This window comes from Rattus norvegicus, chromosome 6 (assembly GCF_021556685.1).
Source record: "Rattus norvegicus strain SHRSP/BbbUtx chromosome 6, alternate assembly SHRSP_T2T, whole genome shotgun sequence".
NCBI lineage: Eukaryota > Metazoa > Chordata > Mammalia > Rodentia > Muridae > Rattus > Rattus norvegicus.
Window position 1 is genome coordinate 80,277,991 of NC_141539.1, and position 144,179 is coordinate 80,422,169.

General features: G+C 42.8%; 2 protein-coding genes, 3 long non-coding RNA genes and 3 pseudogenes across 14 annotated transcripts in view; 4 read left to right on the forward strand and 4 right to left on the reverse strand.

The window, feature by feature from the left end:
* Window positions 1–9,705: 9,705 nt before the first annotated feature.
* Window positions 9,706–51,572, reverse strand: LOC100911923 (uncharacterized). 2 transcript variants are annotated; one of them, XR_015622422.1, is made up of 8 exons: window positions 49,574–51,572; window positions 33,524–33,650; window positions 29,147–29,220; window positions 28,509–28,704; window positions 21,515–21,701; window positions 12,993–13,189; window positions 11,745–11,839; window positions 9,706–10,797 (listed from the first exon to the last, which is right to left on the reverse strand). It is a non-coding gene; the product is annotated as an uncharacterized LOC100911923 (long non-coding RNA). The 2 variants fall into 2 exon arrangements; XR_015622421.1 differs by lacking the exon at window positions 21,515–21,701 and having other exon boundaries at window positions 49,574–51,111.
* Window positions 51,573–52,589: 1,017 nt separating this feature from the next.
* Nkx2-1 (NK2 homeobox 1) lies at window positions 52,590–58,252 on the reverse strand. Of its 6 annotated transcripts, none has more exons than XM_087552340.1 (4): window positions 57,032–57,192; window positions 55,892–56,036; window positions 55,408–55,793; window positions 52,590–54,513 (listed from the first exon to the last, which is right to left on the reverse strand). In XM_087552340.1, exons 1-4 carry the CDS (start codon window positions 57,102–57,104, stop codon window positions 53,768–53,770), a joined length of 1,350 nt encoding a protein of 449 aa, XP_087408466.1. In that variant the 5' UTR covers window positions 57,105–57,192; the 3' UTR covers window positions 52,590–53,767.
* LOC102552092 (uncharacterized) lies at window positions 55,920–97,742 on the forward strand. Of its 4 annotated transcripts, none has more exons than XR_015622424.1 (6): window positions 55,946–56,103; window positions 61,961–62,087; window positions 62,333–62,427; window positions 65,204–65,338; window positions 66,609–66,802; window positions 67,087–67,446. It is a non-coding gene; the product is annotated as an uncharacterized LOC102552092 (long non-coding RNA). The 4 variants fall into 4 exon arrangements; XR_015622426.1 differs by lacking the exons at window positions 65,204–65,338; window positions 66,609–66,802; window positions 67,087–67,446 and adding exons at window positions 71,849–71,997; window positions 93,196–93,363; window positions 94,960–97,742 and having other exon boundaries at window positions 55,974–56,103; XR_015622423.1 differs by lacking the exon at window positions 66,609–66,802 and having other exon boundaries at window positions 55,920–56,103; window positions 67,087–69,463.
* LOC120093467 (small nucleolar RNA SNORA17) lies at window positions 72,189–72,307 on the forward strand (annotated as a pseudogene).
* LOC134479125 (transcription factor BTF3-like) lies at window positions 89,064–91,093 on the reverse strand (annotated as a pseudogene).
* Window positions 97,743–97,815: 73 nt separating the features above from the next.
* Window positions 97,816–98,904, forward strand: Pmpcb-ps2 (peptidase, mitochondrial processing subunit beta, pseudogene 2; annotated as a pseudogene).
* A 43,386-nt stretch (window positions 98,905–142,290) lies between these two features.
* Nkx2-8 (NK2 homeobox 8) lies at window positions 142,291–143,994 on the reverse strand. The gene is given in 2 exon segments (NM_001106732.1): window positions 142,291–142,996; window positions 143,623–143,994. Coding segments are annotated over 2 exon segments (705 nt in total). The 5' UTR covers window positions 143,771–143,994; the 3' UTR covers window positions 142,291–142,439.
* LOC148005254 (uncharacterized) overlaps window positions 142,354–144,179 on the forward strand; it is a 5,930-nt gene continuing 4,104 nt past the window's right edge. The window contains exon 1 of the long non-coding RNA XR_015622427.1: window positions 142,354–143,718. This is a non-coding gene — a long non-coding RNA (uncharacterized LOC148005254). The remainder of the gene's footprint in view (window positions 143,719–144,179) is intronic.

The following is a 144,179-nucleotide window of genomic DNA, read 5'->3' on the forward strand; positions in this document are numbered from 1 at the left end:
GAACATCACTACTGAGGACCAGATTAAAATAACTAATTGGGGGTAATTCCAATTTCACAGTAGCACAGGTCGGGCTTAGCAGATGAGATGCATTATTTGCTAACAGGTACCTTCATTACAGCATTTGGCAGAAAAATTCTTGGCATGACTCAATAGGAGACAGAAAATCAGTCTGAATAAAATACTTGTGCATATGCAGGCCTTAAGTAAAGTGAAATTTCTGGTGAGCTCTTCTTTATCTGTGAGAAGATATAACATAGAAGTTTAAAGGCCAAAAAATAAAAGAAAATATTCTTGAGCTGGGAAAAAAAATCTACCTAGAGATTTTTTTTAATTTTTTGAATCTTAAGAGAGTGTACAGAATATGTGTAATGATGATATGTAAGAGATATGGAGAGATAGTTTCAGAAGTTAAAAGCACTTCTGGAAGACAGGGTTCAATTCCCAGCACATACATGAAGGCTCAAAACATCTATCTGCAACTTCAGTTCCAGGGGACCCAGCTCCCTCTTCTGACCTCCATAGGCATGAGTCATGCACACATATATACACACACTTAAACACCCATATATATAAAATAATACTAAAATTGTTTTAGGATGTGCTAGCATATGGGTGAAGAAACAGAATAAAGGATTTTAAGATGTGATTTTATAGGCTGCAAAGATGGCTCAGAGGTTAAGAGCACTGACTGCTCTTCCAGAGGTCCTGAGTTCAATTCTCAGCAACCACATGGTGGTTGACAACCATCTGTAATGAGATCTGATGCCCTCTTCTGGTGTGTCTGAAGACAGCAAAAGTGTACTCACACATATAAAATAATTAAGAGAAGATGTGATTTTATTTTAGTTGGGGAATAGGGGATATGTGTGTATGAGTGCAAATCCCCATGGAGACAAGAGGCATCAGAAGCCTTAGGGGTTGCAGTCACAGGCAGTTGTGAGCTGCCTGACATCGTTGCTGGAAACTGAACCCCTAACCACTGAGCCATCTCTCTGGCCCAAGAAAGGACTTCGACATGTGTATACAGAGAAACTCACAGGAAGTGGCTAAAATGGTCTGTGTCATCTGGAAGGAGAACTGGGTGCTGGTAGTCAAAGAATGAAAAAAAACGTTTTTAAAACTGAATAATCTTGAAATGACCATGTGACATCTTGAAATATTTTTTTTTTTTGGTTCTTTTTTTCGGAGCTGGGGACCGAACCCAGGGCCTTGCGCTTCCTGAAATATTCTTAAATTAAAGATTAACACTTAAAGGCATCTGCCGAGTGTTCCCAGTATCCGTCCTGCTTGTTCTCATATTCTCTATGTACTTGCTTCAATGCAGTTTTTGGGAGTTGCTGTTTTGCAAATAAATGGATACATAAATAAATTCATAAACCTGCAAGAAAGCAGCTGGGGGCGAGCCAGGGTGTTTTTAGAAGTATTTCTTTGCCCTGACATTTTTTTCATCCCTTTTCTGTATTCCACATTCTAAACCTCATGGAATCTCTCCACAGATTTTATAATTTCAGTTTTACCCAACTCATCCACCTTATAATTATGAATATATGGACATAATTAACTGAATCACTTTGAGAGAGAGGAAAAAATGCCCTACTTAAGGCTAATTAGATGAATCCTGAATGCCTCGAAGGGTGCATTTCAATAAGGTGAAAAACTTCAGATAAAAATTTAATGAAGTTTTCAGTGCATTTGACCACGGAGAACATTGATAAGCATTCATTCCACATAGATTATTACATTGTATTGATTTAGGATACCAAACGCTAAATACTGCCAGCGTTTCCACAGCACACCTGATTGCACTTCCGTGTCACATTCATAAAAAACACGGCGCACTAATTGGGAGTCTCCCACCATCTGCGCACTTGCTTCTGGGAGCACATGAACTGATCAGTGGGAACGCAGGGTCAATCCAGGCAGACTGTGAGTGAAATTAAAATAATAAAATGTCTAAACATTTAACTGCAAATAGGAAATCTTTATCCCCCACCCACACCCTATTCTGTAGCATAAAGCTAAGGCACAATTATTCATATACCTCAAGTAATTTGCCGGCTCCATACAAAATCTCATTTAAAATAAGAAATTGCTATTTCTGCACATTTATTCTACCAAATGCCAGCTAATTGCTGCAATGGCCATTATAAAGAATAATTTTCGCTTAGTGGAAAAAAAAAGGAATGAAGAGAACATTTTCTGGTTTTGTTCCACTGCGAAGGCTCTATTCAGCGCATGCTGAATGCACAGCGTTTCGCCGCTGCATTTATTACACTGAGAGGTCAAGTATCGCACAGCGTCTTGTACTCCGCTTTGCATGCTAAGTATTTCACTTCACAAATTGACCCTCCGGTGTACTTACTACATAATGCTTTAAAAACCCAGCTAAAACGCGGGACAATTAGCAATACTTTCACTCCCCGTTAACAATGGGCACACCAATGTAGGTGATTGCATTTACACTGTAGCTTTCTTCACAAAACATTTTTGACACATTAAGGTACTTCGGAATTGTGCAGTACCAGTCCTCTCTTGTGAATGGCTTTCCAGCGTTTGCAGAGAGAAACAGTTACTGTATGTTAGGGCTTAATTGAAAAGAATTCAGCCACGGCCTATGAAGCACCAATTAGGGTGATATTATATCATAAAAAGCTGTAATATCCATTTTCAGACTTGTGCATTAGCCAATACAAAGTAGGACACGATTAAAAAGGTATACAGTTTAAACTCTCGAAACTGTTAAATTTAATTAGGAGTTCAGTATGAGGGGGAAAGTGGGTGAGTGGGGGACTGTGGCAGAGAAAAGGAAGCTCTCCGTAGGGCTGGAATACCAGAGGGCACTAGCAGTCTAAGTAGAACACGTAAGTTGTTCCTTCCTTAAACTACCTGTCCTTAGTGTAGGTGGAAGATGTGTGCTTTGCCCGGTGACCAGTTTCTGATGGTTATTCATGCTAGTCACGACTTTCTGCTTTCCAGTAATTCTGGAGTCTGCTGATGAGAGAAGACCATGGACCAGGGAGAAGGAGCATAGTTCTAAGTTCCTTAGCCCACACAGTTCAAACACAATTAAAAGGGAGTTAACTGCATTGCTTCTCACGAAGAAAGACACAGATAATTGTGAAATAAAATGGACAGGGCCAGATTGATATAAGTGTCTTCGCAGGCTCGGCTCTGAACGTAATATTTAAATACTGGAACCTGCATGAAATCCCACTTTGAGGTGACAGCCGGCAGGTAATTATCAGTAAAACAACATTATCAAAGTTCTCCTGCCTAGCGTGTTTGACTGACTGGAGTGCTTCTCCTTCCAAATCCCGCTAATATCCGTCTCAATCTGCTTTAATATGTTCACAAGTTGGGGCTTATTTCGAATCCCACTGGGTGAATGAGGACAGCACACTCTGAATTTGCATGCTACACACATTTCTTTCATTTGTAAAGGGTTCAGTGGGTTTTTCTTTATTTTCTTATTTTATTTTTTTAGGAAAGCTAGCCCAGAATAACAGAAAAACGGCTTCCTCAACAACTAGAATGAAAACAGAAGAGTGGATCATTTATCTCTTCTGCTTATTCTATTTATAGATCTCTGACGACAACCTTTGCTATATTTGAAGAAAAAGTCATCTTAATTTATCACTGATAATGCAATTTTCTAAAGGCATAAAAAAAATCTGGGGGAAAAAACAACACAGGTGGAAAGTTTTCATTTCTGACTTTGACCCTTTTTTTTTTCAGCCCACCTTCCTTGACCTCTAAGATGCCACCAATCAGAAAGAGACAGCTCAGAGGGCACTCCAGCCTACCCTCAATACCAGGTCCATCCCAAGACCCTGTTGCTACTTTGAAGCTAACTTCCAACTCACCCTTGCTTCCCAGGCCTCGGATTAAACTAAGAACGGCCAATCAATGACTGCCTCAACTTGAGATGCATTCCATGGGAGAGAGCCAACCCCTGACACTATTAATGATACTCTGCTCTGCTTATGGACAGGAGCTTGGCATAACAGTCTTCTGAGGGGTTGCACCCAGCAGCTGATGGTAACAGATGCAGAGACCCACAGCCAAACAAGATGGAGCTTGGAGAGTCTTGTGGAACAGTTGCGGGGGCGGGGTAGGAGGAGGAATGAGGGAGGCAAGTGGTCAAGGAGACCACAAGAAGACCTACACAGTAACCTAGCCTGGGCTCACAGAGACTGAACCACCAAGCAAAGAGTATGCCCAGGCTGGATCTAGGCCACTACACATTGGTAGTAGATGTGCAACTTGGTTCTCATGAGGGTCCCCTAACAATCGGAGTGGGAGGCAGCCTCTCTTGTGAGCCTTTGGGTCCCACATTTCCCGTAGTTGCTCTACCTTCTCTAGCCTCAGTGGAAGAGGATGCACTTAGATGTACTTAGTCTTGCTGTGACTTGAGTACTAGGGTGAGTATCCATGGGGAGGGCTTCCCATCTCTCAGGAGAAGGAAAAGGGGAATAGGGAGGGGTGTAAGGGTAGAAGAGAAGGGAGGAGGCTACGATCAGGCTGGAAAGTGAATAAGTTAATTAATTAATAGAGAAAATAAACTTTAATAAAATAGAGGTAAGTAATCAAGCAGGGCTGTGTTTCTGAATCCTACCACTGAGGCAGCTGGGTCATAAGTTCCAGGCCAGCCTGGGATGTATAGGAAGAGCCTATATCAAAAAAAGAAACAAGGGGCTGGGGATTTAGCTCAGTGGTAGAGCACTTACCTAGGAAGCGCAAGGCCCTGGGTTCGGTCCCCAGCTCCGAAAAAAAGAACCAAAAAAAAAAAAAAAAAAAAAAAAGAAACAAAATATCATCATCAAACCAAAATAGCAGTATTGTACCATACAAATCAAAAGTAAAGTTAGGATAAACTTAAAGGGCTGCTGTTTTGTTTTGTTTTGTGTTGTTGGTTAAGCATGTAGCAGGAGGCATGTTTGTATTGGAACATTCTGCCTTTGAAAGCTGGGTCAGTTAGACAGGCCGCTTCTCGTAGACCCTGAAGGTGCCAGCAACATGAAGGTGTTGTATCTAAAATCGAAGTCAAAATGATGAGTGAAATTAAGAGGAGTTGCCAGAGATGTAAATGGTTTTAAGTAAGGCTCCAGCAATTGCATAGAAATTACACACTGGGAGATCTAGACTCTAGGCGTGTCTGTCTAACCACTTTTCTGTGATGGTCCCCGTCCTGAATGAGCAAGATGGAGGAAGTTCTGTTGCCGATTTTAATGAGAATTCAAAGCTTGTTGAATTAAGATTCTTCTGAGGAGACGAGAGATTTTGCAAATGTTTTCTTGAATTCTTTTTTTCTGACTAGAGGTATTTCTGGAATCCTCATCCTATGAGGAAACTGAGAGGATTAATTAGCCTGTGTGGTCTGTAACTGATTGGATGATGAGAATTGCTGCTGAGGTATCAAAGAGCTATTTTTATTGTTTTCTGCAGGAAGAGCATCATCTTTTTCTCCAGAAGCTGGTTCTATCACCAAGATACCACCTGGGCTGGCACCAGTCCTCCTCCACCATAGCACTTTATTGCATCTAGGGCTCATGATACTCTTGTTGAAGAATAACCAAGTTTCACCCACTGGGAATATCTATATATTCCTATGCAGCCATGGACCAATAGACAATGCAGTTAGACCAGTTGAGCCTGTGGAAAGAAGACGAGTAGTGGAGGTCTGACAGTAGTACCTCGGTGATCTGTCCCAGGCAGTCACAGCTCCAGAGATTACACTCGTGGAGAAATTTACCATTATAAATTTTAATGTTTCGAGAGAAGCCTGAAGCAAGTGTGTGCAGAAAAGATTCCCTTGTATGCATTGGTGTGAGGGTGTCAGATATCCTGGCACTCGAGTCACAGACAACTGTGAACTGCCATATGGGTGCTAGAAATTGAACCCAGGTCCTCTGGAAGTGCAGCCAGTGCTCTTAACTGCTGAGCCCTCTCTCCAACCTCCCTTCCTGATTTTTTAAATGCTGTGATCAAAAATGAAATACACACATGGCCCAGATTTGGTCCTAAGTCCTGGGGCTGGTAAGATTGATCAGCGTGTAAAGACAGCTGCCACCATGTTTTATTACCCAAGTTTGAGCCTTGGAACTCAACTGGTAAAGGAAGAGAATCAGCGGCCAAACATATTGCCATCTGACCTCTGCATATATACTGTGGCACTCACAGATGCATAAATACACTCTGAAATTTAATTTTCAAAAATGTTTTTGCTCAGCATTGTAGCTCACACCTTTAATCCCAGCACTCAGAAGGCAGAGGTTGAAGAATCGTGAGTTTGAAGCCAGCCTTGACTACACTGTCTCCTCCCTCCTAATGAAGTCTCTGTCCTTGTCTTAATGGGCTCTCCTCAATGTGAAGTGATCGTGGCATTTTGTTTTGTTGTTTGTTTGTTTGTTTACAATACAGTACAGTGCAGCAATGAACAAGCAGGGCAGAGTTTTCTTCTAGGGGTGTTACCTTCTCAACCACCTGAAATTAAACTACATAACAAAAAAGCATTCTCTATCTCAAGACATGTCACTTCTCTAATGTGACTCGTTAATATGTTAGTGACCTCTGCTAACAGAGTTCTGATTCCGGTACATGCATGTATTATCTGACTTACACATCACAACGATCTCACTCTAAGAATGAGCTAGATGATACTGCTGTGACAAATCACCCCACAACTTCTGTGGCTTAAGACAGCCACACTTCATTGCTCCTGGTGACACAAACATGGGTTACTGGAATAGCTCTGCTGAACTGCAGCACAAACCCGAACCCACAGAAGTAGCTTCCCACTGGGTGCTTCTGCCATTCTCAAGACAGGAAGAATGTGGCTGGCCACAAGTCATTTGTGCTCCTCAATCTCCACCCCCAAGCTTCTGCTACACTAAATTACTCAACCTAAAGAAACACTTGGCAAGATAGATAGATAGATAGATAGATAGATAGATAGATAGATAGATAGATATGGATAGAGATAGATTAGATAGATAGATAGAGATGTATAGAGATAGATTAGATAGATAGATAGATAGATAGATAGATAGATAGATAGATATGGTTATAGATAGATAGATAGATAGATAGATAGAGATGGATAGATAGAGATAGATAGATAGATAGATAGATAGATAGATATGGTTAGAGATAGATAGATAGATAGATAGATAGATAGATAGAAAGATAGATAGATAGATAGGTAGATAGATAGATATAGATAGATAGATAGATAGAGATGGATAGAGATAGATGGATAGATAGATAGATAGATAGATAGACAGACAGATAGACAGACAGATAGACAGACAGATAGAGACAGACAGAGACAGACAGATAGATAGGCAGACAGACATTTGATTCATACAGGGGCAAAACCAGAAGCCCTACAACTTTGTGAGAAGACATTTAAACTCACAAGTCAGTCAGAAAACAGAAAATATGGTACCAGTGAGTCTTAATGCCCTCAGTCAAACAAGCAAAAAAGAGTAATAATTACCTTTTTTGTGTAGAAGCAAATGGTACCCTTATTTTTACTGATGGAAACAATAATTTTATAGTCCTTTTTGGAAAAAAAACTCTGGGGACACTTATTAAAATTAAATATTCACATGATTTTGACCTAGAACACACACTTTTGGAGTCCACTTGTGCAAAAAAAAGCCCTAGTACAGAAGGACACTTATCCAAGGTCAACTATGGCATTGTTTAATATGCCAGGAAACTGAAAATTAAGCCATGGTGCATGCACACCATGGAAAAATTACAAAACAAAGTAGCATTTTAACAGTTACCTTGAGGAGGTGCTTCTGAAGTATTTAATAATAAAAACAAAACAAAAAATGGGGAAAGAATATATTTAAATAATCATGTTTGTTAAAAACCAATACTCTACAAAAACTTCTGCATAGGACTATACGTGTATATCCTTAATACACATCCAGAATTACATGTAGACGGTTTGAGTGTTCTCATAGCCATGTGCTAATTTGATGCACAGATGCTAATGGGAGAAGATGCGGGATAGGAGATAAGGGGGGAGCAACATGAAAAGGGGGAAGAAAAATAGGCAAAAAAGCACAACATCAATGAAAAATTATACGTTGTGTGGGCATATAAATAATTGATAGATATAATGAAAATGCAAACCTGTTGATTAAAAAAGGAAAGAAAGGAAATTACTCCAAACTGATGTTGACTATGACTTCAGCTTTGTTTGGATTGTAAGGGCCGCCAAGGACTTAAGCTTAGCTAATGGCGGGTGCTTCCCAGAGGATGACATCAATATAGTCAAAGCTTCTCACTGTTGGTGAGAGAGGATAACTTGGCCATGTACTTGTTGGATATCCGAAGTAAAATACATGAACCTCTAATCAGTCAGATCCCCCCACACCCGACTCTTCAGGGTCTTCATAGAGAAGGTGACCTCGGTGACACTGTTCTTCCCTATGCTGAAAGCTATGCCCTTTGGTTGAGTCCCTGAAAGGGAGGATGGCTTGATTAGAGCTGTGTAAACAAATCATTTCAATAGTGATAGTTCGATCTAGGGTTGCTTCTATAGTGAGAGGTAAGTCTGGTAGTCAATTGTAACAGAAATTAATGCATGTTTGGAACTGGGTCTTCCGTGAGAAGAAAACTGACCATTTCACAGCTGAACAGCTGTGAAGACGCAGCTAAACTCTCCTTTGGCATGGCTGATTAGCCCTACTGAGGCTACTGGAGTATTGCTTTCCTTTCCCCATGATCTGCCTTGTCCCTGCAAACCGTTTTCAGCCACCAGTCAACCACAGTTCAAAGAAGGGGAGGAGCTCATAGGTCCTTCAGCTTCCTCAGTCTAGCTGTGGATACTAACAGAACACTTGATGGACACAGTATCTGCCCTGCAGAGCATAGCCAATGACATTAGTAATCTCTATTCTCTCTGGGCCAGTGTACCCATATAGTCTCAACATCGGACTTCAGAGAGCTCTCTTATTCTGCCTACCAGCACTTACAAGAACAATGCTGTGATTTGCAATGCTGTGATTGCTTGACTAGTTTCTGTCTCTTATACTAAAGCATAATTTGTAGATGGCTAGAAATAACACACTGCAAATCCAGCACATAGCATCAGGCACATACCCAAATCTAATAAAAAATGTATGGTCTTAATGGATGAGTGTATAAAATGAGGGAAATGAGATCAAATATCCCTCATACTTCACAGTATGAGACTCTAAACTCAAGAGACTATGATTTTTAAAAATTGGCCCTAACTCTGTCCCTCTGCCCAAACGTGTAGTAGATTCAGTAGCCAAAGGTGAGTTCGTGTGAGCTGGAGAAGTTGAGAGCGCTGGCTACTGTCCCAGAGGACTAGGGTTCACTTCCCAGCACTCATGTGGTAGCTAACAGCCATAGGGAATTCAGTACCTTCTTTTGGCCTCCAGGATACTGAACACATGTGGAATACAGGCATACACACAGGCAGAACACTCATATTTATAAAATAAAAAATTAAGTGAATCCCTTTTAGAAAGGAAAAGTGAACCCCTTAGTCATAGTCGTGCATGTGTGAAAGCTATAGAATGTCATTTCCTTGACAGCTCAGCTCTCAACAGAACTGCAGCTCATGAAAGCTAGACGTCTGTGGTAGAGGGGAGGTTTTCAGTCTCCCGTTCGAGGTTTTCTTGGATCTTGAAATCAAAACAAAATCAAAGCATGAAAGAATTTGCAATTGTTGCTTGTTGGGTCCAGTGATTTCCAAACCGTATTTCAACAGTGGAAAGTGCTTTTCAAAAAGAAATGCTACACAGAAGCTCCGTATTTCTGTTCCTAAGTTTCTGTCTATATAAACAATACAGATAGCAAGAGAGGAGGGAGGGAAAGAGGAGGAGAAAGTGGTAGACAGGGGAGCAGAGGAGACAGGGGAAGAAGGAGGAAGGTTGGGGAGGAGCAAAGAAAAAGATTTCCATCATAGTCTCCCTTAGCAACTTTTCCTGCCAGAATAAACCCTCCTTCTTTTTGTTTCCATTTAATGGATTATTGCCTACACTCTTCTTGCACATAATCCCACAGAAATCAGATGATCATTCATTCAGTCGTCCCCTCTTTTTTTTTTTTTTTTTTTGGTTCTTTTTTTCAGAGCTGGGGACCGAACCCAGGGCCTTGCGCTTCCTAGGCAAGCGCTCTACCACTGAGCTAAATCCCCAACCCCTCAGTCATCCCCTCTTAAGAGTGGGATCACCATACTTTTATTTTGTTTGTGTAGCTTTATTTCAACAGGATAATTTCTGAAAATACAAAATGTCATAGGCACTTGTTTCTGGTAACAAGAAATAGAGGTCTTAATTAAAGGAAAAGGTAGTGACCTTTATCATTACACGTTTAAATTTTGCTAAGGGGTATAGTAATGTAATGAACGAAGGCATCATCACACGCTAGCAGCTGACAAGATCTCATCCCAACAGGAAGGATGTTGGTGCAGTTAAGGACATAGGCAAGGCTATATGTACCAAGAGCAGTGGAAGTGCCATTGATCTGAAGTTGGCATGGTGACAACTGCTGTGCGGTTCTTGCTCTTCACAATTAAGGTGTCTCTCTTGAACTGATTGAAAGCTGTTTGATAAGTACACTTTCTTCGAGATGGTTGTACTCAGTTGGGGGTCTTTTTATTAAGCTGAAGTTTCATCATTAGCTGTGACTGGCACCAGCTGCTGTATAAATTCCATGTTGATATGGATCTCCACTGGTATTCCAAATATTGCAGGTGAGTCTCCGACTCCAAATCCTCAATCATGGAGTAGGAATAATTAGCATCTGATAAATGCAGAATTGAGAGGACTCTCATTAGATGACACAGTACCGGGGACACAATTCCACTGCAGCTCCTCAAATACTAAACCAAATAGGACTCAAAAAATAATTATTTTTTTTCCTAAATCTCTTCAATTCCTAAAATTTTTCCCTACACTTGATTCTAATGGGAAAATTAGGCCAGGGATCCAATACCGAATGCTGACTCCAAACTCCTGTGCATCCTAGATCTTACCTGGAGGCTCTGATTCCAGAGAAAGCACCAGGCCTGTGTGGAGTGGACCTGTATGAATGCTCTCCCCCTCTAAATGGTTTATAGTTATTGCTGTGAGCACAAGAAAGAAAATTTCCTATTACGTATCCAATATTATTTCAGTGGGATAAATATACGCATATATCATATGTCTCTTAAAAATAATAAAAACCAGAGCAAGTTTCTTTACAAATAATGTGGGCTTTAGAAAACCACTCATCTTACGGCCAGTGTACGCCAAGGAGAATGTTTCTTAAATGTATTTGTATCTGAGGAGATATATCTTAAACCACACTTAAGTTGAAACATGGATCACACTGAAGCAAATTGACTTCTTTATCTGTAAAGTGCAGGCAATATTAGCCTTAGGTTCTCAGGGCCACTCCAAGCCCTCACAGAGTGTCTGCATGGGATGTAGCGTGTGGATGGCATCAAATGTCTATTTTCTAGTTCTGAAAAGCAAATGAGCACAGTCTAGTGGTTTAAAACAACCAGGACTATCTCACAGTTAGCGTAAGGTCAGGATATGACTCAGACAAGCCTTCTGCTTCAGGCATCAGTAAGCCACAGGCAAAGTGTCTCTCCAACTGTTCCGGTCTGTAGGCTCGACTGGGAAAGCAATCTCTTCCAAACTCACTTAAGCTCTTGACAGAACTTGTTTCCTGTGGTTCCAGGAACAAAGATCTGGGCTTCTTACCAGTTAATGGCTGAGTCTGCTGAGCTGCCACACTGTGTGCACTTCTACAGGGTTGCTATTCGTCGAGACGGCAACAAGTGAGTCTTCTAGAAAGACTAGAAAGGGGCATCCTTATATTATGTGACACAATCACAGGAAGGACACCTTACCACCAAAAGTCTATAGCTGTAAGGAAGCCTTTTAGAGCCTATAGCTATAAGTAAACCTGTTCACACTCAAGGGTGTGAGCACCAGGGAGCAGGGACCGCTGGTGGCTAGCCTGGAGTCTGCATGCCTCATACATTGAATGAATGAATGAATGAATGAATGAATGAATGAACGAACGAACGTAGAAGAAAATAAGTTAATAACTGAGTGAAGCTGGGTATGATATACCAGCCATAAACCCTTTGAATAGTAGAAATACAGTGCAGAATAAATGGGGCTAAGGGGGGCAATAAAAAGCCAAGGTGACCTATCACAAGTGTTTCACCCTCATGAATACACAGTGTAAAGACTTGGGAGACTTGGGCTCCGGGATCCAGGAAATGTCAGAGTGTATTCGCAAAAGGTATCCTAAAAGGAAAATTGAGTCTTTTAGTCCCTCTTCCAAGTAGTTTCTTTTCTTAAAACTGAGCCAAAAAGATAAATTAGAGCAAGGTAAAATGATCAAATATATTACATACATTTTTACCATCAAAACAGTAAAACAAGCTAAAACAGAAACAAAACACAGATCAAAAGTAGAGTTTTCTTCTCCAAGCCTGTGAAAATGTATTGAAACATGCATAAGAACCAATACCCCAGGGAGTAAACGGGCAAAGGATATGGATAGGTGATTCGTGCCCAGGAACACAAGTTGTTGCAGCATAAAAACTGAAAATAGGTTACATCTAATATACGGTCTGAGGAGGTGGTTCTGAGGTTAAAGAAACTCATCGCACAAGCCTGAGAACCTGAGTTCCAAGTCTGATCTCCGGAACCCACATGTAGACGGAAAAAGAACGAAGTTGACAAAGTTGTCCTCTGATCTCCACGTGTACATCATTGGATGATGCTACACACACACACACACACACACACACACACACACACACACACTATTTAAAGACTAAATAAAATCTAGTATACGTGAAAGGGGTCATGGGCCTTATGAAAAATTAAGAAATAACCCATAATTTTTGCTACCTGATTACTGTGAGAAATCAGACAGTAAAATAAATTACATTAGTGTTATTCACCAAACACCTGGCATAGCTTGTAGCTCACCATGGGCAGATGGATGTTTGATGATAATTGACTCTCAGTCAGTCAGTGGTGGAGAGCTATGATGAATGGCTGCCGTCTCCCGAAAACCAGAAAATTCCTTCTGAGCTCACAGGTTCAGGGTAACACGAACCTGACAGAGAAGGGGAAAGATACTTGGAACTCTTCCGGGTTCAGGTTGACGTGTACTGATCCCAGAGCTGGAAAACAGGAAAGCAGAGATAGTCCGGTTTGATTCATAAAGAACAGGAAACCAGGCAGTATGGTAGACTTTCTGCCCAAGACTGAAGTCCACGTCTCTATTTTTAAAGGTGCTGTAGTAGCATCTGTTTCTTTGTGGGGGTGGGAGCAACACGCCAGGCAGCTCCTGCTCCCCTCCGCCCTCACCCCACACAGGGACAATGACACGGATTCCGTTCTTTCCCCTACCTCAGGCCGGTGCCGGGTAGATGGAATATTAGTTTATTTGTGTCAGGGTCGGGAACAGAAAGGCTAACAAGTGAAGCATTTGTTGTTGCCATTAAAGTCATTTTTCTCTTCAGTGGGAATAAAACAGACAGAGATGGAATTCTTGCTGGAGCCTAGATAGGGTCAGAGAGAGTGGACACTTGAGGCAGCTGTGGCACCAGGTAATAGCAGGAGGATGAGACCCTGTGAATGAATCATACCAACAATGGTGGACAGGCACCTGAGAAATCTGAGTCATGGGCAGAGCCTGTGGTCTCACCACACAACCCCAGGCTGCCTGGCTATGAGAGGCTCGGCAAGCTCTTCAAGAAGCCATCGTGAGCCACCACCCTCTATGATTAAAGGGAGGGCTAGTCTGGGACCTGAGACAGGGCTAGGGGACAGGAAGGTGACATAGTGAAGGCAAATCAAGAGGACAAGGAGACAGAAGGTAGAGAGCAGAGGCTGTAGCACTTGTTACAACGCTCCTGAAGGGAGAAATACATTGCAACACAGATATCCCTAACTCTGAACAGACACATTTGTTCCTTGTACTTGACCTCACTAAAGACTGTGGGCCTCACTTGGTCCTCACTGGTCTGTTCTTTTTTTTTTTAATTTTTTATTAGATATATTTCTTTACTTACATTTCAAACGTTATTCCCCTTCCCGGTTTCCTGTCCATAAGCCCCCATTCCCTCCCTTCCCCTCCCCATAAGGGTATTTCCCCCTATACATCTCCCTTTTTGCCCCCTTATATTCCCCTGCACTGGGGGTCCAACCTTGGCAGGACCAAGGGCTTCCCCTTCCACTGATGCCCCAACAAGGCTATTCTCTGCTACATATGCAGTTGGAGTCCTGGGTCAGTCCATGTATAGTCTTTCGGTAGTGGTTTAGTCCCTGGAAGCTCTGGTTGGTTGGCATTGTTGTTTTTATGGGGTTGCAAGCTCCTTCAGCTCTTTTAATACTTCCGCTAATTCCCCATTCTCAGTTTGGTGGTTTGCTGCTAGTATTGACCTCTATATTGGACATGCTCTGGATGTGTCTCTCAGGAGAGATCTATATCCGGTCCCTTTCAGCATGCATTTTTTAGCTTTATCAAACTTATCTGTTCTCCTTCTAACTTGTATAAAAATAGACTTTGGTCTCTGTCATTTAAGTGTAGTTACCCTAGGCTCTTTGTGGCTCATCCACAGAGTACATTTAATAACCTTTTTCTACATTTCATGAACATGTTATGTTTCTATCAGCATACCTTCCTTGGACTAACTCTTCCTCAGACTAACACAGGAATTTGATCAACTTGATCAATTAGCATATAAATACAATAAACAATATGGCAGGTTAATATTTTTAGGATACCCATGAAAAAAAAAAAAAGAAAATGAAACCCTAACTACCAGATCCTGAGTGTACCTTAAACTTTACAGAACTTTTGCAGCGATCACCATCTCTTTCCCTGTACACTCTCAATTTGGAATAATCTTATTGAACGTTTTGTTTCTACACATGCTGTATTAATCCTTTGCCTGCAGTTCCTCTTCCAAGATAAGAAACTGAGATAGCAAGAGGCATTAAACACAAAATAGAAAGAAAATCCTACCCAAGAATACAGGAAAAACTCACACTGTCTCAATTCTGCAGACCCAAAACGGGAATCCCAAACCTCAAGACAAGAAGAACGTGTAAATCACCTTGGAGGCATCTATTCTGAGAGTAAAAAGCAGAAAAAAATGACAAAAAGATTAACTTTCTCTTTACTCATCCATAATTTACAGCATCTGCCTTGCTCGCTTCTCCTCCATCCTATCCCCTCGCTTGAGCTTTCAATCCACTTGGATTGGCTCTTCCTGACACATCAAACCGCCATGACTCTGACGTCACCAGGAACATAGCCAATGATTTCCCATGGCTTATGGGGAATCCTCTGTCATCGTTCCTGACTCAGATACTACCCGGTCAAGATGATTAGTACTATTGCTATGGAATTATGTCTTATTAGAAACGATTTCCAAATTTTTCTTTAATCTACATTTAAACTCCGTGTTCAAAGTAGACTATTCCTAACATCTCTCACCAGGATCACAGCATGGAGTGCATAGATTATAATGTGGACCTCAGACTCGCAATGTTGTAGTCATAATATTTTTAAGGTGAAGGAGACAATAGTACTAAGAAAGTATAAAAAGTAAATGAAATCCATTAACCCATTCTTTTTGTCATAATATCAATAGCAAATATCAAGTTAATCTGTTGGTGAAAAAAGCAAATATTACTTCTAATTCTTAATGTGAATGTAGCTTCCTCATTCCTCTTAAAAATGTTTACAACAGTTCTACTATTACAAACTGAGTACAGCAACCAACCACCAATGTGGCAAAGATGTGTAAACACACAAGTGCCTGTGTGCCTGAATATGGAAAAATAGTCAGGTAAAACTTAGAGTCCTGATAAAATGGAGTATCTAGACCAGGAGTTCTAAACCTGTGGGCTGCAAACCCTTTATGGGGAGTCGCATATCAGATATCCTGCATATCAAATATTTATATCACATATAAATACAGTCAAATAATTCTATGGTTCAGGGTCATTACAACATGGGGAACTTTTATTAAAGAGTCATAGCATTAGGAAGTTGAGAATCACTGATCTAGATGTTATCAAAAAAATAGTAATTATGGCCTGGTGTAGTGGCACACATCTTTAACCCTAGCACTTGGGAGGCAGAGGCAGAGGATCTCTGTGAGTTTTACATAGCATATAAGTTCCAAGACAGCAAGTTCCAGGACAGGTAGGACCACGTATAGAAACCCTGTCTCAAACAAAACAAAGAGTTAATGAGGGCTGGCAGGTGGCACCATAGTTAAAAGCATGTGTTGTTCTTGCAAAGGACCCGGGTTCAGTTCCTAGCACCAGCATCAGGCGGCTCACAACCGTCTGCAACTCCAGTACCAGGGGATTCGACACTCCTCTGGCCTCCCAAGGCATCTGCATGCACATAGCACATATGCACATAAAATAAACAAATCTTTATGAAATAATTTAAACCTTTAACATAAAAACACTGCTTAGCTTATATTGTATTGACACAGCAGCGTCAAAAGAACACGCAGTATTTTTAGGAATATTTTCCCGAGGTGCAGGAAAAAGTCGAGAAAAGAAGTGCAGAAAGAAGTAAGGGCAGTCCAAAATAATGGCATAGATGTGGCTTAGAGGTAAGCACTGAGAAACTAGGGTGCAGCATAAGTCGAGAAAATAAGAAAGCGTCAACCCTCGTTAGTAACTACTTCTAAGAGTTAAAGGTAGCAGCTATAACAAGGCTATCTGGAGAGGAGGAGAGCCTTTTCTAGAGTGAACGGAAATGTCCCATCTCAAAAAAAAAAAAAAAAGAGTGCTTGGAGTATGATCTAAATGAGCACCTAAAGTGGCTTGAATCTAATTAGGAGCCTGTCACTGCAAAATGTGGCTGACGAATATGGTGGCACGGACTCAGAGACGGTAGCACACATGTGTAACTCCACCGCTTCGGAGGTGGAGAGAGCAAGATTGTGCTTTCTCAGAGGACAGCCTGGGCTGTATAGCACGATCCTGAACCCCATATTAAATGTGTATGTGTCTGTCTGTCTTTCTGTGTGTCTGTCTGTCTCTCTCTCTCTGTGTCTGTGTGTGTGTATGTCTGTCTCTCTGTGTGTGTCTGTCTCTGTGTGTGTGTGTCTGTCTCTCTGTATGTGAGTATCTGTCTCTCTGTGTGTCTGTCTGTCTCTCTGTGTGTCTGTTTGCCTCTATCTGTGTGTGTGTGTGTCTGTCTGTCTCTGTGTGTGTGCGTGTCTGTCTCTCTGTATGTGGGTATCTGTGTCTCTGTGTGTCTGGCTGGCTGGCTGTCTCTCTGTGTGTCTGTTTGCCTCTATTTGTGTATGTGTGTCTGTCTGTCTCTCTGTGTGTGTCTGTCTCTCTCTGTGTGGGGGTGTCTGTCTGTCTGTGTGACACGAGACACCCTGTTTGACACACTTATGGGTACAGTTAGGAAGGGAAAAAGTCACGAGTTCCATCTCTACAAGTTTCTAAACGCAAGCATCCACCTGGAATGCCATAGCTAAGTATAAACTACAGAGGTGAAACCAGAGAAGCACACACCAACACATGCACGTCAATGGCAGATAAAATGAGACTAAACAGGGCAGGCAGTGCATAGAGAGTGTGAGTCACCGACAGTTACCATGCAGCCTTGTGCAAAGGGCTTAGTGTTATCAGAGCCTTCACTCGACCCCTCGTGGCCATTGTCAGGTTTCTCGATCCAGCGCCTGCCTTATTCCTTCTCTTATGACTGATGGTCTTAGGAACATTAGGTACTCTTCAGGCCTTACTCCTTCCGGCTGCTGCATCCTCTGCTCTGTTAGCCTCTTCAAAGCCCAAACTGCGGCTACCCACAGTGTGCCTGTCGCGTCCTCAGCCCTTTCCATGCAGCTCTCTTACACAGCGAGGGTCCCTGTGAGCAGCGCTGGTTGCATCCTTCACGCTTTTGGCCTCCCCTGAATGACGTTGAAACACTTTAACTTGTGAGACTCAGTTTTACAATTCCCTGTCTAGCAGACATCCCATAATATCTTTAAACCACCACAGTTGCACAGTCTGCGTTTCAATAATGTTCAGGTACATAAATATGCACTGGAAAAAAAAAAGACTCTGAGCCAGGCACAGTGATAAGTACCTTTAATCCCACCACCTGGGAGCAAAAGAATGTGGATCTCTGTGAGTTCGAGGCCAGCCTGGTCTACACAGTGAATCCACAACATCCAGAGCTACATAGTGAGGCCTTCTCTTGAAAACAAAACAAAAAGGGAAAGAAAAAGAAAACTACTACAAAGATGGCAATCAAAATAAAAAACATACATTAAAAATCTGAGAAGAGGGGGCTGGAGAGATGGCTCAGTGGTTAAGAGCACACGGCTTCTCTTCCAGAGGACCCAGGTTCAATTACCAGTACCCCCATTTCACCTCACACTGTCTAACTAAAGTTCCAGGGGATCCAGTACCCTCACACAGACATACATGCAGGCAAAACACCAAGGTGCATTAAATACAAATAAGTCATTTTCTAAAAATTCCAAGAAGATTCTATTCTGAATAGACTTGGTAGGTGATAATCTTGTTCCAATTTTTTATATCTGCTCTATTATTTCATGCATGAGTGTTGTCTTTCATATGTATGTGCACTACATGTGTGCCTGGTACCCAACGAGGTCAGAAGAGGATATCAGATGACCTGGAACTGGAGCTATAGATGGTTATGACCCACCTTGTAGGTACTGGGAACTGAACCCAGGTCCTCTGCAAGAACAAAAAGTTATCTTAACAACTGAGCAACTCTGCAGCTCCCTTTCGTTCCAATTTAAAAAACATAAATTATTCTGAGAATGTAAATTGTTGGTGGAGTTCATGCCTGAAAGACAACCCCAGATTTCAATTTTTTGGACATAAACCTAGATAAAACTCCTTAGCCCTGTACCGTTTATACTTAATTTTTAACCGAATAAAAATTCATAGAACACTCGGGGGTTAGGGATTTAGCTCAGTGGTAGAGCACTTGCCTAGCAAGCGCAAGGCCCTGGGTTCGGTCCCCAGCTCCGAAAAAAAAGAAAAAAAGAAAAGAAAAAAATTCATAGAACATTCAATTAACCATTGAAAGTTGCCTTTTTCCAGCGGTATTTAGTACATCCATAATATTGTGTAGCCACCTCCTCTCTCTAGTTCCCAAATTGTTTCATTACTCCAGAAGAATGCCCTGTGGTCTCTAAGTAATAACTTCTTATTCTTTCTCCCTGCCTCCTGGAAACCGCAAATCTGTTGTAAGTTCTAATGGAAAGTAAACATATAAATGGCGTTGTCCTGACTGTATTCGTTAGGGTAAACTACTGGTCCAGCTCCAGTTGGATGAGTGAACATTAATACCCTTGGAGCTCTGCACGACAATCACTTGTTTTCCTTTCCGTGACCTTCCGGGTCACACTGCAGGCAGGGCTCACATTTGAGCTGTTCATCACTGGGTCTGCTGCAGCTGTTACAGTGAATGACCAGTTGGGTGCTTCATATCTGTAAGATTCATTCAGAATTAACCCAACAAAGAAAGTTGAAGAATCCAGGTAACTAATACAACTAATAAATGGTGAGTCAAACTTAAGCTTCAATTTCTCTCTTAGCACTCTCAGCAAACTAGAGAACTTGTCTGGGAGGAGTGGCATTGTTTAATCTTGCTAAGAAGCCTACAAGACGAATGCTAACATTATATCATAAAGTTGGGATGGGAGGCAGACATGTGTAAATCCAGTCCGAGTTAGCAGGAAAATGAAGTGAAGACATCCATTTAGTTAGGCTGTTGAAAAATACCGCCCTAGTGCCACATTAGTTACACCTTTTAGGAAGAGGAGATAAAAAGAGTGTCAGAGCCACAGAGGATGGAGGACACCAAGAAAGCAAGGCCACTAAATCAACATGATCAAAGCTCTTGTATGAACCCACAGGAACTGAAGCAGCATGAACAGGTCCTGCAGTGGTTCTCACAAGGTCCTCAGTGTATTTATTGTGGCTTCCAGTTTAATTTTATGGAATTCCTGAGTAGGAGAAAAAGTGTGTCTCTCCTTCTTACACCCTCTCTTGGGCTCTGTCTTGTCTATTGATTTATCTTGTTCAACTTTGATGGGATAGTTTTTGTTTTATTTCATTATGTTTTATTTTGTTATATTTTAAAAAATAAATAAAAGTCTATTTAAAAAACTCTAAAATACATTAAATTGACTATCCATAACGGAATATATACCTATAATCTTACTTGAAAGATGAGAGCAGGAGGATCAGGAATTCAAGGTTATCCTCATCTACAGAGAGAGTTTGAGGTCTCCTGGACCACAAGGGAACCTGTCTTGGATGAGCAAATGAATGAATGAATGAAATATATATGCAGCTGAGTTTGTTTTCAATGCTTTTATTTTCTCAATCCATATAATAACAATAATCTTACATGTCTAGTTCTTATCAATTGAGTAAGTGGTAAACATTTATAGCTCTAATACAGGGACCAGCAAGATATTCCAGTGAATAAGAAAGTTTGCCATCCGAATGCTATCATTAAACCACTGAACTGAGAACGGGACCCCCGTTGAAGGAATCAGAGAAAGGACTGAAAGAGCTTAAAGGGACTTGAGACCCCATATGAACAATGCCAACCAACCAGAGCTTCCAGGGACTAAGCCAGTACCCAAAGACTATACATGGACTGACCCTGGACTCTGACCTCATAGGTAGCAATGAATAGCCTAGTAAGGGCACCAGTGGAAGGGGAAGCCCTTGGTCTTGCCAAGGCTGAACCCCCAGTGAACGTGATTGTTGGGGGAGGGTGGTAATGGGGGGAGGATGGGGAGAGGAACACCCATACAGAAGGGGAGGGGGAGGGGCTAGGGGCATGTTGACCCAGAAACCGGGAAAGGGAATTACAATCGAAATGCAAATAAGAAATACCCAAGTTAATAAAGAAAAAAAAAAGCTTGCCATCAAATCTGATGGTCTAAGGTGATGCCTTAGATTTACACGATAGAAGGAGAAAGAGCTCTTGTCCTATATGACAGAAGGAGAGGACCAACTCCTATAAGTTGTCATCTGCACTCTACTCATGTGTTATGGTATGTGTGTTCCCACACACATATGAACACGCATGCACACACACACACACACACACACACACACACACACACAAACTGATATATAAAAAGCTGGAACTCTCCACTGTCTCTGGTAGATTCGAGATTTGTTCAATAGCAGAGCATTTTCCTATGTGTGTGAGGCTAGAAATTCAACTTCTAGCATTGTAATATACAATATTAATATAATATATATAAATAGATCATATATACATATATGCATATATATTACTGACTCCATATAATTTTCTTCTTGACCATCATCTCCCTCATTATCATCATCAACAACCACTACTAACATTGGATAGTAGTTGAAGTTTACAAATTATTTCTATACCTCCTTTCTTGCCCTTAATATCTCCATTACTCCTTAATATCTCCAGTTACCTTAATATCTCCATTTTGCTGAAAGTAAAACCAGGAGTCGCGAAGGCTCAATGAGCTGCATGGGCTCTCAGAGCTGGGATGAATAGCCGAGTCTCAAGTCTGTCAAGTCCACATGTCTCAGCTTCTATTCTACCACGTTGAGTTCCATCTCTTTGGTGGGTGGACCACTTGCAGTACTGACAGTTGGCTTGATTTAGAAAATATTAAATTTTTTAATTTAATATTTAAATTTAATATTTAAAATACTTAATATTAAATAGTAGACCTTTGAGTGGCTACCTTCACCATAGCTCCAAGAGACCAATCCATGAGTGTAGACTTAATCTGAGAGGAGCCTCATCTCACATCTGTGTGCTCTTTGTCAAGTGCCACCACACATTAAGAGTGTGCTTTGAAAATTAATTATTAATTTCAATTAATGGTATTTTAAAAATTTAATATTAGCATTCAAATTCAGAGAGAGAGAGAGAGAGAGAGAGAGAGAGAGAGAGAGAGAGAGAGACTCATTGAGCTCCTAGTTCTAGAGACTCCAGAGTATAATGAGTTCCTCTGTAGACAACTTCTGTCTTGGACGGAAGCGCTTGAAGACATAGGATGTTTTTAGGGAAGCTGGAACATGCTATCTTGCAGGAAAGCTCTTTAAGTTCAGGAAGGAAACAAGTAGAAGGCTCAGGTCCCTAAAACTGATCAGATTCACAGGGTTCCTCCCTATGGCAGAGAGGACTAGGAGAGAAGCCAGGCAGAGCTGTCTGGAAATAACAAAGTCCAGCCAAGCTGGCTGAAAGAGACTCAGACCAACTGAGCCACCCAGGAAGAACACTCTGCAAGTGTAGAACTGACTGAGGTTGCGCAAGACTCCAATCACCATGATCTGTCACCCACTCCGGGGTAGGATTGGCGATGCAGCTGTCTTTGAGTTACTTCTGCTCCTGTAGTCACCCCTCACCCATATTCCCATAAACAACCCCAACGAAACACCAATTGGACTTTGATGATATCCTTACTTTGGTCTGTGTTGGTTTCATATCTAGGGGCAGCAGATGTTTCTTCATGTCTCTGGGGGTAATGTCAATAACACTATGGTCCTGGCTTCAGCTCAGCTCTGGTGAGATCTCCTTGGAAGTCAGCAGCAAAGCTAAGTGAGAAAAGAGGTGGCACCCCAAGACAGAAAGTTATGGAGCACTTTAGGTGCTCGGAGGTTGACCGTGCTTTTATGATAATTCACTAGAACTAACCCAGAGTCCATAGGAATTGTCATAATCCATCCAAGGGCAGCACCTTCAGCAGCCCAACAGCTTCTCATGAGCACCTACTGTTTTGTTTTGCTTTGGTTTGGTTTGGATTTGGTTTTAATTTTTTGAAACAGGGTCTCTGTGTGTTATCTCTGGCTGTCCTGGAATCTACTGTGTAGTCCAGGCTGGCCTCAAACTCAGAGACTTGCCTGCCTCTGCCTCCCAAGTGCTGGGATTAAAGGTTTGTGTCATCACCACCTCTGAGGTTCTATATTTTAAAGATCCCAGCACCTCTCCCGGGCCACACTGAGGAGTAGGTAGGCTTCCAACACATGAACAAGCCACACCTGAAGCATGGCAAGCAGTATCTAACAGAACCCAGATCATCACGCTTGACCGACATGTGGATTGGGGGCTTCCCAAGGTTGCAGCCATCATCCTTTAAAGAGTGAGCACATGCATGCTCAACTGAATGTCTGCCTTGAGAGAGTGCAAGCTAAGTAAGCTGCAGAAGGGGGGATGTAGGGACTTTTCAGAACCTCTATGGTAGAGCTGCTATGTCTAGAAAACTTAACAGTGTGAGGCACTCAGTGGTAGTTGGATTTCTAACAGCCACTCTTTTGGCATGGCATGCTGCATTAGATAACTGGAACATAATTTTGTGTGAAAAATATTCATCCTTGGTCAGGAATTAAACCTAACTAGGCCATCTTGTGCTTTGTCTGGCCACTCTCTCCTAAGCACAGCCCTTGTGAAGCTACAGCAATGCTCGTCAGGGGAAAAAAACTAGAACTGAGCTGGTAGGAGCAGGCCTGAGTTAAGTCCTTGGGTACACGCACGCATCTTTTCAACATCACCTGCTTGAGCCCTTTGTCTTTGATTGAAAGTCACTGTAAACTATGCTTGAATACCACAGCGTTAATCACAAGCCTCTTGAAGTATTTTCATATTGTGTGTAATAAATGCCCATATACTTAGGGTTTAAGTAAGAACTACTTACCACAATATTTAGTTAAAATTACAAAGTGAGTACAAATTAAGGCATCGTTCTAAGGTTTACATTATAAGTCTGATTTAATTTCCTCGTGTTTTCCTATGTATGTTTGTACAACTGTTGTGTCAAGATTTTCACTGATAGAGTATTTCAAATTAGCTGCTAGAAGAAATACACTTAAGGAGTTACAACTGATGCACGTTGGGACTAAACACCCACAATCAGAGTTGTTTCTCACCTGAGTCCCTCTTACTGATGTTATGTAACAAATGGTCCTGATTGCTGGCAATAACTCACTTAACAGGCTCATATTTACACGGGAAAGCTCATGAAATAACGAACCACTAGTTTCCCTGAAAGGAAACCAACACTAGATGTGGGCCAGATAAGCGACATGGACATTTTGATCACATATGAAATTCTCGGTCCTCTGGGACACAAATGTTAGTGAGGGATAATGGCGAAACAGGGCAGGGCGTGGAACAAGGAAAGACCCTAGAGTCAGGAGTCACCATCTTTATGGTCACTGACCTCTACACCTCCACCATTGGACACTAGTGTCCTAGGCCACCAAGACTGTTAGATAAGGTCTTTCGGGGGATGACTAAAAGGAGCTGGAAAAACAGGACAGTAGTCATTAGGAGACATGATGTAGAGACAGACAGGGATCTGAAGTTTTCTTCATTTATGTCCTTGTGTGACTTATGCAGTGATTTCACATTGTCATATTCCTTTGACAATGTCATTTACAATCATGAAATAAATCATCAGCATTTTTCTCATTTTAAAAAAATCTCTACCACCGTCTCGTAAAACATCCTGATCTCAGTTCATGGAAGAGTGCAAAGAATTCTCCATATCTAATTCCATCCCAGTGCCTCTCTTCAAACCACCTTAATGCAATGTTCTGGGAAATTAGTGGGGCGCAATCTTATTAAAGAACAGCAGCAGCCTGGTGGTAAGGCAGTGAATTTCTCCTCTTTGCGATTCCGTGTAAGGCTTTTATTTAAAGCTTGAAGGAGAAGCTTCAGCAGGTTGGCTCAAGCAAAGCCTGGGTGAACCATGCCTTGATGCCTTGATGACCAGGTTCATGTAAGAAACTGAGGCAGCCACTTAGAATGGCCTTGCCAACAGGCTGAAAGCTGACTGCTACTCCTAACACATTCTCCTGTCTTAAGCTGTGCCCTGCTTGTGAGAAATTGCATCTTTGGGATCTTTGTATAGCATTCTTTCCCAGATTTGATTCTAAAATGTAAAAGTTCTTAATATGATGTATTAGTATAGATGACATTCGAATGGTTGAAAAGCTAAAGTGGCCCACCCTTCCCTCAGGATTTATAAGCAGCTAACAGTTTCTAGGAGGTAGGGGCTCACAGAACCCCCCCTCCCAAGGATTTATAAGTAGTTACTAGTTTCTCAGGGAAAAGGAGACATTGTCTTCAGAGGCATGGCCACTAGTAAGTTGCTCATGTTCCTGTTACCCATGCCTTTGTAAACAAGCAGGGGTGAGAGATAGATAGATAGATAGATAGATAGATAGATAGATAGATAGATAGATAAAGAGAGAGAGAGAGAGAGAGGACTAGTTGGAATAGAGGAAGGGGCTCAGTGGAAATGGGAGAGGTGACAAAAGAGGATGAACATAGCAAGCACATGTGAAAATGTCATAATGAAACCCACTATTATGTATAATTAATATATGGTAATAAAATGTATACATATAAGAAGAAAAATAATAAAATTATAATAAAACTAAGACATATAGATTAAAAGTTTCATTTAACCTCTGACTCTAATACCCTCATAGGCATTACGCTGTTTTCTGTTTTGGGAGGGGGCGTCTTCCAGTATTTTCATATATAGTCACATGTCACTTAATGACAGAGATTACTTCTGAGAAATGTATCACCAAGCAATTTTGCCACCGAGGGAACCATATAAAGTGTACTTGTTCAGACTAACTTGACAAGTCCCCTTGATGCCGGCAGAAAATGAGATGAACATGAAACCCACTTCTAGAGTAAAATGGGACCTAACACACTCTCTTCTACTAAAGAGGACACTAGAGGGAAAAAAGTCTGTCATAGCATGTCCACGATCATTATTGATCTTCAGTGTTACACACATACGTACTTCTAGGTAGTGGGCAGTGGGCAGGAGATCTGTCTGCATCAACGGAACTACAAGCATGTGAGTTACTATGCTATGGTGGCTAAGATGTCACTGTGTGGTAGGAACTTTCCAACTCATGGTAACCTGTGGGTCTGCCGCCATGTCTGTGAGCCATCATTGACTAAATCATTACCAGCACAAGCCTGGATGTATTGTAAGCAACGATACACATTATTTCACAGGATTTTCTACAGAGGAAAACATACGTTATGCATGTCGCATTGTTTGCTTCTATCATGTGAGATTTATCTCGGGTCAGTCCATGTTATTTTCCATGGAGAGCATTTCCTAATTGACAGACTGTTCTTGTCAATAATCAAAAGGCCCCTTGACTCTCACTAGTACATGCAATGCTGCACTGGGCAATTTGCCTTTTTCTAATGCACAGGTCCATTGGTAGAAATAAGTTCTCAGAGTTGAGATGTCCTAGAATTTTGATTTGGATATGTTTTAACACTTACGGAAGAGTGGCCTACATTTGGTTATTTGGTCACCGCCATCTGTCTCCTTGGGATCTTATGTTTCTAGAAGACAGAGAGTGTGTTTCACTTCTCTTTGCTCTACCATTCTCACCAGAATACCTAGCACACCATGCTGAATACAAGGTCCTACCTTAGCGTTTGATAGCACTGGCTTAACCCTTCAACTTGTGGCTAGGTTCAGATGCAGATGGAGGCATTCCTGTGTTTATATTTCAAGATGAAAACAGCACTGATAAAGATAAAAAGACTGAATAAAGACTGACAGCTTCAAGGATAAGGTGACTCTCCTATCGGGGGACCAGGTCAATGTCAGGCCAACCTCTGGGTTAATCACACACAGAGGCTGAATGGCAAGGTGCAGGGGCGCCTAGAGAGCTCCCGCCTGATGAAGCCGAGGAGACTGAAAAGGGGGAAAGGTGAGGGCACCCTTAAAGTAGAACCTGTACAGATATGGATGACAGAGAGAGAGAGAGAGAGGAGGGGCAGGCAACATGGCTTGAATTTAGCTTCTCGCCCAGGTTGTTCCGGGTACTCTGCAGCTCCCATACCTAGGGACATTACTAGTGAAACGCTAGGGGAGACACAGACCTAGCAACTATGCTCCACGAACCAGAGCAGCAGCAGCCCCCAAAGCTCTAGAGGCTCCGCCCCCAGCAAGTAGACTATAGTGAATGTTCTCCTTCCTTCCACAAGGTCTTCATCAGTCATTACAGAAGCGAATGAACTATGTTTAGCCGGGTTTGAACAAATGGAAGGGCAGGAGAGGAATCCTGTGCACAGCTCTCATCTGAGCCCTTGCTAAAATCCCTCAAACGTAATCGGAGAAAGGTGAAATGGTACGACTTCTTTGGTTGCGCCAATGAAGGAAGTGATAACATTTAAGGATTGCAAATGTGTTTTTTTCTAGTGATTCCACTTCAAGAAACTAACTCTGCTGGCTCACTTATAAACGTACACATAGGGCGCATGTTTACTGAAGCATAATGTTTAAAGGCAAAAATGAAATAAAATAACTTTCCATCAGTATGCCAATGGATTTTTATTTATAATGCTGCCTTATATAACATCCTTTGCAGCTTCTAGAACAAGGTAAACCTCATTGTGTAGAAAGTGGAGCAATGGCCAACACCATTGCTAAGGGAATAAAAGTCCAACTTAAAACAACAGCAAATGTTCTGTTCAGTTTTGTTATTTAAAAGAAAGCATGAGATGCCAAGAAGTGCTTGCTGACTGGAGCCTGATATGGATGTCTCCTGAGAGGCTTTGCTAGAGCCTTATTGATACAGATAAGGATGCTTGCAGCCAACCATTGGACTAAGCACGGGTACTCCAATGGAGGAATTAGAGAAAGGACTGAAGGAGCTGAAGGAGTTTGCAACACCATAGGAAGAACAACAATATCAACCAAACAGACCCCTCGCCCCGAGCTCCCAGGAATAAACCACCAACCAATGAGTACACATGGAGGGACCCATGGCTCCAGCCGCTTATGTAGCAGAACATGGCATTGTCCAGCATCAATAGGAGGGAAAGCCCTTGGTCTTGTGAAGGCTCAATGGTCCAGTATAGGGGAATGCCAGGCTGTTGAGGTGGGAGTGGGTGGGTGGGAGTGGGTGCACCTTCATAGAAGCAGGAGGAGGGGGGATGGAAGATGGGGGAAAGGGGATAACATTTGGAATGTAAATACATAAAATATCCAATAAAAATAAATAAATAAAATAATTTTTTAAAAAGAAAGCATGCACCCACAGCAAGTTTTCATGTGTTCCAAGTCCCCATTCTTCCCCCATCAGGTCACCTGATCAAAGTGCCTGCTCCTCTCCTCCATTTCTGCACTAAGTTCTACCTCTGCTCCAAGTCCTATTACCCTTTGGGGTGCCTTGATACCTGCCCTGAATAGCTTGGACGTTTCCTCTTCCAGAGAGTCAGAGGGGGAAGCAGAGGATGCCTCTCACGCCCCTACAGACGCAGAGCTGTAGCGGATACCCCTAAGCCCTGTACTCCACTGGCACTGCGACTCTGAGTGTTCTCCCAGACTCACAAAAGGAACCAGCACCTACCCACTGTTTGCTGTGTGATTATCTGTGAGGTTTCTAGGATTTCTGCCTACTTACCAGTATTCAGAGAAGTTTCGAAGTCTCCTGTCCCTCTTAGTCCAACTTCCCGGCACTTATCAGATCTCTGATTCCATTCAGTGCCCCCTTTATTGGTAAAACAGCCTGACTTGCTTGGTTTTGTTGTTGGTTTGGTTTTTATTGTTGTTGTTGTTGTTGTTTTGCTTCTGACAATTTTGTTTTCCAAGTTGGTTTTCTGTAATTAAGCATTTTAATAAAATTGTTAAGTTTTATCTAAAAAAGAAAAACATGCTTGCATGTGAATTAAAATGTCTGTTAAATATATGAGAGGCCATTTCTAATGGTTCTAACAGTCATCCCTGAGGAACGAGACTGAGGGAAGAAGAGAACAGATGGGACATTTCTTATTTCAGCTGCTTCTTAAATTGTTTCTATAGTTGCAATGTTCACTTACAGTAGATATTATTTCTTGAGTTCCTCAGTGTATAAGTTATGTGGTGTTTGGTGATCATTTTTTACTCAAAATAATCATCACTTCCAAAACCTCAAAATAATCATCACTTGCAAAATCTCTGCTTCACAAGGTTCATTAGGGCTGGGTAAACAGCCATAGCTCACAGTACTGACCGTGAGGATGTTCTCATGGCCCAGCCCTGCTTGGCTCAGGGGAAACTTACACAAAATAGTAGGTTCTGATTTACGCTTTCACATTCTGAGAATTGGAGCCATTCAGTCCGCCTCTGTCCTGTATCTTGAAGAAAAAAGAAAAAGAGAGAATGAGACATACTTTCTCTTGAGATTAAAGTCTCAAGACTTTAATCAAAAAGTTCAAAGGTCACAGAATATCATTTGGGACATCAATTTACAGGTCACCTACCTGAAGCTAAAATGAGGATGCCTTTGGCTATATTTTAACAAAATCTTCAGGGTTGGAGAGTTTTAGTAAATTTACTTTCTGCAGTATGAAAAACAATGTTTATAGAATTGCCCGGTTGACCTTTTGTGTTTAAAATGTAGAGAAAAATACATGTTTTATAGTAAGGCAGTGTCTGCATTAAAAGATAAATGACAGCCAGGCAGAGTGGCACGCCCCTTTAATCCAAACACTAGGGAGGCAGAAGCAGGTGGATCTCTAAGTTTGAGGCCAACCTGGTCTAAAGACAGAGTTCCAGGATAACAATCACCAGACAGAGAAACTTTGTCTCGAAAAGCAAACAAAATAAACAAAAGACAAGACAAATAAAAACATATATAGGCATATTAAACCTATTTATCTCACTGTAATTACAGCCGGGTCTAGCTCATGGATGTGAACCAAGCCTACGATTTATAAATAACCTTAAGGGTTTTTGGAGTGTGCTTTGGAGATTAGCCCCTGCAACCTTAGAGAGCTTCTACTTTACAGCCGAATGCCCATGCCCAGTGATCACTGGGGTAAGGCAATGGGATCAGCAAATCAAAAAGAAAGAATAGAAACTAAAAGCAAAACAAAGAAGTACAAGAAAGGGGCCTAGTTCCCCCAGTTCATGTAATACCCAAATATTCATCTTCTGCAGTTTAAAAAAAAATATGACTGTGTTAGAAAAGTTGCTCCTTTGAAGTGGACAGATTGTAAGCCTGCTCAGCGATCCGATTTTTCAACTGTATGTGTTGGTATAAATTTGAGTTGGAAAACACTGCCCTCTAATATTTAGATTTCAGTTCTTAGAAATAAATTATCTCAACAGCTAAGGTAAAGCCCAGAGGCGTATTGGCACCGATCACTGGAATGGCCTGTGAGTGAGAGTACGTATTTTATTTTATTTAACTGCCTTCTCCAGAAGACTCGCACGTAAACATACTGAGCCGAGCCTACAGGGTTGAGGTAGCCCTTCACATTTATTTTAGTACAGAATGTTTTTTTTTCCTTTGAACTCACTGATCAACTTTAGTACATACTATTTCTGCAATACGAGTCTATTTGCACCACTGTCTTAGAATCCCAGTGGCCTCTCATCAGAATACCGGTTAGGTTCCCTAGTGTGTATCATTTATCCAGTTGCTTGCCTGATTATTCACGTGTTTTTGAGATTTGTGAAATGTGGCAGATAAACAGGTTTATGCTGTGTGCAGCTTGGAGGGCAGCCAATGTCTGCCTGCCTATACAGTGTATTTACTCTCCCTCCCCGAAGCTCTCTCCCATACAGAGAAGCTGTTTTTTAAGCCTAGCATCACTGAGGAAGGCAATCCAGTAATGTCACTGCAGAAAACAGCAGGTGCCCATCCACTCATTTGCAGCAATTCTTGCAGTGAAGAAAGTGAATCAATGATTCACCCGACGGACAAAGAAACGTTGCATCGAACACATGGGAAAATCAGATGGGGGGGGGGAGTAACACCTTTCTTGAGAGGTGTGCTCTGATTTTAAAAAGCAAAACCTCTCTCTCGAGAAAATTAGGGATGTTTTCAAAGTGTTCTCCCCGCACCTCAGAAAGCAAGGGCACACTCCCTCTCCCCCTGCCTCTGCTGTTTTACTGCTTTTGTGTTGTTCTTCTAAAATAAATATCAATAAATCATTGCAGTTAGATACTCTAATATAGACAGAGATGTACTTGACTCCCTACAGTCATTACAATTGGAGGGGACTCTGATTACGACGCTTTACTTAATTAAGTGATATCGTCTAAGAGAGTTCTTCCCTTCGCTTTCTGTTCAACAGTCTTATAAAACACCAACGGAGGGAATTCATTCTGTTGTTTGCCTTCCTTATTGTAAATGGTTCCTTCTCATTCATAGTTTACAGATGTGTTAATGAAATGGCTAATAAGCCAAAGGGTGCTATTCAGCTGCAGTTTTGTCTCCATCAGCCCTAACTACACCGAGTAGAAACACTTTCTCTTCTGATCCAGAAAATGTATGGGATTCTCATTGTTTGTTTGTTTGTTTGTTTGACAGCATGTGTACACTACAATTAAGGTGGTTTAAAAGACAAACGTCCAAAATAACCAGACGTCCTATCCGTGGGGTTCAGCAGAGACCTTTAAGATTTCTTTGGGAAAATAAGGGGGTGAAGGGAAAGCCAAAGAATAAGCTACCTTCAGGCAGAGGCTGTTCCCTGTAAGGCGTTTTGCCTTTACCAAAAGAAGTCATTAAATTTGGATTGCCAATACAAATATGATTATATATGTTTTCTAAATAAAATGTTGTTATGTTGCTACTGAACCCATCCATTTATTGTTTGTTTACCTAACGCTCCAACTGCATGTTTTATTCATAGATGTCTGCGAGAAAAAAATTTTTTTGCTTGATAATCACACCAAGCATATTTAACAAAAGCGGTTCTCCTTTTATTAGTGAGCAAGTTTAAGCAGAATGATTTCATTTTTTTCCCCCATTTGTTAATTCAGACTCGCAGGATCCTTAGCATTCGGCTTTTGTTTCTCCCCCTGCTGCCTTTCATACCTTTAATGTATGCATGCCTATCCACTGATGGGAAAATATCATTTCCTGAGACTCTTCCTTGTTCCTGCTTGGCTGTTCTCTCTGTTGATTTCTCATTTTGCTTTGTGCTCACTGGTTAATTTTGTCAGCTCACTTTATATACAAGATAGTTATACTGAACCCAAGTAAGGAGCCCACGGTCCTACCAAGGGGTTCGAATTTCCTTTCACTAGGGAAAAAAAATCACTTTGGGTCCTAACTACATTTATTTTCTTGTCCCTTTAAAATATACATAATTAAGCCTTAAAGGAGATTAAAAAGTGTGTAAGATAAAGTAATAAAGAAAGTGAGTATTTATCAGCACCATGATATTGTTTTCAATGCTGGCATGTTTCCATAAAAATGTTTGCAACTTTACAAATCGACAATAGCGTTGCATCTAAACCATAACTACTAAAAGTAGTGTTAAATGTCATGAACTCAGCTAGCTTGCCACAGACCATCTTCACCTTGACATACTGTGTAGCTAAAATCATTTGCTGATCTTTAAAATTTAAATTCATCTGAACAGAGAGGACTGAATATTAATGAATTGTGTGCGAGGGGCTTTCTAATTAATTGCTGAACTATTTAAAGAATATTTTGTGATAGTGCTAAGAATCTGCACTTTTTAATATCTGTTTTATACCAGTTGACTATTTACCATATCAAACAATAGTAATTATAACAATATAGATGCTAATTAATCTGTTTATAAGCTTTTCTTTTAAAGACATACGATCTATATAAGACCACTGCCTGGAGGCAACCTGAAAGTATGTAATTTTTCCTAATTCCCCCAGCTAAGAAAGCCAAAGAAACACTTAAATAAAAATACTGTGCTCCTGGAGTTGTGAATCCCAGAAGTTGCTGGTAATAGCTTTACTATATTTCCAAAGGCGCCATTTATAAAGACTTGTATAACGTGAGTTCTAAAGTTCATGAAATTTTAGGTTCTCTCCCAATATTGTAATCCGGATCATTTTTATGGCTCAGTTAACCTACCATCTGCTAAGCAAACTTCTTTTCCTTTATTTCTCCAGTTTAAATGGCATCCTTGTCCTGATATGAAATACAGGACACTCCTGCCCCTTGAGAAAACTTTTTGAGGAACCAAATTACATAAAGTCAATGTGATAGACATTTTTATTTCACCCTACCCTTGCATGTGCTTACTTCTTTAAAATTATTTTTAAACGAATCCACTCCCCCCTCCGCCCACCCCAGGACTTAAAGCTGGATGAGAATTGTGTCTAATGAATACCGCTGAGGTTAGAGTCGCCACTGAATCATTCTCTGGCAGAAGAATGTGAGCCTGGTCTCAGCTGAACCAATTACTTTCATCAAATGACTTTTCTACTTAAATTGTTTGCTTTAAGAAATACTGAATTTTTTTTTAAAAAAAGAGATAAGCAGGAGTTTTTATGATGCACGTTTTAGATCATGGTTATCCCAAGTCCTACAAGTTAAAGTGTGGTCTCACAGTCACAGAAAGCAGTTTGTGTGGGAACAGCATTTGCAGCCATCCCTGGCGGACAGACACAGCAACAGTGACTGTGTGCTTAGTGGGAAGAGGAAGTCACATCCCAACGTACCTTCTTATTATTAATTGCGCATCCAAACTAGAATATTTGTCCTGAGTCTGATGGTCTCTATAAAGCAGTGAAGAGTGAGTTCGGTGAGGGTCACAGGCAGACCCTTTTGCTGTGCTGGAGAGCAAATCTGTGCAAAGAGGAGAAAGGGACCATTTAGTGCTAGAGAGAAGAGGACTTTCTAAACTTGCTTTCTTTCTACAGGCATATAGGTTCTCAGGAAAGGGAATAGTTAGCAAAGGTCTTCCTCATTTTACTTTTTGAGATGGGGATGTGAGATAGAGGAGGAGAGTTGTATGCTGCAGGAGGAAATGTGCAGACCAGAGCAAAATAAACAAACGCTAAACAGCGCACACCACACAGCTCCAGCTCTTCTCCAAAGCACGTCTCCATCCACCAGGAGATGACTGCAGTCTGAGAGCATTTGCAAAGACCCGTGCACACCTACCTAGGACAGCTCATTTATACAGACAGCACCAGTTTTATGGCTACTTTTGCCTCCCCCAAAGGGTGTCTGCTAGCCATTCGCAAACTAGCTTGTTAAAGGAGGCACAACTTGACAGCAAACTGTTGTCAAAAAGTGTGGATATTTTTTGTATGCCATTTTTAGACGCACCTTGGCGGCTGACCACACCCTACCTTTCCTGCTGAATGATTAACAATAATAGCAGAAACACAGGTAACTTTTCTTTTGATGTGGGCCACATGGCAAAAATTTTAAAAGGAAAAAGAGAGCAAATATTGCTTACAATAAACACACTGTGAACTTCATGAAAAGAGGCTCAAAGTAGTATTTTACCCTGGTGATTTTTTTTCCCCTGAGAATAGTAAGTCAACTTAAACTTAATGTGCTCTGGGTAGAAGCAGGCACTGAAGGAGTTGTGAAAACGGGGTTAGTGTTCAGTCCTGTGTGTTCTTTGTAAGATACGTGCAATGTGGATGTTGCATGGTTGACTTAGTTCAGCCCTGTGTTAATACAAGAATAGATGTAACATGATACTTGTGTGCAATGTATTAATCATTCATAATATCCCTGCATCCAAGTGGCTCGAGAGAGGCCCAGTTCTTTCAACTCCAATACTTATACAAAGAGTATTTAATAACTCAAATTTATGATCTAAATTTTATTTTTAAAATGGGTATTTTTCTCCTGCACAAATACATACAAAATTAAAACAAAATTTAAGTCAGAATACCCTAAAGCACACATAAGATGATATTTGTGGGATTTTTTTCTCTCAAGATCTTGTTTCCACTAACAGTTACTTTAAAAGAAGTAAAAGAAAGTGAAATTCAACTGTGTCCTGGAGTGTAGTAAATCAAATGTTTTCCCCCATCCTTCTTGCTACAAAACTGTGGGAAATGTAGTCTGTGGAGATCAGATGGTGCACTGGTGTGAACGGTGTTGCAAGGCATCCCGTTGATTGGTTCTAATTAACTGTGATGTTCCTTGTTTTCTCAGTTTTAGCCGGGGACTCACCACACAATGCCTTTTATTTGGCTTTCAATAGATTTTTACTTAATAACAGCTGATCACTATATCTGCAGTCTTCGGCTTTTTTATTTCCTAAGAGTTTCTCGAATATTTTATTTTCTATTTTAGAAGGTAAATTTGAAGACATTTCCACACCTTAAAAAAAAAGTCATAAGTGCTAACGGTACTCACTCACGTGGTCTTTGGAGTGTATTTTGCAGTTTGCATTTGGTGACTATATTCTCAAACCACATTTCAACTCCTCTTTAAAGGTTGTATATCTGGGCATTGGTATAAGTGGGAAGTTCTAAAAAAACAATCGTGAACTGCTATTTTCCCTTTACTTCTTTCATCAGACTAACTAAGCAGAGCAGAGCCAAAACATAGGACTTGCATGGATTCTTTGCAAAGGGAAAGATTCCAGAATTAAAATATTAAATGGGATTCTTTGCATTCACCTTTCTCTGATGACTTAAGTTGAAACAGCCCTGATAGAGAGAAGTCATGAATTTTCATCAACTTCACACATGTCCTGCATTAAAGATTTATTTTTATTTGCCCTGGCCATGTCTCCAAAGTATGGTAAAGGGTCTGCTGCAATGTTTTATAAGTACAAACCCCACGAAGCTCCAAGAGGGCTAGGGGATATATGACTAAGGTAAACAGCCTTTTAAACGGGAGGCGGGAAAGGCATTACGCAGCAGGAAGTTTCCAAAGACATACACTCGTTAAAATGAGGAGATATCATTAGAAGCAGCGTTCTTTTTGCCATTGTAAGGGCTATAATTTTTGTGTGATACTACCCTTTCTGAGACCTGACTCAAGCAGAATCACTTTGGACCAAAATATTAGAGCATAAATTGTCCATTTAGCTGAGCAGACGTAGAACGTGACTAAATGCTGCTTCTGTGTTTGTTCATCGGTGGATACAGTGTCGTCCGTGGGAGCAGGGAGTCCACTGTCCCAGAGCAACCAGGATCCTACCTGAACGAAGTGAGTTAAGCGTGGAGGAATAAAAATGGCATTGTACCTAAATGGCACCTTAAGGGGTAATCTCTGAAAAGCTTCTATCCTTTTTAAAACTGCTTTAAAAAAACAAAATTAAGTAAATAAGAGGCACTAAGATTAAGTAGGAGGTAAACATTAGGGGGATCCAATGTTGGCTCAGATAAATACAGCAACTCCCCCAAAGTCTTCCAAAGACTAAACCATTAAATGAGTAGACAAGTCAGTTGGCTCCCAAAGCCTTCTTTCTGAAACTACAATTTTCCATTACAGACATACACACCCACTCAGTTGTTCTCCTATATTGCCCACACAGTGTCTTTGAGATCAAAGATCTATCTTTCTGTGTTCGGCACCTTGACCGTGTAAGCATTCGATTAATGTTTGTTGACTGAATAAATGAGTGGATACCTAGACTTCTGTGTTTTCTTATGATGACATCTCAGTCTTAGAATCCCTACCTATTTTAACCTCTAGTCTGGATGTATCAACAGCAGGGTATCTGAGACTTTACCTACCACTTCTCCCAAGTAGAACTCTTGAGTCATTCTCCCATGGTAGTGAATTGACTTTGATACCAGGTTTGCAAATACCAATGCCTTCCTTCATGTGAATGAGTTAAATTCTTGAATTTTTTTTTTAAAGGCCACTGGTTTTTCTAGACATTAGTAAAGAGATTTCTTTTAGTGGCTCTGTTTATGTTTTAATTTTGGTTGGTTGGTTTTAAAAACAAGAGTCTTGTAGCCCTGGCCTTGAACTCACGACGTTGCTGAAGCTTACCTTGAACTAACTGCTAGTCCTCCTTCCTCAACCTCCCAAGTGCCGAGAGTACACAACGGTACCAGCACTTCCATGTCTTCCTAGGACCTACCTGCAATCTGTGCAGTCTGTAAAAGCTTATTTAGATATCAACAGCACCCGGACGTGGAGTGCTCTAAGAGAGGAGTCTGCTTAAACCGAGTGGAACGTAGAGGTAAGATTTCATTCTTCTGGGGGACTATCACTACCACAGTTTGCCTCTTTCCAGTATTGTCCTTGGTGAGGAAACACTGCTCAGATCCAAACGTCTGCTATGAGAGGCTGCTTGGGGGGGGTGGTCTAGGGATGTCCTTCGTACATAGACATATTTTCCACTTGAAATGACACCCTCATATTCACCCTTCAAAGTTGTAAATAATCTTGAGCCAGGCCACCAAATCAAATGAAGAGGCTGTCCGATAGCTCATTGGGCTAAGAGAAGGCACAGGCCTAAGGCCACCTTCTAAACTCAGGATCTTCCCCATTCACTCTACCGGCTCCCCTGTGCCCCGAGCTACACACTAAGCTGTGAAGAACACTCGTGTGGGGACGGGGATTGGAGGCACAGTTCAGTGTGTCACTGTGGTCACTGGGCCACCTTCCTAAAAACAGCCCCATGCAGGACTGTGAATAGCAACCAGCACTTGATTTAAATGTTTTTTTTTTTTCTGGTTGATAAGGCCATACCAATAAGTTTCCAAATCTGATGAGTGTTAATGAGCTTCATTGCTTCAGAAGAAGGGCATTCTTTAGGATGGTAAAGTCTTACATGATGGATGTTCTGAAGTGAGTTTACATATAAAATGTAATAAAAGATTAAGGTTTTCCAAGTTGTTTCTTTTTAAAACCCTTGCTGTGCTACATCTGGAATTTTTTTGTTTGTTTCAAGCAAATCAGTACTGTGCCATTCACAGTTCAACTGGGAAAACACCGGATTTCTCTCTCACCAACTGGCAACAGAAGGGCCTTTTCTCTTGTCACCTTTGCTTGTTTGTTTATCAAAACTACCTAAAACTTTATTTGTTCCGTTAAGATTGAAAGAAGAAAATACCACAGCCCAGCGTGGAGATGCATGCCCTTAGTCCCCACACGCGTGAAGCAGAGGCAGGAGGATCTCTGTGACTTTGAGATCCGCCTGATATACATAGTGAGTTTGAGGATAGCCAGGGCTATGTACTGAGATCCTGTCTCAAAATAAAAATAAAAATAAAAATAAGAAAGATGAGAAAGAGGTGGAGGAGGAGGAAGGAGGAAGAGAGAAGAGGAAGAGGAGGGAGGAGGAGGAAAAGAAAAGAATTACAAGGGAAATAATCAGGATATTTCACGAATTGAATAAGAAACTGCTCAACTGTGTATCAGGCACTATCTGAGGGACCAACAGCAAACACATAAACAAAAATTACGTCTGGTTGTTTTATCACTTTTAATTTGTGGGTACAGAATGTGACCGCCTAAGTCTCACAGGCTGAGTTTCCTTCTTGCCTTTTGCTCTCTGTTATCTTGAAAGAAAACCTTATCTGTCAGGGCGTTAGGGAAGCCGGAAGATGTTCCTGAACAAGTGTCCGCTTCATACCTTAATAAGCAGAAAAGACACAATCTCCAACTTGGGCGGGGTCACCTGAAAGTTCCTCCCGAAGACACAAAAGGACTTCAGCCTCTGCTTTGCTAAGGGTCTAAAACGAATTCGTTACATTAAAGTGACTCTCAGCAAAAGAGCCAGTAAAGATTAGTATTATCATCTAGTAAAATGGGGGGGGGGGGTCAGGCATATTTGTTCAAGAAGAGTCTGTTTTATTCCTTTTACAGACATTCTCTCTTCTTTTTGCTTAACGAACATGGAATGTTGTTAATCGTTGAGTATCATTTAAATTACAAAGCACATATCTGTCATCTGGTTTTAAAATATTTTCCCCCTTTGGTAATGTGGGTGACTAATGTCTGTCTCTGCTCTTTAAGAATATACTAGTGTGAGGGTTGGGGGTTTAGCTCAGTGGTAGAGCACTTGCCTAGCAAGCACAAGGCCCTGGGTTCGGTCCCCAGCTCCGGAAAAAAAAAAAAGAATATACTAGTGTGATAATATAATTTTGGAAAATTAAATTTGGAGGTTTTTAATTTTTAATTTTTTTTTTACATTTTACATCTAGAGACCCCCTTAGAGTATTAGGAATGTTCTTTTAGGGATATATTTTGCTAGCTCTCATGAATACTCACACTTTAGTGAACTGTGCCTTTCTTTTCTGTTCAAAAGGGTTAAAAGCTCTCTCATGCCTGCATGTACCTTGGAGAAAAGTTCACTGAAGCCCATGGAATTGTCTTGGTGCCTACAAGTAAGTTATAGCTTTTCCTTTGGTGATAATACCTAATTTTAGGTCCCCAAACCACTTTCCAGACCTGCACAGCCATTTTTCACCTGTAGAACTTTCTCTGGGTGCACTCCTACATGTTGTAGCCTCCTGTACTGAACACTGATATATATATATATATATATATATATATATATATATATATATATATATATATATATATATATATATATATATATTGATTTCACAACACCTCTGGTCTGCCAAATACTAGCTTGTTTAAACCTGAGGTAGGAAAAAAAATTGGTACAATCCCAAATTCCCATTTCTCTGAAAGTTTAGTGCCTAATCTCTAATGGATTTAGGGGGAAAAAAACCTTTATTAAAGCAAATGCTATAAGCCAGAAATTTGTTCAACTGACATGAAGTAGCTCTCCTCCAAATTTTATTGACAGCCCTTGATTTTCTCTGTGGTATTACAAGGGGGAATTCTGCTCCTGTCAGTAACCAGAATCCTATTCCTACAGGGCTTTCCAAAACTGAGGCCCTCTAGAAAGACATAACTTACTTTTCTCAAGGAACTGTTTAAGAATTTCTTCATCTAAGTCATTTTTCTCCCTGACCTTCCCAGGAATGAATTCCCCCAGGATTCTGTTCCGAATTTGAGGTGGAAGATACAGACTCAGAGCTGAATGGGGGACCCGTGAACCACCACTAAAGTTTTCCTGGTACCTTCTAGATGCTACTTCAGGATTCCAGGATTACAGAGGAGTGATGACTCACTCCTCTGTCTGTCTCCTGGCAGCTAAATGGGACTATTGGAGAGCTGCCAGAGGGTAGGTAGCCGACCTGCTCGCCCTTGATTGTGCCTGCCAGCTTTTTAATAACAGAAGTAGGGTCAAGTAAGCAAAATCACCAACGGAGGAGAGTATTCTGAGAATGCAAAGGCAGTTAATGTCCTTCCAAACCTCAGATGGCTGGCAACCCTTGGCAGAGTAATCTATGATTTGTGGCACCTGACCCTTTCACTGTGACTGTTATCTCTGTATTCACTAGAAACGCATTTACAGAATCTCTCCATTAGCAAAGATGCCTTGTGTGTGATTACCCAATTGTCATGGTCACACTAGGGTTTTGATACAGATCCTATTCACAGATGAAAGTGTGCACTAAACTACACACAGAGCGGGTTTAAAGCTGGAGTCCTCACTCAGGAGTTCATCAAGATTTCTCTTGGTAGATATCAGACAGACTATCACTACAACCTTGTGCCATTCCTCTCTTCCCTTTAAACTACATTCTGTTTTCCACATACAAGCTCAGAAAAAAGTTTCCTGAATCATTTTTTTTTTGGATGCCTAAACATTGGTAATGGCGTTCATAGTAACTAGCAATAACAATTGTCTTAAAGCATTGCTTCCTAAACCAGTGCTTTGCACTTTGTACCTAGTACTTAGTATCAGCAAGTACCTCCTCCTCGCTTAAAGAATTTCAGTCACGGTTGCAGTTAGCTTTCTCTCTTAGTTCTGATGGACTCAAAAACAAAGGAAAAAAAATAAGATCTCCTCCCTTAGCCAGTAGTAACGAAAGAACCATTTAAAAGTTAAAGAGTAGCCTTTAAAAGTGGCGCGGTCCTCTTTCACATCAAAAATAAACGGTATTGAAGTCCTCCTTGTTAGAAGTCCTCGCCTTTACTTTCTGTGTTGGCTGTCTTTAGTATTAGCTGGGAAAAGTAATTTAGAAAAGAGAATCAAATGAACTAAGACCGCTAAGTTGTGAATCAAAGTGGAAGAAGAAACTGTAACCCCGCGTCCTTGCTAGCCCCCCCAAGTAAAGAAATATTCTGAGCAAATCAAAGTGGCGGTTTTATTAGATTAAACAATGAAGCTAATAAACTCCCCACAGATCCCGTTTTTTGCTGACTTGACCATAACTACAGGCTACCCCCTTGGAGCAGCCTAAGATCCGCAAGGTTGAGTGGCCAGCCCCCTCAGCCTGGTTGCAGGCATCACCAAGACAGGCCTGGCTTTGAACCTCTGGAGGGTGGCTATCAGAACAGAGAGGCTAGCTCCGCGTATGAGAATAGTTGGCTTTAGGGAGACCGAGGGCAGAACCCAGCCTGGCGGGTACTGATATAGAAAAGGACCTGGCTAAGGAAGACCCGGTGCTGGTTAACTCTGTGGGCAACCCAGCCTTAGGCCCTAAACTAAACCCAAATCCCAACCAGAAAGGATTGCCCCCACCCCATCCGACCCGCGGGGAGCCTGAAGGCAGAGTCCCGCCAGGCTCTGTGAGAACCGGTCCTCCACCGTCCTGTGCTACGCTGACAGTTCCATCGCAAAAGGACCCGCGCGGTGCCGGGTGGGTGTCCACTGCCAGAGTCCACGCAGGCAGCAGCCTTCGGGCGCGCAACAACGAAGAAACTCCACATGGAGCTGGGAATAGGCGCCTGGTTGGGACTACCCCCACCCCCCACCCCACCCCCGCGTGCTCTCCGGGCTAGGGCGCCCCTCTCTGCTGGGATCCTCTGGATGCTGTCCTGAATTCAACCCCCGGAAAGATGATCAAGATGATCGCAGCTACAGCGAGGAACAGGAGAAGAATAATTTAAATGGGGGAGGGGACGGGCAAGAGGGCCAGGAAGAAAGCTCACAAGAAAATCCCCCATCGCCACCAAAACCGTTTCTAAGAAGTCCTAAGGTATTATTCCTGAAGATTTCACTTTAGACGCTGAAAAAAAATTATTCCACTGCTTTTAATTGAAGTAAACAAAGTGCAACAAATCCTAACTCAAATATGATTGCAGTGAGATTAAGGTCTAATTGCTTAAGGTTCAGGTGGAATCTGCAGGCTAAATCCTACAGGGCCAATCTGAATTTCTCAATCCTTCTGTCAAAAGGAGAGCGCTGAGAGCCCACACGCTTCCTAACAAGTCATTTTTAACAGTTACAAGCTTCGCACAAAGACCACACAGGGCGTCTAAGAGATGCAAATCTAATCCCTGGTCGTTCTACAGGCCTTCAACAAAGATGTGCTAAACCCTAATAGAAAAGAAATCAGTTCTCTGTCACCCGTCCCTGGTAAAATCTATTAGAGAATGGGCAGAGCAGCATCTACAGCAGTTGCTGGAGGGGTTAAGGACAACTACAAATAAGAGAGACCCAAGTTTTGTTTTCCGTGTGAAATATCGGGAGACGCTAACCCCAAGTGAGTGACAGGATTCGCTCCGTGGCTTCGCATTCATTCGAACGCTAGAAATAAATAAACAAACACATTAAGACTTTTGAAGACTCCCTTTCTGAATTTAGGAAAGATGAAACAAATTCGCCCCAAAGATTTCGGAAGCAAATCTCTGCTTCCAAAATTATCAAAGACTAGGAACAGGGGAGGCAGCGCTTCGGTCGGGTGGAGTTTCCGCAGAGCCTGGTTCTTCCACGGAAAAGCCCGACGGCAGAGCTGCCCCGGCCCGCGTTCCGGAGGCGCAAGACCTCCGGCCACTGGAGCTGAGCAAAGGGCGCCGACCGCCGGCGGCCTGAACTACATCCCTCCTTCCTCCTTCCCAGATCGGCCCGCACCGCAGCGATTCCCTCCCGGAAACCTCACCCTGCTGGCCCCGCCGGCGCAGAGCGAGCCGGTGCTTCACAGCCGCCCAAGCGTCTCAAATGAGCACTTCGGCCGGTCACCACCCAAATGAGGTCCTTATTCAGGCAGGCAGTGTCATGCTGGGGTATTTAAAAGGTTGCGATGCAGCTAAAATACTTCACAGCGTGTGTGACCCTTAAAATAGAAAGGGTCCGGGTGCCCCAGCGCTCCAAAGATGCCCCCTAAGGGGGCCGAAGTGGGGTGGGGACTTTCTTATAGCTGGAAGAACCCTCCCAGTAAGCCCGGAACAGTCTCTGGGCTCAAAGACTATGTGCACCCCGCGGAGCCAGCTGGCCCCAGCCCGCAATTTTTGTTGTCATTATTGTTTGGTTAACTGTTTTGTTTTGGGGTGGGGGTCTGCCTCTGCCAAAACACCGCCTCAGAGGATCAAGGCCTTCCATCTTGGAAAACTTAGGACTCCAAAGTGAGGGCTATGAGCTGAGACCCAGTCTCAGACCCAGGCGATCTCTCCACCCTGTTCCTACACAGCTGGGCCGCCCTTCATGAGACAGTTCCCCCAAGCCATGCTTGAAGGAACTAAAAGGGTTCATGTCTGTTCAAAAGCACGCCTCCCAACTTGGGAGGGGTGTAATGGGACATGTTTCCAAGAAAGTTTGTTTGCTTTCCACAGAAGTTTCCAGAAGCCATTTTCTTTCTCATTTTTTATTTAAAAAAATTTTTTTAGAAGGAATCTACTGTCATCTCTCCCCATCACTGCATCCTTTGCTTCCAGGCTCGCACTAAATTGTACCTCCTTGGAGGACAGTGTTGTCAAGTGGGATTAGCAAGATGGACTAAAGGGTGGGCTTGGGGCTAAAACCGGGGGCTCTTTGATTTGTCCTATTCTTGTCCAAGACGGTTCCTATTCTTGAGTCCTGGTAGTATCTTCTAGAATTGCTCCAAGACTATTCCAGACAGACGTGCCACCACCTCCACTTGACGCTATCCTGGCACAGGGGCTGTTTTCCTCCCTCTCCCATTACTAGTATTAATGGGATTTCTTTAGATGGTTCTCTTGGCTTTCCCTTGTTTCTTGCGTGCCCCGACAGGCAGACATTGGCCACTCTTTGGTCTCCTTCCTCCCCAAATGCCCTTCTGTGTAGACCTTCCTGGCTTTTATTCTTTACAGTTTACCCCATCCACTTTATCTGCTTTTCCTTTTAGTGGTGGCATTAAGAAAATGGCACCGAATTGCCTACAAAATAAGACTGCAGCTCTGAGTCTGGAATTGGATAAAAACACAAGTAAAACAGGCACTGGAATGGAGAAATGGAGAGTAAAGGGGATGGGGGAGAAGTGACAGTAAAGTCACATCAGACTCAGAATTAAGTTGGCTTGCAGGTGGTCTTTGGGACTCCTGGGGAAGGCAGGCCAGGACTTCTGCCCTCAAGGTCTGCATCTAAAGACTTGGCCCAGAAATCCTGATGCTGGTATTTTTTATTCAAAAAAAAAGGGATAAGCACAAATCAGCCTCCATTTCCAGAGTAGCTGTTGTGAGCTCCTGAAGCCATTGCAGAGCTGCAGCTTCCTGGCCCAGGAGCTTGCTCTGACTCTCTGTGGCTCTGTGTTACCGTTCCTATGTACTACCCAGCCAAACCCACTCTCCACTCTGTCCCAGGCCACAAACAAACAAACAAACAAACAAACAAACAAACAAACTAGTCTGGGTTCTGCTGACCTCAGCTTCATACTCACCTCTTCCCAGTTGTAGGATCTCTGCCCTCACACGTTGCAGAAGTGGGGAGTCTGAAGCCTTCCGCTGAACAGCTGAACAGGCCTTATTTCTCCTCACCCCTCCTCCCAAAGTGGACTGTGCCCCTAAACAATTGTATCCATAGGCTAGGTTCTGGGGAGAAAACAGAGAGCTCTGGGGATGATGGCAGGGGTAGGAAGGTGGTGGTGTCTTTCGATTCTTGTGGTCCTTGTCTTTGGTGTCTGTTAAGGAGAGTACTGGGGTCTTTTCGTTTCTGATTTTAGAAGAGTTTTTGCAGAAAATTGAGCAAAACAGAAACCCTCCCCTATTGCTACTCCTTCTATTGGTTCTCCTGAGATCTTCCCAGAAAGGAAACACTTTACAAAGAATTCTAAAACTACACTTGTTTAAGAAACACCAATCTGAGATTCACAATTTATTTTCATTTGAAATTAAAATGAGGTACATTCCATTACTAGAGTTTCAGACTGCTGGAAAGATAGGTACTGTTATCTGAGAAGACGCTGAACTGTCTTTTCTCCCCCATCGAACAGCTGTGGTATCCTTTGGTTTGGATTTTCTTTTCTTTTTTAAAGTTTTAATGATTTATTAATTTTATTTTATATGCACTGGTGTTTTGCCTGCAACTATGTCTGTGTGAGAGAACTGGATTTCCTGAAACTAAAGTGACAGGCATGAGCTGCCATGTGGGTGCTGGGAATTGAACCTGGGTCTTCTGGGAGAACAGCTAGTGCTGTTAACCGCTGAGCCTCCTCTCCACCCCATCCTCTACTCCCCTCCCCACCGCCCACCCCTGCACCACCGAGTTTGGGTTTTCTTAGTTTTGTTGTTGTTGTTTGTTGTTGTTGTTGCTGCTGCTGTTTAATTCTTTCAGGTTAAACTCTTGTATCAATATTCAGAATTAATATTTATACGTTCTGGGGTTCAGAATCAGAGCTTCTACTCTTGCCCACACCAGGGGTGCGTATGTGGTTTCTATAGGCTCTCAGAAGGGGTATACTGGAGTCGCCTTGCACCCAAGCAACAAAATTGAGACTCACAGCTGGATGGACCGTCACCCGCTGGGGTGGGGCCAGTGTGGGCTGGGAATCAGAGAAGTGAGTCTGTGGGCTAGGTGCCTCGGCAGCGGCTTCGGGTGAAGCCTCGGGCAGGAGTTGGGTAAGGAGAGGGGATTGGCTGGGGGGTTGCCGGTATGAAGCTGAGGCTGTTGTCTTGGTTCTGAATGAAAGATCGTGAAAACAGCTCTAAGATTTCAAGATTCCATACTTTTTTTCAATGAGACCCGACAACCAATTTGGAGCCACCAGGCCGCAGAGGGCTCCCAGGTCTTGAGCTGTGGGATTGCAAGGTCACCAAGTTGTCCCCGAGTTTTCTTCCAGGCTTTGCACCTCTGTCCCGAGTCTGTGGTTAGTAGAGGGCTGCATGGCTCAAGAGCATGAACTTTAGTTCTATCAACACCTTTTTAAAGACAATCAGCAAGGAGGAACACGATTAACATAGAATCTTTCTGGCCATTTATTTTTCCCTTCCTGATCATAGAATCCCGAATTTTAAGCAAGTCAGTTATATATCCAACATGAATGTTTCATTCATGTTCCACTGGGACTAGAAACACACACGCCTCACAGGTGACACACTGGGACTACAGATGCACAGGTCTGAGACTAGAAGAAAATATTTAGTCCTTGCCTACAGTTTCTGTCACCCATCATCTGCTCTTAATGCACTCCGTGTCCGGCTCTTATGATTGCAAATGGCCCTGTTTTCAAATGGAAATAAGACTTGCAAACTGATTATGTGTATTGAATCAGAATCACTCCCTAGATCCTCTTGTTTAAAATGGATTGAAAAAGGGGATGATGGCTGCAGGCCTCTGTAACCAGTGCCCTCTCTTCTCTGGAAGACCTATCTGTTTTGCAACTTCTTGCCATTTGAACGCATTTCAGCCACAGAATTACGTTACCATTGTGTTATGGTCCAAAGCTCACACACCATACCCCGAAGCTCCTCCCAGCCATCCCCAGACCAGCCCCACCATTATTAACCCTTAAAGCACACACCCCCCCACCCAGCATTGATCCACTTCACCATAACACTTGGGCCCACTCACTGTATGTAGCACCTCTCAGATGTCACAACTAGGGACAGAAGCACAAGATTTTGCCAGGCACTGCTCTTCTCACCTCTCTGCCTAGCTTCTTTCCAGTCCTCTCTCCTCTTTCCTGGCTTTTCCAGGAAGGGGGAAAAAAAAAACCCCACCTGTCAATAGTCACACAACCCATAGAATCTGAGTGGTGAGCCATGCCAAGATTTAAGAGACAAAATTAATTTTGTGTCGCTGTGGCGTTCGTTGTCCTTGTTAGAAACATTTCCTACAGGAAGGTTAATATTAAGGTGGCTGGATAATACCACAGATAGCAGATGTTTTCTCTTTATCCCCACCTAGTGCTGCATGATAGGCTATGAAAGAGTGAGCTTCCTGTTGTCGTTAAGCATTTCCAATGGATTTTTTTTTTCTATTTGATCTCAGTATGAAGCAGATGGACTCTATGGTTGTCCAAGCTTTACCTGATCTATCAAATGTGGATATGGTATAAGGCAGAACTTTCAAAATCAACTGCACCTATCCTAGCCTAGCATTGCAGCCAGGGAGCAGCAACTAAGGGAGAAGTACTGATGCCTATGTTGCTAGTGCTAACTAACTAGCTACAACTTCTGGCTGGCTGGCCAGAGGCAGGGATATGTGCTTTTGACTAGGGCTACTTCTTTTTTTCTCCAGCAAAGTCACAAGATGAAATAAGCTTCCAGTATTCTGGCCTCCCACCCCCTCTATCCCCACCCCCGCCGCCCCCAGGCCTGCAGACCTTGAGGCACCAAGGAGTGGCCAGGTCTGGAGAGACAATTAATCCTCTGAAGTAGCCTGCCTCTGCAAGCCTGTTTAGAAACCTGGTTCTATGGGGGCTCTAACAACTTTCTGGGTTAGGCAGGATAGTCAGCTCAGTAAATATTGTCTGGGGTATCTTGAGTTAGGGCATAATAAGCGACTAGCTCAGAGGATTGTTAAGGCAATTCTCAGATTTCCATCCCAGTGTGCAGTGTATGTACCAGTGAGATCAGGTAAATCAGTAGCATGCAGACCAAATAAACCTGTTTCTCCAGCCCTTTGGAAACCTCAAGCAACACCTTTGAGAAGTAGAAATTGAAAAGAAGATGGTTTTTGGGGATGATTTCTCACAAAATCATTTCAGACACAGTAAGTGGCATGGGGAGGACGCCCAAGGGTTGCTTCTCATTATGTGCAGGATCATTTCTCACAGTTCGGAAATAAAATTTTAGCAGCAATCACCCAAAGTCCTAGAAATGAGACACTCCACCAACGGCCTCTGCTCCTGATAACTGAGTGCTAACTACCAAAGACAAGATTTCCTAGAACATGGGAGGTGAGGGTAGGCAGAGTTGGCCCTGTTCACTCTTTGCCAACAGCAGGGCAGGCAGGCAACCGTATTTCTACTACTGTGGTGAGACCGGCACAAAGAGACCATTTGATAGCAATAAAACCCAGAAATGTTCTCTTTTCCATCTTGTTTGGTTTTCTTAGCTAAGTGGTGGTATCCTCATCTGTGAGTAGATATAACCAGTTCAGTAAGAGAATACCGAGATGTCTTGTGCACAGATATGTCCCAGGCACCTTGATGATAAATGATGTTAATGTCTCCAAGCATATCTCCTAGAGTTTCACATGACAAGAAATAAACATCCCAACTTAAAATAGGCAAAAAAATAAGAATTTTTTTTGTTTATCTTTAAGAGAAACTCAATTTCATTTGATGTCTTGAGGTAACAGATACATTCAACTTTTTTTGATCTAACTAATATGTTCTGTAACATCCAGTTCTGTACTTGAATTTTGTATTTAGAAAAATCTTTTGAATAGGTACATAAAACCATACATACATATATAAAAATTCATTTTCATTTTTATACCCACATCTATGCCTACCTACAGAGTAGGTAGAAACAGATGCTGACTATCCAATCAGAGGAAAGAGGTCATTTACTAAGTCCTAACACTGACAGTGTTTGTGTTTATGTTTTTTTTATCTTCCAGGCATGGCACAGCAGCAATAAACTTATGTTGAAAACTCCTACCCCCAACCAAAAAACATTAATAGGAAATGTTACCCAAAATTGTGCAAGAAGTCACAACAGTAGAGGGCATAAATGTCTAAAAAGCAGAAATAAAATGGGAACTTATCAAATGAGAGGGACAGAGACCAGGGGTGCGCCTAGATATTCTCCAAGTTGGCATTAGAAAAAGAAATGTAGCCGCCAAGAATCAGCTGTGGTTTCAAGATGTGGCAAGAACTGTGCTATCCCACTGACCTAGCTCTTCCTTCACTCCTTTAAGACATCATTATCAAAGAAAGTTCAGACACGCAACTGTGTGTGGTTGGGGTGAGGGCTCATGCCATCCTTGAGTCAGCCCCTCAATAAAATGCATACTTCTTCCATACCAATCCCTTGAGACACTGAGAAGGTGACTGGAGAAAGACCACACCTTTCAAAAGCCACTCACTTGAAGAGACACCAGGAAACTTTTTGTTGAGGCAGGGTCCCAAACTGGGCGTCACTGAAGGAGAGCTGAAGCCCCAGGAACACAACCCTACAGTAAAGCCAGTAAGGTAGCATGGACCAGATGAAGGTGACTTCAGGCATCTGGGTACAGGGTGAGCAAGGCAAGCACCATTCCCATCCCTTCCGAATATCCTTAGGCTGAGTCTTTTCGTTTGAAACAAGCTTCCAAACAGAAGAGAATCATGATGGGCTTCCCCCCTAAATGAAACCGTCTGCTCACCCTGCCTCACACTAATAACTGGGGAGGGATGGGAAGGAGGAGAAGCTATGCTAGCACATTGGAGAAGTCGGATCAGGATTCAAGGCAGCGTCCCCCAACTCCTTGTTTATAGAAAATGAACGTCTGCCTGGCTTACTTTCACTCAGAAAAGGGGTCAGCCTGTATCAGCACGGTTCACACAGATTCAGCATTTCCCCCCTCCCTTATCTTAAATTGACCCGCTTTTAAGAAAAAGACATAATAGAGAAAGCATTGACCTTACCTGGTCCCTAATGAGTTGGAAGTCAGAAAAGCTCTCTCTCTCTCCTCTTATCTGGGATCGCCTGAGAAGAGACTCAGGTCTTGAGACAGCTTCTCAGTCCTCACCGCCGCCCAGACTCCCGGCAATGCGGTGTGTGCGGCCTTGAAAGTCTGCGAATCTTCCTGGGCTTTCGAAATCAAAGACTACGAAGCCAGATCCAAACGTCGCCAATGGAGCTTCCAGGTCCAGACTCGGAGGATTTAAAAATCTCTTGGAAGACTCCTAAGCAGGTTCGTCCCTATGAAAGGCCAAGCACTAAGCAGTGGCACGGAGCGCTGTCTCCTCGAGGCCCTGATAGCCCTGCAGTCGTGGACGCCGTTCTCGATGCTCACTAACTGGACCCAGACACCGCTTACCTTGTTTTCGCGGTGGCCCCAAGCTATTTCCACCGACCTGGCCCCTATCTCCAGTGTATTCCCCCAAATTGTGACATTTCTTTCCCCGTCTGCCTCTTGGCCTTTAGGACTCCAGCTATATCCTCATGGATGACCGCATCATTCCGGGATCCCTTTCTCCCCTGCTCAGGGCGGGGAGTCCTGTAGTTTTCGCCACTTCTCTAAGCCCAGCCAATCCACCGCCCTCCAGCTGAGAGAACTGCTTCCCCTTCTCTTCGGCCCCGGAGCTCGGGGTTCCCAGGCTGGGGCGGGGGTGGGGAGCCGCTTTGGGATGCTAAACATCAAACAAGCCAAGCCTGGGGTTTCAGGCCCCGAAGCCACTAGAGCGGCTCTCCAGGGCTCTCGAGAAAGTCCTCGTGTTTACACGGCGGGGTTGGGGTGGGGTGGGGGAGAGGAGCAAAGAGGAGGATGCTGTCTGCAAAATCCCCCCACTGCCTGAACCATCGCGGCCTGGAGTTGAGTGGGATACTTGTCAGGGGGCAGTTTCTAGGGCATTTGTTCTACAGCTCACTGAGGAAACTTCCCCTCTTCCACCATCTCAGTGTCAGGGCATCTCTAGAATGTTTATTTCTTTTACTTGGAGGTCAGAACAAATCTGAGCCCCAGTTTTTGAAAGCCTCCTAGGTGCTGACCCAGTTGCAGGCTGTGTGAATGGCTTGTGTCCCCAAACTGTGGGGACTAAAACCTTAAACCCAGCTCACTTTGAGCCCAGCACCTAGTTTCCTAAAGAGATATGCCCCAGTCTGCATGCCAAGATTGCTTCTATAGCTGACACATTCCCCTAGGTAGGAGCTGGAGGAATCAGAGTGATTGGTGGCAAGAGAGGACCAAAGTCCAGTTTGTTGGGTCTCATTCCCAGAGCCCTCTGAATATTCACCTATCCTGGGGACAAGTAAACAGACTTTAAGCTAAGCCGGCTAGAGAAGAATGTATTTGCTCTGAAACTCCAACTAGCCCAAAGAAGATAAGGCAAGCGCTACATTGCCCCCGAATTGTTATTCTGCTAGAAGGCAGGGAGTCAGGGCAACTTGGTGACTAGAAAGAGCCAGGCCCTGTCTGGGCCTGTGCTGGCCAAGGGGGTTGAATTAAACTCAGCCCGCACTTAGAAGTTGAACAGCACCTGCATCCCGTGAACAACCTCAGCCTGCACTCCTGTCCCTACAGGAATTATTAAACTTTCCTGGGTTCTGTCTTTCCAAAATATGAGGTTTGCTAAGAGTAACTTCCCACACTCCCTGTAGACTCTCAGTAGTGTCAACCAACCATCCTTTCAGAATATCAGAGTACTTTCAAGATATGAGAAGCCATATCCCAAAAGCCAGGACTGGTTTTCTCAGGAAGAAAGCTAGCCCCAGATCCCATTCCCCGGGCACTGTAAGGTAGAAATTCCCTGGACATCAGTGAAAAGACTGTCATATTCAAGTCCATACTTAAAAACAAAAACCAAAAAACAACCCCCCCCCCAAAAAAAACCCCAAGGTCCTGGAGGAGAGACGAAGTGGAGAAAAGTTGAAAACAGAATTGATAGAAGAGAAGGAAGGAGGAAAGATGGAGGATAGAAAGGAAAAGATAGTTGACTATTTCAGTGAAAAGTGACCTTGTGCCAAAAGTTAATCAGTCATCATTACAGATCTTTCGGGCACCTGGTGTCTATCTGCAGTCCACAGGCTGCCATGTCTGTACGTCTTTGCCAGGGGTGATCATAAAAAGCAAGAGTTCAACCAAGGAGTTATATTTTTTCGTTTCTGCTCCTAACTACTCTTTTACCACTCCCACCACCCCCACCATGACCTGACATACATACCTGATAACGAAGATGAAAAAGTCAGAGACGGGAGGGATTTAAAATTATTTTAGTTTTGTTTTGGAGGATTGGTAGAAAGTTGGGGACAGGAGAAAGATTGCTTGCTAGAATTTAGGTCTCCGGATGTGAAATGTGCTGGGATAAAAACCTTCCCTCAGCCCCCGATGTCTTGATAGAGGCAAGCCCAAGCTGGTAATCCTGAGCACGAGGGGTCTGGACTTAGAGTGTTGAAATAAACCCAGAAACACTTCACTTCTGAAAACAGTCATCAGACAGATTCTAAGCATGAGGAGTTTGGGTGACGAGAAGAAATACAGGTTTGGCATTCAACTGTACAGAAGTAATTTATTCACTAAAACTGAAAGTTTCTTTGGAGTTACTTTAAAAGACCAGCTTTTGAAGCCCCCCTCCAAAAAAAGAAAAAGGAAAAAAGAAAAAACCCAAACCAAACAATAATAAAGGAAAACAAAACCACGAAAGCTTAGCTCTTTAAAAAGAATAAAAAGCCCATTTTTTCCTTTTTCTTCCTCTATCTCCTCCTTCTAAAGAACCAGTTTACTCTTTATTCTCTCTATTAAATAATCCTGGGACTGCTTAAGATTTGGTTCCACTAAAGTTCAAAACTGAGCAAAATTCCTTTTTCTTTGGGATAGAAACTCTGGAACTGGCTTCCTTACCTGGGTCAGAATCTCTGAGCTCAAACCCACAAATTTGGATCCAGTCAGACTTAATCCCACACGTCCTCCCAAACCCAGTAAAAGTCAAATCAAAACCAAACAAAAAGAAAAAGGGTTTTAATCAGAAAAAGCATCTTTTTAAATTCGTATAATTTATTAGAAGCTTCTTAGGAACTATATTTAAGCCAAATATCTACATAAGTTACAACAGAAAAAAGGGAGGGGGCAACTGGTGCTGCAAATACCAAACCGTGGAGTAATATACACAGGCTTGTCCATGATGCCCTTTTAAAAAGTGAGGGGCCAGGGACTGGGACTGGAGTTCTTTTTACAACATAATGTACAGGTTACTAAAAACTAGGCATTTAGTCCAACTTTTGACAGCATTTTACAGCTACAAGTTCACATCAAACCTAAAACAATTTTCTGAAAGGCCAGCCTGGACTGAACCTATAGGGCCAGAGGGCACCTGGGAGGGGACACTTCCTTTGTGTCAGGGACAAGTGGGTTATGCTGAAGAATCTTTCCTCTCTCCAGTTTCTGTCCTCCCTTCTGAAACAAACAAACGAAAAATCCTGGTATTTACAAGCAAGCTCTCTTTGCTGGCAGAGTGCATCCACAGGGAAGTTTTCCGGCTTCAGAGTTCAGGGCCGTGGAAGCATAGAGCAGGCCCCAAAATTGTGCCATGCCTAAGCTTGAGAACCCATTTGAACTACCAGAAAGACCCCCAAATTTGTTCTTTGTCCTTCTCTGGTTAAAGAATTCGTAAAGGGGTTGGATTTGCTTGACTGTTTCTATTTTCTTTTTATGTTAAAAAAAAGTCCACAAGTTTTAGGTAGGAAAGAGAAAGGAAAGGGAGAAGGATGAAGGAAAAAAAGGGGAAACGTAGGAAAAGGAGAAAGAGAAAAGGAGGAGTGGGGACAAGGAGAAAAAGGAGGAAGAAGGAGGAGGAGGAAGAAGAGGAAGAAGAGGAAGAAGAAGAAGAAGCAGAAAAAGAAGAAGGAGAAGAAGAAGAAGAAAAGAAGAAGAAGAAGAAGAAGAAGAAGAAGAAGAAGAAGAAGAAGAAGAAGAAGAAGAAGAAGAAGAAGAAGAAGAAGAAGAAGAAGAAGAAGAAGAAGAAGAAGAAGAAGGAGTCCAGCAGTTTGGTCTTTGTGTACTTTTCCTTGGTCTAAACATGAGAAAAAAGTAGAAGGGCGTGGAGCAGCGGGCGAATGGTGGTCTTTGCGGAGGGTAGAGGGAAAGCGGTGAGGTCGCACAGGGCTCAGGCGCGTCCCACATCTCACCAGGTCCGACCATAAAGCAAAGTAGAGCAAGACATGGCGCCATAGTCCGAGCCAGAGGAGTTCAGATGAGATAGGCTAGAGACCTGGCCCTGCAGCGCTGCGGGGCTGGCTGCGTGGTGCGCCAGGTCCGGGGACTGCCCTGCGCTGCCGGGCTGGTGGCCTGGGTGTGCTCCTAGACCCGCACCACCGCTGCCCACAGAGATGGCCGCGGCAGCCGCTTGTGCCGCCTGCGCCTGCTGCTGAGCTTGTTGTTGCGCGTGGCCTTGCAGGCTGGCGGCTCCCGGTGCAGGGGCGCCCGCTTGGCAGGGTTTGCCGTCTTTCACCAGGACCGGCACGGCCACCCGGCGCGGCGACTGCTGCTGAGCTTGCTGCTGCTGCGGGCAACCCGCGCCGCCGCCGCCGCCTCCGCCGCCGCCGCTGTCCTGCTGCAGTTGCTGCTGCGCCGCCTTGTCCTTCGCCTGGCGCTTCATCTTGTAGCGGTGGTTCTGGAACCAGATCTTGACCTGCGTGGGTGTCAGGTGAATCATGCTGGCCAGATGCTCGCGCTCCGGCGCCGACAGGTACTTCTGCTGCTTGAAGCGTCGCTCGAGCTCGTACACCTGCGCCTGGGAGAAGAGCACCCGACGCTTCCGGCGGGGTGCGCTGGGCAGCGGGGCCATGTTCTTGCTCACGTCCCCCAGCGAGCCCAGGCCGCCCATGCCGCTCATATTCATGCCGCTCGCCGGGCCCATGAAGCGGGAGACTGTAAGCAACAAACGCACAGCGTCGGCTGGGGCCGAGGCCAGGGCAAGCCCGGTTTCTGTGCCCTTGGCCCGCCAACCCCAATTTTCGACGACATCCTCCTCACCTAGGCCACCCAGTGCTCTTTCCCCGAAAGAGGCTCAGCTAGCTGGGGAGTGGCTAGTGCCTTCTCCGGGCCGTGCCGTCGAACTGCTTAAGGGGTTCAAGTCTAGCTACTCCTCATCGGTGTCAGTGTCTCTAGACCCAGAATGTGCAGTGAGGGAAAAGGGCGCTTCGGCTCCTTTCGTGCCCAAGCCAGGTGGGAAACCCAGGGGTGCAGAGAGCTGGGGTGGGAAGGTAGACCCCCAACTTCAGGAGCTTAGCAAAAGGGAGTTTTCACTTTCAAACGTCCCCAACTTCCAGGCGCTCGGCCTCTCGTTTTTCTCTCTTGCGAGCTCTAGGTGAGGGCACCCATCCGCCCGACCCATTTAGAGCCCACCCAACCCGCCCAGAGATTTTTAGAAATCCAGGCAGCCGGGCCGGGATGCGTCCCAGCAGAGCGGCTCTCTCTACTTGTCCCTCCTGGTCTCCTCTAACTCCTGTGGCCCGAGCCCCTAACTCCGGGTGGGCTTCCCTCAGCTCCCTGAAGTCTTCAGCATCAAGCCTGTTGTTGGCGCCTGCAGTGGCCGGGTGCCAGCACCTGTCCGCAGGACCCCAGCTCTTCTAAGTGCCTCATTTGAAACCCTTGCCCAGCGGGACGAAGAAAGTCCAGCGCCCGCACCCCACTCCTATAGGAGACTGTTCGGCTGCCCACCCCGATGCCTAGTGCAACTGGCGGGCGCCGCACCTAGCGGGCCGCGCTGACCGCGCCTCCGGTGCTCGGCCCGTGGCCCCGCGGCGGGGTGGCCTCACTTACTGGCGGGGAAGCGCGGATCTGGGTTGGCGCCGTACCATCCGGGGCCCGAAGCGCTGTTCCGCATGGTGTCCTGGTAAGGTGGCAGCTCGCTCATGTTGCCCAGGTTGCCGTTGCAGTAGCCCCCCACGGCGGAGTGGGAGAGCTGGGGCACCCCCGCCGCCGTCATGTGGTAGGCGGCGGTGACGGCGCCGTGGTGCCCCACGGCGTGCTGCTGCATGGCCGCGGCCGGCGGGGCCGCCTGGCCCTGTCTGTAAGCTGCGAGCGGAGCCCCGAGGCCGCCGCCCTCCATGCCCACTTTCTTGTAGCTTTCCTCCAGGGGACTCAAGATGTCAGACACTGAGAACGGAGTCGTGTGCTTTGGACTCATCGACATGATTCGGCGTCGGCTGGAGGAGGAAGGAAGAGGAGGAAAAAAAAAGGGAGAGGGGGAAGGCGAAGCCTCGCTACTTTTTTTTTCTCCCTTTGCCAAATATTCTGGTGTTACCTTAACGCCGATCTTGTTGGATGTACACGTAACGGAGTGGACCGAGTCCGCCTTAATTGGCTTGAGTGGAGGCTCGGGGGCTGCCTCGCGTTTGTTTTAGCCCGGCGCCAGGTTTTAGGCAGCCACCAGAGGCGGGGCATAAGCGCTAAAGCAACAAGACAATAGAAGCCTACATCTTGCCCGAGATAATTAGCTTACATGCTGATGACAAGGTAAACACCTTTAAGCTTCACTTGTCAAGATTTTTAGGTCTCAAAGAGAGAAAGAAGGAGAGAGAGAGAGAGAGAGAGAGAGAGAGAGAGAGAGAGAGAGAGAGAGAGAGAGAGAGAGAGAGAGAGAACCAAAGCATTACTTTCCCCCTCCCTTGGACACCCCCACCCCCATTTTTGTGGGGTGCCTGTGGCGCGCAAGGAAAAGGCGGGGGAGGGAAAGGAGGAGGGAACCGAGAGCGGGAGGGCCAGAGGTGGGGTAGAGAATAACCCAAGGGAGGGATGGAAAGGAGGACGGAAGGTGAATACTGCTTTGCAACCAACTTGGGGAGTTACAAAGTGGAACCGCGGTCCAATTCGGTCGGGGTTCCGGGGTCAGGGGCTGGTCTTTGGGGAAAAGAAGGCTGAGGAGCAGGGAGCGGGGTTTCACCTGAGCCTGCCGGGGCTGCTCCTCCCTCCCGCTGCGGCCTCCCAGCCCCGCGCCTTCCCACCGCCTCCGGACCACATCGGGCTTCGCGGCGCTGAGCCCCAGTCACCACCAAAAGAGTGTGCGAGTCTGGGGATGAACCCTGGGGCTGCACTGTTGGTCTATGTGTCTGTCAGTCTGTCTGCTTCTTCTGCCGCCGTCAGAGGGACACCTCTGCTCCCCGCCCCCTTTCCCCTTACCCCAGAGAATCCCAGCGGGCGGAGGGGGAGCTGAGTAAGGGAACGACTGCCTCCGGGAGGCTGTCACGGATCCCCGCGCCACCCCCCACCAAGCTCCTGGCTCCCTAGCGGACCAGCCCCCCAGCCCACCCCACCCCACCGCTCCCTTTCTCCACCCCTTTTGCCGGCCCAGGCAAGAACACCGCTGGCCTTCTGAGCTAGGAGGATAAGGGTGCAGGGATTAACGTTAGAGTCCACCACGGAAGTTGCCCCATCTCGAACAAACCTGGTGCCCCCGACCCTTGCCCATGGCCTGGATACTTCGGCTTCAGAAGCTGGTGCTGTCTTTCCGAGGACATCCCAGTCCCAGCACCCCAGTTGAGATCCCCGCCGTTTCCCCCTTCGATGCTTCAAGGAAAGCCCGGGCGGGGAGCCGCGTGAGAGCCCTCAGGTCCGTTGCAGAGTGGAATTGAGTCTGAACCCCGGTGGAACTCGTTGTCCGGGAGGAGGCGAATATTTCGAAGCCCGCAGCCCAGCGGGCGGGAGGCTGGGCTGAGGCTCGCCTCCTCCCGGAGCACAGCCATGCAAAAGTGCACTCGCTTCCCCGGGAATAACCAAATATCTTTGTCTAAAGTGGCGGCGTAAATGGCCGGTTGCTTTGTGGCTACGCTGGATATTAGTAGATGAGGATCATTCTGCTTCAATTGGGCGCCTCTCATCCGGCTAGCAAGAAACTGCTTAGGAGGAAGTGGGTTTCCTGTCTGAGCGTTCCCAGGCTTCAAGTGTGAGCCCCGCGCCTTGAGGGTCCTTGGGCGCCTGGCAAGGGGGAGCTGTGGGCTGTGCTCCCTAGCGGGGCCGGGGGCGTCAGCCTCCTTGCTGTTACCAGGTCAGGATCAGCAGCTAAGTGGGTTACCCAGCCAAGCCCTGCATGGCACAGATTTGGAGACCACCTCCGTTTTTCTCCTTGGAATTTAAGCGTTTTCGTTATTGTTTGTTTTTGTTTTGGCTTTGCTTGTCTGCTGTTTGAGGTTTCTTGGCGCGCTAGAGACTGGGAGGGTGGAGTGCTTCCTGGCCCGGCAGGTGCCTCCTAGACACTTCGGCGGCCAGTCAAGGAGGCTTCTTGATTTTGGTTTTTGTTTTCACATTTTTCTTTCCCCTCCTTGTAGTGAGGGAGCTCCCGATAATGAACAAGCAGTTTTGAACTACTTAATTCAGCAGGGTAGGCTCCATTCCATTAATAGCAATTATAGTATGGAAAGTTGTTTTATTTGCTTTTTAAGATCTCTCCTTGAAGAGTGCTCTCTACTCCCTCAACACAAAGCCGACGACTATACTAACATTAGCTTTCCTCACCACCTACCTCCGTCGGGAAGGGAAAAGAAGGCTCTGGGCACCCGCGGGCCTCCCATCTGGGCCCGCATTTTCGAACCGCCCCCCGAGGTCGCTTTGAAGCAGGGAACCCCGACTTTAAGCGGCCAGGTGCGTTGTGTCTTGTGTGGCTAAGGGCAAGTGGAAAACGGAGCTCTCCACTCTCCTTTCTCAGGGACTTCTCTGGGGGGCGCTCTCAAGATGAGCTCAGACCCCATCGACAGCACTTTGGTCTACGGTGTCTGGAGTGCAGGGAAGGGAAGCCACGCTGGATCAAGTGAACGTTAGAAAGGGCAGGCAAAGCGCAATGCAGAGTTGGTCTGAAGGCTTGACCCAACCCTGCTAGCTTTGGGAAAGGAATCTTATCAGAAGTCCCTGGTCCTCCGTCTCCCTTTAACCCCGTTACTTTGTAATTGTTGGTGGTCATAGGAACACCAAGTGTAGGGTGTCATTTGTCTCTCCCCGTTTTAGTGCCACTTACAGAAGAAGGTAATTCTTCAAAAGATTTTGTGAGATTTAAACAAATTCAGGCACATCAAAAACACACCCAAAGCTTTGAGGGAAGAAAACTAAGCTGACTGCCAAGGTCGATAGTTCTGTTTCTGTGGTTAATATCAAATCCCTTGCTTTCTTCAGGGGCCTGCTAGTCTGGAGTGAAAGGTTTGTTCAGTCTTCTACAGTCTCTGGGTCTTGCAGCCTGGGCCTTCACCAGTTTGGGAGAGTGTGAACAAGCGTGATCTCAGCTCTGCTGTAACCAGGGGCACCATTTCCCAGTTATCCAGCACTGGGTGAGGTCCTGAGCTTCAGGCAGAGTTAGAGGCAGAGTCACCTGGCAACCCCCAGGATTTACCCTTGAGGGGAGGGGAACTGGACTGAACTTCAAACTTCTCACGGTGGCACTAACAGCAACAGCTCCTATCTAGAATACGGGTTGGGTGGAAGTGGGGGGTGGGGTGAGGGGCTCTGCTGCATCCCGTGATTTGAACCAAATGAACTTCTCTCACTCCTGCCTCTTCAAAAACAGCCACCATTCTGCATTCTTTCCTATGAAGACTGACACTTAAGAATAAGCCTGCATTCTCAAGAGCCTTTGGCAAAAACAAAACAAAACAAAAACAAAAACAAAAACAAAAACACCTATTTATCCCTGAACTCATCCAAACAAAGATCTAAAGGGTTCTCCCCAGGTTCAGCTTCTCTTTCTGACTAAAGAGCCTGCCTGTTGCCTCACTGACTCATCTTGTACAGGGCCCACTCAGGTTAAACCAGAGATATTCCCTCCCCACTCTTGTAGCTGAGGATTAACACTTGAAAACCTAGTACACGTCTCATGGCTGGCACCTCCTGCACTGTCAGTGGACTGGCCCTGTGACGGGTAGTACAGAGCTCAGCTATTCCCCGGTTCAACTCCACAGGGCCACTTTAATCTCACCAGTTAGGAATCAAAGGGTTGCAGAGACTCAGACCTCATTAGAGGAGCAGAGTAACCACCAGTCTTTGCAGCACCCTGTAGCAGAGGGACGTTCCCTTCTCCCCTCTACTGTCTCTTCGAAAGCTCACTGAAGAGGACTCCCAAACCAGATCCACCATCTGCCACCTACCCCCAGCTTGTTTACTTCTAACTCCCATCAAACCCTTCACAGCTGCCTAGGGCACTAAGTGTGTTCCTTTTAATGCTACAAAGTTAAAGTGTTATCTCACAATTCATGATTTACTTAGCAACTACTCTTTGAATCCATGCTGTATCAGATATTAGGTGGGTTTGGTCAAAAGATTTAGCTACTAACAATCTATATACGACCCTTCCCCACCTGAAGCTCCCATATTAGCACTGAATCACTCCAGCGATGTATAATTACTTTGTAAAAGCATTGAGAAAGGGGAGGGGGTCCTAGTGAAGCTTTGCATCCCAGTTTAGCTACTATTTCCCTCAAGGTTTAGTGCTTTGTGGGGGGCAGAAGAAGCCCTTGAGTAGAGTTCAGAAACCTTGGTGGCTGAGTCCTAGCTTTACCACTGTCTCATTGTGTGACCTCTCACCATCCCCTTCACGAACATGCACACACACAGTGTGTGTGTGTGTGTGTGTGTGTGTGTGTGTGTGAAGCCTGCCTCACATAACTTCCTACTTTGCCGTGTCAGTGTCTTAGCTAATCCGTGCTAAGATGCTGTGCAAGAGTTTCATCGTCTTTAAACTTTTAGCACACAGGGATTATTGTAATCCAGTGTTTTCAGACCTAAACTTGGGGATCAAGCTTTTGATGCTCTGTAAGAAGCCAACACCCGATACTCTGACAGCCACTGCAGGTGTAGCATCTTTGCTGTGCTCAGGAGGACTTGAACAACGGGCTGGGGTGATGTTTCAGCGGTTAAGAACACTTGCAGAGAACATGGGTTCTGTTCCCAACACAGGGTTTATATAACCTTCTGTAATTCCAGTTCCAAGGAATCTAATATCCTTTTCCAGTCTCTACAGGAACCAGGCACATGCAACACACACACACACACACACACACACACACACACACACACACTCACACTCACACACACATGCAGGCACACGTGTGCGTGCATGCACGCACGCACACACACAATTTTTTAAAGGGTGGGGTGGAGGCAACTTGGCACAAGAACAGCAGAAAGTGGGGAGAGGGGGTTTACTACTCTCTAACCCAGAGATCCAAGAAGTTCCTTCTAAACATGGAGTCTGGCATCTGGTCTCTGAAAAGTTTTCAGGACCCCTCCTATGCTTTCCCAAGCTTTGAAAGCCTCTTTGGGGTCCTCACTAGGCAGGCTGAGAATCAGGACAGCTTTGGAGTGTTGCAAGGAAGAGATCCCACTGCCAATTCTCTTCTTGGCTTGAGATACTTCCTTAAGTCGAGGCCTGTGGAGACAGGGTAGGGACATCACAGAGGCTACAGCATCTCCCTCTATGACTTGAGGAGGACACTCTTGTGAAAATGAGATTCTGTCAGAAAGTTCTGTCCGCAAGCCTCAGACATGGAGGAGGTCACTCTTCCCTGCTCTTCCCTTGCTCTTCCCTCAGATCGAGCCCTCTTAGGGGTCTTGAAATCTCAGTCCCTAGTTGTAATCAAACCCCTTACCTACCAGCTCCAAAATTCTAGGGACGCCCTCTGGTGGGCCGGGGTTTGAGACAGGAGTGAATCTGAGGAGTAGATGACAAAAGAAATGGGAAGCACTAAATCATACTTTGAAATGAGGGACGCGCGAGATGTGACAGACAGGGATGAGAACTTGAAGCAGGGCGCAGACAGCTCTGGGCACACTCAGAGTTTGTTGAGAGTTGGTCTGGTCTCCTTACTCAGTTTCTCCTCTGAGGAAGGGGAGTTGGGGACTGAGAACATCAGCCAGTCAACACTACTCTAAAGAGTGTTTTAGAGGCGCTGAATGCTAACAAAGATCCTTAGGAAGGCGGGGTTGCTTTGTCCCAGGATCTGGGCACCTTCATTTAGCTTTTTATATTATAAATTGTTATTATTATTATTGGGTGCTGCGGTTGGAACTCGAGACTTCGCACATGCTAGGCGAGCGCTTTGCAAATGAGCTACATTTCCAGGGCCTCTCATTCAGCTTTAAGTGATTGACCCTCCTTCAGCCTTCTATCACCTTTTAAATTTTGTTGCCTATAGCATGCTTTCTTTATTTCCAGTGAAGTCGCTACAACGCGGTTCCCTTCTCCAGTTCTTCTCCCTACGACCTTTCCCTTTTTTTACATCGTCCCACCTTTCCAACACTTGCCTTCAGGAAAAGTTTCTAATAGCCACAGCACTTTCCCAGGCCCGCTTGGGTGATCTCTGCCTGACAGTCTGGATTCCTCTTCACTGTCTAGGGGTTGAAGCCGGACAGCTGCAGACTGAGGCGATCCGCGGCGCCCTCTACTGGTCACCAGTAGGAATGTATCTCTACAGCCTCTTGGGGAAGCTTTGCAAGTAATTAGGTCATAGAAAGGAGGACTGGTAAGTTGGAACAGACTGGTAGTGGTTAACCTTCCACCACCCATCCTCTCAACTCTTAACCATATTACTCACTAGTTCAACGTGTCAGGCTTTTCACAGATGCACTCAAAGCTTTGGCAATATAGTGTGTGATTGACTCAGAATTAACAAGGCACTTGCTTGAAAGTTTCCTTCTGTAAATCAAGACTGGAGAAGCCACAACAATACCACATTTTTCATCTAATTAGACTTTACTTGTGTTACAGGAATTTTCTCTTCGAGTCTGAGGGCAAGTGGACATGCATTTGGTGATGAAGGGGCTTTTTACTTTCCGCACTTCCAAAGCCTGAAGCAATGAGAGGTACTTGCTGGGTTGCCTGACACTGGGGGCTCTGCTTTGTGTCAAAGCAGTAATAGAATAGAGGCCAAAACTCTTAGAGCTGGGATGGAGAGATTGTTCAGTGGTTAAAAGCACTGACAGTTCTTCCAGAGGTCCCGAGTTCAATTCCCAGCACTCACATGGTGGCTCACAACCATCTGTAATGAGATCTGATGCTGTCTCCTGGTGTGTCTGAAGACAGCTACAGAACTCATATATATTATTAACTTGGGTATTTCTTATTTACATTTCCACTGTTATTCCCTCTCCCGGTTTCCAGGCCAACATCCCCCTAACCTCTCCTCCTCCCCTTCTCTATGGGTGTTCCCCTCCCCATCCTCCCCCCATTACCGCCCTCCACCCAACAATCACGTTCACTGGGGGTTCAGTCTTGGCAGGACCAAGGGCTTCCCCTTCCACTGGTGCTCTTACTAGGCTATTCATTGCTACCTATGAGGTTGGAGCCCAGGGTCAGTCCATGTATAGTCTTTGGGTAGTGGCTTAGTCCCTGGAAGCTCTGGTTGGTTGGCATTGTTGTACATATGGGGTCTCAAGCCCCTTCAAGCTCTTTCAGTCCTTTCTAAGATTCCTTCAACGGGGGTCCTATTCTCAGTTCAGTGGTTTAATGACGGCATTCGCCTATGTATTTGCTGTATTCTGCCTATGTCTCTCAGGAGAGATCTACATCTGGTTCCTGTCAGCCTGCACTTCTTTGCTTCATCCGTCTTATCTAGTTTAGTGGCTGCATATGCATGGGCCACATGTGGGGCAGGCTCTGAATGGGTGTTCCTTCTGCCTCTGTTCTAAACTTTGCCTCCCTATTCCTTCCCAAGGGTATTCTTGTTCTCCTTTTAAAGAAGGAGTGAAGTATTCACATTTTGGTCATACTTCTAGAACTCATATATATTACATTAATTAATTAATTAAAAAACTCTTGGAGCTAGAAGCTTTCTAGAATTATCATCACCTAAGTAAGATCCAAGACCACCTGGCCAGACCTATACCACCTACAGACACACCTATAGGCTAATCCTATGGGCTAATTGATTCCTTTAAGACAGTATATTATTTAGGCTGGAGCACAGTTATTTCTGCTTGCTTTTAGTCTGGTTAACATTGAGAATCAGGGGCAAGAAACAGCTCAGAAATATATGAAAACAAGCAGGCTTAAGAAAAGGGCACATTTTATGTGGACAGAGTAGAGAACATGAGTGGTCAAAGAATTAAAGAGAAGCCGCATATTTTATACTGGGACAATAGGACAGGTCTTTTGGGGGCCAGACATATGAACTAAAATCTCCAGGGTATAAAAATATGAAGTCACTAGATAAACTTTTATTTCAAAAGAGAGTTGGAATGCTGTACTGGAAAAGGGGTCTCCAGGCAAGGGTTTCCCTAGGGCTAGCCACATGTAAAGGTACTCAGAGGCCCTTGCAGCCCTAGTAAAGGGGGCTTGCTTATGTCTTAACCTGGTAGCGGACTGTAACACCATCCAGAGTGCTGGTTTTGCAAGCATGAAGAATGCAAGGGTTCAGGTCTAAAGCTGATGAAGCTCAAGAGTGGGTAGAAAGCAAAGAGAAGACTGCCTGGAGCTCATGTGTGGAGGTGAGGGTGATGTCTAAGTTGCAATGAAGACTATTTTGCAGAGGCTATGGCTGTGGACATGTATCAAGGAAAGTAGAGGCCATGAGTAGAGCTGCTCCCAAAGAAGCCTCTAGAGCATCTGTGCCGTAAACTGCAGGGCATATGGGTGGGTGCCCAACCCTATCTGAACTTACACAATGCTTCTAACCCATACCCTCGATGCTGGAATCAAGCCAGGGGTTGCTTGCCTTAGTGGTTCTTAGTCTTGCTTTGCTTTGGTCTTCTCCTCCTATGCCAGCATTTTTCCCTTCTGGAAGGAAATGTTTACTTTGTGCTATTATATGTTGAAAGTCTGTAACTTAATACAATGTTTTTTGACAGGTACAGGGCTTACAACTAAGGGCTTACCTTGAAACTCAGGAGAGACTTTGGCCTTTCGAAGTCACCACTCTGCCATAGTCCCCCTTCTTCTGTCTCTTGACATTTCTTCTCAGAATCCATTGTTGGACTCCTGTCCTGAGTATTTATCCCCATGACCCACCAGTCATCACCTGTTTCTGAAAGTTCTGAAGTTCATTTTTCTAGTCAAGCTCTCTCTCATGCCGCTGAATTACCTTCCGGGTGGTTTCTTCTTGTGATTGCCTATTATGCCTGACTCATTCCAATCCGATCTTATGAAGGCTGTCTTACTGATCGTTGCTTGGGCTCATAATTTGGTCACACCTTTAGTATATCCACACAGTCTTTGCTCCCACCATCTGACTCCTCCAATAAGCTTTCCTAATAATTAGCTCGGGCTACTGTAACAAAAGGTCAGAGTGGGCGCCTTAGTCCACAGAGCGTTTTGTTTGTGTATATGTATGTGCATCACATTCATGCAGTGGCCAAGGAAGAAGATGACACGGGAGTTGCATACAATTAGTTGTGAGTTGTCATGTGGGTGCTGGGAACCTAATTTGGGAACCCAACAGCAGCAAATGCTCTTACCTGCTATCTTTCTCACTCTCAAGATGAAGGCCCAGCGGGATTCACTTTCTGTTGAGGATTCTCTTTAGTTTGTTGACAACCACCTTCTGCACAGTAGAGAAAGATGCATAATTACATTTTTTGAGATTTACTTGTCTTTATTTTATGTGTATGTTTAGTCTTATGATGGTCTATCTCTGTACCAAAGGCCTGCACTGCTTGTGGAGGACAGAAGAGGGCATCAGGTCCCCTGGAACTGGAGTTAAAGAAGGTAGTGGGCCACTATTGTGAATGCGGGAAACAGTATCAGGTCCTGTAGAAGGGCAGCAAGTGCTCTAAGTGGGTGAGTCATTGCTACAGCTCTAAGAGACATACATTTTTATAAGACCATGGTTTTATTCTGTTAGGGCTCCATGCTCATGATTTGATTTCATCTTTGAAAGTATCCCTTCTAACATCCAGATATCATCAATATTATAGGATTAAAGGATGATGCCTTTAAGAGCATATGTGGTTAAAATGGCTTCGTCCTGCTTAATGAGTTTTTAGCCCCTCACAACACAGATGTCATGAGTCATCTGGCAGCTTGTCCCCATGTTCCTCTGTGGTGTTGGCACAAGGCGTTCCTCTCCTCCAGAGGGTGTAACAGGAAGGTCTCCATCAGATTCCGTCAGCTAGATCATAGTTTTTATATCTCCCCCTGAACTCTGAGGAATACATTTCTGTTGTTTTTACAATAGCTGTCGTCGTCATGTACTTAGACATAGTAACCCATGGATTAATAATGCTCACTCTGAAGGCCTTATTTCTAAATACAATAGCAGTAACTTGGGACTCCAACACACATGTACTCGTAGTACACAGCTCAGCTCAGAGCAGCTCCCTAGGTAGAGAGCTGTCCCCTCCCTCGCTCTTCATCATGGCTGTCTCTTAAATCCAGTCCCATAAGTGCTTCTCTTTCTCCACCATAACCACTGCCAACCATCCCTAGTCGCCACACCTTTAGCTCTTGTTTTAGCTGTAAGGCTTGCTCCAGCTTAATGCACACCCCTTTCCACAGTTCACAGTGCAATCTGTGCCCATAAGCAAATCCCCCACCTCCCTCTCACCTATTCTTAACCTGTCCATGGATGATCTAAAATGCCCACATTTAGTTCAGCTTTTACAGACTATAATGGATGCATATTTAGCTGCTTATAGGTTTAGCTGTAAAAATTAGTAAGTGTTGACCTTTGTGTATATCTATGAAAATGTGTCCACAGGTAAGAAAATGAACATGATAACTCATATCCCTGTAAGATATCTATCTCCCCTTCTTCTATGTTCTTATCACGGTCACTAGGTGATTACCACAGTGTAATTAATACACACGCTGCATATTACAGAGTGTAACTTTTTAGGATTTTCCATAAATGAAATCAAACTATTTTGTCTTTTACTCACTTGTTATAATTATCATCAACATTTTTGCACATCCATTTTGATGCTTAAAGAAGCTTTTCTTCTGATTCTTGTATACTATTCCATTTCTTAATTCAAAATTTTACTTTATGTGTATGGGTGTTTTACCCGTATGCTTGTCTAGGTACCTCAAGGGTGTCTATTGTTCACAGAGACCGAAAGACGGTGTCATATGCCTTCAAACTGGTGTTACAAACAGGAGTGAGCTGCCATGTGAATGCTGGGAATTGAACCTGGACCCCTTGGAAGAGCAGTCAGTGCTCTTCACTGTTGAGCCATCTCTCTGGTGCCAGCATTTCATTTTTATAGTTATACCAAAATGTGCTTGTTCATTTCTGAGTGGAAGGTAAGACAATTCGTTCGAAGTGATGCTGGTTTTCTGAGGCCGCTGTAACAAGTTAGAGCAATGCTGAAGTGTTAAAAGAACACAGTTCTTCTTCTCCCGGGTCTGGGAGCCAGAGTCCGAAATGAACATGTCAGCAGGATGACATCCTCTCCACAGGCCCTGGGGCATGTACCTTGTGGCCCCTTCTCGCTTTTGACATTCCTTGGCTTGTGACTTCGTTTCTCCAATCTCTCTCCAGTTTTACATAACCTCACCTATGTCTTTCTGTATTCCTCTCTTGACAGCTGCTGGTGGTGGTATTGAGTGCCCACTGGAAAATGTAGGAAGACAGCCTCAATGAAAGAGTCGTTCTTTTATCTGCAACATTCCCGTTTGTAACTACTCCTAAGATAAAATGCATAGGTTCTGTTGACTGGTTTTTATTTATTTTACATATGTGAGTACACCACTGTAGCTGTCTTAGACTCACCAGAAGAGGACATCGGATCCCATTACAGATGGTTGTGAGCCACCACGTGGTTGCTGGGAATTGAACTCAGAGCTCTGGAAGAGCAGTCGGTTCTTCTAACCTCTGAGTCATCTCTTCATCTCGCTCTATCACTTTTAATAAATAAATTAAGAAGAACTTTAAGCTTGAGAAATGTATTTTAAGCGTATGTTCCATTCTGTAATTCTGTGCTAATGTTGATATTCAGAACTTCTGTGCTTGAACAATTAAATGAATACGTGAATGGATGAATGAATGAATGAATGAATACATGATTGAATTAATCATCATTGAGTGTAGGATGAATTGGAGGGGAGGTGTAGGGTTAATTGATCAAAACACATTTCATATGTCATATTTCTCAAACACAAATAAAAATATACTTAAAAAACAACTACCTGGAGGGGCTGAGGAGATGGTTCAGTGGTTAAGAGCACTGACTGCTCTTCCAGAGGATCTGAGTTCAATTCCCAGCAACCACATGGTGGCTCACAACCACTTGTAATGGGATCTGATGCCCTCTTCTGGTGTGTCTGAAGACAGCGTCAGTGTACTTGTATAAATAAAATAAATAACTCTTAAAAAATAACTTCAAAAAACAAATACCTGGAGAAGTCTGTATACCTTAGACTCCCACTCTTTCTGTTGACACAAACTGAAGATTCATCTGCATTATTTTTTAACCAGACCTAGCTATACAGTGTGCACTGGCTTTAAACTTATGCTCTTCGCTGTGTCTAGGGCGCCTGACTTTTCTCAGCCTCCTGAGTGCTGGGATCTGCTTTCTCCGAAGTCTTTTGACATAAGTTATGTAATTTAACCTCTTTAACTTTTAAACATCTGTGGTCTTTCCAGAGAGACTGCGGTTATTAATCATTTGTTTGATTTTATTGTGATCGGAGTGATTATTTTTTATCTGGGCGGAATCTTTTCAAAGTTGCAGGGGATTTAGTCAGTGTCCCAGAATGTGACCTATCTTGGCAGATGCATACATTGGCATCTCACGTTTACCCTGCTGTTGTGGGACGGAGTGTTCTATAACTGTCATTTGGGTCAGCTTGCTTCAGACACTTGCTGTAATTCTGCCCACTTGTTCCATCAGTCATTGACAGAGATGTAGACATCCCCAGCTGTAACTGTGAGCTCCTCTGCTCTTGTAGTTCTAACAGCGTTGGCTCTGTCTATTTTGTAATTCTTTCATGAGTCGTATAAACATTTAGACTTGCCAGGGCCTCTGGAATTCAGGGTTTTATTGCTGTGGAATGAGCCTGCTTTTCTCCCTTATGGCTCACCACTTTCAGAAGTCTTTTTTTTTTTCTTTAAATACGGATATAGATTTCTTTTTACTATTAGACTGGAATAGCTATCTTCCTCCTTTCATTTCTGTATAATTAGTGTGGGTTCTTGCGAGTAGCAGATACTGAATTTTGCTTTTCCTTATTTATTGTGTGTCGTTGGCGGTCTTCGCCTGTTTACCTGTAGTTGGAATGCCTATGGTAGTTTCATTTATGTGATTAGGCTTATTGTTTTGCATGTGTAGAGGGGGAGGTGCTGAGTACTTAACCTGAGGCCTTGAATGGGCTCTACCACTGAGCTACATCCTCAGCACTGGTACTATTGGGTTGAAATCTGCCATCTTGCTGTCTCTATTCTACGTGAGACATCACCTATATTCTCTTTTCTTGTCATTTTTTTTTAGATTGAGTTTTTCTTACCATTTCTTTTAGCTTCTGCAAAAATTCTTAGTCTAGTATGGGACACACACCTTTAATGCCCACACTCCGAAGAGAGATAGGCAGACATCTGAGTCCGAGGCCTGCTTGGTCTACATAGTAAACCTTGTCACAAAACACAAACAAAGTAATATAAGAAACAAATAGAACATAAATTCTAACTTTCTGTCCTTTTCTGTAGTTGCTTTGGTATTGTTTGTCATAGTCTACCATCAAGTACTAAACCTCTCCATGTTGTACTGGAACATGGCAACCACATACGTCTGTTTCCTCCCTTCCAGGTTTTGTATTATTGATGCTATATGTCATACTTCTAAATATAAACTCTACAGCAAATGTTTACTGCCTTTATTTTCCACAGTTAGCTTTTTTGTGTGTTTCTATTCTAGAGACTTATTTTATTTTTATATTTACATGAAAATAAAATTTTATGTTTACTGTGTGCACATGCGTGTGTCTGGGTAGTGGTGTGTGCATGTGAGTGCAAACTCCCACTGTCTGGCAGAGGGAAGCCAGTTTTCCTGACGCAGGTGGTTGTGAGCCACTGGACACGGACTCTGAGAACTGAGCCATCTCACCAGCCCTCACAGTTACCTCTCAAAGACTTCTAAATACTAGAGTCTTTCATACCACACACATAGTCACTACTCCTGAATTTCCATTCCCTTTGTAAACCCTTATTTCTTGCTAGAATTATTTTTTCTGTGAGAAGAATTACTTTTGAGTGTTTTTCTACAGATTCCCAAGCAGGGTGCTGAGATCAGTGAGAAGGAAAACAGTGTTATCTGGGTCTGCAAGAGTGCACTCAGTCAGTCCTCCATATGTGGCTGCCCTACATGCCCCAAAGACAAAGGGGATGAGACTGAGAGTGGAGAGGAGGCTACTGGTCCTCTCTGTCTGTCCTCTCCAAGCCTTCTGTCAGTGAGTCAGCCCTTTCCAGCATTCTAATCCAAGCAGGCTGTGACAGCAAAAGTCGAGTTTAAATTAGAGGTAGATCATACTATGTTCCAGAAGAGATGGTGTATCTCAATCTAGTAATTCGACCTATGGCTGAACTGAGGCCAAAAAAAAAAAAAAAAAAAAAAAGTCAACATGAAGTTATTAGATGAGTTTCTCATTGGAAAATTTCAAAATCCCTTCTAGCTTCATAAAACAAAGGCATTCCCTATTTTACACCAAAAAGAAAAAGAAAAAAGCTTTTCTACATTTTTAGTGTTGTCTTAATTTTACATTAAAAATTTTAGATAAGGTATATTTTGTAAATATATAAATACATACAATAATTATATTGTAATTTATACAATTCATTTAGTAGTAGTAGTAGTAGTAGTAGTAATAGTATTACCAATTTATTAATTTATTTTGGATTTTCATAGCCCTGGCTGTCCTGCAATTTGCTCTGTAGACCAGGTTGGCCTTGAACTCATAAATCCTCCTGTCTCTGCCTCCTGAGTGCTGGGATTAAAGGTGCGTGCCAATTATTTTATAAGCGTATATTTATAAATGTTCTTGTCCCTTGATTCGATCCTGGAAATCAGCGTTATTTTAGCAAAATATACAGCTGGTTTCTATGTCACATGATATACAGCTAGTTCCTATGGTACATGACTATCTCAGCATTGGGAGCCTTAGGCAAGAAGATGGCAAGGTCTAGGCCAATTTGGGATATATAGTAAGACCCTGTGTCTAAAATAAGTAAATAACTGTGTGCATGTGTGTGATGAAGCTTGGCACTTAATCAATGATCTGATATATATTAATATTTTATCATTTGAGAATTTCAAACATATAGACAAAATGTTTTGATAATATCCACCTCTGACTCCCTGCCAACTCCCTCGTTCCATCCGGAAACATTTCCCTTGCACTTTCATATTCTCTTTCAATTTTTGACACAGCATCATTCAGTAGCTATGGCTGGCCTCCAGATCACTTTGTAGACCTGACTGGCCTTTACATCATAGAGCTATGCCAGGCTATGCCTCACAAGTGCTGGGATTAAAGGAAAGCACCACTTCTTTAACTTTTTGTTTGTTTTATTTTGTCCAATTAGTGCTGGTCACGTGCAGAGTGTCGGGCCATCCACTAGAGCATAAGCAATCTATCTGGGGCACACACTGATTCTCCCTTTCCCAGCAGCCAGCAGCTCCTTCACTTTCAGACTTTGCACATTTGAAAATGTTTTTATTTAATCTTTATTTTTCAAAGACATGTTAGGTATAGGACTACAGGTGTCTTAGTTAGGGTTTACTGCTATGAAGAGACACCATCCATGACCAAGGCACCTCTTATAAGGATAGCATTTAATTGGGGCTAGCATACAGGTTCAGAGGTTCAGTCCATTATCATCAAGGCAGGAACAAGGCAGCATCCAGGCAAGCATGGTGCTGGAGGAACTGAGAGTTCTACATGTTGTTCTGAAGGCAAGCAGGATTAGATTGGCTTCCAGGCAACTAAGAGGAGGGTCTTAAAGCCCATGTCCACAATGACACACTTCTTCCAACAAGGCCACACCTATTAATAGTGCCACTTTCTGGGTCAAACATATTCAATCCACCACACTAGGTGACAGCATAATTTTCCTCTCATCACCTTAAAGATGTTCCATTGTCTTCTGGTTTCCACTGTCTCCAGGGATGTACAAGATCAAGGAGTATTGTGAAAGGTTCACTAGAGTTTCCACAAACTCCATCCAGATTTTGATATGAAAAAAAAATTAATTCTCTTCTCTCTCTCTCTCTCTCCCTCTCTCTCTCTCTCTGTGTGTGTCTGTGTGTCTATCTGTCTGTGTGTTTATCTGTGTGTCTGTCTGTCTGTGTGTGTCAGTGTCTGTGTGTTTCTGTGTCTCTCTGTGTATGTTTGTCTGTGTGTTTGTGTGTCTGTGTGTCTGTGTGTCTGTGTGTCTGTGTGCCTGTGTGCCTGTGTGCTTTGGAAATGTGCTACTCCATCCATCTGGCTTTTACCGTGGATCCCAGGTAAGCACCTTTTAACAGTTTCACTCACCGGATCATCTCTTCAACACTGTTTTATATTTTAAGACAGATTCTCATTGTGTAGCTCTTCTTAAACTCTTGCTTAAACTCTTCTTCAAAGCCTTGTGAGCATAAAATTATAGGCCTGCATCACCATGACAACTGGAAGGTTTATTTTTAAAGATTTAAAAGTGTGTGCGTGCATTGCGGGTGTGACTGCTGTGTCACATGTACATCGGTCAGTGGCAGAGAGGCAACGTCTACACTCAGTGGTCTGACATGTGATCTCCTGAATGATTAGCAGCCTAACACTCCCTGAAAAGAGTGAGCCTGAGGCACCCACCAGTCCTGTGCTGCACAGCCCCCCAAACTTCCCAGAACTGAGAGCAAGTCAAAGGCTAGAAGAACCCTGCCTGGGACCCAACCAAGATGACCATCAGACTGGCACCATGGGGCCTGGACAAGGAGCTGTCCTGGGATGACCACTGGTCATACACACACTTGGGGCTGGGGGGAAAACCATCCCCAAGATGACCCTTGCCCGATGCCATAATACAAGAGCAGGGCATAGCACTCCAGAGACCACTCCTGAGAAAACTCCAGACACTCGGAGACCCTGGTTCCCTCTAAGAGGAGCAAGTAAGTGGTGGAGAAATGGAAGAGAAAGAGAAACAGAAGGATATGGGTACAATGAAGGGAGGCAGAACTGGAGACTTGAAGGTAGTGAGGAACATCCTGATGTGAGTTGCTGGTGATGCTACCTAGAACATGGTGGGGTCCTGGCTTGTGCTGCCACTGGTGAGCCATATCTGGGTTCACAGCCTTGAAACAGCAGGGATCTGTTGCCACCAAAGGCCAAGTGACATCCTTGGTCTGGTCTGCTGCCTTAGGACATGTTGATATCTGAAGGCTGTGCAGAAATGGCCCCAGTCCTCACCTGGGCATTGAGAAAGAAGTGGGCCTGCTGGCATGCGAGAAGGAGGGCTGGCCCTGCCCCTCCACAGCTGCAGCATTTGGGAGAGCAGGCCCTGCACTTTGCCTGGGCAGCACAAGAGTTGACTCTGGTAGTGGAGGCATAAGTAAGATGGCCCTGAAGGCATGAGCATGGGAGAGCTGGCCCTGTACTTGTCTGCCTTGTGGTAACATAGTCAAAGGTAAGATGTACCCCCTTCATTTGAGAGAGTGGGCCCAGCACCTTATTTGGGCAGAAGGTACACTGGTAGTGAGGATTGCTAGTGAGCTGACCCCAAGGCCATGAGAGCAGGAAAGCCCAGAGCTCACCAGCCCAGATACCTCTCTGGGCCAGTTTCAGGGGTTTGAATGGGCCCCCCTCCACCATCATATACCCCATGGATGAATTTCCAGAGTGCATGAAGGAGACAGCTCTATAGAACCAAAACTACAGGATCTCTAACACATGGCACCAATGAGATGCCCAAGGGAGTCCCAGTAAGAATCCAGTGTTGAGTGTAGCAGAAGCCAGAATCCTTGTACCAGACCCATGGGCATTGCAATGGACATTTGCAAGCAAAGAAGTTTGGGCAAAAGGGTATACTGTGGGACACACTAGGACACACGTTGCAAGGGCAGAGGGCAGAAACGAGAAGAGTGCAAAAACAGAGCATGCTCGGAGCCACCGAGCCATCTCGCTGGCCCATTTCCCCAGTTTTTAACCAAGATCCAGATTGATGGATATTACATAGCTAATAAGTACCAGAGCAAGGTTTTGTTGTGAACATGAATTCTATAACAGAAGAGAAGTCATGGCCTAATTGAAGAAAAACATTAAAGAATTCTCAGCTGGGTATGACTTGTAATCCCAGAAGTTGGGAGGGTGAGGCAGGAGGGCTGACAGCCTTAGTTGTAGAAGGTGATCGTATTGCAAAACCAAAACCAAACAAGGAGCAATCTCTGTCCATCCTCCACTCACATCTCAGAACCTGAGAGTTATTAGACAGGAAGATAATTTGGAATCTACCTTCTACACAGACTTTTGCATTGCTCCCCCTTTCTTCTAGCCCAACTCCTAAACATTAATGTGTATGTAATTGCTCTATCAAATTATACACACAACTTTTATTACCATGTAAGGAGTCATCCAGGTATTTTTACATTACTGGATTTCTACATTACCACATTTGAAGCCAAGGCACTATGATCTAGCACTGCTGTTTCTACTCTGTTACAATGTTTCCCCGAGTTTCAGCTAACAATTGCCAGTCACTTTGTGGAAATAGCACTGAACAAACTCACTCTGGAGGAAATATTGCCACCAGGCTTACAGTACTTTTCTTACAGCTTTAGAGGAGAGTGACTAATGTACCTGAAGAGCTGAACTTCTTTGGAGTAAGGAAAATAACTTCTCAGAAGACAAAGTTAAACACAGGAGTTTGTCTAACACAGCAGCTCTCAAGCTTCAGAGTGCACAAGAAGCACCGAACACTTGTTTTTTAAGTGTATATGTTTGAGTGGATTATAGTAGTAAAAAACACCTTATACCAGGCTAGGCCCCTCCAAGATAAGTTACACAGCCTAGGGAACACTCATACACACACAGGCACACACGGTACACATACATATACACATACACACAAACACACACAACAAACAACAAACAAACACACACACGCATGTGCATGCATGCACACACAGAAGCACATACACACACACATAGGCACACACAGTACATACATATACAGAGAAGCATACACATAGGCACACACAGTTACACACACATGCACATACACACATGCACATAGGCTCACACACACACACACACACACACACACACACACACACGCACGTGCACAGAGGCACATATGCACCTGTCATTACTTGAAGGCAGGTTGTTCAAAGCAGGCATAATGATGAATAGAGGGAGCATTCACTAGGTGAGAATTACCTCCAAACGCTGCTTCATGTGCAGGGCCCAGCACGGACACATGGAAGACAAGCCAAAGGGCCAGAGCGTTTATGTGAAATATCAAGCATTGTAGTTGGAGGCAGAAAGACTATCTAAAATCCTAGAAGTAGAAGAATTCAGGCATTCTAAAATATATTCATCTAATGGCATGTTGTAATAAAAATACCAGCATACAAAACATGAAATGATTCCTAATAATTCCTAAGATAAGACAATACAGTTAATCAAAACATACCTCAAGGTGACCAAGGTTTGGAAATAGCAGCAAAGTGTATTAAATGTGTTCTCTCTCTTTCCTTCCTTCTCACTCCAACCCTCTCTTTTTTTTAAACTTATTTTTTTAAAGATTTTTATTTTATTGTATATGAGTACACTGTAGCTGCCTTCAGACACACCAGAAGAGGGCATCAGATCTCATTACAGATGGTTGTGAGCCACCATGTGGTTGCTGGGATTTGAACTCAGGACCTCAGGAAGAGCAGTCAGTGCTCTTAACCACTGAGCCATCTCTCCAGCCCCCCTCCAACCCTCTCTTATATATTCATATCCAAAGACAAAATATTTCAACAGCAACTAAACAAATAGGGAATGCTATCAAGTAAATAGAACCTGTTTTTAAAATCCAGTAGAAATTTGGGAAGTAAAAACTGTAACATCTTACATGAAAAGGTTCAATCACTGTATGAGATGAAGAGGAAATTGGAAACAGCAGAACAACTTGAAAATAGATCAATAGAAAGCGTCTGATCTGAGAAGCAGAGTGGGAAATAGCACAGGGTGGGGTGGGGATCAGGTACATGATCAAAAGCACACAGTCTACACACAGCTTTATGATTCTGTGTTATTAGACACCAGGAGGGAGTTCCCCACTCAGAGTTTGGTTATAGTACTCAAGATGTAGTCAAGATTGTTACTATTGTTGGCATAAATATCTTAATTACTACCATTAAATAAAAGTATTTCTTGGATTAGCAGATTTTAAAAGATTTGACCACGAAAATGTGTCATGTATATGTAATATATGTACATATAATATATGCACAGATATGTATAAATATATATGGTATAAATGTTTAATATGTATGTGTGTGCATGTATATCTGACCACACACACACATACATATATTTGGACTTTTTGACTTATAGCGCGAATGATTAAACCCAAGGCTCTGTACTTCTACCACTGAGTTACATCTCTGCCCTGGTTGTATTTATAGTAATTTCAAATATTACCAAACTAGCATCCATCCAATATTTTTCCTTTCCTTTGTCTTTTCTTTCTCTTTTCAGCCTTTATCACTTGAGAATTTAAAATATTATATTTCAATGTTATCATTACCAGTTCTGTCGCTCTTCTTACAAGTGGTATATATAGCATTAAAATATGCATCTTTAGAGCTGGGTGTGGGAAGTGGATCTCTGAGAGTTAGAGGCCAGCCTGGCCTATAAAGTGAGTTCCAGAACAGTCAGGACTGTTGCACAGTGAAACCTTGTCTCTGGGGGGAAAAGCATCATTAATTTACCATGGTTTGCTTTCTTTTGCATATATGCATGGGCACCATGTGCACATAATGCCATGCAGGGCAGAAGAGGGCATTGGATGCCCTGGAACAGGAGTTACAGATGGTCCTGAGCCACCATTTGGCTGCTGCAATCAGTCCTGGGCCATCTGGAAAAGCAGCCAGTGCTCCTTCCTCACTGCTGAAGCATTTCTCAGGGCCTCTTGTAGCTTACTTTCAAACAACACTTCACGTACGGCTTGCAAAAGTTAGAGTTTGCTTTTCCTTCACACAATTTGTGTTATTCTATGTTTTATTTCTGTGTGTGCAGAAAACCATCGATTATTAAAAATTTAAAGCCACAAAAAACCACCTTTTGTACCTACTCATAAACTAACATCCTGGGGCACTTCTCATTCTTTTGGGTGGACCCTGTTTTCCTCAGAACTTCCTTAAATACCTTGTAGTTTAAGTCTGATGGTGGTGACATCTATACCTCTTATTATCTGAAAAGACCTTATTTTTCTTTTTGTTGTTTGTTTTATTTGTTTGGGTTATTTTTGATTTTTGGGTTTTTTTTGAGATTTAATATAAGAATCCAGAACACTACTAAGAAGCATAGGATATAAAGGCATAAAGATTAAATAGATGTTAAATTGGTGATGAATAGACAAACTAGCAGATGGATAAGAGATCAACTGAGTTATAAGCTTCATATATAATATAGTATATATCAATACACCCCATATATATTCTTCTATCTATAGTTTTCAGTATTTCTGTATCCCTCTCTTGCATCCTAGATGCAACTAAATCCTAGATTGACTAAAGAAAATTTATAATATACAATATATATTATGTACACAGCATTGTTTTACAGGACTTGACATCTATTGCAAAAACTAGCCTATAGTCTCTGTAAAGATTAATTTTACCTAGTATTAAGGTTTGAAATTCCTAACATAACCTGCAGAGGAAGAAAGGCAAGTGTGATGTGTAGGAGAGAAAAGGGAAGCTGGACCATGTAGCATGATGTGAAGCCTTCAGGGATGAATTGAAAGCAGTCATTTTCACTAAGCTTTCATGGCATAGGTGCCCTGCCTGTACCTTCAGTCATGGAGCTAACTCCTGTCCTGGGAGCTGGTGAAGCTTGGATAGAATTCAGAAGACCGAGGTCCGGCAAACCAAGATGAGCCACGGGGTGGCTGACTGTGTGTGTGAGTTTTAAAAGTGGCCGAAGCTCCACATTCACCCTTTAAACCTCATACAAGAATGCCCGTGGAGCTCACTCAAACTGCAAACATCCAGGAAAAAGAGTTCTGAAAATTGAGTTCAGCATAGCCAGTTGGCACAAAGCCATCACAGACGGGGTTGTTTCCATGGAGCCCACTCGGGTTCTGTTTCAGTAGTGTACATCAGCATTATCAAAAGGAATGGCCATAGGAAACCTCTGAGAACAGGTTGGTCAAGTGGCGGGGCCCCAAGACCCCTGGAGCTGGCAACAGCATCAAGGAGCCTTTGCAAAACACTTGGATTTAACTGAGTAGCTGGCCAACTAGAAGCAGAGTACTAGCTTTCGGTTTCCAGTATAGTAGCCTCATTAGTCACAGTGGAGGGATAGCCAGAGGAGGGATTCCTTTGCCTAGAGCTTTCAGTCTTTCTGCATCCTTTGGCACCCTAAGATTCTGGCTGACTAAAATTTATATTAACCAGACTTGGACCAAAATAGAAACTCTAACCGAGGTGATAACGAGGAAACGTGTACCCTGATATCGTTTGTTGTTTGGGGGGGGGGCGGCGAGGGAGCAAAACCCATACCTTCAGGGCTTATGCACAGGAAGGGAGTAACTAACTTAAGGGAAAGGGATGGATACTGAAAAGTGCAAACTGCAGAAGGTAGCTTCAAGTGCGGTGGGAAAAGATTTCCAGCAAAGGTGGTGTATCAATCTAGGGAAATAAAAAGGAAGGCTTAAACTTTTCTGAAATAAGACATAATACACGAGATATAGCAGGAGACAGTTGGAGGGGGGTATCGAGATGCAGAAATATTAAAGCAGGGTGGCATAAGGTAAAAAATTAACAGGGGAGCGATGCACCTTAAGTTTCTATTTAACAGCACACAATCAGGCCTTTTAAAACCCCAGAATACATAGATTGATACAAAAGCCACCATCTACTCACTACCCAGTTAAGACAATTGCTAACATTTTGTGTCCTTCTCAAATCTATCTTCCTCAACTCAATTTTTTATTAGATTATTTTAGAGCAAACCTAAAACCTATCATGATTTTACCTGTAAAGTATTGTGCTGTCTCTGATCCATAAAGACTTTCTTTATTTCTTTCTATTGAAAATTTGTCTATAAACCCATTAACACGCCTAGGAAGATGTGTGAGTATCAACTGCTGCCCACAACACGGTCAGATTTCCTCAATGAACTTAACAACTGCTCCTTTGTGGTGGCTCGCGCATTCAGAATCCTAACATATTGTCTTTACCTGGTAGGTTAAAGAACCAACATCCAAGCTAGTGATACATAATGGATAAGTGACAGCTCTGGTGAAATCACAAAGGAGAATGATAGAGAATAAAAATAAAAACGTAAGCCAGAAGTCAGTGGCCTGCATATGTGTAGTCAGTACTAATAAAGAAACTTGGGGTGCTTGAAACAGAAGAGATAATTAAGGTTATAATAAGAGTAATGTCATAAGCTGAATAAAGAACTGTGTCTCTTCAGATGGAAAAAGATAGCTAGAAATCAACAAAACTATGCTAGTACCTGTACCAGAGATTTTTATTTCGATACTGTTTACTTTTTTTGAAATTATAATCTAATTATGTCTTTCTCCTCTTCCTTTTCCTTCTTCCAAACCCTTCCATGTATAACCCCATTTTCATCGCCTCTTTAATTGCTGTTACACACGTGTGCGTGCATGCGTGTGTGCATGCATGCATGTCTACCTGCCTGCCTGTGTGTCTGTGTGTGTGTTATTAACTACATTTTACCTGCTGTGAATTGAATAATGTCAGGGCTAAGTACTGACTAGGTTAGTAAAGTGGCAGTTGTAGGCTCTCCTCTAAGACCTGCGGCTTCCCTGGCCCTGGGTAGTTAACTAGGCTTCCCTCCTGCTGTACAGGCAGAGAGAGTTGTTGGCTTCCTCTAAGGCATACATGGTGCTATTGTTGCTATAGGGTTACTGGGCTATGCTGACCATTGCTGCAGTTCACAGGCCCTGGAGGACTGTTCTTTACTTTCCTCCTTTGGAAGCATATTCTGTTACCACACGAGCTAGTCCTCAGGGAGGAGACGTTCAGCTTGGGTCCAGCTCAAGTCCTCTGTGTCCTATGCCTGAAATATATGATGTCTTCAGCAACATGAACTTACCTTCCACCACTGTGAGGCAACCAACAGCAACAGCCTTTAGCGTTTGGGAATCTCCTGAACGACTCTGACTGACAACTCAAAGCTCATGCCTGTATCATTGTTTTCTGGACAAATTTCTCCCTGCTGATTTCCCTTAGATTAAGGCAATGATAGACTCAGCTGGACTCGGGATGATGGGGTGTCAGTACTGTTGTGTACAGCTGGTGCACACTGTTGGTGGGACCGTTCAAGCTTCCTCTAGTTCAGGGCTCGGGAGACATGGCTCATGGGATAGAATTATCCACTAAGTGCTTTTGACTTATCGCACTGCAGTCAATTTACGACATACCCTCCCCCAATTATTTACTATGGGGCTTATTAAGTTTGCTTGATTTGTTTTAGTTGATTGATGATTAGATAGCGGCTGCCACATAGAAGGGGCTTTGGCCATACTGATGCAGGTCCACATGAGGTATTGAATCAGGTATTTGAGCTCCATGAAACTTTCAGAGAGCTTGGGAGGAGTTAAGCATCAGATGTTTGTAAGAGGGAAGTAAATGATTATGCAGACGAGAGACAGTAGCAGTAAAAGCATTGCACACCATCTTCCGCTAGAAAAAGTCTTACCCGACTCCTTCAATCTGGTGGACTCTGCTGTGGCTGGCAGAATTTGATGGGAGCCGTGATTTATGGGAGAGCTTCCTCTTTTAGAGCAGTGACAAAAACAAAAATCCATTGCAATCTACTGAAGGATGAGAGGCTGCATATCCCCTTATCAGACAGGCTAGACCAACTACTAGACTCATAAGTATGATCACTATGCATCTTTCAGCCCAGCTGACAATCCAGGTAAAGGTAATGGCATATTACGTGACCCATGAAACAAGGCAAGCAACTGTTTGGCTTGACGATAGGATCAAATTAAATAATGTATTGTTGCATTTGGAATGTTTTACTAAGTGCCAAATGTTTTTCAGAGTAAAGAAATTTCAGATCTACACCCAGAGCTGGACTGTCCCATAGCCCTTGGACACAAAACCTGCCCAAAGAGAGCTAGTGTGCAAGGAGCACTCTCCCTCCTAAGCCCATAGCCCACATTCTTCCCATTGACTGTACAACAGCAGACACTCCAGGAACATACCCTTCCAGTCTCCATCTGCGCCCAGAGTTTGGGCTGTCCCACAGCTCTCTGACACAAAACCTGCTAGCAGAGAGCTGGTCTGTCAGGAGTGATCTCAATTCAAAGATCACAGGCTCACAGACCCACAAGACAAGATCTGGTCAGAGACAGAAAAATCAACTAACATCAGAGATAACAGATGGCAAGAGGCAAGCACAAGAAACTAAGCAACAGAAACTACAACTATGGCAACATCGAGCCCAGTTTTCCCACTAATGCAAATACTGGATATCCAAACATACTGGAAAAGCAAAATTTGGATCTAAAATCACATCTCATGATGATGTTAGAGGACTTTAAGAAGGATGACCCCTTTTTTGTTGTCGTTGATGATGTCATAATTTATTAAAAATTTATTACACAATAGACATTGGAATGGATTCACAATCTTCATCACATCATATGAGATAAGAAAATTGAGATTTTGAAATTTTAAGTGGCTTGCTCAGGCTCCAACAGCTAACAGTAGCTAAATGAGAATCTGAATGGCCTGAAAAGCAACCTCACTCATAAACATAGCTATGCTTCATTAATCCAGCAGCAGGAACTGGGGTTGTAAGCCATCCAGAATGACTGCAAAGTTCTCAGAATTCAAGAAGGATGACCCTTAAAGAAATACAGGACAGCACAGGTAAACAAATAGAAGCCCAAAAAGAGGAAACACAAAAATCCCTTAAAGAATCCCTTAAAGAATTACAGGATAACATAACCAAACAGGTGAAGGAACTCAACAAAAGCATCCAAGATTTAAAAATGGAAATAGAAACAATAAAGAAATCACAAAGGGAGACAACCCTGGAAATAGAAAACCTAGGAAAAAGATCATGAGTCATAGGTGCAAGCATCACAAATAGAATACAAGATATTGAAGAGAGAATCTCAGGTTCAGAAGATATCAGAGAAAACATTGACACAACAGTCAAAGAAAATGCAAAAAGCAAAAAGCTCCTAACCCAAAACATGCAGGACAGAATGAGAAGATCAAACCTAAGAATAATGGGTATAGAAGAGAAAGAAGATTCTCAACTTAAAGGACCAGTAAATATTTTCAACAAAATTTTAGAAGAAAACTTCCCCAACCTAAAGAAAGAGATGCCCATAAGCATACAAGAAGCCTACAGAACTCCAAATAGATTGGACCAGAAAAAAATCTCTCCCATCATATAATAGTCAAAACACCAAATACACAAAGCAAAGAAAGAATATTAAAAGCAGTAAGGGAAAAAGGTCAAGTAACATATAAAGGCAGACCTATCAGAATTACACCAGACTTCTCAACAGAGACTATGAAAGCTAAAAGATCCTGGACAGATGTCATACAGACTCTAAGAGAACACAAATGCTAGCCCAGGCTACTATACTCAGCAAAACTTTCAATTACCTTAGATGGAGAAACCAAGATACTCCATGACAAAACCAAATTTTCACAATATATTTCCACAAATCCAGCCCTACAAAGGATGACAGATGAAAAACTCCAACACAAGGAGGGAAACTACACACTAGGAAAAGCAAGAAAGTAATCTAAATTCAACTAACCCAAAAGAAGATAACCACACAAACATAATTCTAACTCTAAAGACAGAAATAATAGGAAACAACTGTCATTGATCCCTAATATCTCTCAACATCAATGGACTCAATTCCCCAATAAAAAAAGACATAGACTAACAAACTTGATACATAAACAGCACCCAGCATTTTGCTGCATACAGGAAATACACCTCAGTGACAAAGACAGAGACTACGTCAGAGTAAAAGGCTGAATAAGAATTTTCAAAGCAAATGGTTTTAAGAAACAGGCTGGAGTAGCCATCTTAATATCAAATAAAATCGACTTCCAGCCAAGAGTTATCAAAAAGATAAGGAAAGACATTTTATACTCAAAGGAAAAATCCACCCAGATGAACTCTCAATCCTGAACATCTATGCTCCAAATGCAAGGGCACCCACATTCATAAAAGAAACTTTTCTAAAGCTCAAAGCATACATTGAGCCACACATAATAATAGGAGACTTCAGCACACCACTATCATCAATGTACAGATCACGGAAACAGAAACTAAACAAGAGACAGAGAAACTAACAGAAGTTAGGAACTAATTGGATTTAACAGATATCTATAGAACATTTCATCCTAAATCAAAGGAATATATCTTCTTCTCAGCATCTCATGGTACCTTCCCAAAAATTGCCCATACAATTGGTCACAGAACAGGCCTCAATAGATATAAGGAGATTGAAATAATCCCATGCGTGCTATCAGATCACCATGGCCTAAGGCTGGCTGGTCTTCAATAACAGCAAAAACAACTGAAAGCCCACATGCACATGGGAGCTGAACAACTCTTACTTAATGACAATGTGGTGAATGAAGAAATACAGAAATTAATGACTTTTTAGAATTTAATCAAAATGAAGCCACAGACTTATGGGATACAATGAAAGCAGTGCTAAGAGGGAAACTCATAGCTCTGAGTGCCTCCAAAAAGAAACTGAAGAGAGCATACGCTAACAGCTTGACAGCACACCTGAAAGCTCCAGAACAAAAGAGAAGCAAGTTCACTCAAGAAGTGTAGAGCGCAGGAAATAATCAAACTCAGGCCTGAAATCAACCAAGTAGAAACAAAAAGAACCATAGAAAGAAGCAACGAAACCAGGAGATGGTTCTTTGAGAAAATCAACAAGATAGATAAATACTTAGCCAGCCTAACCACAGGGCAGAGAGACTGTATCCAAATTAATAAAATAAGAAATGAAGAGGGAGACATAACAACAGAAACTGAGGAAATCAAAAAATTTATCAGATCCTACTACAAAAGCTTATACTCAACAAAACCGGAAAATTGGAAGGAAGTGGATAATTTTCTAGACGGATACCAGGTACCAAAGTTAGATCAGGATCAGATAAACCATCTAAATAGTTCCATAACCCCTAAAGAAATAGAAGCAGTTATTTATTAAAAGTCTCCCAATCAAAGAAAGTCCAGGACCAGATGGGTTTTCAGACTTTCATAGAAGACCTAATAGCAATATTCTTCAAACTATTCCACAAAATAGAAACACAAGGAACACTAATTCTTTCTTTGAAGCCACAATTAGTTATACTTAAGCCACACAAAGACCCTACAAAGAAAGACAACTTCAGACCAATTCCCTCATGAATATTGGTACAAAAACACTCACCAATACTCTCATAAACTGAATCCAAGAACACATCGAAACTGTCATTCACCATGATCAAGTAGGATTCATGCCAGGGATGCAGGGATTTTTCGATATACAAAAACCCAACAATGTAATCCACTATATAAGCAAACTCAAGGAAAAAAAAAACCTCCCATGATCATTCATTAGATGCTGAGAAGGCATGTGACAAAATTCAACACCCCTTCATGTAAAAAGTCTTGGAAACATCAGGAATTCAAGGCCCATACCTAAACATAGTAAAAGCAATATACAGGAAACCAGTAGCCAACCTCAAACTAAATAGAAATTTGAAACAGTCTCACTAAAATCAGGGACTAGACAAGGCTGCTCACTCTCTCCCTACTTATTCAATATAGTACTCGAAGTCCTAGCCAGAACAATCAGACAACAAAAGGAGGTCAAAGGGATACAAATTGTAAAGGAAGAAGTCAAAATATCACTATTTGCAGATGAAATGATAGCATACTTAAGTGACCCCAAAAGTTCCACCAAAGAACTACTAAGCCTGATAAAGAACTTCGGAAAAGTGGCTGGGTATAAAATTAACTCAAACAAATTAGTAGCCTTTATCTATTCAAAGGATAAACAGGCTGAGAAAGAAATTAGGGAAATGATACCCTTCATAATAGTCGCAAATAACATAAAATACCTTGGTGTGATTCTAACAAAGCAAGTGAAAGATCTGTATGATAAGAACTTTAACTCTCTGAAGAAAGAAATTGAAGAAAATCTCAGTACATTGGAAGATCTCACATGCTCATGGATTAGCAGGATTAATATAGTAAAAATAGCCATCTTGTGGAAAGCAATCTACAGATTCGATGCAATCCCCATCAAAATTCTAACTCAATTCTTCGTAGAATTAGAAAGAGAAATTTGAAAATTCATTTGGAAAAGCAAAACATCCTGGATAGTGGAGAACCATCCTCAACAATAAAAGAACTTTGAGGTGAATCACCATTCCTGACCTCAAGCTGTATTACAGAGCAATCATGATTAAAAAAAAACTGCATTGTATTCATACAGAGACAGGAAGGTAGATCAATGAAATAGAATTGAAGACCAGAAATAAACCCATACATCTGTGGTCACTTGATCTTTGACAAAGGAGCTAAAACCATCCAGTGGAAAACAGACAGCTTTTCAACAAATGGTGCTGGTTCAACTGGAGGTCAGCATGTAGAAGAATGCAAAATGATCCATTCTTATTTTACAAAGCTCAAGTCCAAGTGGATAAAGGACCTCCACATAAAGCCAGATACATTCAAATTAATAGAAGAGAAAGTAGGGAAGATACTTGAATACATGAGCACTGGGGAAAATTTCCTGAACAAAACACCAATAGCTTATGCTCTAAGATCAAGAATCAACAAATGGATCCTCATAAAACTGCAAACCTTCTGTAAGGCAAAGGACACTGTCATTAGGACCAAATGGTAACCAACAGATTGGGAAAAGATCTTTACCAATCCTATATCTGATAGAGGGCCAATATCCAATATATACAAAGAACTCAAGAAGTTATATTCTAGAGAATCAAATAACCCTATTAAAAATGGGGTACAGAGTTAAACAAAGACTTCTTAACTAAGGAATACTGAATGGTTGAGAACACCTAAAGAAATGTTCAACATCCTTAGTCATCAGGGAAATGCAAATCAAAAGAACCCTCAGATTTCACCTCACCCCAGTCAGAATGGCTAAGATAAAAATAAAACAAAAAACCCCTCAGATAACAGCAGATGGTGGTAAGGATGTGGAGAAAGAGGAACACTGTTCCATTGTTGCTGCTCCATTGTTGGTGGGATTGCAAGCTGGGAATCAGTCTGGAGGTTCCTCAGAAAATTGGACATGGAACTACTTGAGGACCCTGCTATACCACTCCTGGGCATATACCCAAAAGATGCTCCAAACTATCACAAAGACACGTGCTCCACTATGTTCATTGCAGCCTTATTTATAATAGCCAGAAGTTGCAAAGAACCCAGATGTCCTTCAACAGAGGAATGGATACAGAAAATGTGGTACATTTACCCAATGAAGTACTACTCAGCTATTAAAAACAATGACTTCATAAAATTCTTTTTTTTTTAAGATTTATTTATTTATTATATATAAGTACACTGTAGCTGTCTTCAGATACACCAGAAGAGGGCATCAGATCTCTTTACAGATGGTTGTGAGCCACCATGTGGTTGCTGGGAATTGAACTCATGACCTCTGGAAGAGCAGTCGGGTGCTCTTAACCGCTGAGCCATCTCTCCAGCCCGACTTCATAAAATTCTTAAGACAAATAGAATGACCTAGAAAATATCATCCTGAGTAAGATAACCCAGTCACAAAAGAACACACATGGTAGGTATGCACTCACTAAGTGGATATTAGCTAAGAAAAAATTCACAGATCATATGAAGCTCAAGAAGGAAGACCAAAATGTGGATATTTCATTCTTTCTTAGAAGGGAGAACAAAATTCTCACAGGAGGAAATACAGGGACAAAGAATGGAGCAGGGACTGAAGAAAAGGTCATTCAGAGACTGCCCCACCTGGGGATCCATCCCATATGCAGGCACCAAAGCCAGTCACTATTGCTGATACCAAGAAGTGCTTGCTGACAGGAGCCAGATATGGGTGTCTCCTGAGAGACTCTGCCAGAGCCCTACTGATACAGATGAGGATGGTTGCAGCTAACCATTGGACTAAACAAGGGGACCCCAATGGAGGAGTTAGAGAAAAGACCCAAGGAACTGAAGGGGTTTGCAACATCATACGAAGAACAATATCAACCAACCAAACCCCCCAGAGCTCCCAGGGACTAAACCACCAACCAAAGAGTACACATGGAAGGACCCATGGCTCCAGTCACATATGTAGCAGAGGATGGCATTGTCCACCATCAATAGGTGAAAAAGCCCTTGGTCTTGTGAAGGCTCGTTTCCCCAGTGTAGGGGAATGCCAAGGCGTTGAGGTGGGAGTGGGTGCTTGGGAGTGGGAGCACCCTCACAGAAGCAGGGAGAGGGGATATGGGAGAGGAGGGAAAGGGGATAACTTTTGAAATGTAAATACATAAACTCCAAGAAAAATAAAATAAAAAAATTCCAGAGCTAGGTGACCCAGGGATAAAGTATGCGTTGTGCAAACATTTGGACCTAAACTTAGAGTCCCAGCAACCACGTTAAAGCCAGGTGTGCTGATGCTAAATTTTAATCCCAGCATTTGAGTAATTTAGACAGGGCAACCAGGGTCTCACTGGCCAATCAGTTAAGCAGAACGGTGAGCTTCTGGTTCAGTGAGAAGTTCTGTCTCAAAAATAGGAGGTGGACAATTAAGAAAGACATTGAGGGCCAAGCAGTGATGGTAATTGCCTTTAATCCCAGCACTCAGGAGGCAGAAGCAGGCAGAGTTTGAGGCTGTCCTGGTCTACAGATAGAGTTTCAGGAAAGCAAATGCTACACAGAGAAACCCTGTCTTGAAAAATAAAACAAAAAATAAAGGAAAGGAAAGGAAGAAAGAAAGAGAGAAAGAAAGAAAGAAAGGAAGAAAGAGAGAGAAAGAAAGAAAGAAAGGAAGAAAGAAAGAAAGAAAGAAAGAGAGAGAGAAAGAAAGAAAGAAAGAAAGGGAGAAAAAGGGAAAAAGGGGAAAAGGGGAAAAGGAGAAAAAGAAAGATATCCAGTATCAACGTCTGACCTCCATACATGTATGACCACACCTGTGCACCTGTGAACAGATATGTATACACTGCACATACACGCACAATCTAGGAACCTTTAGATAAAAGAGGTCAAGCTATCTATAAAGAAATAAAATAGTTACTTCGAGGTATAAAATATTAATCGTAAGAGAGTGGCAGATTTGTATCTACACAATCTAGAGGAACATCATGGTCATTAAATGCTCAAACTGGAAGAGTTTGAGGTGTGTCTTAGAGTAAATGATGTACCTTGAGTCTGCGGACTATCACCAGGACATTCTGCGAATCTTAGAGCAAGCATCTGGAGCCTTGTCGGTCTTCAGGACATTTTACTGTCAGGGAGAAACACATGTCCCCCTTCACTTAGGGTTTATAACATTATAAAACATAACTTAAGGATGACGGCTAGCTTCAAAGAAATGTTGCATGTGCCAGCAAGGTGAAAGCTAGAGCAAAAAAAGCTTATTGTGAGTACATTTTCCTTTTATGTTCTTGAATCAGATTATGACATAGATGATAGAGTTATGATAACTGTGAACATTAGCATGTTAAGAAACATTTTTGGTGCTGGGCATTGAACCTGGGGCCTTATGTTAGGATGCACAAGCACTGGGTGTAGCACTTTTGTCCGGCTCCTTTTCTCTGACTAGACAGAGGCAGGTCTACTGAATTGTGTGCTCTGGCTTTGAATTCACCCTGCAGCTAAGGTAGATCTTGACTTTAATAATTCTCCTGTCTCCTTCTCCAGAATAGCTGGGGTTGCTGGGCTCTGCATCTAGGCCTAGCTGTAACTTTTTGAGTCAAGGTCTTACTACATAGCCCAGGTTGGCCTTAGCTTTATAAGTAGCCCAGTCTGGCCACAAATTCTCCTGCATCCCAGATTCTGGGATCATAGGTGGGACTAACCATGTCCTATTAACTCAATTCTGTTGATATGAAGAATTTATTTATAAATTCACTGTACTTTTGTTTGGTTGCTTATTTCTTTCTTTCTCTTAACTAGGCAAAGAATTTTATTAAACTTTCCCAGACTTTATTCCCAGGATTCTTCAGCTCAATTTGTCCCAAAGAATGAATTAGGTATAAGCAAAAACTGAAAAGATCTGTAAATGTCCAGGGAGCTTGGACTTAAATATTAGAGATATAGATTTTATCAGACCCATAAACATAAGAGTTTTAAAAAGCAGTCATGTTCTAAAATAGCAGCTCCTATAGCTTCTGCAAGGGTCACCTTCAGACGCTGCCTCAGTTCAGTCTGCTTCGTTTTTAGAAGCATCATCAAAATTCTCCACCAGATCTGGAACTCCATTATCATCATCACCACCACCACCACCATCATCATCACCACCACCATCATCACCACCACCATCATCACCACTATCACCATCATCACTACCATCGACCTCTCCAGGAATAAGTGGTGCTTTTCCATCCACAGATTGTTCTGGCAGAGCTTCAGCCAGTCTCCTTAAATTAGTCACACCGTCTGCACCAAGCTGGTTTAAGGATGCTGGGAAGCATGTCTCTCAGCTGGTTTGTCTCAACATGGCCTATAATGGTGAGGCCAGAGATGCCTGAACTTGAGCTGTTAAAATGGACACTCTTCTTTGGTTTATAAACATGTTCACCTCTTCAATACCAGAGATATTGTTTACCTGTATGTTGTTGTTGTTGTTTGTTTGTTTGTTTATTTATTTATTTATTTATAGTCCAAATGTTGCTCCCTTTCTGGTCCCCATTCCATGAGTTCTTCACCCTATCCCCTCTCCCCTTTGCTTCTGAGAGGGTACTCTCCTACCCACCCACCCAATTCTACCTCACCTCACCAGCATCCCCCTAACCTGGGGCCTCAAGTATCTACAAGATAAAGCACATCCTTTCCCATTGAGGCCAGACAAGGCAGTCCTCTGCTACATCTGTAGTGGGGACCATGTATGCTCTTTGGTTGGTGGCTTAGCCTCTGGGAACTCTGAGGAGTCTGGATTAGTTGAGACTGTTGTTTTTTCTATGGGGTTACGATTTTCTTCAGCTCCCTCAGTCCTTCCCCTAACTCTTCCATAGTGGTCCCTAACCTCAATCTAATGGTTGGCTGTAAGTGTCTGCATTTGTCTCAGTCAGCTGCTGGTAGAGCCTCTCAGAGGACAGCCATGCTAGGCTCCTGTCTGCAAGCACAACATGGCATCAGTAATAGTGTCAGGGTTTGGTGCCTGCACATGGGATGATTCCCAAATTGGGTTGGTCTCTGGATGGTCTTTCCCTCAGTCTCTGCTTCATTTTTGTCTCAGCATTTCCTTTAGACAGGAACAATTCTGGGTCAAGAATTTTGAAGATGGGTGAGTGGCTCTATGCCTCAAATAGGGGATATATCGATCTACTGGAGGTGGTCTCTTCAGGTTCTATCTCCCCACTGTTGGGCACTTCAGCTAAGGTCATCCCCACTGGGTCCTGGGACCCTCTTACACCCCTGATATCTGGGACTTCCTAGAGGTTCCCTTATTCCCACCCTCCACCCCACACTACTGCATATTTCTTTTCATTCTCCTGATCCTCTGGGCTTCCCTCCTGTCTCCTCCCCATACCTGACCTGACTCCCTTTTCCCTCCCCCTCCCCTCTCCCACCCAGATCCCTCCCTACCTCTGCCTCTCATGATTATTTTCTTCCCCATTCTAAGTGGAAATGAAGTATCCACACTTGGGCCTTCCTTCTTGTTAAGCTTCATACTGTCTCTGTTCTGGATGGTTTTTGTGTCAACTTGACACAAGCTGAACATATTACAGAGAAAGAAGCCTCCCTTGAGAAAATGCCTCCATGAGATCCAGCTGTAAGGCATTTTCTTAGTGATCAAGGGTAGGAGGGCCCCTTGTGGGTGGTGCCATCCCTGGGCTGGTAGTCCTGGGTTCTATAAGAAAGCAAGCTGAGCAAGCCAGGGGAAGCAAGCTAGTAAGTAACATCCCTTCAAGGCCTCTGCATCAGCTCCTACATGAGTTCCAGTTGTTTGGTGATGAACAGCAGTGTGGAAGTGTAAACTGAATAAATCCTTTCCTCCCCAATTTGTTTCTTGGTCATGATGCTTGTGCAGGAATAGAAACCCTGACTAAGACAGTCTGTGAGTTTTCTATGATCTGCTGTGGCAGTTCTGTGAACTGCCTTCTTTCTATGAGCAGTTCCTTTCCCACCAGTGTGCACTTGTGCCTGTAGTTTGGTGAGGTTTTCCTGGTTCATGATCGTTTCTTTCACCTTGTCAGAGTAGAAATGAGGCTTCAAAGGGGACTACGGGGAGCTCAGGGAGTTTTGGGCAGACCAACTGACAACAGGGACACACACACACACACACACACACACACACACACACACACACACACACACACACGGGGACACCAGGTGGCAGTTAGAGTGCTCACTGTGCTTTTCTTAAAGAAACATTATAATAAAGGAATATGGAAGCTTAATTCGCTTAATTGTTTTAAGATAAAAGAACTAATTCAGTTGTTTTCCTACTATTACAGAAGTTTAGAACTTTTGCTTGTTTTGTTTTGTTTGAGACAGGGTTTCTCTAGTAGACCAGGCTGTCCTCAAACTAAGAGATCCTCCTCAGTGCTGGGATTAAAGGTGTGCACTGCCACTACCCAGCAAGGTCATCTCTGACATAGTGCTGTATTTTTTTTTTTGGTTTGAGGCATCTTATATCATATTTCCTTAAAAGAGCAGAAAATCTCCTGTTTAACCAGAAATAAATGTCACCAATCATTATTCTGACCCTGCCAAGGCATCAAAAACAGCAAATGTCACACAGAACCTACAGGCATCTGCCAGTCTGAATAGGCCATGCAGCAGTAGTAAACATTCCTTGTATCTCAGTAACTTCAGGCAATGACTGATCCCCATCAGGACTTGGTGAGGGCTTTCCTTTGTAAGGTTGCAGGGACCCAGGCTGCTAGAGAAGGAATCTTGTCACAGGATTCCCCTCTCACTGCCAAGGACAACTATCAGATCTAGAAGACCAACATTTCATTTCTGTCCAAGATCCAAGAACCATGGGCTAAGCTAGACACATGGCCTCACAAACTCATAAAGGTACAGGACAGGTATTTCTAACATGTTCCCAGAAGTGTGAGAAGATGGGAGACTTGAGCAACTAAGACATGTTCCACAGACCCTTTTCTGTAGACATCAGGTAGGGCCTCAGCTTACCACAGCTTTCGTCAGTGACATCTACATGTTCACCATGGAAGGGCAATGACTCACATCTATTGTACAGAAGAAAGGTGGAGTCACAGGAGGCTTATCTCGGTGATGAATAGAAGCCAACTGACATGAGAATGTGGGGGACATAAGACTGCCACACTCTGCCTCTTCAGTTTGGCTCCAAGTTTTTCTCAGAATATAAACCATAAACAGAATGCTAGAAGGAGCTGGGAAGTTCCCCACATCTTACCTCTTTCTTTTTTCACAACATCTCCTCAAAACATGGTGATCTCCACTTTTCAGATGCAGAAACTGAGGCTAATTGGGAATCACAAGATCACAAGTGTTGAGCTCAAATCTCTGACCAGACTGTTTTGTGTGCTTGACCTGGACAGACAAACTCAAAGCCTAGTTTTCAGTGACACGTAAACTGGAAACTTAATGCAATGTGTATGACGAAGTGGTGAGATTTCTGTGTAGCTCCTCAGTGTAACCGACCATCAGCCTTTCTCAAATCCTCAGATCCACTTTGGTCTCTACTTCCGTTGTCCTTTCTCTCTGTCTCCATCTCCAGAGACTTTTGAGCTACTTAATCTTCCTTCACGTATGCCAGACAAGACTACAGAAAGCTCACCAACTGCAGAAGACAAGGGTTGTTTGCTTAAGTGCCAGCATGGTCTTTAAATAGAAGCAATGAGGACAATCAGGGCCATTGGGGACGCTGGCTCCTCTCTGAGCCCACATAGCACATAGAACATGGAGTTGTGTAGGTATAGATAAGGTAGGATTCAGTTAAGAATGAAGGCCTCTCAATGCATTCCTTTTGGGTTGCCTAATCACAACAAGCCTCAGTGGCTTTACCTGAAAAAGTGGGGATAATAGCATCTTGTTTTGAGAAAGTGTGATTAGAGAATGAGATAATGCGTGGGAAACTTCCTAACTTCTTCTAGCATTCTAACAGGGACTCTATGCAGTGTTAGTTTCTCTGGTTTGTTGGTTTGTTTGTTTTTCTTTATCCAGACCAAACCTTAATGCCAAGATAAGGGGACCAGTACTTTCAAGGGCATAGAAGTCTTTTAAAAGAAAGTCACTTAATCATGGCTGTGTGTGTGCACACACGCATGGCTGCACACGCATAACTTGTGCAGGTGAATGAGGCGAACATGTGGAGTCCAGAAGACAACTTGTGGAAGCCAATCTCTCCTTCCTTCTGTACCTGAGTTGCAGAGATTAAAGTCAAGGTGTCAGGCTCAAGCTGCAATCACCATCATCTGATGAGACATCTTACATTCCCCATGGAATCTTCTCACAGATAAGTAAGTACAGCCCTTGTGATGCAGAGTTACGTTTTGCTTAAAGCATGACCATGTAAAGCCACCACCAGAAATAAGACACAATATAGTTTTGTTACTCCCTGAACTCTCCCATGAGTGTTGTTGTGGTTGGTGTGTGTCTGTTAGTGCTGTATGCCTACAGGTGCACATCTCAGACCTGCCTATAGTTTACTGCCTTCTTCAATGGCAGTTCTCAATCTTCCTAATGCTCCAGCCCTTTAATACAGTTCCTTATGTTGTGGTGACCTCCAACTATAAAATTATTTGGTTGATACTTCGTAGCTGTAATTTTGCTACTGTTATGAATTGCAATGTAAATATCTGATATGCAGGACATCTGATAATGTAATCCCTTGGGGTCATGACTGACTCACGGGTTGACAGCTGCTGCTCTATGCTTTGCTTTCTTGTTATTTTGAGGCAGGGTCTCTCACTGAAACTGGAGCTTGCCGTTTGACTTGACTGAGTAGTCACCTACCCCCAGGATCTGCCATGCTCCCCCAGCTCTGGGATGACAGACACCCATGGCCATGCCTGGCCCTCTATAAGTGTACTGGGGATATGAATTCATGTCCTCTTGCTTGACTAACATGCATTTTATCCACCGACTCCCTCTCCAGCCCAGCCAGTACCCTTCTTTCCCTTCCTATCCCCTAGCAACCACGACTATTTTATCATAATTTTCTTGCATTTTTTCCAGAAAATTATAGAAACAATTGCATAGTACATGTGGGACTCTGCACTGGGAACAGTAAAACACAGGAAATTATCTAATTTCTTTTATAAGCAATAAAATTGAAGCAGCTGCAAAATACTTACAGATCTATGAAAATGCTATGGAATTTATATAAAAGCATAGTGTAGGTAAGGTCTTGGGTAGACAGATTCAGAAAATCTGAGAGTATGATTTACTTTCCTACCATCACAGATAGACCTGCATACTGGTGATTGATTCCCATGTGGGTTTTTGTATTTTAACAATTACACCCACTTAAAATGTTAAAAGGCATGAACAGAAGACAAAACCCTTTAGACCACTCAAATTCAATTGTTGATAGCATTTTGGAACATTTCCTTCAGTCTTTTAGCCTTGAGTGTGTTTTCCTTGGTAGTAAGTGTGGGTTACATAATTATTATACCTTTACTTGCATCTATACTAAGTGATAAGCACATTACGCCTTATTCTACTTTAAAAACAAAATCACTGTTTTGCGAGCAGATAAAAGCTTGCCTCACCGTTTTTGTTTGGACAATTATTTCACTATTCTCCATTTTTCTTTTATAATTAATATCAGAATAGTCAAGTCCAAAAGTATAAATTCATTTTTATTATTACCCTCCTACAATAGAGTAGAATTAAGATTACTAGATTGAAATAATTCAGATTTTCGTGGATATGAACAAACCACTTTGTAAAATACCGCATCTCTTTGTATTTCTCCTGTGAAGGCATTTCTTAACACCTTGGCAATTGCTGCATGTTACTGCTATTTCAATCTTTTTCAATGTGAAGATAATTGAACATTGTTGTTTTTATCTGAGCGAGAGCGTTTATCTCTCTGTGCTTCCCGATTACAGGCCTGACGTGAGGAGCTGACTCGGGTCCTGCTGCTGTGCTTTCTCCACCTTGAGGAACTAGGCCTCTGCCTGTGAGCCAAAATAGCCCCTTCCTTCCTTAAGTTGCTTTGTCAGGATTTCTGCCACAGCCAGGATAAAAATATATAAAACAGCGAATTACAGCACATTTGTTTTTGTTTTTCGAAAGAGGGTTTCTTTGACTGTCCCGGAACTCACCGTGTAGATCAAACTGGCCTCTAATTCACAGAAATCCACCTGCCTCTGCCCTCCTTGCGCTGGGATTAAAGGCGTGTGCCACCATGCCTGGTATAAGAACCCTTTATAACCAAAAATTGTTCAGCTAGCCTAAGCAACTGTTACCACACAACTGTGATTTTGATGCCAATTCGGATGAATCTCTTCTTTATACCTGGGCTGCTGCCTGTGCCCCCGACTTCCGGCTGCCTGGCCCTACTGGCCCCCGGGTGTTGGAGGTGAGGTGGTGCAGAATCAATGGCACAGATTCTGAGAGCTGGTGAGAACTGAGTAGCAAGCTCCTCTGAACGCTGCTGCAAGCTTCTTTAATAACCTCCACCCGCAGCCCATTGGTCCCAAATAAGTATCTCTTCCAAACAGCAGTTCTGATTGGCTAGCACCGTCTGCATCAGCAATCCTTAGTGTCTCAGGAAGTCCTCAAGTAGATCCTTCTGGAGGAGGCGCCTTTGCTGCTCCCCTGCCCCCACCCCATCCCTGTGTTTGTGTAGTGGCAGTCCCACTCTGGGCTACTTTGCAAGGGACTGAGAAAAATACTATTCCATTTTACTAAGTATTATAGGTTATTCTCTGCAAGGTAATTTAAATCATGTAGAAAGTACGTGAAAACTATGACCATCTTTAACTTAAAAATTGGATTTTTCTCCTTACGAGGGCTTATTGCAATTATCTTCCGTATGATAGTGTTTGGTGGCACCAAGTCCAGTGCCCTCATCACAGCTAGATTCAGTTCATTTTTGCAGCCATAAACCTGCTGGTTTGAGTGATCGACGATCTTTATTCAAATCATATTCATAAATCTGAAAGCTCATTTTATTCATTTTTGTAACAGCATTTAAATTTCTGCATGTGACTTGTTTGGAATTTAATTACAGAACCAAAATGCCACATATAATTACAGATGTAACAGATATTTAGTTCCCTAACCAGAGCCTTCTTATGAGCCTTCTCTCCCTGTCATTGGACCAGCACTGGCAAAGTATCAAAATAGCAACTCCTAAGACATCATGCTCTGTGCCCAGCCCACCTCTCATTCACACCAGAGCTATGTGCTGTTACTTAACACAATCCAGGAAATTTCATAAAATTAACCTTCTTCGGGAAGGATCTCTGATCAAAGACAGACAAATCTCAACACAGGGGTCATTTGAAATTGAATAGTAATAAGACACGTTTCCCTTTGCCATGAGTTAAATCTCTAAGGTGCATTTTATACCCTGGAGAAGAAGATTCTACAGTCTGGGAACAAAATTATTTATATCATGTGTTCATGTGTGTGAACAGACGAAGATTTAAAAAACTTCATCATTGATTAAGACTGATTTCTGTTCTATACCGTGCAACTAGAAGAAACAGAATATCAGTTCATCACTGTTTTCTCAGATTCAGTCTACAGAAGTAACTTTCCAAGATTTCACTTTTGCTGAAGTATGGGATTCGGTACACACACGCACACACGCACACACGCACGCACGCACACACGCACGCACGCACGCACACACGATATACATAACTGTACTATTTGTGAGGGCTTGGGCAAGTTATTTAGATTTCACTTGTGCGAACCTGAGTGTCTTCATCTGCATTCTATGGATGGTAACGCTCACGGTATTAGCGGTGTGTGTGTGTGTGTGTAACACTAGTCAAGTGCCTGTGTACAGTGATAGCCAACAATTGGTAAGGCTCACTTACAGTGAGAGCCAAGGATGACAATAATGCTCACTTACATGTAGCTTTCCACTGCTGCTCATTTGTAAACTCCAGTTCCTTCAGCAAGACAAACACTATGTGCTAAAGCTTTTGGTACTGGTCACACAGTAATCCCCAGGAGACCGGGGGAGGGGCTCCAGTTCTGCTGACCCTGGCAGCCCTGTTTGTCTCCTCTTTCTCTTTGTCATGCAGTATTTTCGGTGTACCTCCCAAGTTAGTGTACTAAAAGTTTAATCGCGATTCAACAGTGAGAAGGGGATGGGACCCTCAGGGGTGACTAGGTGATGCCCTTCAGGATGGAATACTGCAGTTGCCACTAGAGAGGGCTGAGGGGTTGGTTAGCTAGCACAGATTAGTATCTAATGAAAGAGTGATTTTGGCTCCTTTGTGTGCTCTCTCTCTTCCCCGCCCCCACCTCCTTGTTCCTCTTGATTTCTTTCCTGCCTTATATCATTGGGATGATATAACATGAAGACCCTAACTTGATATGAGCCTTCTTACCTTGTCAATAAGCAAATCTCTTTTTCTTAGAAATTACCCAGCCTCAGGCACTCTGTGACAATGGTGCAAAATGAACTATGACATTGTGATTGGACATTTTTTCATCAAAAAATTTTCACGGGCTGGAGAGGTGGCTCAGAAGTTAACAGCACTGACTGCTCTTGCAGAGGTCCTGAGTTCAATTCCCAGCAACCACATGGTGGCTCACAACCACCTGTAATGAGATCTGATGCCCTCTTCTGGTGTGTGTGTGAAGACAGCTACAGTGTACTCACATAACTAAAATAAATAAATAATTCTTTAAAAGTTTTCGTACACAGAGACTTGAAATGTATTATGTATATTATTAATTTAAAGTAATTAAGAAAGCACATACACCCCTCCACCTACTCACAACAGAGATGGCAGTGGCAGCTGTTGCTGAATTACAATGCTAAAGCGTTCTCCAAAGATTTGCCAAGAGCTGTAGAAATTTTGCTGACATAATTCAGAACAGTACACTGGGAGAGGAAGAGATTGAACGTGAGCGTGGAGTCATGCTCAGAGAAACGCAGGAAGTTGAGACCAACTTGCAAGAAGTTGTTTTTGATTATCTGTATGCCACAGCCTATCAAAACACCGCACTTGGACGGACAATTCTGGGGCCAACTGAGAATATCAAATCTATAAACCGTAAGGACTGACTCAGTGGGTTACGCAACTATACATTATAAGGGACCAAGAATCGTGCTGGCTGCTGCTGGAGGTGTTTGCCATAACGAACTGCTGGAGTGAGCGAAGTTTCATTTTGGTGACTCTTTGTGAGCATGTAAAGGAGATGTACCAGCTCTGCCTCCCTGTAAACTCACTGGAAGTGAGATTAGGGTGAGGGCTGATTCAGGTGCCGCTGGCGCACCTCGCAATAGCTATCGAAGCAGGTTTTTGGGCACACCCAGACACACTCATGGTCTCATGGTTGCAAACACACTGATAGGCCACTGGGATCGCTCTTTCGGAGGAGGAATGAATTTATCATGCAAGCTGGTCCAGCTCACTTGCCATGACAATCTCTGCCACAGCTTCCAGTCCTTCGACACCTCCTACACAGACACAGGATTGTGGGGGCTCTATATGGTTGGTGAACAAGCCGCAGTTGCTGACACGCTGCACACTGTACACAAAGAACGGATGCGTCTGTGCACAGCTGTTTCTGAGAGTGAGGTTGCACGGGCCAAAAACCTTCTGAAGACTGAAGGTGGCTGCTGCAGCCTGAAGGATCAACTCCAATTTGTGAAGACATCGCTAGGCAGATGCTATGCTGTAATGGGAGAATTCCCATCCCCAAGCTTGAAGCAAGGATTGATGCTGTGGACGCGGAGATGGTTCGAAGCGTGTGTACCAAGTATTTATGACAAAAGCCCGGCTATTGCTGCTCTTGGTCCTATTGAGTGCTTATCAGATTTTAACCAGATTTGTACTAACATGCTCTGGACTCGTGACTAATTCTTGTGATCAAATATCCTGCACAAACATATTTATAAGACTAAGAGACCTAGAAGTTTTGAAAGACTGCTCATCTTGAAGTGAAAAAAATAAAAAATATGTTCAAAAACAAAAGAGGTCATAAAACAAGCCATAATTTTATAGTTGCCATTGTCTCTTACTTTCTTAGCTGTATTTTTTCTGAATGTAATGTAATTCAAATGAATTTTTAATATTTTAGTTCCAGAGTGATGAGATGAACTTTTAAAATCCTCCTTAGGAGGATTTTTTTAAGTGGCCAAAAGGAAGAAAAAGAATGAGAAATGAAGAAAGATTCTGGGACTGAATATGGGTTACATTTGAACGGTATTGATCTTTAACTTATGTACTTTTCTCATTACAAATGCATACTTTAGTGGCCTTGGTATATTTTCAGAGCTGCGAGGCAGCCATGTTAGCAGTCCAGTTATGAGAAAATCTCGGGGGTTGGGGATTTAGCTCAGTGGTAGAGCACTTGCCTAGCAAGCGCAAAGCCCTGGGTTCGGTCCCCAGCTCTGGAAAAAAAAAAAGAAAAGAAAATCTCCTTCAGCTCAAATAAACACAGACAAACAAAAGGCAGACCTACGTCCATTAGAGTTTAACCTCCATTTCCAGCTCTCAGACCCGATCAATTGTTAGTTTATTTCTTCATAAATCTTAGTCATTTCACATAAATCAAATTATGCAACATGCAGGTTTTAATGTCATCGCATGGAGGACTTGACTCAAATAGAAAAAATTATTTATATGTGCACTAGGTACATAGTATAGGATATAGGAAACGCAGTTTAGTGTGGAAAAAAAATACAATTTACTCTGCTTACATTTACTTAATTTGTAGTAGTATAAATAATTGGGGTTTTGGGTGTTTCTGAATTTAAGAACACTGATTATCCTGTGTTTGTGCATTTATGTATCCTGAAGACAGATCGGAGCCTGAATCCTTAACTACTCCAGGATTGTTCTGCTACATTGTAAATCCAAACCCTAGTGAATGTTAATAATTTCCAAGCTCTCTATGGGTTTTCTTACTCCAAAGAAAGCAAGTAGCACACAGTAGACTGAAGGCACCAAGTGAAAAACAGTGCTCCTTAGAGCGGCTGCTGGTACGAGACCAGCACCGGCTCCGGCTTCTTTAATTAACTCACACACGCAGACAAGAGCTTTTCACCATCATGGACTCACAGCCACTATTCAGAGGACTCCCCGATTTAGCATTTATTATTACAAAGTTATGTCTTAGCCTCATGTTTTTAATATTTGTTTATTCACTTTCTTAGTGTGTATGGGTGTTTTGCTTCCATGTATGTCTGGGCAGTGTGCATGCATGGTGACAATGGCAGCCACAAGAGGGCAGTAGATTCCCCAGAACTGGAGTCATGGTCGTTGAGCCATCGTGTCAGGAATGGAACTCTGGTCCTCTGGAAGTGTATCCAGCGTTCTTACCTCCTGAACCTAAAAGACGAAGGGGTGACTCAGGGATCAAGAGCCCTTGCTGTTCTTGCAGAGGACCCAAATTCTGCTTACAGCACCCACATCGGGGTTCACAACTGCGGGGGTAGCCGATGTTGCGCAAACTAACATTACCTGAGTAGGGAAGGCCCTTTCTTTACTTTGAGGGCATTTTTAAAACTTTACTTTTTTGCAGTTAAAAGGCCTAGAAAAACATTTTAAGAAAGACCTTTCAATATGTTTTGCAAGCAAGCAATCCAGAACGTGTGTGTGTGTGTTTTGTTTTGTTTTGTTTTTTTCTGAGAAAAGATCTTATGATGTAGCACAGACTGCCATGCAACTCTCTCTGTAGACCAAGCTGGCCTCAAACTCAGAGATCCTCCTGCTTCTGCTTCCTGGGTACTAGGATTATGGATGTGAACCACCATGCCCTATTGATTTCAGATTGATTTTGGTCGAATGCCAAAAATCAAGACCAACCACCAAAATCCTCCAAAACAACAAAACAAAACAAAACAACAGAAAAAAACCCAAAAACCCCCACAAAAGACCAAAAACAAAGCTAAATCAGATCTCGGGTTCAACTTGTGGTATTCCTGTGCTGATATATTTAGTCTTTCAGAGTACACATGACTGTAGCAGAGTACTTGGCTTCCTTCTGCAGTAGCTTCCTGCCACAAGACAACCCAGTATGTTATGGAGGAATTTTCAATAGAATGCTATGTCTTCTGTATTAGTCAGGGTTCTCTATATATTAAGGGAATTTGTTGTTATGACTTACAGTCTGCAGTCCAACTCCCCAACAATGGTCGCCTGTGAATGGGAAGTCCAAGAATCTAGTAGCTGATCTGTCCCAAGAGGCTAGTTGTTTCAGCTGGTCTTCTGCAGAAATAAATTCCAACAGACGTGCTGGCAAGTAAATGCCAGCAGGCAAAAAAGAGTGAATCTTCCTTCTTCCAATGTTCTTATGCAGGTCTCCAGCAGAAGGTGTGGCCCAGATTAAAGGTGTGTACCACCATGCCTGGACCTGGGACTTGCTTTATCCCAGGCTGACCTTGAACTCAGAGATCTCCTTACCTCAGTCTCCTAGGATTAAAGGTGTGTACTAGCTTGCCTGGGCCTAAGCTTTTCATGGCCACTATGGCTCAAGATCTCCATGCCAAGATCCAGGTCAGAAACTTGTGTCTTCCAGTCTCAAGATCAAGCCCTCCAATTCTGGCTTGTAGTTCAATCCAGATATAGTCAAATTGACAAGGCTTGCAACCCCATATTGTTGGTTGCAACAATAACAACCAACTAGAGCTCCCAGGGACTAAACCACTACCCAAAGACTACACAATGACAGACCCATGGCTCCAGCTGCATATGTAGCAGAGGATGGCCTTGTTGGGCACCAGTGGAAGGAGAAGCCCTTGGTCCTGCCAAGGCCGGAACCCCCATGGTAGGGGAATGTCAGGGCAGGGAGGGGGAAGGGGGATGGTTTGTGAGGAGGAACACCCTTATAGAAAGGGTGGGATAGGGGACTTATGGAAGGGAAATGGAATAACATTTGAAATGTAAATAAAAAATATCCAATAAAAAAAGAAATATAGCTTAAAAAAAAAAGGAATACCAATTGCATCTTCCTACCTGTTCAGTGTGCCTCAGTGTTCATCCTTTGCTTGATTGACATTTACAGTGACTCTTAGAACACTGAAGTAAAGATATTGTCCCCGATTTTCTCCATAGTGAGATCTTCCTTTTCTCTGTTGAACATTTTTGCTTTATCTTACCACAATGTAAATAGCATTGGGAAAACTATGTTTGAGATTACATTTTACATGCTATTGTCATCTTTCCTGTCAGCTAAAATGTTACAAATATGTGATATTAACCTCTAGACATACAATTTGCAGAAGAGCCCAAGGATTTACAGATATATTGCCATATGTTGGTATCACTATATATTCCAGATATTGGATCCAAAAGAGACCAGCATGGTTTTCAACTCCTTTCTCATTTATTTTATTCACAGTCTTAGTTAGTGATGCTCACTCTCTTGAGGTCCAGTGGTCAAGTCAGCAGCTCTCAACTTATTGGTCGTGACCCTTTGAAAAGTCGAATGACCCTTTCACAGGGGTTGTGTATCCTGCATTTCCTGTATTTATATAATGATTCATAATGGTAGCAAAATTACAGTTATGAAGTAGCAATGAAAATAATTTTATGGTTTCAGGTCACCATAACATGAGGAACTGTATTTAAAGGTCCCAGCATTAAGAAGGTTAAGAACCACTGCTCTTTATAGAGATAGAAAAAGCAATTTGCAAATTCATCTGGAATAACAAAAAACCTAGGATAGCGAAAACTATACTCAACAATAAAAGAACTTCTGGGGTAATCACCATCCCTGACAGAGCAATAGTGATTAAAAACTGTATGGTATTGGTACAGAGACAGACAGATAGACCAATGGAACAGAATTGAAGACCCAGAAATGAATCCACACACCTATGGTCACTTGATCTTTGACAAAGGAGCCAAAACCATCCAATGGAAAAAAGATAGCATTTTCAACAAATGGTGCTGGTTCAACTGGTGGTCAGCATGTAGAAGAATGCAAATCGATCCATTCTTATCACCATGTACAAAGCTTAAGTACAAGTGGATCAAAGACCTCCACATCAACCAGATACACTCAAACTAATAGAAGAAAAAGTAAGGAAGAGTCTCGAACACATAGGCAGTAGGGAAAATTTCCTGAACAAAACACCAGTGGCTTATGCTCTAAGATCAAGAATCGACAAATGGGACCTCATAAAACTGCAAAGCTTCTGTAAGGTGAAAGACACTGCCGTTAGGACAAAACAGCAACCAACAGATTGGGAAAAGATCTTTACCAACCCTACAACTGATAGAGAGCCAATATCCAAAATACACAAAGAACTCAAGAAGTTAGACTCCAGAGAGCCAAATAACCCTATTAAAAAATGGGGTACAGAGCTAAACAAAACATTCTCAGCTGAGGATTATTGAATGGCCAAAAGGCACCTAAAGAAATGTTCAACATCCTTAGTCATCAGGGAAATGCAAATCAAAACAACCCTGAGATTCGACCCCACACCAGTCAGAATGGCTAAGATAAAAAACTCAGGTGACAGCAGATGCTGGCAAGGATGTGGAGAAAGAGGAACTCTCCTCCATTGTTGGTGGGATTGCAAACTGGTACAACCATTCTGGAAATCAGTCTGGAGGTTCCTCAGAAAATTGGACATTCCACTACCTGAGGACCCAGCTATACCTCTCCTGGGCATATACCCAAAAGATGCTCCAACATACAACAAAGACACATGCTTCATTATGTTCACTGCAGCCTTATTTATAATAGTCAGAAACTGGAAAGAATACAGATGCCCTTCAACAGAGGAATGGATTAAAAAAAATGTGGTACCAAAAGAGAAAGAAGCTGAGAAAGAAATTAGGGAAACGACACCCTTCATAATAGACCCAAATAATATAAAGTACCTCGGTGTGACTTTAACCAAGCAAGTAAAAGATCTGTACAATAAGAACTTCAAGACACTGAGGAAAGAAATTGAAGAAGACCTCAGAAGATGGAAAGATCTCCCATGCTCATGGATTGGCAGGATTAATATAGTAAAAATGGCCATTTTACCAAAAGCGATCTACAGATTCAATGCAATCCCCATCAAAATACCAATCCAATTCTTCAAAGAGTTAGACAGAACAATTTGCAAATTCATCTGGAATAACAAAAAACCCAGGATAGCTAAAACTATCCTCAACAATAAAAGGACTTCAGGGGGAATCACTATCCCTGAACTCAAGCAGTATTACAGAGCAATAGTGATAAAAACTGCATGGTATTGGTACAGAGACAGACAGATAGACCAATGGAACAAAATTGAAGACCCAGAAATGAACCCACACACCTATGGTCACTTGATTTTTGACAAAGGAGCCAAAACCATCCAATGGAAAAAAGATAGCATTTTCAGCAAATGGTGCTGGTTCAACTGGAGGTCAACATGTAGAAGAATGCAGATCGATCCATGCTTATTACCCTGTACAAAGCTTAAGTCCAAGTGGATCAAGGACCTCCACATCAAACCAGACACACTCAAACTAATAGAAGAAAAACTAGGGAAGCATCTGGAACACATGGGCACTGGAAAAAATTTCCTGAACAAAACACCAATGGCTTATGCTCTAAGATCAAGCATCGACAAATGGGATCTCATAAAACTGCAAAGCTTCTGTAAGGCAAAGGACACTGTGGTTAGGACAAAACGGCAACCAACAGATTGGGAAAAGATCTTTACCAATCCTACAACAGATAGAGGCCTTATATCCAAAATATACAAAGAACTCAAGAAGTTAGACCGCAGGGAGACAAATAACCCTATTAAAAAATGGGGTTCAGAGCTAAACAAACAATTCACAGCTGAGAAACACCTAAAGAAATGTTCAACATCTTTAGTCATAAGGGAAATGCAAATCAAAACAACCCTGAGATTTCACCTCACACCAGTGAGAATGGCTAAGATCAAAAACTCAGGTGACGGCAGATGCTGGCGAGGATGCAGAGAAAAAGGAACACTCCTCCATTGTTGGTGGGATTGCAGACTGGTACAACCATTCTGGAAATCAGTCTGGAGGTACCTCAGAAAATTGGACATTGAACTGCCTGAGGATCCAGCTATACCTCTCTTGGGCATATACCCAAAAGATGCCCCAACATATAAAAAAGACACGTGCTCCACTATGTTCATCACAGCCTTATTTATAATAGCCAGAAGCTGGAAAGAACCCAGATGCCCTTCAACAGAGGAATGGATACAGAAAATGTGGTACATCTACACAATGGAATATTACTCAGCTATCAAAAACAACGGCTTTATGAAATTCGTAGGCAAATGGTTGGAACTGGAAAATATCATCCTGAGTGAGGTAACCCAATCACAGAAAGACATACATGGTATCCACTCATTGATAAGTGGCTATTAGCCCAAATGCTTGAATTACCCTAGATGCCTAGAACAAATGAAACTCAAGATGGATGATCAAAATGTGAATGCTTCACTCCTTCTTTAAAAGGGGAACAAGAATACCCTTGGCAGGGAAGAGAGAGGCAAAGATTAAAACAGAGACTGAAGGAACACCCATTCAGAGCCTGCCCCACATGTGGCCCATACATATACAGCCACCCAATTAGACAAGATGGATGAAGCAAAGAAGTGCAGGCGGACAGGAGCCGGATGTAGATCGCTCCTGAGAGACACAGCCAGAATACAGCAAATACAGAGGCGAATGCCAGCAGCAAACCACTGAACTGAGAACAGGACCCCCGTTGAAGGAATAAGAGAAAGAACTGGAAGAGCTTGAAGGGGCTCGAGACCCCATATGTACAACAATGCCAAGCAACCAGGGCCTCCAGGGACTAAGCCAATACCTAAAGACTATACATGGACTGACCCTGGACTCTGACCCCATAGGTAGCAATGAATATCCTAGTAAGAGCACCAGTGGAAGGAGAAGCCCTGGGTCCTGCTAAGACTGAACCCCCAGTGAACTAGACTGTTGGGGGGAGGGCGGCAATGGGGGGAGGGTTGGGAGGGGAACACCCATGGGGAAGGGGAGGGGGGAAGGGGATGTTTGCCCGGAAACCGGGAAAGGGAATAACACTCGAAATGTATATAAGAAATACTCAAGTTAATAAATAAATAAATAAATAAATAAATAAATAAATAAATAAATAAAAATGTGGTACATCTACACAATGGATTATTACTCAGCTATCAAAAACAATGACTTTATGAAATTCGTAGGCAAATGAACTAGAAAATATCATCCTGAGTAAGACAACTCAATCATAGAAAAACACACTTGGTATGCACTCATTGATAAGTGGGTATTAGCCAAAAAGTTTGAATTACTATCCAAGATGCAATCCACAGACCACAGGAAGCTCAAGAAGGATGATCAAAATGCGGATGCTCCCACTCCCTCTTAAAAGGCGAAAAAATATCCATAGGAGGGGATATGGAAGCAAAATTTAGATCAGCGACTCAAGGACTGGCCATTCAGAGCGTGCCCCACATGTGGCCCATATATATATATATATATACAGCCACCAAAACTAGATAAGATTGATGAAGCTAAAAAGTGCATGCTGAAAGAGACCATGGATATAGATCTCTCCTGAGATACACATCCAGAGCATGTCCAATACAGAGGTCAATACTAGCAGCAAACCACGGAACTGAGAATAGAACCCCCTAGGGGGGAATTAGAGGAAGTATTGAAAGAGTTGAAGGAGCTTGCAACCTCATTAAAACAACAATGGCAACAACCAGAGCTTCCAGGGACTAAACCACTACTGAAAGACTGACCCAGGGCTCCAACTACATATGTAGCAGAGAATAGCCTTGTTCGGGCATCAGTAGAAGGGGAAGCTCTTGGTCCTGCCAAGGTTGGACCCCCAGTGCAGAGGAATATGTGGGGGCAGTAAGGGGGAATGTATGGGGGGAATACCCATATGGGGGAGGGGGCTTAAGGACAGGAAACTGGGAAGGAAATAACAGTTGAAATATAAGTAAAGAAATATATCTAATAAAACATTAAAAAAAAAACCCACTGCTCTAAGCAACAGGTAGTAAGCTGTGTTCCACAGACCGATTTCTGTTGTCTGTTTTCATATGTATATGTTAAAAAACATGTTTGGCTGCTTCTTCATGTTTGCTTTCACATTATAATAGCAGGGTTGAAAGGTAGACACAGACACCGTGTGTCTTGCAAGGTTAAAAAAGAAAAGGACAACCCTCACTTTTTTGTAATCTCCAGATACACTCGTATTTAGTCTATTTAGAAAGAGAGGTAGGATGTGTTCAGCTTCAGAAGAAAAATAATGTGAAAAGGGCACCATACGACTGTTTTGTGCATTTACCGTTGTTGTTCTTCCGCTGAATAAGTGTGCTTCTCATCTCCTGTTCCCAGACAAGTGGGAAGAGTAAAGTGTGGCACAAGAGGATTCGACTTCATATCACATTTTAAGCTGAAGGGCCTTCTCATCGCATAAAGTAATTTTCAACCTTAAACTGTAGAGGCAAATCAGAGATAACGCCTCTTACTGTCCACCAGTGGTTTCGTACACTTCTGTAAGAGCGCCAAGCAAGGGTGTGCGGCTTTGAACCTCAGTGTGCTCTGGCATAGACGGTCTGCCACTCCTCCAGCTTGCTAGCTTCTAGCTAGATGTCAGTGAATGTGCAGGGATGAGAAAACTGATGAGCGGGCTCCCTAAGCTAGGCTGTCTACTGATAATTGGCATTTATTTGTCAAAAGCTCTCTCAGTGGTGTTGGTGAATGACTTCTCTCTAGGGTTGAGGGTTTCTGAGGCATGCAGGGTGTTCAATATTGAAACCAGAACAGCAGAAAAAAAAAACCAATAAGGTACTTTAAGATTGTGTGTGTGTGTGTGTGTGTGTGTGTGTGTGTGTGTGTGTGTGTGTTCACATGCCACAGTGCACATGTGGAGATCAGGTAAAATCTAACTGGAATTGGATCTCATTCCACATGTAGGATTCTGCTTAGGCGCTCAAGCTTGGCAAAGGCCTTTACCCACTGACGCATCTCACTGGATCAGTAAGAAGGTATTAACTAACTGATCTTGGACTTTGATTGGTAGAAGCACAGGACTCTAATATTATTCTTGTCACAATTTACTCTATTTATTTATCCAGGAAGGATCTTACAACCAGGCTACGTTTGAACCTTATGTAGTCAAGAATGACTTTGAACTTGCAATTCTCTTGTCTCTATCTTCAAAACAATCAGTGCTCCACACTTCCACATGACTCTAATAGACGCTAAGAGTAGCATCTACCTAGTGTATCCGGAGCACTTTCTGATATGAACTTCATAAGATCCTACTCAGTGTCTACTAGCTGCTACTGCTATGTAGACATTTAAAATGTTAATACTGCCAGGTACATCATTGAGTTTCTAACTGATGTAAGTTCTCCCTTGCCAAGTTAAGTTATCCAAGCCTACTTTTAAAAACCTGATATGTTTTGATTACGTACCCAGAAAATCAATGAGATCCTATTAAATTGATTAGACTTAAGAAACGTATTTTGTAAAGTAGATAATTATAAAGTTCAAAGAAAATATGGTAATAGTCAATTAAAAGTGGGACTAAGTTACCATATTCAATCCTAATTAATTAATTTATTTTCACTTTATTGTTATTATCACTATTGTTATTTGAGAAAGAGTCTTGTTAAGTAGATCTGGCTGGCCTTGACATTACTATCTTCATGAGATGAGTTCCAGTGTTAGGGTAATCCTCTTCCTTTGCCTTCAAGTGCTGGGATTAAAGGTGTGTGCCACCATGCCAGACTCCAATTTTAATTGAAATAAAATGTAGGTAGCCATATGTGCACAGGACAGATTTCCTGTATCCCATCGAAAAGTCAGCTTCAGATAGTGAAAGTGAGAAGAAAATGAACTAAAACGTGTTTATATATAAATAAGCAAAAGCCATAGATCATAATCATAGCATTTTATTAGAGGACATAAATAAGTGTGAAGACATATTACTACTGCATCTTAGATGTGGGGCTGTTTCAAATGTCACATTTTTTCCTAATTGAAATACATATATAATTCAGTTCCTCTCAAAATTCTAACATAGTTATTTCAGACACATGACAGCTAATTTTGACTTATGCCTTCTTCAGTTGTTCTAGTTTAAGTTTGCATAATAGAAATCTCAATTGCTTTACCAAGTCAGTCGTGACTATGTTGGGCCACAGAACCACAGAAGTGTCTATGTAGATAATAAGTGGAGTCAGGACCATGTGGCCTTACCTTAGTCACTTCATCAGGACATAAGGTTACGAGGGGAAACTCCATCTCTTTCCCAAAGACATAGCTGGAAAATGAATAGTTATATTCTCATATCGAGATGAAAACTAAACTTATTTAAATTATATGGGACTGGGGATAAAGCATGCATAATCCCTGGCACTGAATACAAGCCTTTGCCCACACCTGTAGTCTCAGTTTTTCAGGAGACCGAGAAGTAGGATTACAAGCTCACAATCAGCCAGAGCTATGTACCAAAACTCTGCCTCAAGATAAAATTCAATGGACTGGGGTGTGACTTGTGAGATACTGAGCTAGGAAAAAAACAGGAGCCCTCACAGTCACAGCATGCAAGGACTGTGGTGTAAGTGATTGTGTTTTTGATGGCAAAGGAAGGCAGCAAGCCACATGGAAGTGACAGATGCAAATTTATCAGCGGGCATCACTTTAGGGAACACATTGTAAGAGCAGTAAGTGGTGACATCTCTTTAACCTCATACAAGAATTGAGAGTCCTTTAAGGTTAGGGAAGCGATCGGAAGTGCAAACAGCGTTGGCATATGTTTTCTAGTTGGATAACCAAGCAGCTGTTGTCTTGAATTCAGCACAGACTTCAGTCAACCTGCAGTGTCATTTCTCCATTTCCTGGAATACACCTTGGGACTGTATCCAGTCTTGAAGAATGAGTCCTCGTCTGTCCTGACAACTCCTGCATTGTATTGCTCCTGTAAAGATCTAAAATGTAACAATTTTCAGTCCGCTGTGATTCATCCCAGTGTCTGTTAATAAGCCTGAGGAGAATTTGGTACCACCCAGTGACCATTAATCATCGCAATTAGCTTTGACATTCCTCAGTGTTTCATCCCTTAGTCCACAGAGAATTTTCACAACACATTCTGCAATGGTGTTAGCATTAAAATAGGTAAGCGGTTTAGAAATGTCTGCTTCTTTTTAACAGTCGCTCACCTGTCTTAAGTCAGCTAATGTGTCTTGTAGGTGACGCTACCTTCCACCAGAGGTCTCTAGCTCACTGATGACTGTATCTACAGACTGCTAACTCTCTGCCGTAGCCACAGTAGCCACTGGCTGTCCGTGGCTATCTAAGTTTTATTGAGATCAAATGAAATAAAAATTCAGCTCCTCGGTGGCTTTACCACATTTTAAGTGCTCAGTAGCCACGTGGGGTTTTTGGCTCCCACACTGGATGGAACAGATAACCCACTGCTTTGATCGCTGCAGAAACTGAGTGTGCAGAGTACCATATACTATAGTGTGTACAGTGTGCTATACATCTAAGAAGAAATCAAGGGTGGGAAGTTGCACCCTGTGTAAGACTGATAGACACAGAAGGATGCGAAACTTCCCTGGGGCTGAACTTGCTTCTAGATAAAATGAGTGCAGGTCCAGGTGTTCTCTGAGACCTAAGGCACTGGGACCCACCTGGCAAGTACAGAGCCCAGTGCAAGCTTCTTTTTTTTTTTTTTTTCGGAGCTGGGGACCGAACCCAGGGCCTTGCGCTTCCTAGGCAAGCGCTCTACCACTGAGCTAAATCCCCAACCCCCAGTGCAAGCTTCTTATCATCTCTGGCCCAGGCAAGAGGTTGCCATGTCCCTGGATCACGCTGGCAGTGTTCCCTGATTTCCCGATAAACTCAAAGTCACAGGAAACCATGACTTTCAGGAAGGTGGTGATAAAGTGAACTGGCCAATTGTTTAGAAAGCCACGTTAGAAGACTTTGGCCAGCTCTAATGTAAATGTAATTTTCTATTTTATTTAATTGGGTCCTTTAAGGGTGATAAGGATCTAATTCCTAATTGTTACTTTATCGTACTACTTCAGTTAGAATATTCCAAAATAACACCATGACTGCATTTCGAGTTTTGTGGTCATCGACATACAGATAATCATTTCCCCCTTGTAAGAAACCATTCCTCAAAAGGGATGGCACTTAAAAAAAAAACTTTTTATTGATTTTTTTTTTGACTTTCACATCATGCACCCCAATCTGCCCTCTGCCCTTTGCAACCGTTTAACACATTTAAAAGAATCTTGCCACGGAAGCTGCAGTGTGTGTCACACTGCGCCACACAGTATACCTTTTGCTCAAACGGATTTTCTTGCAAACATGCTCATTGCAGTGAGTCATTGGCCTGGTTTGAGGCCTCTGGCTTCTGCTACACTATTAGTACTAAATCCTCACCTGGACTCCTCTTGGATGTCTTGTTGCCCTGTGTCATGGAGATCCCACAGCTTTGGTTCTGCAGGACCCGCCCTTTATGTGCTCCAGCAGTTCATAGATGGGGTGGATGTCGGGGTAGGCCAGCTCATCTTGGCCTGGGATCACCCAGGCTGAATTGGTTGAGATACCAGCTCTCCTGAGACTGTGCCACTGGGCCCGCTCTCCCACTCTGTCCAGTTGAGGGCTGGGGCCAGCTTGCCTGAATGCTGTGGCTCGTGAGAGGTGGGGCCAGCTCCGTGAAGCCCTACAATATCAACATGGCCTTGGGCCTCGGCCCAGCCCAGGGATGACTGTGTAGCCTTTGGTGGTAACATGGGCCACTGACATCGACATAGGCACAGATCATTGCTTGTTGTAGGGACACAGACACAAACATAGCCTTTAGCAGCAGCATTGTTGGGGGGCAGGGGGCGGAGGGCTATTCACATGAACTCCAGTCTCTGTCCTAGGTATGAAAGATTTGAAGAACTTGGACTTTTAAATTACTATTTTTTTTTGTAAAGAAAAAGGTTTAGTTTTTCCTGTGTCTGCTTCTCTCAAAGTCTAGATATTTTTAAGCCTCGTTTCTCTTGCAGGTGGGATCCAGTCTTCAGTATGTGGACCAGGTTGCTGTGTTTTATGACTCACCATTATCACTCGTAGTGGCCTGGCTATGGGGGAATCGATCACAGAATTGAATTGAAGAAGGAGAATTCGGGGAGAAGGAAGCAGATGAAAACGCAAACTGTGGTCAGAAGCGCTCAGTGGTGCTTCCAGGTGCTTTGTTAGCAGGAATTAAAAACATATAAAACTTTACACAACCCCACCTGAATTCTTTCAACTACAATGATGCAGAGAAAATCCACGCTAATTATGAGCAGGAACATTATCTATTAATATGTTAATGAAGCAGGCTTGCTAATGGTGAGAGACCTGAATTTTAATAAAATCTTAAGAGCTCCTTGATTACGTGTTTGTTAGTCGATCTGATCATTTAAAATTATCTCTAGGCGGCTTCGCACGGAATAAAACCTGTATTAGCACTGTATTCTAAACAGGCCCTAATGAAGCAGGTGAGGATACCATCTGTGACATAAACACTGGCAGCCAGAAATTCACTTCAAAAGAAATGGAAACTAGTCAACAGGAGACGTGTTATCATACCTGCCAGTAACAGCCTTCAATGTCGGTAATTTATTTATGCATTTGCTTGCTAATTTTCTCAAACATATTTGCTTGTGAAAATAATGTTCGATCGAATTAATGGATACTGCCTTTCAATATTGGAAGAGCTATTTTTCATTTTTTTTTTTAAAAAAAAATCTTCTACTGTCCTGTTTGACAACATCCCACACACAAATGAAAGCTTTTTTATCCCAACCAATCTTAGATATCTTTTGAGGAAGACAGGAGATACCACCTATCCAAGTCACCCAGAGTTGGCGTAGGGGCATCAAAGGTGTGCCTCTGAATGGATGTGATCGGGTTCCGTTTTCTCTGAGATGATCTCAGCATCAAAGTCTCTAGTAGTCCGAATCTGCATCTGTAGAAGGTGGGGGAAGGCACTTGGCATCCTTCATTTTGCATATTACAATCATAAGGCTTTGATTAGGGGATGAGGTTAGACTGAGATCCGGAATACCCTAGAGAGCAGAGCAAAACCCTCTGATGTAAGACATGAGTTTGTGTAAGCCTGGGCATGCAGGGGTGGATCGGTCCGGAAGCTTGTGTTCAAGGGCTTTCCTGTGGTCTAGCTGTGTCTCTTCCCCGTTCTGAATGAGCAGGTTACAACAGGGCTAAGTTAGGGTAGTTACATTAACACTAGAAACCCTGACTTAGTGCTCAAGATCCCACATGTAGATGACTTCGGGCCCCTATACTAAAATGAGCACAGAATAAAGCAAAGGAAGTCGGTTGTATGGAAGGAGGAAGAGCTGGGGCCTCTGTTCCTGACTTGTGATGCACAGATTTGAAGAGTCTGGAGAGATGAGGTCACAGCTGGAAGTCACTTATGAAGACGGTACCTGGTCTGAGAAATCACCTGCTTCTTCCTTAGTGACTTCCTTCCTGCAGGTAACCATCCATATTCATTAGACTTACTTATTTCCCAGGGTATATTCATCTGATGGGTTCAAATTAACCTAATATTCACTAATCATTACAAATTGTAGTGAGTGGTTGCTTACATTTTGGTACTGTATCTTTCTGGGATTTTCCAGGCCGCCCACCCTCCCCTTTTTAAGCTCAACATGAAACAACTTCAGACAACTGGTCAGCTACACCCGGTCTATCTGGGCTCCCGGTGAGTTTCTTTGATGGCATGCTGCCCTCTAGAGGTTGAAGACGCAGAAGTCAAGGAGGGAGTGGTCTGCTGTCCTGACTTTGCTTAACTAAGATTCAGTCTTCATCAAACTGCATTTCAACTCTAGGAAAAAAAAAATCATAGAAATTATTAGCTGTTTTTAAAGGTCTTAAATAAGGTAACATCGGACCAACAGATCTGCCCCACCCACACATGTACACATACCTTCCTTATTTACTCCCTCCTTCCCTTCCTACTTCTTCAGGTTTTTAAAGATTTGCCAAGTAACAGCAAGGAGTGTAAAGCATTTGGCTAGCTTTCATGAGACCCTGGGTACCACTTCCAGTGCCTCAAAATAAAATAAACAAACAAGACATTAAAACACATCAATACAAATCTGCCACAGGGAAGAGAGTGAGAAAAATGTACACCTACCCAAAGCTTCCTCCGTAGGGCAGCAACCTCAGCCCTCACTGGTCTTTGCATGTGCTGCCATACTTAACTCTCACCTCACTTTTATAAAGATATTAAAGACCACAACAGAGAAAACTGCAAAGCCTATATTTGGCTCAGCAATTAAGAGCACTGACTGCTCTTCCAGAGGTCCTGAGTTCAATTCCCAGCAACACCATGGTGGCTCACAACCATCTGTAATGAGATCTGCTGCCCTCTTCTGGTGTGTCTGAAGACAGCTACAGTGTACTCACAGACATGAAATAAATAAAATCTTTTTAAAAAAGTGTTAGTGGAGAGTAGTTAAGGTAGAAAAATCACAGACCAGAGAACTCTTGGAGTAACAAACATGGCAGCTGTATAGTGCCCAGCAGATATATTATAGCATCACAGAATCTCAGAAGTGAAAAGAACGGTGTGACCTAGGCTTGTAATCTATTGAAGCTGCACAAACCCTTGTCTAAAATCCCCAAATGGTTTGCAGGGTCTTACCTATATGACATTCCCTGGAATCCGCCCTTATCTTGATATCCATCCATGCTCCTTCTGGCAGGTGTTGGAGATTTGAGGGCGAATATTTATACTTGGATGGGATTTTCCTAAATTGTGTTCTTCAGGGAAGAACACTACTCCCACCCTCAACCTGGTACTGGCCACCCTCCCCACTACTGTTCCTAATACACCCTCAGAGTGCAGGAGGGCCAGCATGATCGTTCTGTGATGATGGGATGATTTCATTAGTGAGTTCCACGGTTTCTGGAATGTCTCCTGGCCATGGGCGAGAGCAGTGCTGAGAAAGCTGTAATCAAGAGAAAATTTAGAAGTGTGGAGTCTCCTTCTTTTGTAAAAGAAACTAAAAGAGAAAGATAAAAAATCTACCATTTAATAGTCAAAGTTTTCTTGGAGAGTGGCAAGTGGCTTGTGAATAGAAGTTGCCTTAAAAACATGGTATAAGGGGTTGGGGATTTAGCTCAGTGGTAGAGCGCTTGCCTAGGAAGCGCAAGGCCCTGGGTTCAGTCCCCAGCTCCGAAAAAAAGAACTAAAAAAAAAAAAAAATTCCAATTTAGTGGAAGGGGAAGCCCTGGGTCCTGCTAAGACTGAACCCCCAGTGAACTAGACTGTTGGGGGGAGGGCGGCAATGGGGGGAGGGTTGGGAGGGGAATACCCATAAGGAAGGGGAGGGGGGAGGGGGAGGGGGAGGGGGGAGGGGGATTTTTGCCCGGAAACCGGGAAAGGGAATAACACTCGAAATGTATATAAGAAATACTCAAGTTAATAAAATAAATAAATAAATAAATAAATAAATAAAACAAAAAAAACCCATGGTATATATTAGCCTGGTGGTGTATATGTACCTATGAAAGAAATGTAGGGGGCATTGTTTTAGTTACCATGATTACATAGCCACTTTCCCTGCTGGCTAGCCTAGTGTATCCTGCAGCAATTTCAGGCCAACTTTCTGGGCCAGGACTCAATTAAAATTCCCTGGAGATTTGAGGATATGACTCAGTTGGGAAAACCTTTGCTCTGTGAATGTAAGAGCATGGACCGGATGCCCAGAACCCACATAAAATGCCGTATCTGTACTCCCAGGGATAGAAAAGGGAGAGACAGTGGGTCCTTGGAGGCTCGTGGGTTAGCTAGCTGGAGCTGGATCTAGATCTGGATCTAGGCTATTGAGGCATTCTTTCTCAAACAAAAAAATCTAGTGAGGACTGACACCTTTGTGGGTTGCACACTTGAGAACACAAACACACACAGACTCTCCACCACCTCCTCCTTCACCACCATCAACACCTTCTTCACCACCACCACCATCACCACCTCCATCCACCATCACCATCCCATCATGACACCACACAAAGTGCACTGTAATTCCTTAGAAACCCCCCATCACCTCTTGTTCCTTTGCAGATGTTTGAGTAACTTCTTTTTCCATGTCAAGGTTTGGGTTTTTTTTCCCCCATTGAAGATTTCTTTCTCAGATCCTCAGATCCTGCTTAATACATTTCTTTCTCTTTCTCTGGAAAATATGGCTCATAAGATAGAACCAGACAAGTAATGATGTCAGGTCTAATGCCAAAAATAAAAATGAAAAGAAATCTTTATAAGTGTTATTTGCTCCTTGACAACACTGGGTCTCCCGTGACTCATGCTCTCTCAAGCACCGTCATTTCATCCTTACTGTAAAATCACTGGAGGATGAGAGCATTCACTGACACCCATGGCTATGCGAACTTGTTTGGGCAAAAAGAGCTAAAAGATCCAGAGTGAAATTTTTGAGATAAAATCTCCCATGAGAATACAGTGTTTTCTTTCTTCCCCTGGAAAGAAATTTGGTTCTAATTCAAGATGAGGAGTGATGAATCACCTCCCCAGGTCCACGCGAGTCAACCACCCAGCAAAGTGTTGGAGAACTGAGGAAGTTATCAAGCCAGTGTCCCAGCTCGGGCTTCTGCTTGTCCTAGAGCTACTTGGGTCCACTCACTTACAAGCATTCAGACCATGTCCCTTGAAAGACGGCCTTGTGTTCGGAGTCACAATACAGAAGTGAATATGAGGTATCGTTTATGTGGTCTCTGTCCTTGTGAGGACAAGTGAGAGAAGCGAATGAGATGACATGTAAGTGTGACCGGAGCCACGACAGAGTTCTGAGTGTCATGTGGAGTCTGGGCGTGACCCTCAGAGCTGACAGAATTGGAGATGGTGAGCAAAACCTAAGAGGCATGTGTCTGAATCAAGGTGGGAAGGATCCTGTGATGTGAGAACAGGCATGAGCTAGTGTGAAGGGCTGAGGAGACTCATGATTAAGAGATCTAGGAGAATTAAATGCTGGGTGTGGAGGCAGAGGCAGATGGACTTCTATGAGAATAAGGCCATCCTGGTTTACATAGTAACTTCCTAGCCAGCCAGCACTGCATAGTGAGACCCTCATCTCAAAATAAAATAAAAAAAAAAAGAACCAGGGAAATTTAGTGTATCTGACACTACTAGGAGTGATAAAGGGATAGGACTAATAGCTATATTTTAACTATTAGGAAGTTAGGATTTGATTCTACACATTCTAAGTAGCCACTTGCTGGGTTTTCTTTTCTTTTTTTAATCTTTATTAACTTGAGTATTTCTTATTTACATTTCGATTGTTATTCCCCTTCCCAGTTTCCAGGCCAACATCCCACTAACCCCTCCTCCTCCCCTTCTGTATGGGCTTCCCCTCCCCATCCTCCCCCCATTTCCTCCCTCCCCACAACAATCCCGTTCACTAGGTGTTCAGTCTTGGCAGGACCAAGGGCTTCCCCTTCCACTGGTGCTCTTACTAGGATATTCATTGCTACCTATGAGGTCAGAGTCCAGGGTCAGTCCATGTATAGTCTTTGTGTAGTGGCTTAGTCCCTGGAAGCTCTGGTGGCTTGGCATTGTTGTTCATATGGGATCTCGAGCCCCTTCAAGCTCTTCCAGTCCTTTCTCTGATTCCTTCAATGGGGGTCCCGTTCTCAGTTCAGTGGTTTGCTGCTGGCATTCGCCTATGTATTTGCTGTATTCTGGGTGTGTCTCTCAGGAGAGCTCTACATCCGGTTCCTGTTAGCCTGCACTTCTTTGCTTCATCCATCTTATCTAGTTTGGTGGCTGTATATGTATGGGCCACATGTAGGGCAGGTTCTGAATGGGTGTTCCTTCTGCCTCTGTTCTAAACTTTGCCTCCCTATTCCCTTCCAAGGGTATTCTTGTTCCCCTTTTAAAGAAAGAGTGAAGCATTTGCATTTTGGTCATCCTTCTTGAGTTTCAAGTGTTCTGTGCATCTAGGGTAATTCAAGCATTTGGGCTAATAGCCACTTATCAATGAGTGCATATCATGTGTGTTTTTCTGTGATTGGGTATACCTCACTCAGGATATTTTCCAGTTCCATCCATTTGCCTATGAATTTCATAAAGTCATTGTTTTTGATAGCTGAGTAATATTCCATTGTGTAGATGTACCACATTTTCTGTATCCATTCCTCTGTTGAAGGGCATCTGTGTTCTTTCCAGCTTCTGGCTATTATAAATAAGGCTGCTATGAACATAGTGGAGCATGTGTCTTTGTTATATGTTGGGACATCTTTTGGGTATATGCCCAAGAGAGGTATAGCTGGGTCCTCAGGCAGTTCAATGTCCAATTTTCTGAGGAACCTCCAGACTGATTTCCAGAATGGTTGTACCTTGCTAGGTTTTCAGTATGAAAAAATACCCCAGCAATATAATTTACATCATATAAACAACACTCATGTGTATGTGTGTGGAGGAGAGAAGTAAAATTCGAAGCAGAGAGGAGATAGTCACAATCCAGCTGAGAAGGAAAGGTGACCCATTCACTGCTGTTCTCTGAAGCTCAGCCTCTGAACTCACATCTGGACCAAACACTCCAGACTCTGTCTCATCCATTCCCCATTGCTATTAAACATTTTTGAGACAGTCAGATTGCTGCAGTTGTGCCTGTCTTGTATACTTTGTTTTCTATGTTTTATGAGTCTTTGAGGCCTGCGTTTTGCCACTACCCAAGGATAGCAAATGACTTACCTCGAGAAGACTTCTTATATGCAAGAGAACAGAGCCCTCTGCAAGCCAGCTCCCTCTGTCTTGCCTGGTATTCAAGTATCCAGGATCTTGTCCTATGCAGTCTATCCCTTTCATGAAAGTCCAATGCAGGCTTACTGTCTCTATCTCTAGGAAGCTCCTGTGCTTCCCATAGGGTTCTCTGTCTTAATTTGAGCTGACTTCTTGGAAACTGCAACAAGCCATTTTTTCCTACAACAATTAGCCCCTGGTTTATTAGTCTTATCAGTTCTAAATTTAAATAACAACAGTAAAAGATGTTGCATTGAGTGTCTGTCCCCAGAGGCTCAATATTTGAGTGCTTGGTCCCTTGGTGGTGGAACTGTTTAGGAAGGATTAAGAGGTGTGGACTTGTTGGGACTTGTTGGAAAAGGTATTCATTTGAAGTAGGTTTTGGGGTTTTAAATGTCCATACCAGGGCCCCCAGTTTCTCTCTCTCTCTCTCTCTCTCTCTCTCTCTCTCTCTCTCTCTCCTTCTCTTTTTCTTGTCTGAAAAACAGGACGTAAAATGTAAGCTCCCAGATACTGCTCCAGTGTCCTACCTACCTGCCGCCATGCTTCCCTCCATGATAATTATAGACTAACAGTCTGAGTTGAGGTTTTTATTGAGTGATCAGAACACCATAACCAAAAAGCAAATCGGGGAAAATAGGGTTTATTCAACTGATTACTTCCTGATCATAATCCATTATTGGAGGAAGTCAGAATAGGAACAACTCAAAGGGTTGGAACCTAGAGGCAGGAGCTGATGTGGAGGTCATGGAGTGCTGCTTTCTGGCTTGCTTCACATGACTTCCTCTGCCTTCTTTCTTATAGAACAAAGTTTCACTAGCTCAGGGTTGACACCACTCACTGTAGACTGAGCTGTCCCCAACTGATCACTAATTGAGAAAACGCTGGATCTCATTAAGACATTTTCTTAACCTTTCCTTTTTCTCTGATGTTTCTAGCTTCTGTCAAATTGACAAGCAAAACCAGCCAGTACACCAACCTTCTGAAACTGTAAGCAAGCCCCTAAATAAATGCTTTCTTTTAGAAGCTGCCTTAGTCATGGTCTCTCTTCAGGGCAATAGAACAGGAGCTAAGACACAATGTATAGTTTCAAGCAAGTTATATGTCACCCATCTTACCTTTGTAAGCCTCACACTAAGAAGTGGGAAGAATTCATGACTAATTTGCATTGGGTTAGTCTGTTACGGAGATTTACTTGGTGTTCCTCCATGTCATGATGTTTATCACATGACTGTGATTTATAACTTCCAAAGAAGCATTTGCCATTTATGAGTTGTAAAAACAGAGGTAGAATTGAGTTAGCAATCTCATCACTGGTGGACTTGATGTGGGGCATGTTAGAGTAAGTTCAGAGAGAACTTGAGGCTGTCTTTGACCAGAAAAAATTAGCAGCATCAGGAATTTCTCTTTATTTATAAACAACTATAATATTTAACAAAGTTTATAAAAAGCAATGGTCCTCAAACATTTGACAGCAGCATAGGGTTAATCATGGACAAGAAAGTTCATTAATCATGTTTGGTTTCTTCTATGCTGTTGTTTAAGGAGGGATTTTTGGTCACAGTATAGTTTTCAGGTTGTGATATTTTTTAAATCACTCCTGTTAAGAATAAGAAAATCAAAGTTTGAGGTTATCCACATTTCTAGTAAGAAAAGTGTAATATATGAAAAAGAATGGCGTTGCGCAGAGAATAAAGTGTGGGGATCTGAAGTGGATTCTTTGCTTAGGACTGATCTGAATGTCCTCAGAGAAAATTTCCCAAAGCTAAGGACTGGGTGTTCAGAACAAAATAAGGTTATAAAGAGCTGAAAGCAATTCATGCTCCCATCAACAACAACAACAAAAAAAAAGAACAAAAACACACAAACAAAAATCTCCCACAGAAACAAAAGTCAAAACAGAACCCAAAAGACAAAAAATGACAAAAGTAAACAAAAACTCCAGCAAACAAACAAAAACATTGACTTCATTTTATATTGACCCTTTGGGAGTCTTACTTATTAGCATAAGAGGTCTACTTGAGGCATTGTCTTTCCTATGATCTGGTGATTCTTTTCATATGTGTATAAATTTTAAGAAAATATCATTCTTTATATCAATATAATATATCTCTATTCCCTTGAAGATTTAAAGTTTTATTACATTGCCAGTGGATTTCAGCAACTTGATTCTGTTGTGCCTGAAGTAGTTTAATTTATTTTTGTTATTCTTGGGGTTTTAGATACATAAGGTTTTCAAAAAATATTTTGAACAAAATTGGGCATTTTTGATCATTATTTCTTTAATTCTATTTAATGCCCCCTTTTATTCTCAGTTGACTCAGAATAAACTTTAGAGTATTGGGACACAGATTCATATACTATACAAGAACATTTCACTTCATGAAACTAGACAAAGACTAATTGAATTGTATATTATAATTCCTTGGTCAATAATTCCTTTTTAAAAGATAAAACACGTATAATTTATACACCAATGGTAGAAATAAGGTCATCAGGGAAATGCATATAAAAATACAATAATAGTACTACATTCCCCTTAGGATGGATACAAAACCAGAAGATAACAAGTGCTGACAAGAAAGGAGAAAGCAGAAGCTTTGTGCAACGTTGGTGGGAGTTGTAGTTGGTAGTCATGATGACTAACAATGTAAAGATTCCTCAAAAACTTAAAACAGATCTTCTGTATGATCCACCTTTCCATTCTGAGTACAGACCTGAGAAAATTAAACCATAAACTGAGCATGGAGATGAACCTCTGTAATCCAAGAATTATGTAGCTAGAATCAGGTAAATGCCAAGTTTGGGACAAATCTGTGTACATGGTGACAGTAAAAAAATCTGTGTCCCAATACCCTAAAGGTTATTCTAAGTCAACTGAGATAGACTAAGAGTGAGATTATGTTTCAAGAGAGAGAAAAGGCTAGGGAGACTATTAAAGGAAATCTTGAAGAAGACTCCTGAACCTAATGATCATTGTGACATTATTCAAAATAAACAAAAATTCAAAAGTAACCACAATGGAAATCTTAGTATAAAAATGTTGAAGTTACATGGGTTCTGCCTCCCAGCTCCATGCTCTTGGAAATAAGACTCAGGCTCAAAATATATTTACAAACACCTTGGCCATATAGCTAGGCTCTTCCCTGACTAGAATCATAATTTAAGATAACCTATATACTTTTAACTACATTTTGCCATGTGGCAGGATACCTGTGCTCAAGTACCATGTGTCCATCTCCTCACATCTTTCTAGGCACATTCTCTATCCCAGAATCCTCTCTGTCTCCCAGATGTCCCACCTCTATTTCTTGCCTAAGCCATAGGCCATAGGCTTTTAATTGGTAGGTGAACAATTATGAAAACTATGAAGTATGGTATATGTTTAAAATGTGCAGTCCACACTATTTGTCAATTAAGAAAAAAATTTATTACCTATCCTATCTTGGTGTTTCAAAGTTTGGTTTCTATCTAAACTTTTATCCTAACTTGTATTACTAACCTAAAAACCTGGGTTAGACCTAGACCATCTTAAATCCTAAGCAACTTAAGCTTACAGGAGAACTACGACTATCTAGACTTCAGCCCCATCAGAGACATGGTAATGAATAAATATTATCTGAGTATGCAGGAAGTTTAGGGATGCAGCTTCCAAAAATTACAGAAATGACAGAGGCAGTTGGCCATCTGGAGAATCCCCAGTATTCTCTATAATGTTGGAGCATCTACCTCTAGCCTTCTGGCCCAGTATGACAGACCTTTTGTGAAGCTGGAATTATAAAGGACTTGCTTCCCCTGCCTTGACAGAGCTTGGCAATCGACTTTCCTGCATCTGTTTGTCCTTTCTGGACATGTTTATGTGTAGTTGAAGCATGGGCATTTTCTTTGCCCATTGGCTAGCTTGACATAATTGAGGCAACTCCATATGGAGGTCACTGATGCTCTTCATCTTCTTTGAAGTGGAATGAGGGTGCGGTCAGGAGCAGACCTGTCTCACAGTCAAAAGATCTTTTAAAAATGAAATAATTTTAAATGTCATTTTCTGTGGGTCTCTGAGGTTTTTGACGACCAACTAGCTATAGTTTATCTGAATTGTCAAACGTTATTTATTCTTAGCTATTTACTATTTTAATAACCTCAAAAACATTTTATTATAATTAACTAAACTAGTATCTAATATGAATATGAGTTTGATTATCTTAGTAGTAACATTTTTTTAAAAAAATTTAAATTGTTTTATTTATTTACATTCCCAATGCTGCCCCTCTTCATAGTCCCCCTCCAAGAGTTTTTCACCACATCCCCCTTCCCCTTTGCCTTCCTCCCTGCCTACCCACCACTCACCCACCAATAGTACCAACTAACCAGGACCCCTGGGAGCTCTCAGAGGCTATGCCATCAACCAAAGAGCATACATGGGCTGGTTATTTGTATTTGTATTTCTTAACCATCCCTAATGTTCATAACTTGTATTTTTATCATCCCTTACAGTTTGTAATAGCAGCTTTCAAAAGGCCTAGAACTTTGCAATGCTTCTTTAAGAATTATGTAAGCACACCTCAAATAAGCATTAAGAACATATATTATTCATGTAAAATAACCTTAAATTTTATCAATATACAATAACCTATGCCAATGTATCAAAATAATTTTATTTCTTTATAAATATACAAAATTTTGTACCAATGTAACAAAATATAACTCCAATCTTTCATCAAAATATAAAGATCTTTACAAATGTAAGATCATGGCTACAAAATATTTTTTCACTTAAGAATAGGTTCAATAATATAACCTTATTTGTCTAATGCCTTATAATATTTTATGCTCCCTTTTCTTTTCAACTGCCTATCCTTTATCTAAGAAAGAAAGGATAGAGAAAAGGAAAAGAAAGATAGAAATCCTTGAGTGTAAGCTCATTATTTTATTTCCTCACTAATACCATAACTATTTAAATATTCCCCTAAAATCACAATGGCTCTATAACTCATGAAATGACCAAAACCATCCACCCCAATTTATGGGATTGGGATGGTGGTCTTCTTATAATTGTTTTCTGCTGAATTGGGGTAAACAACTCCTGTTTGGGGGCCCAAAAGAAAATTGGGAAAATGGTTAAGTAAAAGGAAATGTAGCTGGCATCACTTGTTGGAGACGAGTCTCTATGTGTTGATCAAGTTCAGGGCTTAACTGAAGTCCTGACTGGAACAGTCTGAAAGGCTGGATGAACCCAACAGCAGTTCTCAGCATCTCAGCATCCTCCAGGGAGAATCCTGTCAGGTCTGCCCTCCTGGTCTTCCATTCTGCAAAATACAAACCTTTCAAGCAATACATAGTTCTATGAAGACATTTGGACGGAAGATTCGGGATGCACAGATCATTAAGGATGATTTCCTGCTCTTTGGTCAAGCAGGTGAAAGACTTTCTTTAGAAGTTAGTTTGATCATATAATCAAACTGCAGTATAAATCTCCATTCATGCCATCTGAAAGGTTTGTATGTAATAACAAGTCATGAGGATTTTGTAGGCACTGAGATTTATTGGCCATGCAAGCTGAAATTTTGGCTTGAGACATACATATGTCCCTGTCACTTTGAGAGTTGTTTCAATAGACAGTTAGCAATATACATTACCAGTGTATTTGATCCTTTTTGATTTCTTCTGTCTTCAGATGAGATCCTCAGGGGGTCTCCCTCTATCAAATCTGGTTCTTATTACTTTGGAAGGAGTCCAAAACCTTTTCTTCTTTCCATTAATACAAATACAAAACCTCTCCCCCAACACAGCATACCTTTGGTCCAACAATTTGAAGTCATTAAGAGTATAGACTAGACCAATTTAGCAGCCCTTTTTTATTTAGGCCTGTTATATTTTGACCTCTCTCATAGAGAATTTGTACAATCATAGAACTTATAACCGTCTTCATTTTGATAATTCATTTAATAATAATAATAATAACAACAACAACAACAATAATAATAATAGAAACAGAGTTTCTCCATGTGGCCTGAGCTGATTGAATTTGCTTTGTAGATTAGGCTGGCCTGGAACTCAGAAGGATCCTATCTGTTTCAGCCTTTGTCTCCCAAGTATTGAGACAAAAGAACCTGGATTTATTTTTTATTATGTGTGTACCCTTGAAAACGTTTGCATCAATTTCCATTTCTTTCTCCCTTCTTTGAAGATTAATAGCTATGTGGTTAAATGTTCCTATATTAAATATAAATTCTTCTTCAGTGGGGTTATAAAGTTCAGGTAATTGTAACCCAAACTCTATCAGCCTTAAATATACTAGTTGATAAGGGTATTGAAGATGGTATTTCTTAAGCAAATTATCCAGCATGCCATTCTAGAAAACAATGTTTTATGATTTTCCTTACCTAATTTTGTGCCTTTCTATAAACCACAACAGTCAGAAAAGTGCGTTTTGGTGAAAGTACAGTCATGTGAAGATCACATGAGCAGAGCAAGGGCCTAACAACAGATCTACATCATGCTCAGTTCACTTTTAACGAAAGCACAGGGATATCAAAATGGTATTTTTTTTTAAAATTGGATGCTCACTATGGTAACATCTGGGAACACAAAGAACAGGGAGACAACTGAGAAGGGAAACTAGATATTGCAATAGAAAGAAAGAAATCTCAAATTTTATTTCCAAACAAAAATTAATGAGTTATAGACCTAAATATTGATTGAATTGTAGATCTAAATATAAGATATAAATGTATTAAGCTTCCAGAGAAAGCACTCTACGACCTTGGGTTACTAAAGTTTTCTTGGTACACAGGAAACTTAAATGAAAAGGGATTATTTGGTTTCCGTATGTACCAGGAGCTGACAAGGTGCCACATCTCTCTGTATCCAAATCCCACCCAGACAGAGCTGGTCTCCCAGGAGTGCTGACGCACAGGCTTACAGGAAGGTCAAGCCACCGTCAGAGACAAGACCAGCTAACACCAGAGATAACAAGATGGCGAGAAGCAAATCCAAGAATCTAACCAACAGAAATGAAGATCACTTGGCATCATCAGAACCCAGTTCTCCCACCATAGCAAGTCCTTGATACCCCAACACATGATAAAAGCAAGATTCTGACTTAAAATTACATCTCATGATGACATTAGAGAACTTTAAGAAGTACATAAATAACTTCCTTAAAGAAATACAGGAAAACACAACCAAACAGGTGAAGGAATTGAACAAAACCATGCAGGATCTAAAAAATGGAAACAGAAATAATAAAGAAATCACAAGAGGAGACAAACCTGGAGATAGAAAACCTAGGAAAGAGATCAGGAGTCATATGTGAAAGCATACCAACAGAATGCAAGAGATAGAAGAGAGAATCTCAGGGGCAGAAAATATCATAGGAAAAAAATAGAAAAGGAAATACAAAAAGCAAAAAAGCTCCTAATGCAAAACATCCAGGACACAATGAGAAGACAAAAATCTAAGGATAATAGGTACAGAAGAGAGCAAAGATTCCCAAATTAAACGGAGATGAAAACTTCCCTAACCTAAAGAAAGAGATGTCCAAAACAAACTTCAATAGATTGGACAAGAAAAGAAATTTCTCCCATAACAGCTCCTGGCACATATGGAAACCAAATAATCCCTTTTCATTTAAGTTTCCTGTGTACCAAGAAAACTTTAGTAACCCAAGGTCATAGAGTGCTTTTTCTGGAAACTTAATACATTTATATCTTTGTGCACCAAATGCACAAAGCAAAGAAAGAATATTAAAAGCAGTAAGGAAAAAGGGGCAAGTAACATATAAAGGCAGATCTATCAAAATTACACCAGACTTCTTACCAAAGACTATGAAAGCTAGAAGATCTTGGGCAGGGGTCATACAGACCTTAAGAGAACACAAATGCAAGCCCAGGCTACTATACTTAACAAAACTGTCCATTACCATAGATGAACAACTAAGAAATTCCATGACAGAACAAAATTTGCACAATATATGTTCACAAATCCAGCCTTACAAAGGATAAAAATGGAAAACTCCCAACACAAGGAGGAAAACTACACCCTAGAAAAAGCAAGAAAGTAATCTTCTTTCAATTAACCCAAAAGAAGATAGTCACACAAATATAATTCCAACTCTAAAAATAAAAATAATAGGAAACATAATAGTTGGTTCGTAATATCTCTCAAAATCAATGTACTCAATTCTCCAATAAAAAGATATAGACTAACAGACTGGATACTTAAACAGGACCCAGCATTTTGCTGCATTCAGGAAACAGACCTCAGTGACGAAGGCAGACACTACTATCTAAGAGTAAAACACTGGGAATAAAATTTTCAAAGCAAATGGTCCCAAGAAACAAGCTGGAGTAGCCAGTCTAATATCAAATAAAATTGACTTTCAACCAAAAGTTATCAAAAAAGATAAATCAGGAAACGTCATACTCGTCAAAGGAAAAATCCACCAAGATGAACTCTCAATTGTGAATATCTATGTTCCAAATGCAAGGGCACCCACATTCATAAAAGAAACTTTACTAAAGCTCAAAACACACAATGCACATCACACAATAATAGTGGGAGACTTCAACACCCTAATCTCATCAATGAACAGATCATGAAAATAGAAACTAAACAGAGACACAGTGAAACTAACAGAAATTATGAACCAAATGGATTTAACAGATATCTATAGAACATTTTTCCTAAAACAAAAGAATATACCTTTTTCTCAGCACCTCATAGTACCTTCTCCAAAATCGACCATATAATTGGTCACAAAACAGGACTCAACAGATACAAGAAGATAGAAATAATCCCATGCATCCTATCAGATCACCATGGACTACTGCTGGTCTTCAATAACAACAAAAGCACAGAAAGCCCACATACACATGAAAGCTGAACAATACTCTTTTCATTGATAATTTGGCCAAGGACGAAATAAAGAAAGAAATTAGAGACTTCTTGATTTTAATGAAAATAAAGGGACAACATACCCAAACTTATGGGATACAATGAAAACAGTGCGAAGAGGTAAACTCATAGCTATGAGTGCCTCCAAAAAGTAATTGGAGAGAACATACAGTAGCAACCTGACAGCACACCTGAAAGCTCTAGAACAAGAAGAAGCAAACGCACCCAAGAGGAGTAGATGGCAGGAAATAATCAAACTCAGGGCTGAAATCAACCAAATAGAAACAAAACAAAGAATCAACAAAGCCATGAGCTTGTTCTTTGAGAAAATCAACAAAATACATAAACCCTTACCCAGACTAACCAGAGGGCACAGAGACAGCATTCAAATTAATAAAATCAGAAATGAATAGGGAGACATACAACAGAAACTGAGGAAATTAAAAAAAAAATCATCAGATCCTACTACAAAATCCTATACTCAACAAAACTGAAAAATCTGGATCTAATTGATAGTTTTCTAGACAGATACCAGGTATCAAAGTTAAATCAGGATCAGATAAACCATCTAAATAGTCCCATAACCCCTAAATAATTAGAAGCAGTCTTTAGAAGTCTTGCAACCAAAGAAAGCCCAGGACCAGATGGGTTTAGTGCAGAATTCTATCAAACCTTCATAGAACACCTCATACCAATACTGTCCAAAATATTCCACAAAATAAAAACAGATGGAGCACTACAGAATTCATTCTATGAGGCCACAATTATACTTATACCTAAACCACACAAACACCCAACAAAGAAAGAGAATTTCAGACAAATTTCCCTTATGATTATTGATGCCAGAATACTCAGTGTGATTCTTGCAAACCAAATCCAAGAACACATCAAATTGATCGTCCACTTCAATCAAGTAGGCTTCATCCCAGGGATGTAGGAATGGTTCAATATATGGAAATCCATCAACATAATCTACTATATAAACAAACTCAAAGAAAAAAACCTACATGATCATCTCATTAGATGCTGATCTAATGATTTTACAAAATTCAACACCCCTTCAAGGTAAAAGTCTTGGAAAGATTGGGAATTCAAGGCCCATACCTAAACATAGTAAAAGCAATATACAGCAAACCAGTAGGCAACATAAAACTAAATGGAGAGAAACTTGAAGCAATCCCACTAAAATCAGGGACTAGACAAGGCTGCCCACTCTCTCCCTACCTATTCAATATAGTACTTGAAATCCTAGCCAGAACTATTAGACAACAAAAAGAGGTCAAAGGAATACAAATTGGAAAGGAAGAAGTCAAAATATCACTATTTGCAGATGATATGATAGTATACTTAGGTGACCTCAAAAATTCCACCAGAGAACTTCTCCAGATGATAAACAATTTCAGCAGAGTGACTGGATATAAAATTATCCCAAACAAATCAGTAGCCTTCCTCTACTCAAAGGATAAACAAGAAAGGCTGAGAAAGAAATTAGGGAAATGACACCCTTCACAATAGCCACAAATAATATAAAATACCTTGATGTGCTCTAACCAAGCAAGTGAAAGATCTGTATGACAAAAGTTTCAAGTCTCTGAAAAAAGAAATTGAAGACTCAGAAGACAGAAAGATCACTCATGTTCAAGGATTGGCAGGATTAATATAGTAAAAATGGCCATCTTACCAAAAGCTATCTACAGATTCAATGCAATCACTATCAAAATTCCAACTCAATTCTTCACAGGTTTGAAAGAGCAGTTTGGAAATTCATTTGGAATAACAAAAACCCAGGATAGAGAAAACTATACTCAACACTAATAGAACTTCTGGGGGAATCACCATCCCTGACCTCATGCTGTATTACAGAGCAATAGTGATAAAAACTGTATGGTATTGGTACAGAGACAGGCAGGTAGATCAATAGAATAAAATTGAAGACTTGGAAATGAATCCACACACCCATGGTCACTTGTTCTTTGACAAAGGAGCTAAAACCATGCAGTAGAAAAAAGACAGCATTTTCAGCAAATGGTGCTGGTTCAACTGTGGTCAGCATGCAGAAGAATGCAAATCGACCCATTCTTATTGTCCTGTACAAAGCTCAAGTCCAAGTGGATCAAGGACCTCAACATAAAACCAGATACACTGAAACTAATAGAAGAGAACATGGGGAAGAGCCTTGACCACATGGGCATAGAGGAAAATTTGCTGAACCGAACACCAATGGCTTATGCTGTAAGATCAAGAATTGACAAATGGGACCTCATAAAACTGCAAAGCTTCTATAAGGCAAAGGACACTGTCATTAGGACAAAACAGCAACCAATAGATTGGGAAACATTCTTTACCAATCCTACATCTGATAGAGGGCTAATATCTAATATATACAAAGAACTCAAGAAGTTAGCCTACAGATAATCGAATAATCCTATTAAAAATGGGGTACAGAGCTAAACAAAGAATTCTCAACTGAGGAATACTGAATGGCCAAGAAGTACCTTAAGAAATGTTCAACATCTTATCAGGGAAATACAAATCCAAACAACCCTGAGATTCCACCTTATACTGGTCAGAGGGGCTAAGATCAAAAACTCAGGTGACAGCAGATGCTGGCAAGGATTTGTAGAAAGGGGAACACTCCTCCATTGTTGGTGGAATTGCAAGCCAGTACAACCACTCTGGAAATCAGTCTGGGAGTTCCTCAGAAAGTTGGACATGGTACTACCTGAGGACCCAGCTATACCTGGGCATATGCTGAAAAGATGCTCCAACACATAACAAGGACACATGCCCCACTATGTTCATAGCAGCCTTATTTATTATAGCCAGAAGTGGAAAGAACCCAGATATCCTTCAACAGAAGAATGGATTCAGAAAATGTGGTGCATTATACAATGAAGTACTATTCAGCTATTAAAACAGTGGCTTCATGAAATTCTTAGGCAAATGGATGAAACTAGAAAATATCATCCTGAGTGAGGTAACCCAATCACAAAAGAACACATATGGTATGCACTCACTGATAAGGGGATATTAGTCCAAAAGCCTGGAATACCCAAAATACAATTCACAGACCATATGAAGCTCAAAAAGAAGGAAGAACAACATGTGGATGCTTCAGTCCTTCTTAGAAGGGGCGAAAAATTCTCACAGGAGGAAATACAGGGATAAAAAGTGGAGCAGGGACTGACAGAAAGGTCATCCTGAGACTGCCTCACCTGGAGATCCATCCCATATGCAGCCATCAAACCAGTCACTACTGCTGATGCCAAGAAGTACTTGCTGACAGGAGCCTGATATGGATGCCTCCTGAAAGACTTTGCCAGAGCCTTATTGATACAGATGCAGATGCTTGCAGCTAACCATGGGGCTGAGCATGGGAACCCCAACTGAGGAGTTAGAGAAAGGACTGAAGGAGCTGCAGAAGGAAGAACAATGATATTGACCAACCAGACCCCCCAGAGCTCCCAGGGACTAAACTGCCAACCAAAGAGTACACATCAAGTGACCCATGGCTCCAGCCGCATATGTAGCTGAGGATGGCATTGTCTGGCATCACTAGGAAGAGAAGCTCTTGTTCCTGTCAAGACTTGTTTCCCCAGTGTAGGGAAATGTAGGGTGTTGGGGTGGGAGTGAGTGGGGGTGTGTGTGTGAGCATCTTCATGGAAGCAGGAAGCAGAGGGAGGGGATGAGTGAGGGCAGAAAGGGGATAATATTGGAAACGTAAATACATAAAATATCCAATAAAAGTAAATTAATTAATTAAAAAAAAAAACCAATGAGTACATGAAATTCTTAGGCAACTGGATGGAACTAGAAAATATCATCCTGAATGAGGGAGCCCAAACCACAAAAGAACTAACATGGTCTGCACTGACTGAGAAGTAGATATTAGCCCCAAAGCTGGGAATACCCAAGATAGAATTCACAGACCACATGAAGCTCAAGAAGAAGGAAGACCAAAGTGTGGATGCTTCTGTCCTTCTTGGAAGGGGAACCAAATTTCTCACAGGAGGAATACGGAGACAAAGTGTGGAGCAGTGACTGAAGGAAAGGCCATCCATAGACTGCCCCACCTAGGGACTCATTCCACATACAGGCACCAAACCCAGACAATATTGCAGATGCCAAGAAGTACATGCTGACCTTAACCTGATATAGCTGTGTCCTGAGAGGCTGTGCCAGAGCCTGACAAATACAGAGGTGGGTGCTTGCAGCCAACCATTGAACTGAGAATGAGGTCCCCAATGGAGGAGTTAGAGAAAGGACTGAAGGAACTGAAGAGGTTAGCCACCCCATAAGAAGAACAACAATGTCAACCAACCAGACCCACAGAGCTCCCAGGGACTAAACCACCATCCCAAAAGTACACAGGGATGGACCTATGACTCTAGCTGCATATGTAGCAGAGGATGTCCTTATTGGGCATCAATGGCAAGAGAAGCCCTTGATCCTGTCAAAGCTCGATACCCCAGTGTAGTGCCATATTGGATTTGGGCCTGGCCGCTTTGTAACTGCATGGCCACAGTAAAAGTCATGGGATTGTTGGACAGAGGCCTCTCCCATGTATTTACAGCAGAGGAAGAAAAGACCAAATAGTAAACACCCGATATCTCCACTGCATGACCTCTGCTGAGCCCGGCTGATGCATGTGGAACTGACACACCTGGACCACACCTGGGTGGTGGTCAACTTACTTCTGCCTTTTACTTCCTCAGCCTTTATCCTTGAGATTTAGGCTGGTCTTCTGGGATTTCTCCCTAATTAATTCAGGTCTCCTAGTTGGTCTTTTGTTACCGAAGTCACAGTCACGAGCCAGGTAGTCACGAGCCAGGGTTTCCCACTGTGCTTCCCAGTTATTTTCTACCTGGAGACTTGGGTATATAAGTGGTGAATAAAGCTACAGGAGACACTCACTCTTTTTCCTCACTCTCACTCTTCCTTCCCATCTTCCACTCTCTCTCTCTCTCTCTCTCTCTCTCTCTCTCTCTCTCTCTCTCTCTCCCTCTCTTTCTCTCTTCCTCTCCTGGCTTGACACGATAACCTGTGTGTGTGTGTGTATGTGTGTTTCTTTCATCCCGTAGGCTTTCGACCGATTCTCGGTACCAGGTCGGTGCTGGCACCGACACCCCAGTGTAGGGGAATGTCAGGGCTGGGAAGTGAGAGAGAGTTGTTGGGTAGATGGGGAAGCACTCTCATAGAAGCAGGGGGAGGAGGGTGGGATAGCGGGTTTCTGGAGGGAAACCGATAAAGGAGATAACATTTGAGATGTAAATAAAAATTATCAAATAAAATCCAATAAGTTAAAAAAATAAAAAGAAAGAAAGGGAGAGAGAAAGAAAGGAAGAAGGAAAAAAGGAAGAAGGAAAGAAAGAAAAGGAATTATCAGACTTGAGGTGGTGCATGCCTTAATTCCAGTGCTTAGGAAGCAGAGGCAGGCGGATCTCTGTGAAGCTATCCTAGCCTACTGAGTGAATTCCAGAACAGCCAGCTTTATATTGGAAGAATCCATGGGATTTCCTTATTTTTCCAATTAATTCAGAAATGCTATGTAGAAAAATGAACTTAGAAATTCAAACCACCTGAAGAAAGCAAGAGTTTCTTGACTTGTATAGGAGAACATTTCCTAGCAAAACACGCTCATAATGTTCCAAGGCAGGGTGTTATAGCCACGGGATGAAAGCGCAGTGCATGGTTGTAGGTCCCAAACCTATAAACACGTGTGTTAGTCGTGTGTGGTAGCTCACACCTGCAAACCCCAATACTTAGGAGGATTTTGAGTTTCAGAACAATCTGAGCTATTGTCCTGGTATTGCAATATCCTGTCTCAAAAGAGGAGGAGGGGGAGGGAGAAGATGAGAGAGGGAAGGAGGGAGGGTAGGAAGGAAGAAAAAGGAAATTAATATGTGAACAGAGGAGGTCTTGGCAAAGATTTCCTAGAAATGAAGACAAGGGAACTGTTCTGGTTTGAGGGACTGACCAAGACTTTGTGCATAATAACTACACACTCTGTCCTGCTACCAGACAATTGTGAGAGGGAGCCACAAGCTATGGAAGAATATGGCCCAGGTAAAGCAAACCTAGGGAGGCTTCATTTGGCCTCATAAAATTCAACTGAAATAGAAAAAAAGTATGCATTTGGTAGATAATTCTGGCCTTCGTCTTCCTTACATAAAACATTGACTTACTTTTAAAGAAAGTTTAAATTACAAAACAAATTATGTTCAGGATGGTAAGTGTGCAGTTTGTTTACCATAATCAAGTTAATAATTATAACTATTACCACCCTTGCTATACACAGTGATCGATCATTCATCTTATAGGGACGCTTTTTCCCTTTGAGTAGTTCACCGTCATGTGTTCTCTCTCTCGGGAACCCTGGTAACCGCCATTCTCATCTGCGTCTATGAATCTGATTTCTTGCGACCCCACATATGGAAGAAATTTATATCATTCACCTTTCTCCCTCCATCTTGTTTCACTTAGCTTAGTGTCCCCAGGCTTGTTAATGTCGTGACAGCATTTGTTTCTTCTACTTACGGTTTAACAGCACACCCCTCCGTGAGCTGTGTGTGTGTCACGCTTTCCTCAAAACTTTCCCACCCACGGGCGTCTACTTAGGTTATTTCTGCCTCTTGGCTATTACAGACAGTGCAATGTTCACGAGAACACAGCTACCTTAGGACACCGACACTAATTTTCTTTTGATGTGTACACCCAGAAAAGGAATTGCTGGGTTAGAAGTAGCTCTCATTTCAAGTTTTTTTTTTTTTTTTCCGGAGCTGGGGACCGAACCCAGGGTCTTGCACTTGCTAGGCAAGCGCTCTACCACTGAGCCAAATCCCCAACCCTTCATTTCAAGTTTTAAGGAACCTTCCTACCATTTTTTAAAATTATTTTAAGTGTGTGGGTGCTTCGCCTTCATGTATGTCTGTGTACCACATGTGTGTCTGATACCTGCGGAGGCCAGAAAGGCTGTCAGATCTCCTGGATTTGAAGTTACAATAAATCTGAGCTGCCAAGTGGATTCTAAGAGTCAAACTGAGGTCTCCTGAGAGAGCAGCTTTTAACCACCTAGGCACCTTTCCAGCCTCCTTAATACGAGATTTCATAATGGGTACAATAATTCCCATTTCTAACAACAGCACAAGTTCTTCTTCATATCCTCCTTTTATTGCTTTTCTTTTTTAAATATTATATTGTGTGTGTGTGTGTGTGTGTGTGTGTGTGTGTGTGTGTGTGTGTTGGGTGTGTCTTATATAGAACATGATGCATGTATGGAGGTCAAAGGACAACTCTCAGGAGTCTGCTTTCTCTTTCTACCATGTGGAACCTAGGGAACAAACTCAGGTTGGCAGGCTTGATAGAAAGAATCTCCCTCCAGAAAACCATCCATCCCTAGCCCCCCTTTTGATAAACCACTGTACCACTAAGCAGAGGGTAATATTTTACCATGATTTGACTTACCTTTCTCTGACGATTATAATGTTGAGTACCTTTGCATACACTGGTTGAGCATCTGTGTTTGTTTTTGGATGCAAATTCAAGTTTTTTTGTTATATGGATTTATTATTGTTATTATTTTATTATTGTTGCTCAGCTATTGAGAGGTATAGGCCCCTCATATATCTAGGATACTACACACACACACATACACACACACACACACACACACACACACACACACCACACATACACACACACACCACACACATACACACACAAACACACACACACCACACATTCACACACACACACCACACCACACACATACACACACACCACACACATACACACACAAACACACACACACACACACACACACACACACACACACGGGTGCACTCGTTCACGCATGCACATGTTCACATACACACATATCTTGTGTTTTCGCCTATTCTGCAAGATGCCTTTCCTCTTTGTTGAGTGCTTCCTTTGCTGCACAAATTACTCTTGTTGTTCACAGGAGTGGATGAAACATCTTAAATAAGGCCAGTCATTTAGCCAACTGGGCTTGTCTGAGAACAGAGTGGTCTAACAGTAAGATTGCTCCCATAGCCCCGCCCTCATGCCCTAGACATCATCAGTTGCTGCTGCTTCCTGGCAGCCCCAATCCCTCTGTGTCAGCAGCGTTTTCAGTCTCTGCAGTTTACAAATCAAGTCACTCTGGCACTCTGTGGTGACAATTATGGGAAGAAGTTAAATTGATACAAACTGCAACTTTTCCCTCAGAGGTACTGAAGGCAACCAAAAGCTTCCTAAGCTCAGTTTAAATTCCTTACGTGCTAGGACTTCAGGGCTGCGGGTTTTCCATGGTGGTGCTTTCAGGAGGGTCATTGTCTAGCACCTATAGACTCTTCGCAGAAACCTTAGAGTCCTGTTTAAACTCCTCTCCCGCCGAGGAAGAAACAAACGGCTGCTTCTCTCCATATCCCTTTTCAGGGTTCTAGTTTAGTTTTTACCTAGTTAATGACAAAACCAAGTGCTGTGATGGCCAGTGCGGGACTCTTGCTAGCTGGGGATTGTCTGAGACTAGAGAAAAGAGGAGACAGAAGAATGAAGGGGAATTGTTCTTTCTAAGCCAATTTGACCCCAGCCTTTTCTCTTGATGGTCATAGTTTGCAGTGATACAGATGAGATCCCTCCTCTTCAACAGTTTACCTGAGTCTGGAATTCATCACATCTTTGATGAGAAAACAGTGCTGTTGTGAAGACCATGGGAATTAGGAACATAGCTTACTTATATATTTCAGTATTCTCCCTGTTATTTTAGTGGAAAAATGTCATTTTCAGAACGAGAAAAACAAGACGACAAGTGGAATGATAGATCAGAGATTTTTCTCTTTAAGGAAAAGACTTCCAAAGTGTCCACATCCGCCTCACATGTGTATCACATGCATATTATAGTGATATAACTAAGTGTAGTTGTTGGACTTAGGTCACTTTGTTGCTAGACATACATAAATTATTTGAGGATACATGTAATTTTCCCCCAATCAACAAGTTCAGTGAAGGGAGGAAGATATTTATGGTTTCTTCTGGAAATTTTTCTAGGACCTTTTTTGTCTTTTGTTCATTCTCTGTGCTCCATACAGCCCCAAATTAATAAGATGGTAGGTCTTATGTTCGTCCCACACAGATGAACAATAGAAAAATCCACACTACCCTTCATCTTAACTTGGGTTAAATGTGAAATGTCTCCAGCAGGGAACTGGCAGGGTGCTGTATTCAGACAGATCGATGAGTCTATTCCTGAGATTAGGCAGTAAAACTGCATCTCCTAAAAGTAACTGGTTCATTGCTCACCATTTCTCTGTTTCCCCATCCCCTCCCCCCAACTTCCCCCTCCCCAGTTTTCATCATTTCCTGACTCATAGTTGACATCTGAATTTTGTTGCATCTGTGCTGCTGCTTATGTGGTTGTATCACATCCCGAGAGCTTATGGTGTTTCAGGATTGCCTCTAGTTGAGAATTTACCTCCCAAGAGATCATTTAAACCTAAGTCGATGACTTCCTTAGGGCCAGAGGAATTTCTCCTTAGAGCCCCACCCTTCAGCAAAGCTTCAGGGGAAGATGCAACAGAAAGAAGGCTTCTTAGGTGAGAGTCAAGGGCCCTTTGGATGGATTTCCTTGACACTTTGTCACAGTTTAATTTGCAAACAGACTACATTCCTCTTCCTAGAGAATTCTTCTCAATATCCAATCCAATCCCCAGGCTAGAGAAAGAGGAACAGAAGAAAAGAAGAACCAAAGGCAGTTCGGTATTAAGAGTAGAAAAGAGAGAGTCTAATTCAGAGCCTTCGGCTGAAGTAAAGCATTTAAAAAACCTGTTACTCATACAAGACCACCCAGTCAGAATACAGGAGGATGTCATGCATGACCAGTCGCTCAGATGTCCCCTCGGTCACACCCTGCTCACTGAAGTTATGTGGAGCTGCAGCGGGTTTTGAAATCGCACAACCTCAAAAGAGACCTAGAGGGTTTAGGGTTTTTGTTTGTTTATTTTCGTTTTTATTGTTTGTCTACAAAGCAGGTTATTAATTTGAAAACTATTTTCTACTTCTAATTTGTAATGCTTTTTTTTTCCTCTCTCAGAATAAACACTAAGGCTTGTGTACTAGACATGACTGGAAAATCTGAGAACCCCTAAACTTGAGCATTTGGAAAGGAGTTGGTGTAGGAGGAACACTGGATTGTTCAATCTACACAGCTCTACTTGGTCTCCCTAGACGGCCATATCATCACTGTAGGGCTCAACATCAAAGCATTGTTCGCCTTCTTTGGCGAACTTACAGACTGAGGTATACAAGTGACGGGCACAAGGAGGAAAGGAGAATGCCTTTTGGTTATTGTTAAATGCCTTTTGGTTATTGTGCATGTGTTCAGAGGACAAGAGAGAGGTAAACAGGTGCAGAAGAGGAATTCTGAAAATAAGGAGCCATTTAGAATTCTCTACCACTGGAATGGCTTGGAAATATAAGTGGTCCTGTGGGATGCAGTTTCTCAGGCAGATTTTGAACGCTAAATAATATAGCCACATCTGAGAAATTGCTGTGCCTGTAGGACCCTACTTCCTCTAAATGCAACTTTGACTGTCTGTTATTCATATTCACTGACAACTTACTCCGTTTAGCTAAACATTCATGGCAGACAAAGAGTTAACTGAATATTCAACCACATCAAGTCTACAGCCACATGACTGTCTATCTTATTCATCAGGCAGAATTGCTTTAATGTGTGTGTGTGTGCATGTGTAGAGAGAAAAGAGAGACACACAGGCAAAGAGAGAGAGACAGAGAGAGAGACAGAGAGGCTAACGAATTGTATCAACCAAAGCAAGGGAATAATAAAACTCCATTGTTAAAAGGGAAGGTGTAGGTTAACCTGGGCTCAAATAACTTCTTTCTAACCCTTCAGTAACACATTATCTAAGATACTAAAGTGCTAAATTGGCCAGATAAGAGATGTGCTAAGATGTAAGATTTTCTGAACAACAAGGAAAGAAAATTGAAGTGAAAATTGCAATCTCCACTGGCAAGAGATTTAAGTGAGAAGAAGTGAAAATGTTTACAATGGAAGGAACTCGAGGGAATGTGAAGAGGATGATATTTAATAATAAAGATTAAATTGGAGACAGAGGAAGGAAAGGACTAAGCAACCCAGAGTCACACAGCTCCACCAGGAGCTGGGCATGGGGGTTGGGAACAGCTTCAGGGAGCTTACCAGAGTCAGCAACACCAACACCACTACTGAACACTGAGCTTACAACTGATGTCAAGGAAGTGGCAACAGATGTGTGTGTGTGTGTGTGTGTGTGTGTGTGTGTGTGTGTGTGTGTGTGTGTTCTGAAAGAAGAATGATAGTCACAGGAGAATGCCATTACCTGTACAAGAGCTCCACCTCGTTGGCAGAGACAAGAATGAATACGCATAGACAGGGCAACACAAAGTCTGTGTCCCAAAGCTGGAGGTTCAGGAGAAAGGGTTGGAGGAGACAAAACAGAGAGACAGAAAGATGCTGAAGAACATGTCTTTAAGGAAACATCTGTGAGAAGGTAACTAAGGCTGTTAAATGAAAACCCTAGAACAAAACAACCTCGAAAATATTTGCCACCAATAATTGTGGTTCATGTGAAATGGCTCAGTTAGTAAAGTAACTTGTGAAAGGGTAGTGGCAGGGGCACTCCTGGGGGTTGCCTGCTGTCCAGACTAGGTGAGTCAGGGAGTTCCATGCTCAGTGAGAGACCCTGTCTTATAAACACAGGTAGAAAACAATTGAAGACACCCAGCAGTAACCTCTGGGCTCCCCTCCACATGCACACAGAAACACTGAACATTTCCATACCTAGATGTACACATGCCCATCACACCACATGCACACGCATATACACACAATCTAAAGTTCTCAGCCCACCACTCAACCCTAGACTAACTACTCACAATCTCTTTGACCTTAAGGCTACACATATGAAAGTGGGGTTGGCGGTACTGTCTCTTGAGGACTGAACGTGCTATGCAAAACTCCTTGGACTGTCCCCTGGCATGCAGGGGATAGTTATGAGTGTTCACAAGTCAGTGGACTCTGTGAGCAGCTTCAGGAGTGGCCCCGAGCTGTATAGAGTGCATACAGCTGGCTCCTGCAGCCTGTCTATATACATAATGGCTGCATAATATATACAAAGTAACAATAGAGGAAGCTTGGAGAGTGGCTAAATGGGAGTTACAGTAACATCCTTTGATGTTTATAATTACTTTGTGCCTGTTTCTTGTCTATAAAATAAGATCTACCCACACTGTGTGTGTGTGTGTGTGTGTGTGTGTGTGTGTGTGTGCGCGCGTGTGTGTGTGTGTGTGTAAGGTTTCTGCGAGATCAGCTGTGAATGAACCTGGTGACACAGCAAATTCCACTGCAAGTTTTCTGAGTGTGATTCTGCCATGTAACGTCCATAGTGGATGGCAGGATCAGACACTAGCTCTGGGAAGGGAGTCCCCGTGGAGAGGGAGTCCCTGACTATCTTCACAGCTGTTGGCAGAAAGGACTTGGATTCAGCTTTTGTCAGAGCCAAGGATTCAGCTTTTGGGTCAGAGAGGAAATGGGCTCTTCTCTATCTTACCATAGGTATGGACAGAATACCATACTTGCCCACCCGAGTCTCTAACATGAACCGGTGGGATGTGAGTGCATTTTTCTCTTCCTATGAGGTCTTTTATTTCTAAAGGGAGGACTCTCTGGCCAATGGCAAAAGAATGCAGAGAAAGACTAACAGTTTGTATATCGTGGCTGCTGGTACCACTGTCCCCTTCCCATCCGGAGCACAGTTGACTCACTGGGTCCCTTCTGCTGTGACTCTAACCCCTAATTTGGCTCACCATTTAGGATCATAAGTCTGGCCATGAATACACTTTCCGTCACACCCTCCTGGTTAAGTCAGCCTCCCTACAGACCCCATTTTTTTTTCTGCAGACTTCATATTTATAGACCCTCCCCATTCACAGGGTCTAAAATCTGCTGGACTGGTCTCTTCTTAACTTTCTCTATTCGTGCAGGCAGAGCATGGAAGAGTCAAGCACTCGGCCAGCTACAAATCCCAACCCAGGCCCTCCTCAGAAATCCCTTCCTCTCTTTCTTTCACATCTGCTGGGGGCCAAGTCTAACAGAGAAGCTCCTGCAGGTCCCAATATATGTCTTACAACGTTGCAACTCCCTCCCTACCAATCACTTGTTAGAAAGGGGTTTTATGATACAAATTTGATAATCTCCCATGCACATTGGCACTATTCTAACTGAAGTTGTAAGCCCATAAAATTCAAGCCCTTTGTCTTCCCGAAGGCCACGAGGTTTAAAAAGATACTATTGTCCTGCCTAACACCCACTACATTGTCTCCAGGGACTGATTAAACAGAGTTCTGAATGGAAACAGTGAGGATTTTGTCTGGGTCCCTTATAGGCCTGACAATGCCGTTTTCAGTATCCAGCACAAAAGGAGGTTTAAGGATGGAGATTCTTCTAAGATAGCCCCATCCATATGGAGACAAGGTGACAGGCAGCTGAGAGCCAAATGGATCACCCACCCCCATCCCAGGTGACAACCTTGCTTCTTCCTCCCCCTCTTCCTCCTCCTCTTCCTCTTTGGACCTTTACCAAGCCCAATGCCTGTTCTCCAGACATCCCTGTTTCTGGACCAACTGGACCACTCTCCTCTCATCTTTCTGAAATGGGTTTCCAGAAATAAGGTTACAGCTCAAACGACAGCGACTGCCTGCCCTGGAGGTCCTTCCTTTCTATATTCAGAAAAAGAACAGACGCAAACCGAGGCCTGGAGTGGAAAGGAGATTGTTCCGAGTGTGCACTGCTCACTGGACTATTACTTGCCGATCACACCACAGCGTAACATTACCAAATCTCCCAGGCCACCCGCTTTCCCTGGGGTAGCCTGGAAGCAGCACCCTTGACCAGTCTTTTCTCATGATGACCTTTTTATTTCTTCACGACCCTCCCTACCCAGTCCACCGCTGCCAGGTAGAGGAGGAAGGAAATAACAGCATATTGAAGCACTCGTGACATTAACTGTAGGTTCCAAGTTCCTTGGTTCCAAGCTCCTCAGTCCCCAAGTTCTAAAACAGCCTTGAGCCAGAACCCTGCTTGCCAGGCAGGATTTACTTTCAGTCTTTGAGCCAGAGACTAAGGAATCGCCAGCTTCACTCTGCAGAGACACCACCAGATGACCCCCAGATTTTACGCAGTTCACCTCCCTCCACTCCCTTCCCTTCCCAAAGTCTTGTGATCTACAGGGTAACCGTTGGTGGACCTCAACGTAAAGGGTCTTCCGACCTCCAATCAGGGGAAACCAGTTCCCATTCCTTTAATGGCAGGAGCGCGCCAGAGACTCAACCCTCCACAGTATAATCCAGCACCACAAATCAAGGGGAAAACACTATTTCTTTAAAAAAAAATTAAGTTGCTTCATACAAATCACTATTTAAAATATACAAATAATGTTTAAGAAAGAAAATCTAGTTCTGGGATTCGCGGTGGGGCAACAAGCGGGAGTCTTGGAGAAGTCCCTTGCGTGTGTTTTTTGCGATTGCTGGTTAGAGCAACCCAGGGACCCAGGACTCAAGAGTGGATCCTGCAAGGGTCACTTCCTGAGTTTGGTGCGGCTGTAGCGCTACTGCGGCAGGCCAAACAGCAATGTCCCAAGCCTAGGGCGGCTCTAGGCACCTCGCAGCAGCCTCACCAGTTCCAGGAGACCAGAGCTGGTGGTGCTAAGTGCTGGTAGGCAGGGAAGAGGCCTAACGCTGAGCCCGGTCCGAAGGCAGTGTAACCTTGCACTGGGCACGCAGTGGCCAGGCGTGAGCTGCACTTGTCCTGGGGCACCGCAGCGGTCCCCTCACCCCTGCCATTGCACGGTGATCGGTCGTGAACCAGCACGGGTACCACTACGCGGCGCAGCAGGCCGGGAGCGGCGTGCAGATCAGCTGATGCTGTCACATCCGAAGATTCTGTGACCCCTGGCGCTCGCCCACGCTTCAGCTTGTAGCGGTGGTTCTGGAACCAGATCTTGACCTGCGTGGGCGTGAGGCGCAGAAGTCGAGCCAGCTGTTCCCGCTCGGGCGCCGACAGGTACCGCTGCTGCCGAAAGCGCCGCTCCAACTCCAAAGTCTGGGCCTTGGAGAACAGCACCCGCCGCTTCCTCCTCTTCTCTGCGTCGGAGCCAGGGGACGCCCGCCCGAGGGAAGCCAGCTGCGACGAGTCTGCAGGGCTAGTCTCCAGGCCGCTTTCATCAGAGGCTGGGAACCACAGAGCAGACATGGCCTGGTGAGAGGTCAGCCTCTGCGAGTGTCTGGGACCTGTCTCCCACCCTCGCCTACACCTCACCTCCTCATACCCTTGCTCTGGGCTTTGCTATTCATTTGCTTTGCTGGATTCACATCTGGGTACCCATGTCCCCTACTCTTACGATCTCATCCACACCACATAAGTAATCAGCAGACCTGAGATGATACCCCGGAGACACCCACCCCGAGGACCTCTTAAAGGAGTCGCACCAGCAGCTGTACTGGCAGACGACTTTCCCACAAGCTGAGTCACCAATACGGGCCACCTCTGTTTTGACATAGTTTGCAAAGCCTTGGGACACCAAAGGAAGGTGCTTCAAATCTTTAAAGATCCCCACCTTTTCCGGTCGCCAGACACCAAAACCACTACCTTCCGCAGCAATCCAGGTCCTGGGATCTACTCTCAGGATGTGCGGATCCTGACGCACCAACTGTCGGTTTAAGGACCACAGAGCCTCGCGGTTGCTCTAGGGTTCGAAGAAACCTGACTCTGGGTTGGACTTCCACTCTCTGTCCCCGAACCCAGAGGCTTGGCTGGGTTCCTCCTCCACCCCCCGCCGCAGTCCTGGCGCACTCACACGGGTAGTGGCTGCGCTCCGACTCCAGCCAGGCGGCCGTCTGAGGAACGCACGTCTGTTGCTCGCACCTCACCCTGGGCTGCGCATCCTGTTCGGGTAAATTCAGGAGGCTTCGCACGGTGAAGCCGAGGCGTCCAGAGGAGGCCATGGCCCAGGAGGGGAAGAAGGTGGGGGGCAGGGCAGGCTAGGAACCCAGGGACGCCTGGGGACGCCGCTCCTAAGGATGGAAGTGGGAGGCGCTCGCCATGCGCTGGCCTCAGGTTATCAGCGCCTTTGCGGAGGAATCCCTGTTTTTATAAACAGCCCTTGCCACTCGGTGGGCTTTGAAAGCCACGGTCCGGGTGTCCGGGGTCTTAAGTACCTGAATGAGTGCTGGAGCGAAGCCGGGGCAAGTCCGGAAGGTGCCATCTCCGCCCCCGCCCCGCCCCGCCCGGCACCCGCCCCCTCCGCAAGACTACCTCCCAGAGGTCGCAGGAAGCAGGCCTGGTATTAGCGATTGTCTGATTAGACCAAAGTGGGGACAGATAATGGGGATTGTTACCAGTGAATAACATCTT

Coding starts and splice junctions, on each gene's coding strand:
- Nkx2-1 (XM_087552340.1), bottom strand. CDS start 57,104: ATGTCCTCGGAAAGACAGCACCAGCTTCTGAAGCCGAAGTATCCAGGC. Junction 55,794..55,891: donor CCAACAAGATCGGCGTTAAG/GTAACACCAGAA, acceptor TTCCTCCTCCAG/CCGACGCCGAATCATGTCGA. Junction 54,514..55,407: donor AGATCCGCGCTTCCCCGCCA/GTAAGTGAGGCC, acceptor TGTTGCTTACAG/TCTCCCGCTTCATGGGCCCG.